Here is a 144,179-nt window from a genome sequence, read left to right as displayed (position 1 = left end):
TTGTTAAACATTCGCTGTGTTAGGTGAATTTCAAATATCTATTTGCAAGAAACACAGTTGCACTTCATCTTACTATAAGGATTTTCTAGTTGGGTTTATTTGGCTGAGTAGAAATTTGTCAATTGGTTCTGCACTCCAGTCATTTGTTCTCATTTGCTCTACTACTGGGCGTGAACCATTTGATTTACCTAAATTAGAGTAGTGCAAGTGTTTTTATTGTACGAGCAGAAATCATGAATCATGGTCAAATGAGTGGTTTAGCATACATTCTGCAACTAGCTTGTGAGGATGTTTGTGTGGATATGGCACCAGCCTGGCACTACCATACTGGCATAAAGTCGGCTTGACGTTGGACGTTCGAGATTCGCAGATAGGCGGAAATTAAGGGACCGTCTCTAAAGTTACATACGACATTGTTATACACGTTTCTAACTTCAATAGCATTTGAAGGGAATGACTTACAGTCACACAACCAACTGGAAAGTGTTCATCTAGGTGTCAGCTATAACGCACACCTCTTAGATTTCTGATATGCAACAAAATAAACTATTAAATCATATATAAAAATTGCCATGTATTTTATTACTTATTGGGCTCGTACATAAAATATACCATAATTTACAGCTCAATAGCATTTGAAGGGAATGATGTACAGTCACACATCCAACTGTAAAGTGTTCCTCTAGGTGTCGGGTATGATGCACACCTTTTAGATTTTTGATATTTAACCCTACAATGCATGAACCAAAAAACCCTTCACGAATCCATAAAGGGGGTCAAAAATGACCCGTACTGGATTGAATGGTTTTCTTCACAAAAAAAAAAAAAAAAGTCCTATTAATGAAATAATTACAAGAACTGATGATCCACGAATGTTTCAATATTTCAAACATTTTTATTTTTATTTGTAATCCTCGTCCCTCCTTTCTTCTGTACCATTCTGCTTGTTGTGCCCTGAACATGCGTCATCATTATTAGCATTATTAGCATTACCATCTTCAACTTTATGCCAGTCACTACAGACACCCACTACAGCCCATAGAGGGTTTTCAGTTATGGACATTGAGAATATCTATGTATCATCAGAAAATCACAGTAGCTTCAATTATTTATTTATTACAAATTTGCTTCATCTAATACAGCTTGTATCTGACAACACACAAATTCTATAATCATATAAATACAATACTGTATCATGTAATAATGAATAATACACAATATAACGGTACATTTTTTCAAGTCTGTTGCTTGTTATTGTTATGACTGTTGTATTTTGTTCTGGTGCATTCTAGGTTTAGCATGCTAGTTACAAAAACACCATGGCACTATTTTTTGTGGGAAATATGAAATATAATACGAGAGCTGGCCAGTTAACCATGAGGCTCAAGTGCCTGAACATTCTAACGGTTGCTAGCTGCACCAGAGACGGTCCTTCCCACAGTTCGGCTGTGTACCACGACCTAGCTCTGGAGAAACAGCACTCATGCTAGCAATAAATAAGCTTCCAAACGTTGTTCTTTTGTACACTTACCGTTTCACGACTCCAGTCTTTATTTTTATCTGGCGTATTCTTGGATCCGCCATAATAAAGATGATTTCTGAGAAGTGTGGTAAGTGCAGAGTCGTAAGTACGCACAAACACAGCAGCTGAAATACAAGCTTCCCTAAACTTCCAAAATGCCCGACTGCCCAACGTGTAATGGAAATGTGCGCATGCGCAAAAGTAGTGCGCATGCGCGTTGCTACAAAGTTTCGTACATGTGTTCTGGAGAATTCAGAGTTTGCAGATAGGGAGAGATGTGTGTGGGTGTGTGTCACACATGCGGGGTATTCCAGAAAGCAGGCCATGCGACTGACCTGGGTAAGTTTACTCCGAGTTAACGGATAACCTCGACTTTCTGTTACAAAAATGGAGGTAACTTTCAGGGTATGTAAGTAGCCATAGCAACCTACTCTCTGAACATCACCAGGTTCTTTTCCAGGATTAGTGTGTTTCAGGGAGCTGACAGAGTGTAGTGTGCCCTTTTGAAGAAGATCCAGTGGACGAGGAAACACAGATTATATCCTTTTCATATAAATCACTTTACCATTAGGCAAAGGTCGGCAATTGCCTTGGGCCCCAAGCTACCAAGGGCCCCCAACACGCTGCATAAACTTATGGTTAAGAATGTTGTTTTTGCTTTTTTTTTTGTTTTTCACTTTTTGCTAATTAATTAAGTTTTTCTAAAAAGCTATATGCTAAAATGCCATCAGAATGCTTAATTCATGTGTGTCTCAGGGCCCCTTCAGTACCCACGACATTGGACTATTCTACAATTTTATTGCACATATGCAGACATGATTAATAAGCTGCTGTACCATACAGCAACTTATTGTTTGCTCTTGGCAAGCGGTCATAGTGAGAGACTTATTTATTAATATAGGCCTAATATCAAGATTAATTTAATAATATTAATGTTAGAAAATAAAATACATCATTATTGTTATATTATTATAGGAGTAGTACTAGTTGTAGTAGGCCTAGTCATAGTAGTGGTGTTCTATTTTGGGGGGTAAACTATTAGATGTGTATTCATGTTAGTGTTAAATAAAGTTTCCATCCTGATTCAGGAATTGTACACCTGAGTGGTACAGTTCTCCTACACTGCACCCAGATAATGCCCCCTGACTAGCTAACATGCTGTCTTGATTGTTTTATATTCTTTGTCGCGCTGTTCTTCTGATTGGCACCCTGTCCAGGGTGTACCCCGCCTTGTGCCCGATGCGCCCTGGGATAGGCTCCAGGTTCCCTGTGACCCTGAAAAGGAGTAAGCGGTAGAAGATGGATGGATGGACTGTTCTTCTGTTTGTTTGCCTATTTTACAAATGACATCTGTTCAGTGCTACTTCAAATAAATGTGTTTAAATAGCATTTATGTTTCTGTTATATATTTATGCTAGTAAGTGGTGTTAAAATTGGTCTAACCATCAATGAGCTGGTCTACACAATTTTGTGCAGTTCTCTGGCCATAAACCATGATGAACCATTTATGAAGATGGCAAGAGTGAACCAAAGAGATTGCAGGGTGTTATGAGATGTGATCTGCCAGCATCATTTCTAATTAAATGACTAATGCACAAAGTGAACAGTTAAGTGTGGTTCATTGTTTCTATATTTCCTCTAATTGAAAAAGATATTTCTATTTATTGCTTGACCATTCAACAATAATCATTACTAGGTAAATACTTAATATTTGCTTTAAAATACCAGTGCTTCAGCAATTCAGTTTCAAGCCTGGCCTTTTTATGTTCACGGTTTTTTTTTCTCCATTTGTAGTTGTAGAAGGTCCAGCTCCAGGTCAACTTTTCTAATTTGCATTTGAAGATGGACCTTATACAGCTCCTTTGCAGGCAGCTTGGAAGACAGAATGATAATTCAATATAATTGATATTATAATCTGTAATACACAGACCAAATATTTTTAATCAGGACAACTGCAAACAATTTTTACATTCTGTGTGGATGTAGATGGACCTTCCTCTGTACAGGAATCCCCAGCCATAATCTTTAAGAGGTCAATGACAAAGTTTAAAAAGTCACATCTTTTTTTTTTTTTTTTTTTTTTTTAAAAAAAAAAGAAAAACAAAAAGGGAATGTATTATATGTTATACCTCTGTGGGCCTCCCAGCATCTTCATTTTGTACCTCTGTCACAGCAGAAGTGGTGTCTTCATCCTACAGTACAAATTACTAACGATTGTATGAAATGTTTGGTCTAGCAAACAGAAACAAGACCTGAAGACAATAATCACTTACAACTGTGGCAGGATGTGCTGATACTGAGCACCATTCCTGCAGGAATTACCAGCTGAATAAACAAACATTATATGAAATGTATGTTTTGTCTTCTAATAGTCTATTCAGTACACCAACTGTGCAAGAAATGTGTTTATCCATGGTCTAGTCTCTGTCTCTGTCAGATAGAAAATTAAAACACTCCACTTACAACAGGCTACCTTAGGCCTGAAGGTTGTTAGTTGGGGGGTTGGGGAGTTCTGCGTATACACTTTATTTGCATATTATCGTGCCTTTTGAGCCATTTATGTTTTATTTATTATCGCTTGGCCACTTCAGATCTACGAGAAGTGGGAGACGGAATCGCTGCAATCCGTTCTAAATAAATAAATAAATAAAAATCACTCGTCATTAACTTCAAAGCTAAAGAGGTTGGAAAGGGGGGGAAAAAATGTTTCACTCTCATTGCTAACCGGAACGACCTAATGATGTAGGATTTCAGATTCGTCACGGCTTAATGCGATTCATTAGAGCCAATAGTGAATTTAAAAAGCCAAAGATAATGCATTCTCTTACTCGCTGACACGCCAAATAACGGCGGCTACAGAAGACATTCTGATGGGATATGAGGGCCATTATTATTAGGTTACCATACATCTACTGCAGGTGTTAAGTTAAACTTAAGCTTAGCTTAACACTTTTAACTAAATAAAAAATAATAACAAACATCGGCTACTCCCCAGCCCATTCACCCACTTTGTCTCTTTTATTCCCTTGACGGTTGATTATTGGTATTTTCCTAGTTTTCCAAACTAATAAGTGACACGATCAAGCATTTGGATGGCATTCCCGAGAGCGCGCGCAAGCTGCTCGCCTTAATTGATATTGAGCGAAGCGCGCGAGGGCCGCCGCTGGCTAATTTGCAGTTTAATCAGCGTCAGTAATGAGTGTGGCTGATTAGCGCTGGGTGGAGAGAGAAAGAGAGAGACTGTTACAAGGAACGTCTGTCAGACCCCGGTGATAATTTAGGACTAATTGTAGTGATTAGAGCGAATTTGGATGACTTTGGAATTTTCTAACGTGACGCGCCTGGTTGTGTAAGTGTGTAGGTGTGTAAGTGGGGTTTCTCAAGGGCCTTATCCTAATATTCAAGGAAATGTTTAATAACGTTCAAATGTCTATCTTCAACCCTAACAACGATTCACCCATTTACTTTTATGTAAACTTTTTATTAGCTTTTGTATTAAAAAAATATTATAGGCCTATGTTTAATGACCGTGTAGGTACAGGTTTAAAAAAATGAAGTCCGATTTAATCTCTTCTCATCCATGAAGCGAGTGTGTGTGTGTGTGTGACCTGTCTGTTCGTCGAAACGCACCCGACTATTCCAGCAGCAGATGATAAATGAGTCTGCAGCGTTTTGTTTGTGTATGTGATTTGTAGCCTCGCTGTTGAACCTGCTGGTTAATCTCATATGTACAAGGTTTTAACTAACTTTATGCTTATTTTGTTAAACTACCCCAAAAAGTTGGGTCGATGTGAAAAATGTCAATAAAAAAGCAGAATGCAATGATTTGCACATCTTATTAACCCATATGTGATTCACAATAGAACATAGAAAACATCGAATGTTTAAACTGAGTAAATGTACCGTTTTAAGAACAACAACAACAACAAAAAATGTAATTTTGAATTTATGGCCGCAACACGTCTCAAAAAAGTTGGGACAGGGGCAACAAACGGCTGGAAAATTAAGCGTTAATAAAAAGAAACAGCTGGAGGAATATTTTGCAACTAATTAGGTTAACTGGCAACACGTCAGTAACATGATTTGGTATAAAAAGAGTATCTTAGAGAGGCAGAGTCTCTCAAAAGTAAAGATGGGATGGAATCTGGATGGAAGTATATGTTGCTCTAAAACCTGCATGTACCTTTCAGCATTGATGGGGCTTTTCCAGATGTGCAAGCTGCCCATTCCATAGGCACTAATGCACTCATACCATCAGAGATGCAGGCTTTTGAACTGAGCATTGATTAAAAGCCAGATGGTCCCTCTCCTCTTTAGTCCTCTTTAGTTTAGAGAACGTGGTATCCATGGTTTCCAAAAAGAATTTAAAATTTCGATTCTTCTGACCACAGTTGTCCACTTTGCCTCGATCCATTTTAAATGATCTTTGGCACAGAGAAAACGGTGGTGTTTCTGGATCATGTCAATATATGGTTTCTTCTTTGTATGATCGAGCCTTAACCAACGTTTGTGGATGGCACGGCGAACTGTGTTCACAGACAGTGAGTTCTGGAGGTGTTTCTGAGCCCATGCAGTGATTTTCCATTACAGAATCATGCCTGTTTTTAATGCAGTCTGAAGATCATGGGTAGGCAATACTGACTTTTTACTGTTCTTCAGAATAGAACATAGAAAACACCAAATGCTTAAACTGAGTAAATGTACCGTCGAAACTTTGTTTCAAGAGCGACATTTGCATCGCTTAATCGTGCTCAGGCCCTTTATAGCCCGGTTCACACCAGGACGTTTTTCGCAGTGCGTTAAACGGTGCGTTTTTTTGTGTTCACACCCACACGTTAAATGTGGTTGACACACTGAATGAAAGTGCAAATTCACTCCCTGACAGTAGATGGTGCTTATTGAAAAGCAGTAATACCCCGGTACAAGTTGGCACTGCACAACTTTCCATTTCTGACACTCGCTCTTCACTGAGAAGAAGAAGAGAGCCAGTATTTACGTGTTTGCAAAAAGCCTTTCACACACTTTTTGCGAACTGGCAAATAGAAAATGGATTTTTCAATCAGCATCAGCGCCCAAGAAATAACTGTTCTGTTGAATGAGGAAAGACGATGGAAAAGATGCCGATATTGGATACACCTCATGATTAAGAGAAGAGAAGAACATGGAGAGTTTCACCCACTGACACAAGAGCTGAAGCGGTATCCTGAAGATTTTTTTCTCTTTACTTACAATTTCTCTGTGAACTTGAATAAAATTTAATCCTATCTATTGCATCCAAGTGTCAGTTATTTTCATCAATTAATACATAATATCTATAAGCACCAGCTCTCAATACAACAACTGATGTATAATATTTTTCATATAAAATGTTCTATCAAACTTAAAGCAGTTTTGCAAAATGTAAGGTATTTGGTGATTTGGGCGACTTGGAGTAATCGTCCTATAAATTAACAGGAAGTTGACTCCTTTCAACTCTCTCCAGCGTAGGCATCACCGGAACACAACTGGGGTTCCTCAGGGGTCAGTTCTGGATCCACTACTCTTTTCTATTTACACTACATCTATGGGGCAGGTGATTGAGTCTCATGGCTTCTCATACCATTGCTTGCTGATGACACCCAGCTCTATTTGTCCTTCCAGCCTGACGATCCATCTGTCACTGCACGAATCTCTGCTTGCCTGTCGGACATCTTGGACTGGATGAGGAAACACCACCTTAAGCTCAACTTGGCAAAATCTGAGCTTCTCGTCATCCCAGCCTGTCCCTCAATCAACCACAACCTCACTGTACAGCTCGGCTCAACCACACTCAAGCCAACCAGGACAGCCAGGAACCTTGGGATGATTCTTGATGACAGCTTGACCTTTACACACCACATTTCATCAACTGCACGGTCCTGTAGGTTCATCCTGTACAACATCAAGAAAATCAGACCCTCAGCGGTGGAATGAACTTCCAACCTCAATCCGGACAGCAGAATCTGTCACTATCTTTGAAAAACAACTAAAAACCCCCCTCTTCAGTGAACATCTAACTAACCCCTAATAAATAAATAAATAAATAATACTCTGGCACTTACACCTCTACTCTGCGCACTTTGCTTCTTCTAGAACTCAGTTAAAGATCTTGTATGGTAGCACTACTTGTATTATTCTCTGCTTGATGTATCGCTTTGCTTGTATTTTCTCATTTGTAAGTCGCTTTGGATAAAAGCGTCTGCTAAACGAATAAATGTAAAATGTAATGTAAGTAACTAAGTGAAGAAGTAGTTTGTTGGCACAACCATAGCAACGCTTACAAACAAGGTGTCTCGCGTGGAGTTTCTGAATGCTGAGGAGGAATTGTGTTTGTTGTTGATGTTTGTTGTTGATTATGTTTGTTTTCCATACACTTCACTAAACCCCACAGTATGAAAAAAAGAGCAAAGAATCATATAAACCCCAGTAAACCTTGAGATTATCACTTGTCACATTACAATAAAATATAGCTATAAATATGAGAACATGTATAAAACTAAATTGAACAACCTCAATTTTTTTTTATTTGATTAATTTCATTAACATTTTTATTAAACATGGACCTTTACTTTCATTGAATAGACTTTTATTGTTGGGTCATTTTGTAAATGTTAGCAATTACTATAGACATAGCCTAAACAAAAAGTGGGAGTGTAAAAAAAAAAAAAAAGTGTAATTTCTCCCATTTACAAAATCAGGTGATTATTGTTCGCCCGTCAATGCAAATATCTCTTTAATAGAGACAAAAGAAAGATATTACAGAATGATCACTCTGTATGGCCGCCCATCCATGTAAATGTCTCTATTTATAAAGACAAAAGAATGAGGTTTAATCACCATCTGATAGTGTAGAGTAGTGACTGTTTATTTGTGAAGATACTGATGAATGAAAACATAGTGCACCCCAAAAAACGTCCAGCTGTGGCTTTATTTTTTCAACAGTATGTACAAAGCAAATCAAAAAAAATTTTTTTAAAAACCTTTCCATGAATTTTATGTCATCTGAGTATCTCTATGGTCCCTCATGGATGGATCCTAGAGGTGCTTGTACAATCCAATAAAACCAACTGGAAAGTGTTCCTGTAGGTGTCGGGTATGATGCACACCTTTTAGATTTTTGATTTAAAAAAAACGGTGTGCGTTATAGCGGACACCTAGATGAACACTTTACAGTTGGGTTTATGACCAAGTCATTCCCTTCAAATGCTATTGAAGTTAGAAACATGTATACCAATGTCGTATGTAACTTTACAGACGGTCCCTTAATTTGCGTTTATCTGGGAATACCGAACGTCCAACGTCAAGCCGACTTTATGCCAGTCCGCTAGGTTCATCTTCTCTTGTGGCCTGTCAGCACAATCCCACCACTAGGGGGCGGCCCAGAGCAACATGTTACAATAGTAGCGGCAATCCATTGCTCTTCCTGTGAGACCCGGATGTAAAGACTTGAATTTTAAGACCTGAATTTTTGCAGCCTGAATTTGTGAGGGTGAAAAATAATGTGTTGAAATATTACCTGACGAATAAAGAAGATGGTATTTTAACACCTGAATATTTTGGAACCGTATTTTGGGAATGTGTGCATTGAATTTTGAATGCTGGAATTTTGTTTTCAATCAAAATATACAAATGCAATGAATTGCAGAGGAAGCTAATTCAAGCACTGATATTGCTGGGTTGTTTTTTTTTTTCAATTTGTGTCAAATTGCTGGGCAGAAAAATTCAAGTATATAAGAAAAGAGAATAATTGGAAATATGGAGATGTGTACAGAGGAGATAAACGGCAAAAGTGAAAGATATAAAGGTAGGGAGGTGTGGAAGGAGGATCTAGAGAGGGTGGAAAAGACACAGAGGTCAAAGAGAATGAGGTAAAGTGCAAAAGGAGACAACGCAAAATAAAGCGCATAAATCTTTAGAGACCATGAAAGATGAGATGGAGGGAAGAGATATAGAAAGAAGACACCGAGGGATAGAGAAGGAAAGAGAAAGATAAATAGAGGAGAAATGAGACATAAAGGAAGGGCAGCATAGCAGCAAAATAAACTGAAAAAGAGTCAAGGAGATAAAGAACAGGAAGATACAAAAAGCACAAGAGATAGAGCACAGAAAGAATGGAGGAATAGAGCAAAAACAAAGGGATAAAAATAAAAGGAGGGGGGAGAACAGGAATAGCTAGATAAAGACATCCACTAAAATCCTCAAATGACAGCCAATAAAAGATTATGGGGCGAGGACAAAACAGGGGAGAGGGGGAGGATGGGCATGTCTGAAAGTGTGTCCACTCATAAAAATGTTTCCCAAATACACCCTTATTCTTGCAGTTCTCTTCAGATAATTCTCTGTAAGCATCCTGTGCAAACTCGCAAACACACTCACACTGTGCATATTTTAATGCAGGAACTAATGGAAATAAAATACCTAGGTGGATGAGTGCAGATGTGTTTGATACAAATAGTCATTTTCCTATTTGCTGCCTCATTGAGCTTGATGAATGATGGGAGTCGAGGAGCAGCAATGATGAATAGTAGCCCTCGACTCCACTGCATGCCCTATTGATTCTCTTTCTTTATTACTGCAACAAGCCAGCTGCCTGAGCAAACATACAAACACACAGAAACACACACACACACACACACACACACACACACACACCCCTGTCTAGGGCACAAAGCTGTTCAGCATGCTAACAGTAGAGGACAATAGAAGACATGCACATTTAGGTTTTCTGGCTTGCAAGAAATATGTGATCAGCATCTTTGCGTAGAAGCTTGGTGACTTATGAAAATTTATGAAAAACACAATCACATTGAGTGGAATCAGTGAAAGTCAGTGTAGAGGAATACTGCTTGGCAGTGGGATCAGACAAAATATCATTCTCGTATAAATAACACAATTTTTGACCTTAGTTAACCCACAGAGACTTAGAATACTAAGGTCACAATTATTTTTTTAGAACACCGTTGAGAAGGTTAATGTGATTTGTTTGGTAACATGGTATCGCAGAGTGGCACAAAAGTAAAAAGGGTTTGGATATGCATGAGTACATTACCAAGAATGGTGGTCAGGTGTACTGTAGGCAAAAATTATTACTTAGAGTACATGCACCATGATACCATGCTTAAACAATCAACTAGCGTTTACATATATAAATTATGTAAAGATTACACATGGAATAAGACATGCATCAATTGGAAAGTGGATATGACTGGTATATTGGCACCCTGTCTAGGGTGTACCCCAACTTGTGCCCAATGTTCCCTGGGATAGGCTCCAGATTTCCCCGTGACCCTGAAAAGGATAAAGTGGTATAGAAGATGGATGGATGGATGGATATGACTGGTGTCAGATATAAACAGATAAGAGGGCCCATGTCCAGCATCCAGGTTTACTTGCTTCTGTGTTTCTTCTTGTTGTAACTCAATTAACCTTTCCTTCTCATCCCTCCAGCCTCAACTGGTGGGTACCATATCCTGTGTGTCTCACGCTGAGTATGCACCAGTTAAAATGAAAGTAACCGAGGTTGCATGTGAAATGGATGTTTAGATCAAATTCTGCTCACAGCAAAATAAAAAGAACTATCTAGAAAACTCACAAAATGTTGGGTTTTTTTTGAAAGAAAATATTTTAGTCATTGTAGATCAAGCACTAATGTTACTCAGTGCACTTTGCCATGCGACAAATAAAACAACGAGGAATGCATTCATTGTGCTTTAGCAATGATAATGAGGCATGAAGAGGAGAGATCATGACTAGTGGGAACTTCGGCAAGGGTGGTGTGTGTATCTTAAATGTAGGAGGAACGATTTTTCCTGGAGATAAAAGCAGCAACTATCAACCAAAACACTGCAAATCTGTCAGTGTTTACAAAAGCGCTTACAAGAAATCACTGTTATTTATATAACCCAACATCATTTCCCATTTACGCCTGCATTATAGATGGGCATCCATACTTATTCTGTGTGTGTATTTTAATTTGCTATGTGACCAACATTTATGCAAATAAATCTGGAAGATCCAGTGCAGCAGCCAGCTGAGATGGCTTTTGAATGGTGTGCAGACACTACGGGCATATGCTTGGTGAGAATTTACTGCTGCACTCTGTAGGACTGTTAGAGATGGGAAACTTCCTGACATCTATACATATGAGGTGTGAACTCAATTCCATTAGAGAAATAATCTTTGGTAAACAGCTACAGCAATTCCAGTCCTTACGTGTTTAAGAAATACTGCTAGAAGAGACAACCCCCTTTGCTGCTTGTCCTTTCCTTTTCCCTGTTCTTCCTTCTTGCTCTTCCACCTCTTTCCACACATGGTGGACTACCAGGGTGCTATGATGGAGATGGGGGGTATTGGACTGGATCTCTGAGATGCCACAGGCCTCCTCCAATTGAGTAGGGACACAGTGAATACTTATAATTGTCCAAGGGTGTATATATCACATCTTGGTGTAATTTGGGCTGTAAACAAACCTCAATCCATCAATACCTGATTCAAGATGAGCCATCAAGACGTGCATGCCAGGAGAAGGTGAGGTGTGTGCACAGGGACATTCATGAATATTTGCTGGTGCCGATCACCATAAATTTTTGGACCGAGAGCATATGTGGAGACAGCAGAGAGTCCTGCCCCATCCATCCAATAATTTTGGGGACGAATTGGCCAAAGTTTCAATCATTCAGTCACAAAGCTTGTGAACGGGCCCTGTATGATAATGTTATTTATTGACGCAAAAAAAAGTTATCCAATACCAACTGGGCCAACTGGTGTGAAAATTTATTTGCTCCCTTTGTAAAGCTGCTTTGTGACAATGTCCGTTGTTAAACGTAGCGTTGGGTGAGTTACTCAAAAAAATCACACAAGTCAGTGAGTTCCCCTTGTTTCCAAGAGATTTGTCAGTCATGGGTGGTCAACCATGATGAGCCTAGAATGACAGGGTTGTGAGGTGACAAGGCTATCATGAATGAGAGAGTTCTGAATTTAAGAGACCGGTATGCATTTGGAGCAGGACGGTGTGCTCAGTTACTTTTCCCCTACCTAAAGCCAAAAGTATACCTCACTTTTGACACGTACACTTGGAACAACTTGCAGTACAGGTGACACAAATTTCATCATCAGGTTACACATGCACATTTAATTCTCTTGCACTATTTAGTTGTTCCACAAGGTGGCAACAGTGACCCAGGGCCATTGATTCTCAAAGTAGTCGAAGAAAAAATGCAACAAATGGAAGAGACGGGAAAGAGTGCAAGCTCTTTTCTGGTTGAGTGGTCGCACAGACTGTCTTCTCTTTCTCTATTTTTTTATTTCTTCTTCCTCTAGTAACAACAAGTGAAGCAGCATGTCTTTCTCCTCCATTGTTCTTCGTGTTGTAATTCTTCTTCGTGTTCATCCTTCACACCAGAATACCTGCTTTACTGCTCTGTACTGACTCTTGTAGGCCAGGAGAGGTAGTGCACGTTGTTGTAATGCGCATGCGTCGATCGCCGTACGCGTGTACGTGTACATGTCTAATGGAGTATACTTTGAAAGGCTATATGTACGACTGTGCACATACACTAGCGTACTCATAAAAATAAAAAAAAGTATACCAGAGGCTTAAGGGAGTGTCATGTAGAACTTTGACTGTTAATGAGCCCGTGAGATGGATAAGAAGCTAGCCAAGGTTTTCAAGAGGTGATGAAAATTCACCTGCCTCCTTCTTTATCGACACACACAAACACCTGGGTTCTACAGGAACTCAGGTGTAACTTCAGTACTGTTCGACACATTTGCAAATGCTAAGTCATGTGAACTCATTTGAATAGTATACAAATAACATTCCTGAAGAATCATATAACAGTATGCGAAGGGAATGATCACAATGACAATTCCCCAGATAATGTTTGTATCAAATGCAAGTGCTTTATATTTGACTTATTTTATATTATAAGTCAACATGAGACAAATGAATGTTCCCTTTCCACAGAAATAATGCATTGGTTTAAGATCCTTTTTGTTAAATTCACTCAAAAAGTCTACTTTAGGAAAATCAATTGCTGTGGCTTATATTGAGATTTAATTTGCCTGTGAAGCAGCAATCTATTACCACATTAGGCTCCACTATTAAAGTAAAGAGACAATTAAAATGAATTAAGGCAATTGGTTTCTGTAAAGTAATTAAGTAACTAACAATTAAATAAACGAAATCAATCCAAATAAGAAATGTTAACTGTAAAGGTGATGACCAATATAGGCTTTTATTAATACATTTCTACAAGTAAACAACACATGGATTAATTCATGGCATCTTTATGCAGCTACACATCCTACTGTTGCCCTGCCTCAGATAGGAACCTGTCATTTCATGGTGTTTATTAGTGCCATAAAAGATTGATCAGATAATAGTAATTAAGGTGGCATGACCCTGTCCGCAAGTGCCAGCAAGTTGTCCATTAACCATCTTTTCTTAATTGGCTCTTAATTTCCTTAAGTCAGCTCCATGTGTCTTCCTGTTTGTTCTTTACACCCCAGCATTTACTCATCACGATGACACAAGGCAAATTGTCCTTAATAAATGAGTCTTATGGATTCAGCAACTGGTGTGTGAGTGCAATGCTTCCCTTGCATAGGCACAATATTTATATCTAGGTTTCTATCTGTGCGCACTTAAGAGTATGTACGAGTTTGTCCTATCGTGACATCATACTTAATTACAAAGCAAACGGCAGGCTAGTAAGTGCATGATGGCACACATATGTTTGTCATTAGTCTCCAGCAGTTTTAGGATCAAATTTTGTGTTAATGACTGGAATGTGATCCATTCCAAGCCAGTTCGCAATCAGGGGATATAATAATAATAATAATAATAATAATAATAATAATAATAATAATAATAATAATAAACGTAGCTGCAAACAATGATTAAGGGACCAAGAAGCCATTGGGACCACCAGTGCTTCCTTCCAAGGAGATGAAATTTAACCTGCCAAGGTGTTGCTGAGATACTGCCTCACTAGTAAATCAGCAGAAAGAAGATATGATTATGATATGATATTGAGCATTTAAAATGTTATAAACAGTTTTACTAATTAGTGAATTATAGTGCTCTTATATACATCCATCCATCTTCTATACCGCTTTATCCTTTTCAGGGTCACGGGGAACCTGGAGCCTATCCCAGGGAGCATGGGGCACAAGGCGGGGTACACCCTGGACAGGGTGCCAGTCCATCGCAGGATACAATCACACACACTACGGACACTTTGGACATGCCAATGGGAGAGGAAACCGGAGTACCCGGAGGAAACCCCCACAGCACGGGGAGAACATGCACACACAGGGCCACGGTGGGAATCGAACCCGAACCCAAACTTGGCCCTGGAGGTGTGAGGCGAATGTGCTAACCACTAAGCCACCGTGGGCCCCACTATACAGTCATAGGAAAAATACTTAAACTATGAGGTACTCAAATTTTTTTGGTGAAACATTTTTACACTTAAAAATCTTGAGTACATTTTAAAGCTGTGACATTATTGAAATCTACCTTTATGAAATGAGTAAATGTAAGTAAAACATGTAAGTACTACATTTAGTACCATGACACATAAAATTGAGTAGATATAATTAAAATGCTAAGTCAATGCAATAGTAACCCTAAGAGAAAACCACTAACAAGAATGAGTAGATATAATTGAAAATCTACACATATGTAACATAAAATGAGGCCGTTATTTAACAAAGCAAATGTGCTATATTTACTAAATGTTTTTTAACTGAATTTAATTCATACAGGACTTTTAATTATCAAAATTAATATTACATTTACTTTTTTTTTTTTTTTTTTTAAACTGTATTTACCCTTTACTCCAGGAGTAGTGTACTTTTTTGAGGTCAGTATATCTAATGAAACCAAATGATAAACATAAGACAACTGTATACACATTAACATTTTAATTAAACATTTATATGTCAAATTTGGCCAGTATAACATGAGATTAATTCTAAATTCAACCTGGCTTACACTTGTAACAATGTCCACGCTACAAAAACTGTGAGCTGAATTGTTCCAAACCTGTATGACCTGTATTATCTTCAGTGGGACACAAAAGGAGATGTGAGTCAGAACGACGGGAAAAGACTCATACCCTCAGTCACCATTCACGATCACTGCATCTTTTTTCTATAAAATAAAGAATGGTGAATGAGACTGAATACTCTGTCTCCCTTTGTATTCCATAAAAGAAAGACATACAGATGTGGACAACATTAGTGTTAGTAGATGACAGCATTTTTTAAATATACCTCACACAGTAGGCACTTCATAAAGAAATATTACCCTTGAAAATAGAGCACAGAGAAATATAGCAGATAAAGAGTTCTCCTTTGCAATTAACATTTATTTCTGAAGTAAGGGAAGTTCTTGCTCTTGCAATATTCAGTTGGTTATGTACCTTTTTTATGCTTCCATACATCTCATTCTGAAGAGAGCTTGGTGCTAGGCAGCCATCCAGACACAGCAGAGAGAAGTCTGGTGTGGTGCAGGTAGGACTAGAATACTGTATATTCTGTCTGTGTAGGCCGACAGGTTCGGGCCAACAACTGTATGTCCTTGATGTCTTCAATTGGGGCTCCCTGAAAATCTGCAATAAAAACAATACAGTTCAAAAACAGTCATACCCATTGTAAAGTATCTTGTTACAGGAGTATTCCCATCACTTTAACTCTTATGATACCTATAAACTCCAAAAAAGGTTCTGAATATTCCTTTAACAGTGTTTTTTTGAGAAGTCCACTGACCTTTTCATGTTTTAATTTACATGTAATTTTCATAAAAATAAAAGCAGTGTTTTAAAGGGGAAAAAAAATATATATTTGGTCTGTAATGTGTGACAAAAATATTTTGTCATTTTTGTTCACACGAGTAGGCTAATTCCTATGCGTCAGTAAGTTCACAGGCAACATATTTGTCTTATTTCCACCGACACCTGTTTTGAGTGTTATTCTGCACCATGTATGTTTCATCCATGCATTTACAAATACCATCTGGCTAGATACAAAAGATTGAAAAGGTAGAAATTTTTAATCAGTGTTAAACAAGAAAGATTCTTGTTCTTGGATGACAGGAGTGGAAGCTGCTGTGGTCTAGTGATGTAGTTATTACTGACTTCTTGTCAGTTCAGACCAGTCTGGTCATTCATTTCTGGTCTCTCTCATCAAAAAGGTGATGTAAGAACCAACAGGCACAGACTCACCAACACTTTTTCTTTTTTTTTTCTAATCTTCAGCTGTCCAGGTTCGATGAGTCTGTGTGAAGTTAATTTGATTGAACTCAAAAAAGCTTTGCAGCAAGTTGCCTTGGAATTTTAAGTCAACTTTTCTTTTATAACAGTGTAGTAATTATGTCACATGATTTGCCTTACCTTGAAGGTGGTCTGGCTGGCCTTTTTTTTTTTTTTTTTTTTTTTGAGATTCCAGCAGGTAGTACAATAGGGGAAATCAGCACATATATAGCACAAGTAGCCCCCTCTGTTGGCCAAAGTAGTAATGACATGATAGGTGCGCATCAACCTGAAACCTCTGGTGCTCTGTCTTCTCACTTACAAGAGTTTGTTCATATTGCAGGTGGTTTGAATGCACAGCAAAAATCAGGGACATTTCTGGGGACAGCTCTTGCCAGGGACAGGTTCTCACAATAGGGGACTGTCCCTGGAAATCAGAAATGTCTGCTCATCCACGTATATGTCTTTCAGGATTTATGTTAATGAGTACAACCAGTTATGAGCTACAGGTCATAACAGAACTGATTGGCATGGGCAGCCATATGGTTTAGAAATCTCAACATGTTTTTGCAATTATTGAGCTTCACACTTTCTTGAATAGTATGACACCAAATTTTTATATATATATATATATATATATATATATATATATATATATATATATATATATATATATATATACATATACACACCGATACTAAATTTCTCCGCCGATACCGATAACCGATTATTCAGAGTGATATCAGACGATACCGATAGTTCTGCCTTTTATACCTTCATTTAAATTAATAATTAATTCCACAATTCTGAAAAAAAATGTGAATAAAAACTTTATTCTCTCCATTTCAGCAAGTTGTTTCACAGTAACTGGTCTCATCAACATTAAACACATTACTCGAATTCAGCCTCCCTGCTTGTCTGAGGACGCCGCTCAGTCTCCGTGTTCAGCTGAAGACGTTGCTCTGCCTCCCGGTGCAGCCATGAGCTCCTTTCTTCCCTGCCTCCGTCACTCTGCCTTCCTGTTCGGCTCTGGACGTCGCTCTGCCTTCCTGCTCAGCTGAAGATGTCGCTCCTTTTCTTTGCTTCGCACCATATGTCGCTCCCCCTTCCGGCTCCTCAGAGGACATCGTTCCTCCCTCTGGCCTCGCGAAGAACTTTGCTCCTCCCTCTGGCCTCGTGGAGAACTTGGCTCGGGTCGATGAGACGGCCTCTCAAGCCAGGTACCTGTCGGAGGTTGACGTCACAACCAAAAAAGTTCTGCTCATGCCAGAGTCTGCTGACACGGCCGACCAAGTTCTGCCTTCCTGTACCGCTGAGGACGTCGCTCTGCCTTCTCACCCTGCTGAAGCTGACGACCCAGCTTCCCACACCTGGGTGCTCTCTAGCGACCCCTGCGAGCCTGCCCCAGCCTCATGCCTGCCCCTCGGCTCCTGGAGGAGCCCGCTATCTGTTGGACAATGTCTGCCTTCACATGTTGATTTGTTGATGTTTGTGTCCACTGCAGTTCTTTCACAGACACTCTACTCCACTCTAGGTAAGATATTTATGAAGTTTACATTTATTATTAACTAATTAATGAGTATATTTATTGAATAGTATTATAGTAGTACATGTTATATTTTTGTAAGTATATTTGTTAATTCATTCAAATAAATAATCTTGGCACACTACTTTATCTCTGTGTCTGATTTATAACAGGCACAGTTCCAGATCTAATGACCTAACTAATGGAAATGAACGGTTACTTTAACCCTTCGAATCAAAATGTGCGTTCCTAAAATCAATGACAGTTTTAATTGATTAATTGTGGCAGGACCGTGGTGTGAGCGGGGTAATCCATGACCAGGTGTGCATTAAACACCGCTTCACCTCGGGTGGTTCTTCGCCTCAATATTGTGCATTAAAATCATTTTAATATTTATTTAATTCATAAAATACACAGCAACAAAAACTATAATCCTACTGATGACACATTTATTCAAGCAATATAGTTCTTCAGAAACAATTCGACAAAGAGGTTGCCAAGCAACACAGACGCAGCAACAAAGATGCAGTGGAAAGCATGCATTAGGATTGTATGGTGATTATTAACATTTATCTGGATATCGGCGTTAATTTAGCAACACACAGACGCAGTGGCGCAAGAACACAGATGTAATGAGGTCACAGGTGTGTTTGTACAGTTAGTTATTTACAGTGGCTTAGAACACGGCTCAACCAATCAGAATCAAGGAGCAGGACTATCCATTTTATTTTTTAAAAAAAGTAATAAACTTCAACTGTGCTCCTAAAATTTAGATTTTGCTCTTAGGTTTTTGTAATTAGGGGCACAAGTGCTCCTTTAAACAACTGTGAGCGTAGTATCTACTCGAATGTGTAGTTCATTTCTGAAAAACTACAATATACTTTTCATTTGCTGCAGCAGGACCGGAGACAGACTCCACAGCAGCAGCAACATGACGAAGATGATGAGACACTTGTACTTTTTGAACAATAAGGCTTTTTCCCCCCCTTTAGTTGCATTAATTTAATAATTTATGGATTGATAATATTTATGAAGTTAATTTTTTTGTTCTGCATATGAATTTGTTGGTAAGATTATAAAATTATTTAGTTTAATGGTTATGGATTGGCTTAGTATATGCTGATGAATCAATGCTACATGTGTGTTGCTGATTGTTGCTCGATGTTACTCGAGGCACTGGTTTGTCTTTTATGAGTACTTTTTGAGACGATGGGTCGAATAGAAATTCCACAGCAAATACCATTACAGTTGCATTGTTTTAATTGCTTCCATCAAAACCAATACAATTTCCATTACAAACATTTGAAGGCAGGGAATGAAAGTCAGTCCTACATGGTTAAACAAATTTGCTTGCTGTCCATAAAGAATGGCTCGAGAATTGCATATCCACCCCTGACCAGAGGAGAGATATGTTAGAAATAAAGGTGGAGTTGATTCAATTAAATTTTATCTGTATAGCGCTTTTTACAGTGGACGTTGTCTCAAAGCAGCTTTACAGAAACATATAAACACGGGATACAGATTTTAAATGTGCAAAGCCGGTGGTGACGGTGGTGAGGAAAAACTCCCTAAGATGTTAAGAGGAAGAAACCTTGAGAGGAACCGGACTCAGAAGCGAACCCGTCATCATCTGGATAACGACGGATAGTGTGAAAGTAAAGGGAAGTTCGTTATGGTTTAATATGAAGTCTGTTTGGCCTTAGAAGCAGCCGTAGTCCCAGCAGTCTGGAATTGGAGTAGATGAGAGCTCCATCCAGAGGTAGGGCATCCGAACGGATCAGGCAGGTCCGGAGAGCAGAGAGGATCAGGATCTCTAGTATCTCCATAAAATCGCGTGTGGCTCGACAGACGGAGAGAGGGAGAGAAGAGATCGAGTTGAGGCTGAACAGTTGTCAGGGGAGACAGGTAAGCAGCCGCTCATATATTCTTGAGTTGTGACTGAGAGCATTAAATGATCGGATTCCAGACCATGATCGTTCAGACGTACTCGCTATGCTCCAGCAAAGTACTATAAGCTATAACGTCAACACGACAAATATGGGGATCACAAGGTTCTGTGGCTGGAACATTATTTGGTACGTCGTTGTGACTTATATGGTCCGGTCCGGTCACTTCCTTACAGCGTACCAGTTTGGTCATTGGAACACACTCGCCACGTTCCCACGACATACAACTACGTCATCGCGACAAATACGGTCCGGTCCAGTCAGGTCTTCACAACGTAACCGTGTTAGCTGGGTTTGAAATTTGGCCAAACTTTGACCTGTTGGTGGTGCTATAGATTTGGTGTATTTGTAGCTGAACGTGTCCTGGAGCTGTGTGCCAAATTTCAACACTTTTTACCACATGGTTCTACGGACTGCCATGGACATCCTAGTCAGAAAAATAATAATAATAAGAAGAAGAATCTGTATAAAAACAACAGGTGCCTTTTACTCTTGGTGCTCGGTCCCTAATAAAACAAAAACACAGAATAACAATAGGGGGCCTACGCACTTTCGGTTCTTGGTCCCCTAACAATAAGAATGGGCAACTACTGTACAGTAGTAATGCTTGCATTGCAAGCTCCACTAAAAAGAAAAGGTTGAATAACAATAAGGTGTCTACACCCCTTTGGTGATCTGCCCTTTCTAAATCTAAAACAGTATTCTGCACTTGTGTCTAAGAGAACTATAAGGCTTGCTAAAACTAAAACACAAGAACTATGAATAAATAAATAAATAATAATAATAAAGAAAAAGGTAAAGCTTTCTTTTACCCTAAAAGCCTGTACAGATGGCCAGCCATATTTACTCTGTGTTTATTTTGCCATGTGCCTGCCATTTATGATGCTAAATCTAACTATAAAATCGTAGAAGATGGTGTGCGGTGTGTATTTTACTGTGCTGTCATTTCTGCACGGGTTGTTTAAAAATAATTCTGTCACAATATATTACAAGAATAAATAATATTTTAAAAAATGACGTTATTGGACTTTTGTGGCCCCAACCTGCGCACGTGCGTGTGTGTGTGTGCGTGCGTGCGTGTGTGCGTGCGTGTGCGCGCGCGCGCCACCAGTCGTTCTCTAGGTTTATTGCTGTCACTCCGAGCACATTAATCCGGCCACAATTAGGTGTAACTCTCCGTTTTGATAGCCTTGGGCCCTAATCAGGAGAGTAAACTCGCGCTATATTTCAATTTGGAGAGGACTTTTTCGCCCGGTTAAAAGGACGATAAATAAAGCGCCTATTTTCTCCGCCGTCACGCTGAGACGCCCCAGAATGCACTTAGTGCCGGCCCCTCTAATCATGGACCGCGTGCAGCAGCCGCCATAAATCATCGCTCCGCAAACGCAATGATTAGTGAAGCCATTTACACACGCGCGCACACGCACACGCAGACTCCTATACCACTCCATAAACTAGGTGTACAACACACACACACACACACACACACACACACAGTGTGTGAGCGCAGGCTTGTACAGCCCATACACACCGCCTCTATAGAGATTTGCGTCTGTTTACAGTTGCATGTAATTCACAGATCAGTATTACGGCATGCTGTTAGTTTCCAAATATCCAACTGGAGCGAAAATAAACAAACAAACAAAAACAAACACAGAGTGCTCACGGTCCTGTGAGAGTTTTCCCGCGGATAACGGGTGTAGGCCTGTTATTTTCTAATCTGACATTAGACATGCGACACGAGGAGCGTCCAGATCGGCCCAAAACGACCACATTTAGATGCTAAATAGAGTCGCGCAAATGTTAATTGGGTAAGTGTAGCCCTTCTGTGTGGTATTCCCGATTTTAAGCCACCCCTTCCAGAACACACACCGGTCACAGATCCTGAGTTAGATTTAAAGCTCTAACACGGAGTGGATTAGCGTGAAGTGGCCCTCATAATCTCTGTTCAACTTCCTCCATTTAACAGCGCAATTAGAGCCCAGTCACTCTCCATTTGAAGCGCGCACCCGCGGGACCGCGAGCCGAACAAAGGGACCGCATTTAAATGCGCCTTTTTTTTTTTTTTTATTTCGCGAGCTGCCTCTCAGTCTATTAAACCTCACGTGAGGCCTACAGGGACATGCTGCATGAGAAATATAGAGGGCGGGTGCAAAACGTCCCGTTTTCCTTTGACCGAAAGTGGCCCGAATTACTCGCGCAAAACGAGATGCGCATTTAAACTCGCGTGACCGTACCTGCCCCGCCTTAGTTACGCAACTTAATTATTTGAGGGCGCCCGTGCCTGATTATCATTTTTTTAATCCTGCGGAAAAAGTCATTTCTCCGTGGGGGAGAATGTTTCTAAATGGAGAAATTAGCATGCTGATGAGAGTGCGTTGGGAAATCGGAGCAAAAGGAGAGACAGGGAAGTGTGCTAGGGGGCGGCATTTAATGACACGCGCGCGCTTCCCCGTGACATGATTATGCCCCATCCCTAACCAAGCCTGCCTCTTGCTTAAAAGCATATAGACCGTCAGTCCCGTGGGGGCAGGATATTTGTGTGTATCCGTCTATTGCTTCCTCAGCCCCTAAAGAGGCGCAACACAAATAGCCAATTTGTAATCCATATTGCGAGGAGGGGACATATTGCGCTTTCGTGTCCCCCCCGCCCCCCCCGGCGAGCACTCCTCTCATGCTGTTCCGCCAGATTCGCCCATCAGTACCGTCCACTATATGCGCCACCTGCGCGCGTGCTCGCTTTGTAATTTATTGATTTATTTTGGGGAATTAGAAACATTACGTGGGCGATCAAGAAGCTCGCCATTTTCGCAAGGCTGAACATTTTAATATTCCTCATTCTTTTAAAGCTTTATCTTTATATTCGTAGGACTCTTCAATTTAAGAACCTCCATTTCCCATCTGCTTAGCAGAATTCGTGGTGGTTCCTATTGAATGGTGGAGGCACTGGTGGGTTTACACACTGCATAAAGCAGCAGTTGGCCAAATTCTAATTCTAATTCAGATGGATAATGAGTTATGTAATAAACTGGCAACTCAGCCTTCACTTGCTCATCCTCATCCACTGTGACGGATTGATCAATCTTTCACTGAAGTAGGACAAAGTCCTTACACGGAGTCAGTTAACAGTGTAGTTTCCATTATTCATAAATGTTTACATAAACTGTATTTTATGCATGTATAAATGTATTTGTAATCCCACTAAAGACTCAGCCTTTGCTTAAAACCTGATGACTTTTTATTAAGAGACAAGTTCAGCAGGATACAAGAGTCCGGTTTATAGTGTACTCCTGTAAAAAGTCTAGAGGTAATACAGTTTTATGGAGTAGTAGTAAAGTTTCTTCAGAGAGAATTGAGACTGTAAGCAGTTTGCTCTGAGAAGCTGCTTTAAAAAAAAATAATTAATTTTTTTTTTTCTAACACCTAATATTGCTGATTAACTTGTTATAATCCTGGGATTTTACGCACTACACACAGACAAAAGAAGAATCCTTTAATAAGGTATCCTGTATGCCCTGATCTGCATCTACTCTTTTTAGCCACCATCCATTCTGAAAAGTCCTCTCACAAGCCTCCTCTCTAAAGCACCCACTTGATTAAGCCAGTGAAGGCATCCTAATTGTTTATGAAAGAAGGCTTAATGTAAAAAGCAGGCTGGAGACTGAGTGTAGAGAGGATTTTTTTATGCTGGAAGTATGCTTTTTGCTTCAGATGGAGAAATTGTGGCCATGAAGGAGACACTAATGCAGGTCTTTGTTAGCTTCGACTTGGAGATATGCACAGGTGTGTGTGTGTGTGTGTGTGTGTGTGTGTGTGTGTGTGTGTGTGTGTGTGTGTGTGTGTACCAGGAGGGCGACCTTTACACGGCCAAATTAGGGTTGAATAGACTAGTCAAGCATGTCACACAAATCCACTCTCGGTGCTCAAGCCCTTCAGTTCATTAATCCATATTAACTCACTTTGATTCCTCTTTGTAGCCCTCAATTTACACTAGCATGTGCGCACACACACACACACATAAAAGGACTATATATGCATTTGTCTATTTACCTTTAATTAACCAACTAGAGCTTTCTCCACTGGCTAAAAACACACTGAGCCATGTTTTATGGTTCCAATAGAGCCAATTCAAAGCCCTCAATATACAATAAGCCTCTAATTAAGACACTATAGAATGTACTCTTAGCTTTTGCCATTACAGCACTTTCTGTATTTTTTTGTAAAATACAAACAAACCGAATAAAAAATAAAAAATAAAAACCAAGTGTTCATAAAACACCTGCCATGATGGCACTTAAGCTTTGTACCAAGTGAGGGACATTAGGTCTTAAATGGAGGTTTTAATGTGAAAAGAAAACACTCTTAATCATGAGAATACATTCCAGTCAGCCTCTTATTGAACAATTACAAATTGCACTGCAGTAATCAAGTGGAATTTTATTGCAGCTTTTAGCAATCAAATGTTCATCTCTATGAAGGATAATAATTTGAACGCATTAAAAGAAGCACAATGTCAATTTTGTCACTACCAAAAAAAATAATTGAGGCAATAAAAGCCAAAGAGCAGAAATTACAGCGCTGTGAAAGAGATTTATTCTGTGTTTGTGTCTCTCTCCTACTGAATCGTTTCAGAAATTAAAACAGAATCTAAGATTAAAAAAGGCAACCTGAGTAAACACAAAATAGAGTTTTTAAATGATAATGTTATTGATTGAAGCAAAAAAGTTATCCGATACCAACTGGGCCTGTGTGAAAATGTATTTGCCCCCGTAGTTACTAATTCCCCAAATCTATGAAACTGCATTGATAATGGGGTTCAGCTGGACGAGACACAACCAGACCTGATTACTGCGAACCCTGTTCCATCACATCTACACTTACATAGAACTTTATCATCAGCATGGAGTTGGTTAAAAGTCTTACTCAGTAACACACTGTGCTGAAGTTTAAAGAAATTCCAGAAATGATGATGATGAAGGTGATTGAAATACATCGACTATAGTCCATAAATACATAGTCCTCGACTTGAGTAGCTGGAGGAATGATGTACAGGGAGCGGGATTATTTACATACTGGTAGAGTAACCTTTGACCTCTAGGTTAGTGGTCATGTATGATCACAACTAAATACATCATACAGATCCTCACTGGTTTACACGAGAGTGACAAGCCAGCCATGACACCTCTCACAAATCCTGCATCATACACACAAACAGATTCATGTTTTTAACTCCGTGCTGCTGATATTCTGCCTAATGTAGTCTTCAAACAATAGCACATGGGCTATAGGTGTAATAAAGGCCAAAGGGTGGAGCGTTTCTCTCTCAGATAAGGCAATTCCACATTTTGCCACTGGCAGTCAGCATCAATAAAATACTGTACTGTTACTATAGTGAACACTTGCTACCCATTACCTGTCCGTATGAAATGGTAAATGGGCTGCACTTATATAACCCCTTTTTTAACCTTAGCAGTTTTACAAAGCACTTTACACCGTTTGTCATTCCCCCATTCACTCACTCACACACACACACACACACACACACACACACACACACACACACAAGGCTCTAGCCTGCCCTCGGGAGCAACTTGGGGTTCAGTGTCTCGCCCAAGGACACTTAGGCATATGAGCTGGGGATTGAACTGCCAACCCTGCGATTAGTGGATGACATAAGAACCCCCGTTTTCAATTCAAAAAGAGGTCAAAAACTGAGCAACATGCCAGAAGACACTGAAGAATTCTCCGCTGAGGGTCCGTTACAACAGTTTCCAGAAGACACAACCCGGCTTTGCTACAGAACCATCAAGAGCTTCAGGTGGCTCAACTGTCATGTCCAAAACTGCCAATCACCTCATCAACCACACCTTTTTAATTGATCCATCATCAAATAACTGCGTTTTTCCCTTGCCACAGTCACCTCTGACTTGCTTGTTAAGGAGAAATTCATACATTTCAAATCTAGATTGATATATTTCTGTGTGTCACGTTAAGCAGATGAGAGAGGGATGCGAATGCAGTCTCTGTTAAAGTTTAATTTAAACCAAAAACACAAAACTATGTAACTCCTGGCAAAATACAATGACTAGGAAACACAAACATGAAACAATAAACGAGACAGTAAGCATAGAAAATGCATTTATTGTAAGAAAAACTACTGGGGGAGATAAAGGTCATCTGGACTTGTTAAAATGACAGAAGACTGTTCCTGAAAATAATGAACGGAGCTGTAACTTAAAATGTAATCTTAGCAGATTTCCCATCGACTATCCTGGGAATAGGTGGAGTTAAGACTGTACTGCATCCAGCCACTAGAAGGCGTCAGAGACATTTTGGCTTCACTTTTTAATCCCTGTTACAGTGTACCTACAGACACTATTTGTCAATGGGATTTTGGAAAACCCAAATAATTGTAAATTGCTTTAGATAGCACCTAAAAAGAATAACTATGAATGTCATAATGTCTAGTCATAATTCTAGTAATTTGGGAGAAAGTAAATTATATACAGAAAACTAAAACCCGACTCTTCCTTTAAAAACTGCTCCTACATTTTGAAATGAACAGATGACCCACGGCTAAAATGTTAACTAATGCCGAACACTACATACTTCAACAGAGGTTTTTGTTATTTTTATTTATTTTTTTAAACCCACTTATTTTCTCTTTCAGTGTGCGTTGTGCCGGTTCAGCATTTGCTGTCTCATCCAGACTCATTTATTATTTATTCGAGGGCCACGTTTTATGGCTGAATCGCTGTTACACGGTATATTTCACTGGGCCTCAGGGGGAATACCCGAGGCAGTGCTGACAGTCGAGGAGTTTTCTGACTCATATTAGAGGATATAATTCAGTTGATCATGGGAACATTAAAAAGGACAGGATCAGATTGATCAAGCTTTAGTATAAAGGAAAGAAAGACATGCAGTCAAAAGAGGCCGTCAGTTAGGCAAGAGACGCAAGTAGTGACTACTGGTTTATATGGAGAAAATACTTTAACAGTAGAAATATACAACAGAAGTGAGTTTACGTAACATGTAGGAACATCTAATAAAATGCTCTGTATACGAATCATGTGTGTGCTCGATTGATCTATAAGACAAGCAGACAATCTAAGTAGTAGAACTTGATGGGGGGATTGGAGGGGGTGATCAACAAGGACCTAGTATGTTTATAAATATATTGCTTACGGATCCTGAGGGATTACTGGGTGTTTACTAATGAAGAGTGACGTTCACGCTTTATTGATAGTTTAGCCATGTTTATAAATGCAATCTTAGATATTATGCATGCATTTGAGCCACGCGCGTGTGCGTGCGTGTGTGTGCGCGCGCGCGTGTGTGTGTGTGTGTGTGTGTGTGCCCGCCCCTGTGATAGACTGGTGTACCATCCAGTGAGTATTCCTGCTTTGTGGTCAGAGTTTCTGACACAGGCTCCAGTCACTGCGACCCCGCCCAGGACAAAACACTCCCTTAAAATGAAAGAATTAAGAAATAATCTAAGGATAGATTCCGCCATCATGTTTAAATGTACAGTGGGGAATTTTTTATTATTATTATTATTTTAAATCAACAATATTCTATATAGACCATATTCTTTACTCACTAATGTTTTCCTCAAGCCAAGCATAAGTTTCTTTGCGACGCTTCAGTTCAGGTTTCCTGAAACACAAATTCGAGTCATGTAGAAGGAACCACACGAACACACAATCCCGGAAATTAATTCCCAGGGTCTTATTTAAGGCACGAACGAGCCACCTACAGCCAGCTACTAATTAACAGCATGGTTGCCGTTACAGCATGTAGAGCATGTGGCTCAAATAGGCAGTTGCCATGGCAATACAGTCATAACACACAAACAATTTCCATGCCACTGCAAAGCTTTGACAGCTCTGTTTTTGTTTGTGTTTTTTTAACAAGAGGCATTGCAGCCGTTAAAAATAGAGGCATCACTTGAATGTCTCCCAACTCTTGGTTTCGTGCTTCAGTTGGAGGCGATACAGAACCACGTGCTTCAATCACATCACCGCCCTTCAACACCAGAACCATGTTCAAATGAAATTTTCCACCGACAGGACCAGTCACTGCCCATTTCCATCGTATTTGTCCAATCAGGAATGTGCTTTCCCCTCCTCATTATGGCCTCGATGACTATTTTAAGGCATTTATGTTTACATCCACATTTTATTTCAGTGAAAGAAAGTGAGTTTGTTATGAAATTTCTTAACGTTGTTCTTTATTTTTAAAAATCAATACAGCAACTTTTCCAGCTGGGCCAAACATCAACAAAACCCAGCAACCAAGATCAATAATTATGTGTGTGTCCACATTCTAATGGTTCTGTGGCATCCTTACAACCTACACTTAGGCATGATGGAGAGAGATGCACTCACATTCTCATAAAAATGTCAACAGGACAACCTTTTTGACGATGGCACAGAGCGCACGTATGTAAGAGTTATGGCTATAGTCGAAGACCATGGGTTCTGATCCTGAAAAAAGAGCAGTATGTACGCCAGGAACACGAAGGCCCCCAATCTCCATCAATCTGCTGATGGCATATTTAGCACGGAATTTTAATGCTTCTCTGTACGGAGTAAAGAATGGAAAACCGTTTATACATTCTAAGGGTAATTATAATAAACAGCCATCTGAGGGCAGTTGTTGAATTCCTCCAATGAAGGGATACAATACAAGACTATACGGGTGCATCTATAAAAACAATCTGAATATCGTGGAAAAGTTATTTTTTTTCCCCCGTAATTTAAATGAAAAAGTGGAACTTTCATACATTCTAGATTCATTACACAGAAAATGAAACATTTCAAGCCTTTTTTTGTTTTAATCTTGAAGATAATTTCCAACCGTGTGATTGTGTGTGTACTGAACCAGACTGAGATTAAAGGCTCAGGAAACCTTCGCAGGTGTTTTGAGTTAATTCGCTGATGAGAGTCTTCTCAGCTCGACATTTCTGTATTATAAATTCTTTATTCTGATATTTTGAGATACTGGATTTTTTTTCCCCCCCGTGAGCCGTAAACCATAATTGAGATTAAAACAAACAAACAAAAAAAAGCCTTAAAATATTTAACTTTAATATTGAACTAGAATATATAAAAGTTCCACTTTTTGAAGTAAATTACAGGAAAAAAACGGGACTTTTCCACGATATTCTCATTTTGTGAGCTGCCCCTGTACAACAAAACCAAAACTACACTGTCGCGCTCATCAGCAACAGTTTCAGATTAAAACAGACGTGCGAGAATCTTAATCTGGAAAGAATTTTGTGGCATCTGTTCACCATCAGACCCACACACACACACACACACACACACACACACACACACACACACACCCCCCCCTATACCGGTACTGTAACCACAAATCTGTTCCTCTGTTAAACGGTCACATATTTTAAAAAAAACCCCAGAATGATCCAGATTTAGTGCGGCTTTTATTAACACCTTTGATTTAAAAATCCACGAATTTTTTGCACAAAAGTATTTATGGAATTTAACTAATGCATACACACAGTGGTGCTTGAAAGTTTGTGAACCCTTTAAAATGTTCCAGATTTCTGCATAAATAGGACCTAAAACATCAGATTTTCACACAAGTCCTAAAAGTAGAAAAAGAACCCAATCAAACAAAATTATTATACTTGGTCATTTATTTATTGAGGAGAATGATCCAGTATTGCACATCTGTGAGTGGGAGAAGTATGCGCACCTCTAGGGTCAGCAGTTCATTTGAAGGTGAAATTAGAGTCAGGTGTTTTCAATTAATGGGATGATAATCAGGTGTGAGTGAGCGCCCTGGTTTATTTAAAGAACAGGGATCCATCAGAGTCTGGTCTTCACAACACGTTTGTGGAAGGGCATCATGGCACGAACAGTGGAGATTTCTGAGGACCCCAGAGAAAGAGTTGTTGAAGCTCATCAGGCTGCAAACGGTTACAAGACCAACTGTAAAGAGTTTGGACTCCACCAATCCACAGTCAGACAGATTGTGTACATATGGAGGAAATTAAAAGCCATTGTTCCATTCTCCAGGAGTGGAAACCAACAAAGATCACTCCAAGAGCAAGTTTAATAGTCTGCGAGATCACAGAGGAACCCAGGGTAACTTCTAAGCAACTAAATTCCTCTCTCACGTTGTCTAATGTTAATGTTCATGAGTCCACCATCAGGAGAACACTGAACAACAATGGTGTACATGGCAGGGCTGCAAGGAGAAAGCCACGGCTCTCCAAAAAGAACACTGCTGTCCGTTTGCAGTTTTCTAAAGATCACGTGGACAAGCCATTTTTTTTTTATTGGAAAAATGATGTGCCCAGAAGACCAAACGTTTTGGTTTAAATGAGAAGTGTTCTGCTTGGAGAAAGGAAAACACTGCATTTCAGCATAAGAACCTTCTCCCATCTGTGAAACATGCTGGTGGTAGTTTAGGTCTGTTTTGCTGCATCTGGGTGAGGACGGCTTGCCATCATTGATGGAAGAATAAATTCTGAATTATAACACCCATTTCTAAAGGAAAACGTCAGGAGATCTGTCTGTGATCTGAATCTCAAGAGAAAGTGGGTCATACAGCAAGACAACGACTCCAAGCACACAAGACGTTCTACCAAAGAACGGTTAGAGAGGAACGGGCTAAAATGCCCCCAAGCCGACGTGCAGGACTGATCAAACGTTCATCTGCAGTTATTGCTACACGAGCGTCACACCACATACAAAAAGCAAAGGTTTACATACGTTTGCCTCTCACAGATGTGTAATATTGAATCATTTCCTTCTATAAATAAATGACCAAGTATGATATTTGTCTCACTTGTTCAATTGGTTTCTCGTCTACTTTTAGGCTTTGTTTGAAAATCCGATGTTTTAGGTCATATTTATGGAGAAATAAAATAAAAAAAAATCTATATTCTATCACAAACTTTCAAGCAGCACTGTACATCTATAATGAGATGATAGTCGACAAGGAAAATCCTGTCTGGGGTAAGTGAACATATAGATGTGGTTAAAAAAAAAAATAGAAAAAGTTGCTACAGTTTGGCACCCGAGAATCAAAACTTGCAGGTCGTGATCTGGAGTCTTGGGGGGGCGGATAAGAAACCCCCCCAAAAAAACAAACAAAAACAAACAAAAAAAACCCACCACCGAACTCTTTTTATCATTTATCAGTTTAACCGGATTCACTATATACACACACACACACACACACACACACACACACACACACACACACACACACACGAGGAAGGTCGTTCACATACAGTCCTGGACAAGACAAAAAGTAGGTTTGAAACGGATTAAAATGCTCAAATTGCTCAAAAATAATTTCCGCAATACTGGGGGAAATGTGCATTTGGCTTGCCCTTTACAGTCATTGGAAGATAAGGAGTTTCTCTCACTCTCTCTCTCTCGCTCTCTCTTGCACTCACTCACTTACATTCATACAAAATGTGTATTTTATGCAGGTTTTAGTTGGGGGGTGTGGAATAGAAGGTGTATTCTAGGGGGCACCAAGTGCTATCTGGAGCTCGTGGAGGAGCATGGAGCCGATGACCGTCTTCTCTGTGTTGACGGTAAGTTGAGCGCTGGCATCTTTCTGTACCACACACGCCAACACCAGGGTACCAGAGCTCACCAGCTTGGCTGCAAACCTACACACACACACACACACACACACACACACACACAGAGAGAAAGGGACATTAAAATACTATGTTTTTGAAAATAATGTAACACTAAATGTCCATGAGTGGCTGCATTACAATGCTGTTTATTATGCATCCTTGTTGACGGTCCCTTGGAGACAGCACTACTGGTCATACAAATAAAGGACGCTGCACACTGCAATCGGACAAATTATTTATTTAAAAACAACAAAATATGGAATTATTAAACTCCCCAGAATGAGCACCTATTATGCATTCCAACACATTTAAAATTCAAAGGAAATGAACTAGACAGGGTGTCTGAAAGGTCAGGAACCAGCGGAAATATTCTGAGCAAATATGTTGATATGAATATGTTGAGCAAAATCTGCAAAAAACATGACGCAGCGGCTGAGAAAACGCAGAGCGCGTGAGGGTGAACATGCCGGGTATATGCTGCAAATAAGAAATACAAAATGATGCAGTTTTACCGTCACTGGCTCCTGACTTGCACACCCTGTAGTGCGCTTCTAAACAAAATCCAGTGTTGGAATTCAGACGAGGACTAAACAAAAACCAACATGCATGAAAGGAGCGCCGACATTACATCACGTCGATGTTTTGCAGTGACCATCGTAACACGAACACACACACAGCTCTTCTGTACCGAGTCTAAACGTACATGTATCTGGGTACATGGCAATTATTCTTGTATTTCGTGGACTGGTAAGATATAGAACTGCACAATTATTACATTTTAATCATGAGAAATATTAGCACTCATAAAACGCAGCATTAGTGAAATGATTAAAAAACATAAATGATTATGTAAAATATCTAGTCCTGTATTGTGCTTTTACTACGGTGTCTGTAAGAAACATTGTGGGTAGATCTGAGATATACAGTCCCCTCTGAAAGTACTGGAACAAGCCCAATTCCTTTGTTTTGCTGCACACTGAAGGCATTTGGGTTTGAACTCAAAAGATGAATATAAGATGCTAGATTACAATTTCAGCTTTCATGTCCTGATATTTACATTTAGATGTGTCAAACATCTAGTTCAACACGTCTGTATGTAAACATCAGGAAATGAAAGCTGAGATTTTGATACACTGTCTTCAGTGTATAGCCAAAAAAAATAAAAAATTTGGCCTTGCCATTCCAATACTTTAAGAAGGGACTCTATATAAACTAGGTTTACAGCTTATTTGATTGACAAGCTGTCAATCACACATCTATCCAATATAAAACATGCGAGCTGGTCACGTCGGTCTTATTCTTAGACTGTGGACATTAAGAAACACCATTTTACAGGAAACCAGTGCTACAGGGGAGGCAGATTTTTTTAAAATGGTAAAAGGCAATAAAAACAAACGAGGGGAGTTTCAATATTCTGAATTTCTTTTTTGTTTATTCTAATTTATGAGTGCATGGGAAGGTTTTTATTATTCTAACTGAGCCATTGGATTAATGGATATTAGGCTGCATGTAAACAGAGCTTTGTAAAATAATTTGAGTACATCCAAAAAAAAAAAAAAAAAAGAATTTGCTAAGTAGAAAATAAACAGAATGTGTTCGCTCAGGAGGAGGCACAGCTAGTCTATTATGCCAGCTGATTAAAAAGCTATTAAGGGCTAAGAGAGGCCTTCTGTCAATCGTTCTCTCCCACAAGCCCACCCCCCGGTCCTGTACCGACACTGGGGTCAGAGAGCACCTCAAGGGGGAGGGTGTGTGTGACACAAAGAGCAAGTATGTGTGTATATCGGAGGTTGATTTTGTAGTGCAGTGAGAGAAATCCAAACCCCAACACCCCATTCCCCCCGACACATGCACAGACACACTTTCTTGCCATCTGCTTCGACTCTGATGCCATATCACAACAAAGACACGTTTAGTACACACAGGTCCTCCTTTTTTCAGTGACACACCTCCCATCGTGCAACACAATGAGCCACCCCACCCCATTTACCCCCTTCTCCCTCCCCCAAACGCAACAGACACACATACTAACAAATCCCCATTTAGCTGTGACAGCATCACACAATGCCGCCGTCTACAGGGGCAGTCACAACTGCTAACCAGCTGCTCAATGCCATACAATTAGCACTCTCGGATGCAATCACAAACACTACACTTCTGAGAACTCATGACACACCAAGGTGAACAGAATCACCGCCCGTCGTTTCAATCTGGAATGCTGAACCGCTACAACAAAAGCTGAGGGTCAAGACCCATGTATGTTCTGTACCTCAGTGAAAGGAAAAGCTCATCCTGACGCGTCCGTTCTGCTTGGAGCTCATCTCCTGATTTGTATGGTCCCACGTTGTTACCTGAAAGAATTTTCTTTTGCCCGAGACTCACTCGTAGGTTTCGCACCTTCTAAGAACTGCTGATGCAATCATAAAAACTGCCCTATGCCCTTCTACGCTTAATATTCTCACGTGGAACATCATTTCAACGCATTTAGTACCGTTTTCTTTTACTAATCCACAACTGTATAATATAAAGATTTATAATCCCACTATCCAGCATCACCCAGAAGAGGATGGATTCCCTTTGGAGTCTGGTTGCTCTCTTTTTCACGTCACCTCTGGGGTTATTTCCTTGTCACGGTCACCTCTGGATCTAAATCGACATCTGGAACGTGCTATACAAACACACTTGAATTGAAATGAAAACTGAAATGCCAGGAGGGGGCCAGTGGTCTGCAGAGTGTAATGGATTGACATTTTATTAAAAGAAAACTAATCCCTGAAACACATTAAATATGTTTATACCACAGCGCTGTTGAACTCTAGATTCTGATTGGGTGACAGACATTCTGAGGTGTGCAATTACTTTTCAGTGAGAGAGAGAGAGAGAGAGAGAGAGAGAGAGAGAGAGAGAGAGAGAGAGAGAGAGAGAGAAAATGTGCAATTGCAGTGATGAGACAGAAAAGCCGGTGAACAAGCATCAATATTTATTCGTTTATTCGCTGTATTTTCTGCAGTAATAAAGACACTAAAGACCACATGAACAAGTAGGCGTATTGATATTTATTTATTCTATTTTTATATTATCAGCATGAAATGAAAATAAAACTACCTCTCTCTCTCTTTAACTGCATATCAGTGGCTCAAGCCTCAGATTTTACACTGCAGCGCACAGATACAGCATAAAATGACAAACATGAATTAAACTTAAGCCATTTAAGCAATTTGCACCAGTTTCCCCTTGCATATGGTGGAGCATTTAGGATATAAACATAAGTTTGTGCTCGTGCATCACCGTCGTGCCTCAGTGCTACACGAGCACCGCTTTGTAAAGTTTGCAGGTTACAATCTTCTTTATTGCGTTTAATATAAAATGCTCCCCTGCCTTAGAGGACTTGGGTTGCAACTTTTCCCCCCCTCAGTCACTTGACGTACGATGTGACTGAGGTCATGTTGGGCATAAAAGGTGACGTAGACAAACAGTAAACTGAACAAATTTATTTTAGCTGCCTCTGGGTATTCGGCTAAAGCAAGCGGCGTCACATTACATGCGTTTGACGTCATGTGCCACTGACTGGGAAACGGTTTATATACCTTCGGTTAGTAAAAAACCCGTTAGTGTTCCAATTGAGACGATATTACCTTTCTGAAATTCACACACTAGACAACAGGGTACACAGTGCATAGTGTAAGTGTAGAGTACGTTGATTGGGACACAACTCTAATTTTTACTTTCCGCTGCGTGTTTTCAGAACAGAAGTAACGTAACGAGTAAATGAGCCCCGTGCCGCGCCCAGACAGACTAATCCATAATGAGATTCATTCACAACGATTTTTATAACCGATCGTCGATTTTATTGATTATTTGTTGCAGCTCTAGTGTAATCCAGTAACCCTACTGCAGTTAGTGTCGTGCTCAGACAGAAAACAGTAGAGCAGCATGTTTAAAGGTGCCACTTTACTACTTTCGGTTCTGATTTATGTCACCTTTATTAAACTTCTGGACCTACTAAGCGGTGTACGTATATATAAGATTAAACATTACAGATGTTTACATCATTTGAGAGAAACAGCCAATAATACAGTACATCATTGCTGTTTCACACACAAACACAGTAAGAATACGAGTCATTTGTATTCTTATTCATTTTCTGTATCCATTAATGATGCACCATGACCCGATACTGCTTCCTAATCAGTATTGGGTCACAGTGTCAACAAAACACAATTGTATGTGAGGTTATACAATGCCTCCAATTACGTTACAATAAAAAAAGATTGCGGAATGAATCCGTGAAATGAATGCTTGTTAACTTGTGAGGAAAATGGGCCTCAAGCCTTTTCCTGTTACCATACTCATCACTTATATGCATACACATACATCCACTTGTAGTTAACATCAACACACAAGTCTGATACAGAAAATACAGGAAGGTGTTGTATGTTTTTTAGACTGATTCTTTTCATTATGCTACTCAGCATAGGTGTGTATAGTGTGAACCTACTGTTCTTTAAAGTTCTGGAAAAATAATGTATAGAAGTAAATTTAAACAAATTATATATAAAAAAAAAAAAAAACAATCTGAAGCTTGAACAGGAGATTTCTGAGAGTAAAATAAGATACGATGCCATTTTAGTTGTAAATTTTACAACTTTTACATTCACACATAAGGACAATGGCTTTATCTAAGCATTTAAGTTTATATAGTGCGTTTTCGAAGTATACAAAAAAAAAAAAAAAAAAAGAGGTCAGTGGAGTAGATGGTGTGTTATTACTTGTTGACTGATCACAATTTCCGAGGTCACTCTAAACGTCCTCAGTGCAGTGACACTGACCATTTACCAAAAACAACACTGCCCTCTACTGCTGCACACAGGAATTGACATAACGGCTAAATAACCCGACACACTTGCAGAACAAACTCAAATATTTGTACCATTGTTTAACTTCTTTCCTTACTTTTTGAATAACAAACAGTTTTCATGTTTTTTTAAAAAAAAAATTTATGATTGTTTTGCTGGAACTGCAACTAAAATACTGTGACGAGCACATGAGTTGCTCTACTTTCATGCCAACGCAAGCATAAGTTTTGTCTGGACACGATTAAATTTATTGTTTGCACTAGGTTGCTACTTTTGTGGACATGAATAAATAAGCTGCACTGACGTGATCAAAATGTGGCGTGACATTCAAAATCTGCCGATGTGGTGCGATTTTCGAACCTATTCTAGCAGGCCGAGGCCACTGATCCATCCATCCGGGACATGATGTTATTTTCCCGACTTGTCATGTCCTTTTTCTTATAAATGCCACAGATGTCCGTACATACAGAATAAGCAAGCCGTTCAAACAATAACTAAATTTATCATGCCGATGATGATTTTATCTGTAACAAATGAGAACAACCAACGCACTTACGGCTACTAAAGGGCAATTCACTCGAAGCTTTTATAGAGCGTGTTCCAGAGGTGTGAAATCCATTGTAAAGACACGTTCTCTGGCATGCATAAGCGTAAACTCCATGAGTAAAATTAACATTACGGTATTAAAATAACCAATTTGTTTACAAAATCAACAATTTATGCTATTAAAATAGGAAGAACATCAGTCAGCAATGCATATCTAATTCCTCATTAGATCTGGGTTGGAGGTGTTGTACTAACCCCGCAGTTGGTTATTTACACAGCACACAAAATTTAATTGATCACGTTAACCTGTAACGGCTCAAGACAACGGGGTTGGAGTTGGAAGTGTCGAAGTTGAGTGCTTCTAATAAACTTTATACAACTTTATTTATGTTGGCTTGACAAAGCTAATATACTGGTCTGCTTTATAAGCTTATTATTATTATTATTATTATATTGAGACACAAAATTTTTTTTGTTGAGACAATCCATCTGTCTCTCTTTCTTTAAAAACGACACAGTCCCTTCAGATTTCAAATTGATAATTCTTTTCAACTTTCAGACCGGCTTTGTCAAGCAAACATCAAAGTTAGTCATGACGAACTTCACCCATCTAAACTCGGCAATCTTTTATACATCTGGAATTATTTAAACTACGCTTCATACATGAGGTCTGGTTCAGACTAAAGAAGTGAATCATGTGAAACGTGTTTTTCCATCTTATGCGGACATCTAGAACAAGCCTGTGCAGTGTTTTTGTTTTTGAGACATAGTCATGGGTAAAAGTGGCACACAGAGATGCTAGCACGCTAACTATACGTTATGCGTCTTTTCAGCGCTATATGCTGGGCGACCGCTGATTGGTTGGCTGGAAGGCGTGTCTGATTGCGTACAAAGAAACAATTTGATGAGCTGTGACATTTCTTCAGTGGGTTAGATCAAATTCAAAACAATGAAATCCTAAACAAAGTGTAAACAGTAAAACTTACTCAATAACATTAACTCAGAACTCGCATGTTCATGTGACAGTGCCACCTAGAGGACACGCTCACATTACGTGCAAGTATAAAGACTTTACCCTGTGCAAGCATTCACAAGCAATGTCCTGACTTGCGTGCGTGATCAGTCATCTGATTAAACCAACAACAACAAGAGGTGAACAGGAGATAATATGGAAGCAGTTTTTTTGTATGTTTATGCAGGAACCAAAAAACCATATAGCTGGAATGTTTGTTACTCAACTAGTGTCTATTAGGAAAAGCACAATACTGGTGCACAAATCCTTTCACACAGATCACACGCACGCACATCATCTATATTCTCAGCCTTTCATATGCATCATCAGGCAGTGATCGATAGGACCATTTGTACAATTTCTTATTTACCAATGAGACGCAGGGATTTTTTACAGCCATACCACTTTGTCTTCCTATGGCCTATGATCGAGACAAGCACAAGGTCATCACCTGTACAACTCTTATTTTATAGTCCAATTAAACCCAGCCGTAATCTAAAAACCAGGGAAGAGGACTGCGTATGTATCTTCATGTGCGTTTGTTAGCGTGAAATATCCACTCTCTAAAGCTAGTCTTTACAGGCTAGCACGGCTGTGTGTCATTTCCCAGGAGACTGCCATCCGTATATAAAGAGACACCCTTTAAGGGTTCATCGTTTCTTCATTCCTAAAACACGCGTGTTATGACTAAAACTTACAGTACAGCTCACAGCACAGTTATGGCGTTTCGACAAAATGAATTTCAGAAGAGAAAACACAAATGAGACTACCCAAGGTAGGGAAAGATCAGTGAGTAGGGTAAATCAGACTGTGGATATTATGAGTTTGTTGTACTACACACAGACCGCAAAAATGTCATTTCAGTACCTGTGCATGTTATTTTCTCCAGACGGCACCACACCCACGTTAGCCACAGTCCTGACTTTGTCACTGATCGAGGTGTTTTTGGATGACATCATGACTGTGGCTGAGCTTTCATTCATTCCCTGCAGCTTTCCTACAGCAGTCGAAAAAGAAAATGGTTTTGTGAAGTTTCAGGGTACAAACATATCTACAAATTCTAATATCCATCATTTTAAGACGTTTTAGGTATAGTTGCATTAAAAAAAAAATAATAATCTTGAGTCTATTACCAAAAACTATTATTAATTCATATTTCATTGCATCATCGAACATTTTACTCATCTGATACTTCGTTATAAACACCACTGTTACTGTTTTATAAATGACTGAATATTTCAGTAATTACACCGAGATTAATTACTTGGTACCTTGCTCTCGGTTAAAGTCCTGTTCAGACATGGTGACTGGGAGTAGTAGTTCTCCCACTGCTGGCTGGATAGACACACTGAACCGATCTTCTTTAGTACTGCAAAATAAAAAAATAAACAGTTTATGAACACACACACACACACACACACACACACACACACACACTATATAAACTATTTCTTAACATGTTTAAATATCTGCATTAACAAAAGATTCAACAACTTACAAGTTTCACACACATTTAACAAATAGAAATAAGGGGTCGGGGGGGTCCAATATTAAAGTAACAGTCAGTATCTGGTGTGTCCTCCGGTTGCTTTAAGTACTACAGTGCATCTCATCCTCATGGACTGCACCAGATCGGTCAGTTCTTGTTGTGAGATGTTCCTCCACTCTTCCACCAAGGCATTTGCAAGTTCTCCATCACGTCTAGGGGGACACATACTTCCACGTGGTTTGCCACTGCGAGGACGATCAGCTGTCCTTCCTGTCTCGCTGTAGCACTGTCTTACGGCTGTCTTACATTACAGACGTTGCAGTTTATTGCCCTGGCCACATCTGCAGTCCTCATGATTCTGGTTGTGTGTACTGAACCAAACTGAGACATTAAAGGCTCAGGAAACCTTTGCAGGTGTTTTGAGTTAATTAGCTGATTAGAGCTCTTCTCATGTCGACATTTGAGTCAGTATTTGTATTTAAGACTTTCATTTCACTGTTCCACTCCACACACAAAAATATCCATCCGCTTCAGCGCTTGGAGGCCCCACGCAGAGTTTACGCGGTCGAGCTGTTTCTGCTCCAAGACACAGTCACTGTTGAAAATCGCTCCGACACTGTTGACGCCATTGAAGCCCCACCCACTGTTCACAGCTGTAGCTTGTTGAGAGTCCAATTAGTGGCCCCGGAGAAGAGCTGTTTTAGTAGAGCAGTTTAGTCTGTTCTTGGTTTGCTGCTTAGGAATTTTCATATGGTGTTGTGGCTGTGTACAAATGTCAGTTATCCTAATGTGGATTGTGTGATATATTGTATGGGTTGAATTGTCGGTTACGTAATTTATTGTTGATTTATTTGTTTATCCATATTCCTTATGTATTTGTTTAGAATCCAGTCTGAGGCACTTATGGAATGATTATGTACTGGCATTGGTGAAATAAAACTATAAAACGGATGTTGCCTCAAGGTGTTTTAACTGACGCCTCATTGTGAGACTCCCCCTGTGAAGCAGAACTATTCTAAGAATCTTTTACAGTCACAATAATAGTACTTCGAGTTGATGGGGCAGATGTGGGACAGATATAGGGCAGAAGTTTCACGTACTGACAATACACTAACTGGCAAAGGTGACATCCTATGACCGTGCCATATTAAACGTCTCTGATCTCTTCGGTACGACCCATTCTACTGCCGATATTTTTTGGCTTCATACCGTCTTTAAAGTTAGCGGGAGGAGAAGAAGAGCTCTTACCACAACTGGAAATTGGCTGCTTGGGTTGAATCATTAAAATCCACCCCAATTGAGACCGTTACTGATGCTTCCAGCTCCAAACTCTCTGAGGGGGAGAGACAAAGAACGAAATATAGAAAGAGACAGAGAGGTGGGGGTGGAGAGAGTGAGAGACAGACAGTCAAAGACACTGTCTTTTTATTTGGGTTAGATCGTGTGGTGCTGTTATTCTCACCAATAGGGCTGAAACAGTGGATTTTCTGACTGGTGGACGCTGCCTCCGTGATGTGGATGTTGTGCAGGACGTGGTCACTGTGATTGCTAAGTGTCAGTGTCAGAGAAACCATGTGGTTGCCATAGATACATGGTTGCCGGGTAAAGTGATAGTGAGCAGCCAGGCCTTTTCCAGTCATGCTGTGGAGCAGCTCATGAGATTGAACTGGAACAAACATGGGACTGGTTACCTGCAAACACACACACACACACACACACACACGTTACAATATGTTAGACATTTCGAAAATATACTAGAGTAGATTGTAGCGACAAAAACTAATGATCGTCTGGGACGAGACTAGAAGGTTACTTATGCATACCAGGTCATACAATGTATGAAGAACTGATTATAAAAATAAATTACAATCAAATACATTAGCCTTCGCAGAATAGTGGACTGCAGAGTTGACCTGGATCATGACACATTGCTGATAAATTCACAAGAATTAATAATATCACATTATAAAAATTTTCAAAAAAGAAAGAAAGAAAGGAAAAAAAAGAAGTAAAAAAAAAACCCCTGCACTTACACTGGCTCATACCTCTACACTGTGGGTTTCACTCCTCTAACCCTCAATTAAAAATCTTGTGTGGTAGCACAACTTGTACTGTTCTTCTTTGATGCATTTCCTCACTTGTAAGTCGCTTTGGATAAAAGTGGCTGCTAAATGAATAAATTTAATATTCACAGAGCCTTTCAACTCCCCAAAACCACGGGCACAGAACAATCAGGTGTGCCTACTTCACTCAACGGAATCAATCCATGTTTACAGTGCATACTAACTGTAGACTGCCAATAATTTGGGCTGTACTGGATCTAGAACAAACATGACAGAATCAGTTGTAGAAGTATGTTAAAGATTTTCAGCGCAGGGCTGTATAGCAACAAATGTGCACGAAAGGCATTTTCACATTAAAACCCTGTTCTTCATGACAAACGGTGTGCAGACCAAAACAAAAAGGAAATGAAAAATACAAGGCGGCAGCCAGGAGGGATGACGGCATGGCTTTCTCCAAAATACCAAAAGAAAATCAAGCTTTTAAAAAGGAATGGATAGACCAACATATGTTGATTCTTTTCACAGCAAGTACTGTGATGGTAATCAAAACAATTGGCAGCGATTTCTGAAAAAGTGCCACGAGACAAAGCGCAGATCTTGGCAAACATATCCACTGCAGTCCAAGGTAAGGGCACACAAAATATCCCAAACTGAGCTCAATCAATAGCCCATTTCTCTCACTAGACGGGAAAAGTGGAGCTCTATGTGGGGAGGAATGGACACTGGACAAGATCAGCGATAGCGTTAATTGTTCAATGGTAGAAGAGTGGAATTAAAAATAGAAAAGGAATGCGTTACCGCCATTGCTTGGTCTTTTATCTCCTCTACTAAAGAAACGTTCGAGTGACGTTTGTTTCACGCTCGTGTTAACATTGGCTGCGCCTGCTGCAGGACTGGAACCACTGTTTTCTGATATTACACCTGCTATATACATTTTTTGTATTTATAAAGAACGCACAATAAATACTACAGTGCCGTATATAAACTTTTTTTTTTCCCCCAGTATGTTCTTGTGACCCGGTAGCAACACTTCCACGGTATTGGGACGCAGACCCAGGAGTTGGGGATCTCTGCTATAAAGTATTGCGAATGGTAAGGGGAAACCCACAGCAGATTTATCACCTCAATCTCCTCAAAGAGCAGAGAGGGGCAGTCTCTGTTGGGACCAGATAAATAAATAAATAAATAAATAAATTCAGTCACACTCTGGTTTCTCACCATCCCACAGAGCAGAGTATAGCAAAGATGCTAAAGAAAATCTGGACATTTTCTCTCTCCCTGTCTGGGTGCATATATCGTACACGTCAATGATCTTCAAAAATGGAGAGAACCGAAAAGTACTGGACGTGATAATGCAGATAATCTACTTATTTCAGGGTTCATAGCTACCACGTAATTAGGTATTAAAGGCAACCGGATGGGGAAAGTCCCCCCCTATGTATTTTAAACATAGATGTTTAAAATAACTTAACAATATATAATAAGCCCAAACAGCATAGCAGCTCTGAAATGCACAGAAAAGCTCACCTATATAATGTCATTCATCCTAACTTCCACAACTAGCTAACTAATGAACTAAAACGCTTATCTAATGACATGCTCCATATGGTTGCACCTTCTTGGTTTGATTTACACCCATAGAAATGGCCATAACCAACAATTCCCCAATCATCATAAGGAGGAACAATCTATCTGAACAGACAAAAATGAGAAAGCGCCAAATTCTAATCATACTGTCTCTAACACACACGTTGAGGCAGACACAATAAGCAGAGGTGGCGTAGACATTTCGTGATGTCAGGGCGGCCGTTGTTGATGAAGCTGACCATCATAATAACATCACTGCACCTTTCTCTTTATGTCAGCAGGATGCCCACAAGTATTCCCCCATTTATTTATTTATTTATTTATTTATTTATTCGGTCTCAATTGTTACATTTTGTTGTTATTATGATACATATTGTTATTATTAGTTTTCCTTTTGATGCAGTTGCAGTATTTTCTTCATGTTAACTTAGTGTTCTTTATGACTGTAATTCTGCTCAAGGAACAAACACTCTACTCATCAATGCCACACCGCGTGATGACCACCTCTGCTCAACAAGAGGTTAACAAGAGGATAGGGGAGTAACCTTGACCATACTCACCCACTGTGGGATGCGTGTTTGTGTGTGTGTGTCGGGAAGTTTGATTGAGCACCTTATTATAAATAAGCTAGAAGGAAGTGGCGTGATGGATGGCCACTCGTTGTAGTCACCTTCACGTTCCGACAACAAGCTGCTGACAAACACAACACACGCATCCCACAGTGGGAAAAAATAATGGCTGAAGTATATGAAAATCCATTTCTGTATCTGCCGGTAATATAATTTCCTTATATGAGGCATTTCTATTTAGACACAAAGATTTTAGACGTGGCTTCAGAGACTAAGCAGCTGTGTGTGCACACCAGTGTGTTAATGTTCTGTGGTGTACCACTATAATTCTAGACTAGATTATACACTTTCTGAAGACGACGTGTGCGGTGCTTGCCCGTGCAAAATTCAACACCAACATGCAGCTGCACGCGTGACGTCACTACAGTACCAATAATCCAGTTCCCCGAATTCAGCTGAGTGTTTTGATGTGTCGTGTCTATGTTGAGGTAGTTGTGATCCCATTTATTTTGGGGGTGATTGTGCATGTGATGTCACTAAAATACCCATAATGCATTACCGCACACCGAGTTGAGGGTATCATCATCACCCCCCATAATGCAATTTTCCTCACGGAGCCAATTTTTTTGATGTAAGCCATGGCTGCAGTAGTTTAGTGATCAGTTTATGCCTGTTTTGCGCCTCATTTTACATTAGTGTGTATTGGGAATTCCATCGATGTGCACTTGGGATAAAATCCCAAATTGGATTTCCTGATTCTCCGGACCAAGCTGGGACACCCGGGTTTTATCCCCCATTTATTCTCTATGGGCGTGCGTAAGAAGTACACATAGGAACACTAAGAAAAAGTAATAGCACACCTCTGCCAATGGGGACACACATTTTGAGGTATGTTTAGTCTTAAAGTATGCCTTTGGTTTCGTTTTCCGCCAAAATTCTTAGCTGCTATTGTTTGCAACCGAGGAGTTAAAAAAAAGGAAATCGGCAACACCTTTTAAATTTATTAAAACGTCAACACATTTAGTTAGTAGCTGGTCACCAGCATGAAATAATATATGCTTGCCAGGCAGATATAAATAACGTCCCAGTTGTACGGGCCAAAATCTGGTCATATTGTGTTGTACGGTTATCATACAGTAAAATATTCAGCCATATGTGTAGCCAAGGAATATAGTCTGTTCTCAGCAGATTTATTTTTGGGGCAGAGTGGTGGACGAGGAGGGGATAGGGGGTCAGCTGTGTGTCTGCCTCTTTCTCTAATTTTGACATTGGGATTCATTCAAAAGCACAGCGCTTCTGATAGCATTTCATTCATAATTAGTCTGAAGGGGACAGGCATCGGCCTGGGGAAATTGAACTGTCTGAAACAAGCATAAGCCAACTAGCCAAAACCTGCTGTCTGTTTAACCCCATCACACAGAGGGGGACGTGTCATAATTCGTTCATTCAGTATCCATCAGCCGGTGCTGACCCTGCTGCATTTGTAGTGTGCCCAGTGTGGGCCTCATTATCACTCAGAAACATGGACAAAATATAACCCCCACCCCCCCCCCCCCCCCACACACACACACACACACATCCTGCACTGTACAGACAGTGTTCACAGAGAATACACACATGTACCCGTGTTAATCTTATTTAAGTGACCGTGATCACAGGTCAAACTGCATTTCTTAAACAGTATGGTCCTCAAATATTTTAACTGCCCACTTAGGTCTTAAATACAGAAAATACAGAACACAGTTCTGCCTGTTAGGAAAGAAAGAGGTTTCCCAACACACCCCTTTTCAGATGCTTTTGCACAAGAAAGAAAGAAGGGGGGGGGGGGGGGGAGAGGCAAATGTGTTTGTTTTCTGGTTTGCTTAATTTTGTGCGGCGTGAAACAAATCAGACCAAATAGAAAAAAAAAAATCAATTTCAATCTAATTCAAATTCAGCAAACAGACTGATAAGACAAAGCATGCTCAGTGTGTGTGTAGAGCAGGAGCTACAGAGATTCGCTTTCTTCCCTATTTTTGTTAATCCTCACACGCGCCCTCACAATTTTCCAGCACCAGAAAAACAGCTCATCCAGCCTACAGGAGAGAAGAGCAAGAAATACAGATGGACACGCATAAAGGAAAACAAACACGGACACACCTGGATGGCCGGGGTGGAGGATGCAGAAAGCGAGAGGCCTTGCAGGTCAGACAGAAGACTTGGGGAGAGGATGGAGCTCTTGGGGGTGGCAACTACAGTGGGTGAAACTGCAAAAAAAAAACGTTCATAAATACACAAAAATGCTAATTATTCATAAACTAAGGTGTACACAAAGATACAAACAAACACCATGTCCTCTTTAATTATTGGCACCCCTTAGAACAAATAAGAAAATGTAACTGTAAAATAAACATTACACACAATAATTCACATTTTCCACTCAAAAAAAAATAAAAATCAATCATATTATTAGGACTACTTTTTTGATGGAAAGAGCACTTTAAGGACCTCGGTGATGATTGTGCCCATAATCTTTGCTTTAAGGTTAAACCACGTCCTTGTCTCGTCTAGGGTATGTCTTTTGACACTCCTGTCTGTGGTTTTCATGGGCAGGATAGGTTGGAATCAAGGCTGAAGAGGTGTCCACTATATAGGACCAAAGGTAACGTCACTATTATTAGTTTCACTGCTGAGTATTAAGCATGAGACATGAAAATCAGCACCTCAAACAGCTCTCAGTTTACTGGACAATCGACGCCCCTATCCTCACCTACGGTCTCAAGCTGTGGATAGGGACAAAATGAATATGGTCACAAAGATGGCAGAAATTAGGTTCCTGCAGGGGTTGCTTAATCTCCATGATAGGGTGAAGAGAAATCTGTGAATCTACATATCATTTTCATACGCCTCAGACCATTCAGTGAGGCCTTGTACCACATGGATGGAGTCATTACCATCCGGGAAAAGACCACTCCCATCAGGATAGAAAAGTTTCATCATAGAATCAGTCAGAGAAACTTTGTAGCAACCCATGCCTCTAAGGCAGAGGTATACAAACTGTAAGGCAAGCAATTGCAAGAGGGGCACAGATGTAGTGCGAGGGGGGAAAACACAAAACACTAAATATTTTTAAAAACGTACAAGACCAGCCAACCTTTACACATTTCCACAGGAGCTCCACATTTTAACACTGAAGTGCACTGGAACAAATAATCACGCAAAAATACTGTTTGAATGACTGACAACTGCATAGATGTTTTGAACTCTCCAATGTTCCTTTGTTCTCCAATGTTTCCAATCTTCAACCATCCAGTTGAAGTGAACCCGTGCCCAGAGTAGCCTCAGACTCTAGGTCTTGGCCGACAGGAACCCGATTCTTCAGCTGCTGTAGACCATCCATGCATTCTGAGATGTCTGCCAGTTCACCATTGTTATAAAGAGCATTATTGTAGCCATCCTGCCAACTCAAACCAGTCTAGCCATTCCCTTCTGACCTAATAGCGCACACGTGTCTGTGTGCGCGTGTGTGTTTGACTCTTAATTACAGAATTAAGGCGTTCAAATTAAATTTTACTCCAGGACTCCCAGAAACTTACAGTCATCCAGATCCAAGAGAGAAACCTCTTTTGCTTTCTTAGGTTGTCCTTCCAACTAAGAAAGAAAGAAAGAAAAAGTAGCTTCAAACATGAAATGGAACTACAAGAGAACATAAAATATTTTGGATAGAAATATGCAAAGATCACGCAGTACAATTTTGCTGGGAGACACTGTACAAAGCAACTAAGAATGGGTTCCAGAGTTCTGATCGCATTATAGTAATAAGTTTCATCAGTTTAATACAATAGATGCAGTTCTACTGAATTATATTCCTGAGACAAAAGTAAAATATTCTACAAGACAAACAGTTCACTCCATTACTGAAAGAGGTCAAAACCAAGTCAAGATCATGTTTGAGTCATCAGGGGGTGATAAATATAACATGCAAAATGCATTAGTAGCTGACCAAACCCACATATCCACCTCTCTTACCTTCTTGAATGGTTTGGATGTGTTTTTTGGTTTCGGTTTAGTTGCAGAGTTGGAATCGGAGTCGGACTCTGAGCTAGACGACGTTTCCTCGGAAGTAATCGACTCGTTTTCCAAACCAGCTTTACCAACCTGCCTGTTGTTTTGGCCCTCATCCGAGTCACTAAAGCACACAAAACACATGGATTTGTCTGTGTGTGTAGATTGCTATACTTCTGAGAACAACCAAAAAAAAAAAACACACTAAAAGATGGCATTCCAAAGTCTCACAAATTTTAAGCGTAGTAGTTAATATGATAATATGCATGTGGTTGCACGAGTCTCTTTTCTTTATCCCTTACAGAAGCCAGTGTGCCGCATGGTTCTCAAACCACCTACAGTCCCCTCTGAAAGTATTGGGAAAGCAATTCTATTTTTTTTCGCTATACATTGAAGACATTTGAGCTGGAGATCCAATTTCGATCCACAGAGGCCCCACCATGCAATGTAAAGGATCTGCTTTTAACATATCGGTGCCAGATACCAAGGACACCTTCAGAGGTCTTGTGGAGTCCATGCCTCAACGGGTCAGAGCTGTTTTAGCGGCACAAGGGGGGCCCAGATCAGTTATGGCTGATTGGTGTGAGTAGTAAAAAGAACTGGTACCTGTCTTTACTGGGTTTTGTGCCCTGCTGAAGTTCTTTGTTTTTCAGAGTTTTCTTTTTTTTCTTGTCAGAACCCAAGTCAGCGCTCTTCTCTGACTGGCTAGAGCTCTCGTCAGACTCGCTGCTACTTTCGCCATGCTCCTCACTCTCCGTGCTGCTGCTCGACTCTGTACGTGGACACAAACGGAGATTACCGTTAAACAGTATGAGCAATTTTAATTTACTACGACTCCATGACTTTCACACACACACACATACACACAACTAACCTTCACTGCTGCTACTGCTGTCCTCACTGCTGCTATCTGATCCTTCCTCCTCATCCTCCTCATCCTCTTCTTCCTCTCCAGAGTCCGAGTAGAACTTGTCTGACGAGGCAGGTTTGGCTTTGCTGACAGACTGAGCCCGTTCATTCATCTTACACAGACACACAGTGTTTTTTTATTTTTAGAGCCATATAATATTGCAACTAAATACTTATACATGTACAACTGTGCATTTTGACCCAAAATACAAACTGTGAATTCTTCCTTTAGAAATACACGCAAGATAGTGATGCAACATCTGCGGTCATTTAACAAATTACATTTAGTAATGGTTGTTACAGTACCTCTTCCACCACTTCCACATTTCTCACAGATTGGTCAGGAGCCACAGTCTGCCAATCAGATAACTCCAGATAGCCCGTGGCTTTAGAGTTCAGAGTGTGGGATAGCGTGCCGAGCTGAAAACGATCCCGATCTGAGTGAGAGAGACACGAACACCAGCAACAAAAAAGTTGAAAACAGAACTGCAGAGGTGGGAGCGTGGCCTTTTGCAAGGTCAAGCAAAATAACACAAGAATTCTCAGCACATTGAAGTAATACAAAACTCCAACAGTTGAGGCCAAATGTTTGCATACACCTAGGGCATTTCATGTTACTATACTTTCTTTTGGCAAGTCAGTTAGGACATCTACTTTGTTCACATCAATTTCACACACTGAGGTCATTTTAAAACATTTGACAAGAGACTAATTTAATCTCAGCTTTAACTGACTAAATCAGAATTCCTCAGGGTTGAACGTTTACAAACGCCAAGCGCATAAAAGAAATCCAAGCAAATCAGCAGAAAGGTTTCTGAAGTCTGGTTCCTCCTTAAACGTCATTCCCAAACAACCGAAGGTACCATCAGATATCAGAGTATATACATCCATCGATAAAGGAGAATTAAATCACCATGGCCTGAAAGGCTGTCATGCAAGGAAGACACCCCTTTATCTAAAATACTGAAGCAACACCTCAAGACATCACCCCTTGAAAGGGAAACCGGGTCTTTCAGCAGGACGATGACCCTAAGCATAGCAAGGTTGTAACAAAATGTGTTAAATACAACAAAGTGGAAGTATTGCAGTGTCCTTCACGAAGCCCTTACCTGAATCCGCTGCAATGACTGCACTTCAAACCAAAAATTCTACATTTTATTTAAAAAATTTATTTATTTTTTTTTAAATTAGGAGGTTTCTGCCAGTTCACAAATCTGTTCCAACACCCGAGACCACCCCATTAAAAAATAAATACATAAATAAAAACTATATGAACTGTGCACATAAACAAGAGCACATCCCAAACGCACTCCGTATCAAGCGAACAAAAATAACACGGGCATTTGCGATGTGCACTCCATAAGAGAAGAGCTCAAAAAGGCATTAGACCGCTAGGTGGTGCTATTGACCAATCAGAATATTAATAGAGTATTTTGACCAGCATTTCCCAACCTTTTTTCAGTCACAGCACCCTTCGAAATTTTTTTTTTTTTTTTTTACAATTTGTGGTACCCTACACAAACACTATGTCAGACAGTGTTAGCTAGAAAAATAATTAACACTGACCGTCCTGTTCAAAAGTTTACTGAATATTATAGAATTTTCTTTAAGCAAAAAAGAAGACCCACTGATGAAGAGAATGAGAGAGACCAAGAAGCGTGTACCTTTAAAAGCAGACTGCAGCACTGGGGCGGGTTTGGGTGCCAGCAGAATGCGCCGTGCGTATTTGTTCAAAGCCCCACTTCTCTCGTTTGGAACGATCAGCTGCCGGATAAACCGAGTACGATCTCTGATGTCATAGTTCTGATCGTACTTCCCCAGGTTTAGAATGTACTGTACCAAAAGCTTGGTCTAGAGTTAGACAGAAAACATTTGAAGAAACCACATGTCCTCATCAGTAATAAGTAAATAAATACATTTGAATAATTTTAAGGCTTTTTTCCTCTTTATTTCATTACACAAGAGAGATCAAGAAGTGTCAATACATTTAGTTCTCCTAAAGACGTCAAATTTACTACTGTACGGCTTTCAAAAAATATTTACATTCGAAAGTATGTGCATACATGTTTTTCCTTGTATTATGATGATCTGACTTGCCTCAACACTACTTTCCCAACACACACACACACACACACACCGAGAGAATTAAATTGAAATGGTAAGACATTTACATTTAAAGAAGATAACTTAATGACGTGAAAAATATGCATGCCAAAAATACACATTCTCTCAGTGAATGACGTTAATTCACCGTCACGTTCGGTGTATCTGACTGTAACCTTGCTCAAACTCCTATTCTCTTCTTTTCAAATGTGTATGAATGTTATTTTTCTACCAAATTTGTGTGTGTTCTGGCCATGTGAATATTCCTTCATATACGTGTGCCCCCCCCATTAATGGTTTTGTTTGCAAAGAAAACGTATCCTTAGAATAAAGTATATCCTGTGGATCAGCAAGCTTCAGAAATGTACATTCATGGAAAAAAATATTTAACACTGTATAACTGAAGAGTAACTGAATTAAGGTTTGTGAATTTTACGATGCGCGTTACCTGTTTGGAGTTGGTGAGGTACAGTTTGGCCGCGAGGTTGACTGCTTGAATTTTAACAATGTCCTCTTCACTGGTAAAGGTCTTGGCCACTTTCCTCAGAAGGTCGGGAGAGATTTTTGGCACGTGCTCACAATATTCACCAGTGAGCCACAGAATACTTGCCCTTGCCATGGGCACCTAAACACAAACATGCAAATATATAAACAAGACAGAAGATGATACAAGCTTGATATTAACTACAATCATGTGCATTTTTATTTTGACCATCAGGTCAGAATGAAAAGACACATTAAAAGATACTAGTGGTACAACAATATACTCGTACTAGATCTACCACACCAACAAATCTTTAATGTGCCTTTGAACTCTGACCTGATGCCCGGGAATGAAAAGCCACATGATTGTATTTAATATTTGAGCTTGAATTTTATGTACATTTTCATTCCAATCTGATAATTGTGTTAATATACCACACATGAAAAAACTATTTAGATTACTATTTAGTGGTTACAACAATAATTCTATACTACACCAATACAGGTAACACCAGAAAAAAACATTTTCAGGGGCTGCGTGCTCTTTAGCTCGGTCTCTTGGCTCAGAATGACAGGGAAAAATTTTTAAAACCCAAAATACATCGCACAGGTAATTTACTTAGAATTCAGCAGAATCAGAGCTGAAGTATGTGCTTGAAGTTCCACTTCAAACACACTAAATACCCCCTTTGAGAAAGCGCTTCTAATACCACACTGGGGAGACAAACTAAATCGACAGTGTCTTGCTAAAAAAGCTCCCTCCTTCAGTTTACCTAGTAAAACAAATCTGCTGTGACGGAATCATTTAATGGCATCCTTTTAAGTTGAAGCCATGATAGAGACAACCTTTATACTGTGATTTGTTGTACAGCATTCATCTAGTAACGATAACATGGAACTGATTTCTCTTGGTAGCAATTTTCATCCCTTTCTTCATGAAAGAATTACACAAAACTGATCAAGCTGCCAATTTATACTAACAGTCTTTCCAGATTTGAGCAAGAATCACAGAAATCTAAAGATTAATTGCATTAAACTGCAAGAATCAGTGTTAATATTTTGTATTACTAATCCCAGCTTAGCTTTTGTGTGTGTGTGTTTTTGAAGCATGTGTACGTCTCACCGTAATGCTGTCAAACAGCGCAGCCATGTGTTTGATGATGTCGCTATGCTGTAAGGGCTGTGTCTGAAGCAGCTTCTTAATGACCACCACACTCTCTGCTACAACCGTCTCTGAAAGACAAACCAAAGTACCCTTGAGGCTGTGAAACTGAACTGTTTTTCCTTTGCGTCTTTCCAACCGGAAGCCAACCAATGCGCATCCTTGAAAGATGCCCAAACCACCTCAACTTCAAATTTGGAGGACCAGCTGCTTTACTCCAAAGCTCTCCCAGATCATCCAGCTCCTAGCAACCCTGCGGAGGAACCTCATTTCCACTGTCTGTACTAACCCTAACCCTACCCATAGCGCATGACCATAGGTGATGTTATGGCAAGGGTGAGGACTGTCTGGCAAACAGAAAGCACAGACTGGTACAGAGACTAACTCTGATGCTGCTGACCGATCCACTCGTCAATCTAGCGCTATCTTTTTCCATCACTACCCAGTAAGGTCTTCTGATCCTTTTTTTAAACTCGTCACAAAAAAAAGGGACTACTTCTAAGCTATGATTGGTGGACTGCAAGGTCAGTCAACTGTGGACATTCAAATACAAGACTTTCCTCTGATTGGTAACCTGACCAGGAAGACTACACCACTGATCAGCAATGCTGAAGAGGGAAAAAAAAAAAAAAAAAAAAAAAGAGAAGAAGAAAAGGCGGGGAAAAAAAGAAAAGAAAAAAAAAAACCCTCACAAAGTGGAATCCAACATGACCGCAGTCAAAAAGTAAACTACTTTTTTAAAAGCAATCTACTCTGGTTAATCATGTCGGTGTGCTGAGTGACATGGTGGATAGATTAGGTAGCTAAGTTAGCTATTAAATGTAAAAAAAAAAAAACTAAATAAATAACCATGTTATAATGTAGTATATTTAGTGTCATATTAGAGTATATATACAGTGGCAATGCAGTGAATTATATATAAATCTATATGTACTAAGAAAGTATGTGACTTTGGGGCATGCGTTTCTTATGCAATCTAACATGTTACTCTCCTGCTGCAGGACTGAGGAGTGCGTGCACTGCAGGATGTCAAGGTATTAATACATTTATTAAATATTCCCCGAATACAACGGAAACTTTAGAAAGTTTCCACACAAACAGAGCAGTACATGAGGAATGCTTTGGAGCCTATAATACTGGACACATTTCATTTAAATAAGTTATTACAAATATTTTGCTCAAATTACCTTAATATTGTAACTTATTGTGCATGCTTGTCTATATACATGAGAAATAGGTGTCTTGTTTTGTGTGTGTGTGTGTTTACCATTTTGGCTGGAAAGCAATAGCACAAGGCCATTGAGACATGCATCTGTGATCTCAGAGATGTTGGTCGCGCATCTTCCAATTGCCTGGATAGTAGTGGCAGCAAACTCTTTGTCCTGACTCTTAACATACGTCTGCGCACACACACACACACACACACACACACACACACACACACACACACACACGTTGGTCTCATCATATGTGATGTCCACACTAGCAATGTTGATCTATATCACTATGCAGTCTGAGTTCTTTTTGTTTTTAAAGATGCTGGATCTTTAGATAGACTTCTGATTTTTAGTGTACAATCTGCCTGGTTTTGTTGATTTTAGTATTGTTTTAGTTCGTCTGTTGGTAAACTGACTTCAGTTTCTCAGGCATGTATTCAAGAGTGGTTTCGTGCTGCCCTAAGCTGTGCATTGTGGGCGGGGCTTACTCAAACATGTATACATTGGATATTAAAAAAAAAAAAAAAAAAAAAAAAAAAAAAAAAAAGTGTCAGCACACCCCTGTTAAAATGGCAGGTTTTTGTGATGTAAAAAAAAGAAACCAAGATAAAATCATGTCAGAACCTTTTCTACCTTTATTGTGAAATTTGAACCCATTAACTAAAGCGAAAAACAATAAGAATAATGTTAGGGGGAAAAAAATCTAAATTTAAAAAAAAAAAAAAAGTCTACAATAACCTGGTTGCAGAAATGTGTCCAACTCTAAACTAATATTTAGTTTAAGCATCTTTGGATCATATCACAGCATTCAATCTTTTTGGGTAAGTCAATCAGTTTGGCACATCTTGACGTAGCAATATTTTTCCATTCTTTCTTGCAAAAGCATTCAAACACTGTCAAATTGGCAGGGTATCAACCGTGCACAGCCCTCTTCAGATCACATCACAGATATCTGATTGGATTTAGGTCTGGACTCTGGCTGGGCCATTCCAAAACCTTACATTTGTTTTACTTAATTCTTGGTTAAACAGGTCTGATATCCTACATAGCAACAGCACACAGCAATACACAAGGGAAAGCTGAAAGCATCTGAACCAAATTCATAGCTGCAGCTCAACATGCTACAAGAACTCAATCGGTCAAACGTCAACTGTGTTTTAAATGACGCAAGTCTGAGCACAATGTTCTCCGACTGCCCTTGCACATAGGGAAGTGAAAAGTATTATTTGTCTCCTATAACATTCTGTTACCTGTATGCTTCTCACTCTTACCGTTTTCGGGGACCCTTGCCACTCAGAAAGCATTGTAATGCAAAAACACACACAGAACGTATAAATATTCAGTCTGGAATTGAGTTCAATAATTTTACGGTTCATTCACTTCTTTTCACCAGATAGAAATCTAATTTGGCTTGGCCTCAGTCACTTTACTCTATTAAGTGGTTTCATTCTGTAGCACATGAAGCGTTTATAGGTTTACCGATTACGCGCTCAGTCGGGTTATTAACAGATCATCAGCTTGTACAACTGCTCGTATGTATAAACTGTCACCAGGTCATTATAATTTTAACTTCCTAAAGAAAGAATAATGTTACCTGGAACTCGCGGAGTATGGTGGAGATGTTGGCTTCATTGGCCAAGTTAGTTAGGATTTCCAGCTATCGAAACACAGTCAACGATAACGATGAAGGAAAATAACATCAAAGTCAGCGAACATTCATTCTCAGACAGGTAGAAGTACTGAGGGTGAAAGTTACATTGCATGTTAAAACACTTATTTGCATAATTACCTTCAGGGTTTTGATATGTGTAGCATCTGTTGATCTTACATAAAAACTCTTCAAGTATGGCTCAAACATGCCCTAAAAAACACACAAACCCTCCACAATTGAGAAATACGTCCCAATTTTTAACCAACCGCACGTGCAAATGATGTGCACACTCGGAACAAAACACACAAGCATTCATATTTTCATTTGGATTTGTGTGTATTTAAAGCACACATTTCTACACGATCGACACCACAAATGGGCCTGACAGACAATACTGAACATGCAAATGCACAGAATTATTATTATTATTTTTAAATCGTTTATTACAAGCGATATTTAAATAAAATGTAAATGCTGTACCTTTTTCTGAATGGACATGGTGGCAATATTTTGCAGAACTATATACTGAACCTCTCTGACAGAGAAAAAAAAAAAGAGTTATACATACATACATACATACATACATATACACATATGAGACACAGAAATATTTGGAAAAGTTACATGCGAGTGTGTGCGTGTGTCTCTACCTGTGGCTTCTCAGCAGTCGCACCAGAGATTTTGTGATGATGTTCAGTTCATGCTTAGGGGCCAAGTGCCAATACAGCTGTGCCACAGCCATTACCACCTGAGACAGTGTGTGTGAGAGAGATTTTTTCTAGTTATATATAATTTTTTTTTAAAGTTGTCTCACATACCATGTACTCGTCAATTTTATCAAATGTTTCAGTCAACACTAACTCAAACACATTTACACAGACCCCATCCATCCTGATGCGTTTCTTTCTGCAGTTTCTAATTGGTGAGTAAAATAAATCAAGATTTACGCAAATCAAAACAACTGGAATTTCAATATGGTCTATATAATCAAAATTCACAATATACTATATATGACCGCTTGTACAGAATTGATACTCATGCCAAAAAGCCAGTTTGTTTTCCAAGTGACTATCAAGTCATGCTACAGGACTAACACTCACACAACTAGAGCTGCAACAACTAATTGATGATAATCTATTATGGAAATCGTTGTCAACGAATCTTATTATGGATTAGTCGGTCTGCGCGCAGCACGGGACGCATTTACTCACCACGTTACTTCTGTTCCGAAAACACGCATCGGAGAGTAAATACTAAAGTTGTGGCCCAAATGACGTACTGTACACTTACACTATGCACTGTGTACTCTACCGTCTAGTGTCCGGTCTCCGTCATGTGGAGACCATTTTCCCGCCAGCGAGCAGAGTTTTTGAGAGAGTACAGTTCCTCACAGAATCCCTGATGAAGTCCTTACTGTACCTCTCAACATGGCACTGGTAAATGCTTGTTCAATAACTAACAAACTTGTGTTGAACGATATTATTCAAACCGAGGAGTTTTTTGTTGTTTTTGACTGAAACCTGGCAGATAAATATTGAAAATGCTCCGTTTTTAGTGTGTGTGTGCGTGTGTGTGTACTCACAGCAGTATTTCTGCTCTGCAGTAAAGGTTTGATATTGCGTAGCAGTAATCTATGATCTGGATCCATCATGTATGGTTTTGTCTGCGTCACGCCATCTTTCTTCTCTTCATCCGAATCGTAGAATGCATTTTCACAGTTTTCATCAAATACACCGTCCTACAGATGTGTGCAGATATAACGGCAAAATATAAATTACAAGAGATATGACAATGGCAAACATGACGAGAAACGTGCGTTGCGTTTTATACTGCCGTCATCTAAATAAGACCGTGTTCACACAGGCAGCGCAACACTCTTATTTTTAATCAGAAATGATTTCTGCAGCTCCATATTTCAAAAGGAATGACGACCTGACTGACAGCTCATAGTAAGTGTAGTCATGGTTTCACTGACAATCTATTGCTAGATTTTAGACTTGCAAGAATCAGTTATGTAGTGATCACAGACAAGTGGGGCGATGCAAACAGTGAAACGTACCACCATAATGACGCATGTAGCCGCATAAAAAGTAAACGCAATTATCATAGTATTTGAATTTAACAGTGGCACCTCTCTCCATGGGCTGATGAACTGGGTACGGGCGTAGCGGGTGAGCATGTTGATGATCACCACCTGTCCCCATTCCTCCACATCAATCAGAAGGTTGCACAGCTTCCGGTAGTTCTTATGGATCAGATCAATCCGCTCGGGACACACTTCTTCAAATGCCATCACCACACTCCCTGCCACCAACTACAACACGCACACACAGTTCACTTTCAACTACGCAAGCATACAATCATAATGTATTCCTACAGACAGCTGTTACACTCTGCACCACGATGGATATCACAGACAAACAGATATTATCCACAGAGAACATCATATTAACAGAGAAATATTCTCTGTGGTTTGGACTTGAGAAATGTAAGTCTCTAAAATTTGAGACCTCTTAAGTGTACTCAAATAAAAAAAAATAAAAAAAGATGAATGGTGGGCAGTGTAGCAAATTTTAGGCCTGTGTCCCTAAATAATATATTTTTGTCCTTGCCATACCAACAATGCTTTTCTCAGAAGGGTTTATGTGGATGAGCCGGCTGGGTTTTTTTTTAAAAAAAAAAAAAAAAAGAGAAAATTTTATGTTTGTAATAAATTATTCACATCCCCACCTGCATATTCCTATAAACAAAAGATTCTGATCTGTTCATTCCATTGCTTTTACATTCAATTTTATCGCCTGTATGATTCTTTGCATATTGTACAATAAACTTAAATTTGTCAAGCAACTATAAAAGCTTTTGCTTTATCGTTCAAAATAAAACTGAGCTAGCAGAGTAAAATGTGTTGCACGGTACATGCCTCGAAACAAAACAAAGCATCGCAACACTATTGGCTTTAATAATAGCTTTTGCCACCTCAATTGTGCCAGCATGAAAGATGCACCGAACGCTTATTTTAAAGCACTTTTTATTTGTTTCAAGTGATTGAAGGAGGTGATGCATCAGACCGACCGTGCTTTTGTCTCTTAGGAGCTTCTCAATCACTTCAATCAGGGGCTCCTTCTGATCAGGATCCAGACTGTGGAAGGTATGAGAGCAAAAGGGATCAAGAGAAACTCCTTAAAAGACAGACATCAGTTACAGAGTAAAGATTCAGTAAAGATTCGCTAAGTACAGCGGATAAAGGCGCAACACGACCCCATTACAGAAGTTTCTGCCCGCTCGTTATTCTTGTCCTGATGTACAATTATTGGTGTTCTTAGAAATTTATAGCTGACCAGATCTGAGAGTATTTATAATAGAGAATATTATGATACAGAACAGTGAACACAGCTAAACCGACTTTAAATTGTTTTTTCTGTTGCATCATAACTAGCGAAAGTCACCTAATACTGCAGGTTTATTTTCAACCAAGCAGACGCTTTACATCGATGGCCTGCAGATACACATCACTAAAAGGGATATGCACGTGTGTGTGTGTGTGTGTGTGTGTGTGTGTGTGTGTGTGTGTACCTGTACAGTTTCTGTATGGCATGAGCAGCCGTTTTCCTGACATAAGGTGAAAGGTCAGAAGCAGCCTCTTTGATGGCCAACATCATAATGGGCACAATGATTGGCACGCGAATGCTGGAGAGAACCCGTAGAGCACTGGCCCTGATCAGCTGGTTTGGATCCTACAAGCACACGCGTGTACACGTACTTTAGGCAACAAAATTGCAAATTCAACTGATTTGAAAAGCAAGACTGCTTCCACGCTTAGCCTCAAAGCATGCTGGGAATGTGGGAATAAAAGTGAGTGAGATTTACCTTGAGAGCACGCTGAAAGGTGCTGATTGACAGGAGGGCAAGATCCTGCTGTTCCTCTGCATACCTGACCAAGTACACGTAAACCAGCTTCTTCAGCTACAGGAGAGATACACCCACACACTCTAAATAAGATATATTTGACGCATTTCACAAATCATCTGTGCTCTTTAAGAAATATCTGAACATAAACGGAATTATCATCATCATTTTTTAAAATCAGACTGTGGGGCTGTTCTCTTCATTAAGAAACAGGGCACACTGCGTCAGCTGCGGCGATATTTGAAGACATTTCATGAAGGGAAGATATAGGAAGATATTTAGGTTTTGCTGCTCTTACCTCAAGGTTCTTGCTCGCAACATTTTTCACCACAGCAGGGAACAGCTCTGATGCATTTTTCCCCTTCGCTATCAGCTGAAAGGAGAAAAAAAAGGGGGGGGGGGGGGGGGGGAGTCTTTATTAGGAGGTGTAATCAGTGTGCGGATTATACATTGACTTTCGGGGAGGTCAACTTTTTCAGTTTGTCCAGATTAACTAGTTTAAAACAGACGTGTGCTTCAGTGAACCACTGTGCTTCCTCATGCATCCTTAAAACAGCACATCAACACAACACAGTGTAATACAATGCTGTTCAGCTTTTTGTGATGAACAGTGCAATGAATGCCTTAAATAATTAGCATGGACTTTCTGAACTATTCCTCAACTTGCGTGTCTTTTCTTGCCAGAAAAAACCGCCTCGTGTCTGATCACCAGTGTTAAATGAAATGCGAGTGCAAAAAATGTCCTCTTTTATTTCTACGTCAAAAGGTCACCGCATTAAGCTTGTATTTATTACCAACCTAAACTATACGTGGATAAAACGGACATTCACGAGTCGTAACTAAAGGGTTGCGTTCGGTATAGTACTGAACAATTTAGAAAAGAAGAACAAAAAGGATATGTTTAAAAACGCCACGGTTTCGGTATGATACACCTCACGTCGAGTGAAGTGATTCCTAAACATTTCATCGCTGAATGGATGATCATGAGAGAACAGACACACACACACACACACACACACACACACACACAGCTTATCATCGCTCTAGTCTTTATACACACAGATGCACAAGTGTGGAAAAACCAGCAATAAGGAACTCCAGCATGTAATCTGCCTCGACTGTTGTGGAATGTGTGGTAAATTAACAACTGTAATTTCATTATAGCTTGTTGCCATTTAAATAAACGAGTAAGGTTTATTAGGCACTTAGGCTGTGGGTTTACCACCAAGGTTTATTACCAACATACACACAGAAACAAACACTCCAATTACATATAAAAACATACATACCGTCAATTTCCACCACGCACAATTATTTCTCACATACCCTCAATTGCAGACAAAAGAAACGCACTTACCCCCACCACCCTCTTCATGGCCTCCAGTTTGTGAGACTCCTTGGTGCTCTCCAGCATCTCCTTTAGGTCCTCATTCCTACGAGATTCAATTCACCTTCATTCAATTTTCACTGAAACCCATTCTGACACAAAAACTCACACACTTCTATTCATAGACGGATTCATTTCACACCGATTTACCCAACTCTGATTCATCAGACACAACTGATTCGCTTCAGTCTTGGATTTAATCGAGCAGACTGCATGCTACAGGATTGTAGAAGTTAGAAACAGTCAAACCACTCAACACACACACAGCCATATTATTATTATTATTTTTAAATCTAATAAATAAATAAATAAATAAATAAAGAGCCAACTAATCTCAGCGTGCAGGCTGCTGCTCAAGTGAACAATCAATTCAGACAGAAAAAAATGAGACCGTGATCACCCCCTTTGTGCGTGTCTGATTGCTACATGCAAGTCCAAAAAAAAGCAGGCTCCTTCAAGGCATACTCGGATGACATCTGACAACGTACATGACACCGTGAGAAACTGTGCGACTGCAAAAGAAGGAGGAGCACCATCAGTACGTTCATGAGTGCAAGATGCCAGTTTAGAGCTGGAAAGGGATTCTAAGAAGTATTAAGCAAAATAACTTCATTATTAGATGATGGAATTTTTTTAAAATTCCAAGATTCCTAGGAAATGCTTAAACTTATAAATAAAATAAATAAATAAAACACTACAGTGGGTCAGTCTGCAGTTAATCTAATCTGTAACTCCATTGTTGTGAAGAGACATGGTTACAACGTCAAATTTTCAGCTCGCCAGTGCAATGAAGTCCATACTGCCACCTAGTGGAACAACAGAGACTCTGTTTTTGAATTTTCTCAATTCAAGTACATTCCACAAGACAATTTCAATTTGGTGAGTTAGATGAACCTTATACCAGTCTTGACCCACAGGCCACGTTGGACAATCCTGGTCTAAACTGTAGTTGGGTAGAAGTTTGGGTTTGCTTACACTGAGGAGGACAAATGCAATGCTGCCTTCAAACTTGGCCAAAACTTTAGCAGGGCCAAAACTTTAGCAGACTGTAAGGGTACTAATCCTCAGTCACAGCAGACTTCCTGCTCGGTTGCTGATTGGAGTGTGCCGAGGTGAAATCATGTGAAAGCATTAACAATACTAAATTTTCAGAAATAAGTAAACCACTGAAATGTTGTAGGGAGAGACTATATTTTGAACAGATAATGCATGGGGTGAGAAGGCCATGATAACTTTTTTTTGTTAACAATAGGCTACTTAAGACTATAGGATGCATTCTGTATAAGCTAGTCCCACAACCCCCAATGACGTATTTTAACCAGGACTGAATGCTAAATGATGACACAAATCAAGTGAAACGGTTCTTAATTAATTAATTAATTAATTAATTAATTAATTAATTAATTAATTAATTAATAATCAAGTGTGGTTCCCAAGTTAAGTAAGCAATGCTTGCATCATTCTGCCTAATGTCATCGTGTTTTGTTATAATAAATAATAAAGCAATGCTGATTCTATTGTTATTGAATTGATTTGTTTTCTAACAAAATTCTTAAGAAAGAATCAGCAAGTAGAACCAATAACAGTACTAGAATCAGAATTACATTCCAATAAAAATCAACCTTCATGTGTCACTACCCTGTGTGAAAAGCTTTGAATTAAACAATCACAAAGTAGCCTGAAAGTAAACAAAAGTATCGAGATTTAATACCCTGTGGTTTTTGCCTCCAGACAGCCTCCATGATGGCAGCGGAGTGTGCGCTCTTCAAGGCTGAAGTCTGAGCTCAACGTGAACTGCAAATTCTCTGCAGAAACCAGCACCTTACGCACAACACCCTGTGATCCAGAGTAGAACCCAAACAACCCACTGTTCATCTTCTCCATAAATCCACACACACCATCCAGAGAAAACGTCCAGTTTCAAAACCTAATGCTTTAGAATCAACTTGAAGGTTCACATATACATTTTCCTTTCCACTCCAGTCAAAACGAATGATTGACGCATGAAGAACGCACTCATCCACGAGGGACTCCTTTCCAAAGGAGAACTTTTAAGATAAGGTCCAGTCCACAAAAATTTACAAGAAAAATTCCCTTGTAGCAAAGAAATTAAAATCTCAACCAAGCTATTTTTAAAGCCATAGTCGAAATCACAAAACATTCTGTATAGAAAGCCTGCACGTATGGACTGTGGTTCTCTCCAAGCCAAGCCGTGTCCGCTGCTAACCTCCTCACCTATGGACAAGAAACAGAATGGCACAAATGGACACCCGCTTATGAGTGACTCTACATCAAATCAGGCATGATGTGAGCCTCTGGACTGTGTCCATCACTCCTTATCAAACTCATAATATGGAATGGAGACAACAATCGAGCATTCAGGCCAAATTCCTTTTAAAGGCATGCAGTCCAGCTCCAAATTGAATTTTGGAGAAAGGGAGAGAGAGGGAAAAAAATACCACCCACCACCACACTGTCTGCATACAATCAGCAACTTGGAACATTTAACAGAACTCCAGCTCAGCCAGTTTCCTGTTAACCATTAACTCCATTCAGTCTTCCTTTTAACATAACCTACCATCCTTAAGATTTAGCATCCCATCAAAGAACCAAAAAAATCCAAAAACAAACAAACAAGAAAGAATAAAAAACGCAAACAAAACCGCAAATAAGGTGACGGTTGTGCTGCGCTGGATCATGAGTGTTTTTTATGCAACAGTCTCAGCTCTTTCTGATTGTGGTGTCTTTCTCCTCGCTTTCAGAGGAAGTGTGTGGGCTCTTATCCAGACTTGCTGAACACAGAGCTGGCACGACACCTTCCGCTCCAACACAATAGTTAATGTACTGACTGAGACTGCCTGCAGATGACTGACCACAGTAGGAGTACAAGTCCATATAGGAAAAAGGTTAATAAACTCATTTATAGGCGATGAGAACACCTCTCTGAATTCCACCCATGGGAAGATGGGACTGTCCGAGTCTACAGGAGAGAATTTGTCTTCCAAGTTAAAAAAAAAAAATGCTATTAATGAATGGTGTTTGAATTTAAATATACTTCCTTTTTGTTGATTCTACATTAATTCTCTGATTTCACGTTTTAAATATCCATTATTAAAAGCTTCAGTATTAAGAAGAAAAAAACAACATGATTAATCAGGATTATTCACAACAAATTGTGGGATTTTTTTTTTCTTCAATTGCCCTAATAATTATACATTATTTAAAATCTCATTTTCAGTCTCACTTCGAGCTTGAATTTGAATACACTGTCTCACTTAAATCACTCACTTTCAGTATAATATACAGTTTCAGTATTAACTGAATTTGTGGATGGTCTAGAAATAAAAGACTATAAATTCATAATTGTTCTGAATAATATCCCAATTGTTTCATTTCTTTATGCAAAATTAGACAGTTATTCATAAGCTGATTCACAAGCATGACATACTACAAATGTGTGTACACACACACACACATATACACACACACACACAAACACATACATACATGTACACACACATACATTACATATACACACATATACATGTAAAGCAAACTAAACCGTTGATAGACGTGAAAGAATATTAGAACAGATCTCTGTAGTGCTTGCGATTTCCCATTTCTAACAGCGATGGCAAGCCTCCGCTCCTTCCGCGCATGCGCGTCAGCAGTGTATACGCGGCAGCAACTGGTGCTAGCACGCGCGCACACACATATATATATACACACACACAGTGTGTAAAATAAAAGAAAGCTGTTTGTTTGTTGGCTTACTTTTTAAAGTCGCTAGCAAAGAGACCAAAGCTAGTGGTCGGCGTGGTCTCCTGACCAACCTCCACGCCTGTCTCCGCTCCTCCTTGGTCATTGTACGACAAACTGTTAGCCGACATCCCGAACATTTACCTTTAAAGTTACAAGCAGTTTTTAAGTGTGAAGAGGGGAAATAGCAAAAAAAAATCTGGTTTTTGGTTATATTTCTTTTATAAAGCCGGTTTAAAATATAGGAATGAAATCCGGAGTTTTTCTCGGAGTTGGAAGCGTTTCTTCACGCGCAGAACCGGATGTGTGAGTTGCAGAAGTTTAAGTCACATGACAGGCGCGTGACGCTTCTAATGGAGGCACCTGACCGGCCGTTTCCACAACTACTCGATATTTAAAAAAAATAATAATAATAAAAATAAAATAATGTATTCAGTTAATAGACCACGAAATTTAAGTGATATATGATCTATCTTTTAACCGGGATTTACTTTTTTCAGGTGATTTATTTCGCACTGTGTTCAGTAAAGTTGGAATAGTCTATCTTCTAGGCCCGGTGGCTCTCAGCACAGTGGCACTGGCCTGCGCAGTTACTAGGTTCCGCTGCTCCATCTCAGTCCACTAGCACATTCAACATAAAATGGCGTCCGTGTCGAACAGAGCATTGAAGTGATGCGGAATCCGTAAAAGGATTAAAGTACCGAATACTAAACTACCATCAAACACCTACTTGAGATCTCTTTCAAATAACGCTGTGGCCTGAAATTACCAAACCACTGCAGCCATGTCATGCATCAAAACAATCGGCTCTGTTACGAGAATTGCATCATGGGGGATGACAATACCCTTAACTGAATGTGCAGAATTGCATTATGGGTCACATGGTGTCACGTGCACGTTGCCACAGAACTACCCGTACATAGACATATGGCATATGAGAAAGCTTGGCTGACTGCAGAGAATTGCGTTATGGGTATTTTAATGACGTCACATGCACGTTAACCCCCAAAATAAGTGGAATTACAACATAGGCATGTGATGCATTAAAATGCTCCACTCAACGAAGAAAGCTGCATTATGGGTATTCTAGTGACATCACATGCACGCAAACAGACTGCCATAAAACCTATTCTATTAAAAACTCGAGTTGAATACAATCATTAAGGCTACTGATATAGGTCACATTAGTCATTAGTCAACAAAAGCATGCACACATGTAGCTGCCCCTACTGACTGGCATGTGCAGCTTCATGGTGCATGCATGGGCAAGCAGCACGCAGATTTTATTCATGTCAATTCTAGTTATCTTTATTCTTAATGATTTATTGGTTATTTTATATGCATCAGTAGTAAATGGAATACAAGTTTCCATTTTAAAAGGCACTTTTGTGCCTTTCTTATTTCAGTCAGGAATTTTCTGGAATTTCTTGCAGTTATATTCATCATACTTGCTCTCCTAAACACAGACACATACTTGCGTAAGTCAAAAATGCTTTTAAAACACACACACACACACAAACACACACACACACACACACACACACACACACTATCATGTCATACTATTTCCTTGTAAGCATAATTATTAATACAGCTAATTAATTCTATGACTACTTGTAAATCTAAGCATAACCACCAAAAAGAGCACTTTTTTGTCTGTTTAAAAAATAAAAAAATAAAAAAATCTAAGAGCAGGTTTCCTCATGGGGACTAGTCAAATGTCAGGTCAAATGAAGGTCAAAATTGTCAGACATTCCTATTCTTATATGGACAGTCAGTACCCACCAAAATATAAAAACATGCCCACATCCCCCCTCCCACCGCCCCCCCCCACACACACACACAGACACACTCCTATATCTCCCTGTGTAATCTGTGTGTAGTTCTACCACATTTTTCCTCTTCCTTTCTCACTTTTGTCTGCAGTATATGTTTCTCCTTTTTCCATTTGTACTGCTTTCTCACACTTTTATCACTCACATTTCTCATTTGGCTTTGAGGTTCATGGCCCTGTGTGGATCTGTGAATAGAGAGGAAGAGCGTGTTTAAAAAAAAAGAGGATGCAGAAAGAAAACATTGCGGGGTGAACACTAACATTGTTGGTGATGACACTTATTTCACTCCAAGATCACTCCAAGAGCAGGATGTAAATAGTCCCCGAGGTCACAAAGGAACCCAGGGTAATTTCTAAGCCTCACATTGGCTAATGTTAATGTTCACAAGTCCACCATCAGGAGAACGCTGAACAACAATGGTGTGCATGGAAGGGTTTAGGTCTGTTTTGCTGCATCTGGGTCAGGACAGCTTGCCATCATCGATGGAACAATGAATTCTGAAACCAGCGAAAATGTCAGGAGATCTGTCTGTGAACTGAATCTCAAGAGAAAGCGGGTCATGCAACAAGACAACGACCCTAAGCACACCTCAACTCGTCCTACCCAAGAACGGTTAAAAAAGTATAAAATTAATGTTTTGGAACAGCCAAGTCAAAGTCCTGACCTTAATCCAATAGACCCACATGAAAGCAGTTAATGTGAGGAAACCAACCAACAATACAGAGTTGAAGCTGTTCTGTACTGAGGAATGGGCTAAAGTTCCTCCACGCCAACGTGCGGGACTTATCAACACTTACCGAAAATATTTAGCTGCAGTTACTGCTGCACAAGGGGGTCACACCAGACACTGAAAGCAAAGTATGGGGTACGAACTCATCAGAATCTCACACACAATGGACAAATTGGAAATGCCAGTCAGCCTACAATGCATGGCTTTGGACTGGGGGACGAATCCGGAGTAACTGGAGAAAACCCCCAAGGCACAGGGAGAACATTCAAACTCCACGCACACAGGGCACATGTCACATTATATCACAGTTTATTTCCTGTATATTGTACACTGATAGTGTCTGATTGCTTGGTGATGGTGAAGTACTATTTCACAAGTTTTGGTCTATAATCACTTTACACATTAGTAGTTGCAGCGCTTGTGGGTTACAGCCTAAATTCTTACGAGTCTGTGGTGCAACTGAAATTCTACATTGCACTCATCTGAAACTCACTACGTGCAGCATATGGTTTAGAATCAACTTTATATCCTGTTTAACTTACGCTCCGATGGTGAAACTGTTGTCCACGGGTGGCCCAAGGTCCACTGAAGTGCACATACCCCGTCACTACAAGCTCTCTTTCTATGCAGGGGAAAATATGTGAGGATTTGGAAATCTTCTGTTTATATATTTGCTGAGAAAAAAACGGGAAAAACTGCAGAGTTCCCAAACTATGGAAGGAGAGTTTATTCTGGAATTTGTCTGGACCACTGTGTGAAACGTATTCTTTTTATTTTGCCAAAAAAGTGTGTATGGAGTTGGTAATTGTGAATTTCAGTGAAATGTATTTAGTGTGAACACATTTCACACACACACACACACACACACACACACACACACACACACACACACACACTCTACTATTCCAATCTGGCTATTCCTCTATAAAGAGGAAGGAAACACCAAAGGCACATGAACTTTGACCCTGCACACATCCTTTATCTAGACTGTAACTGCTTCACACACACATTCATACCTAATGACCTCAGTGTGTGTGTGTGTGTGTGTGTGATAACACCTTATCCTCATTCTTTAGTGTCTCTCTCTCTCTCTCTCTCTCTCTCTCTCTCTCTCTCTCTCTCTCACACACACACACACACACACACTTGTGGGCTCTTATATTGACAAATCACCTTAACACATTCGGTAATATTTGCATTTTAAGAAATGCATTAGAATACACGTATTTAAACAAAAACATAAAAACATGGCCAAACCCGCAAAATGTGTAAATTATTCTTTTTATTATAATTAAATAAATATATTTAATAATTATAATTAAATAATTGTTTGAAATTAATGTAAAAGTGTTACTTCATTGTAATTTACCCCCCCCCACCCCACACACACACACACACACACGTGTGTTTATAATACACTACACAGTAAAATCCCCAGAGTCGAATTGTGTTGCAGACTGTTGATATGAGTCCAGTGGACTTATATAAACACTGTAGGGTGTGAATTCACACTGGTGGTGATTTTGCTGTGTATAAGGTATGTGGACACCGGAGTACTGAACGATCCCTTTGAAAGCGTGGTGTATTTCATGGTTCATTGGAGACACAACTGACTCTTTGTTACTGGTTTCTAATGAGCTGCTTTTGAATCTCTTTCCTGCTCTGTATTTATTTGGCAGTGTTTATGGCTGTGAAAAGCACATAATGGATTCCTTCCACTTGGCTTCTATTTACATCCGAAGAAGAGACAAGCTTTTTTCTTTTTCTGGTTCACATGCTCGGATGTAAGACAGTGAAAGATAACAAAATAAGAGTATACTTACACTCAACAATCTCATGATTCTGCTTTATTCAAAATGATTTTAATAAAATATCCCATTATGTGACCACTTCTGTGGAAACTAACGCAATCAGATAATGATCAGATGATCAGATGTGATGAAGATTATGTAGATATGGGAGTGGTGGCTTGGCGGTTACGGCTCTGGGTTACTGACCGTTAACTAACTGTGGGATGGTATTGTAAGGAGGAAGTTGATTTAGCAAGCCATTAATTACTGTTTAATTCACCACATAGAGAGGATTGCCAGAAGACTCTTGAATCGTCCAGAAGGAATGTTAGCTTTACTGCGTGTAACGTGTCTACAACACTGCAACAGATTAAGGTGCAGTTTTTGTGTAACATATTAGGTTTTGAATTTTACATGCGTTTCTATGGTCTAATCATGAGCTATTTGTAATTAACCATGCACTGATCCTCATTCTATCTCTCGGTCTTTCTCTCTTCCTTTGTAACCAATACCACTCTTACCATTACTGTACATCCACAGAAAAAGACAGAGAGAGAGAGAAAGATAGGGTGGGATGGCAGACAGTTTGTGATCTGAGCCTTGGTATTTGTGACTTAATGTATTAATAAGTGATCTTTAAAAATTGTGACCCAAATTGCATATTACAGAACCACATGCAAGTGGTATGTGCAATTTCTTGTGGATGTAGGAACATCACTCAAAGGATTTCCGGTTTTGGCATCACACTTCCTGAGTTCCACAGGAAAGGACTGAGTGATAAAAGCATGGTGTGAACCCTCCATTGCATGCCATTCCTCTCCAGCCTGTTCACAGGGTGATGCAAAAACTCACCAGAATTTTATTTTTTGTTTAAAAAAAATAATAAAAATACTGAGCTTAAAAGAGGTTTAAAAGAAATGATGGAGAGGCGACTTAAATCACCAAGCCACTCACATCTGCACACAACACAAGATCAATGAGGAGCCACGTGGTTTTAAAAAGGTGAGTGAGTTCTGGAAATTACGCTTCATGTATTTTCATCCTTTCCTAGAATAATAAATCATCTGAAATATTTATTCATATTTATTTCTGTTATTGTTCATTGTTATGGAGCACTGTCTTCACTCCCATTGGTAGTTGCTAGACATTTGCATAAAGTTAAACTTTTCTCAGTTTTATCACATTGCTGGACACGCCCACATCTAGTTGCCAATGGGCGCTGATGCTCATGGTGCCAGTTCTCATTAATGAAAATGACTGTACATGTGAACGTAGTTTAACATGTTATGTTGTTGTTGTTTTTTCCCCCACCCATATAACTGCAGGGGAGAATTATCCTCCTAACTTTCAGCAACAGCAGGCAGAACTGTTCAGAATTTCTTTGGGAGTGGTGGTGGGAAGAAAAAACTCAATTTGGCAAGTTTTAAACAGTGATTAGGCAATTAAGAAATCTAGATATATCTATTTGTATAAATCTTAATCGACGTGATTAGAATAGATTTAATTGCCTTTCTTTACTGTGGAGACAACGTCCCATCACATGCCTCTCAGTCGAGCCCTGTGGATATACAGTATGGTTCCCAAATTCACAATGATAAGCAACCTGTAATTTCACACAAGTACCCCTCATTGCAGAACCAAAAGTCTGAGGGGTGTACTCAGACCTGATCCAGCCTAGAAGTTTGGTGTGTTTTCCTGTATTTCAGAGTGTTGGATCAGGTCCAGCGCCACCTCCTGGACTTTTGATTCTGGGCCATCTCACTGCAGGACACCCCTTAACTCGGGCCTGGGTGTAGTGTGTTAGACTAGACGCGTTCCTTACAGTGACTTTGAATCACTCTTTAATGACTCGTTGTCTGTGTAGTCTGTCCTGCAATGACAAAATATTCCACATTAAAATGGAAGTGCCCGTTAGGGAGGCCCGCAAGGAATACTTACTGGCGCGAAATAACTGACTTTTATCAGTTCAGTTTGGAGCGCACAGTGTGTGTGTGTGTGTGTGTGTGTGTGTTTGCGTGCGTGCGCGCGCGGCGGAAAGTTTTTTTTTTTTTAAAGCCCCCCCACCCCCCGCGCAGTTTTTGATAATCTTTTGGCTAGAGAACTGCATGCTTCCAACACACACACACACACACACACAGTTCTCAAAAAGGAGCAGTAGGATGGAGTACCGTTTGCCGCGCCTGTACCAATTTTTATATGTGCACTTATAGACGTATTTTGTTCAAACCTAACGAATTTAAATACACTTCCGGTTGTGTGTTTGTGGGAATTTCGGATCTGGGAGCACGGAATACACTCCGTGAGACCGGCGGAATCCGTAAGTTTGGAGCACGCACACGCACGCACGCGCCCGCACGCACGCACGCGCGCGCGGTGAGGATCCACTTGCAGCAGAACTGTTGAGTTACTGTCCAGAGGTTTTGTAGTGGGGTGTGTAACTGAGGTCCAGGTGTACGTCCGTGCGGAGGTGCAGTGGAAAGCATGGTGCTGCACAATGCGTCTGATATTAACATTTAAAAAAAAAAAAATTACTTTTAAGTTTGTAGCTCATTACACAAAAAACTGACCTCAGTATCGCCTTTTAAAATGAGTATGAATTCATTCATATATGATGCAGGGGTAATTCTCTGTAAAATGCATCGGGTCTTTGGTAGGATCGAGGTGTGAATTTTAGCCAGAAGGGTTAGATGAAGTCTAATCTCTTCCTCTGTGGTGGTGTGTGTTAGAAAGGATGTCCTTAAGAATGCTGATGGTCTGAAGTTGCTGATGTGAAATCCCATCTCTCTCTCTGGCAGTTATCTGTTATATATATATATTAAACCGATAATACACAGCTGCTCTTCTAAGTGATCGTTCATCCTAAGAAGCCAGAAAGAAACCACTGTTTATCTGTTTGCATTAGTGTTATATAATATTTTAGCAAAGTGATCAATAGCATTCTGTGACATGAAACATAAATCTCTCTCTCTCTCTCTCTCTCTCTCTCTCTCTCTCTCTCTCTCTCTCAGATAGCAGTAATACTTGGAAAGCGGACCTCTTCCTGCCAGAGGCACCATAAACACCACACTGACAGAAAGAGAGGGAGAGTGTGTTTGAGAGACAGTCAGTGCCTGTGTGTGTGTGAAAAAGAGGGAGGGATGTATGGCACAGTCATACTCTCTTCTTTTCTTTTCTCCCTCCATGCAAGTTGCACTCCACAGTTCCACGGTCATCATGGGTATCCAGCATTTTTAATTATTATGGTGTGTGTATGTGTTTGTGTTAATTCAGACATGCTGAATTAATAATATTAATAATAATAATAATAATAATAATAATAATAATAAAGTCTACTGCTCCTGCTGTGAGTTTGGCATGTTTATTGCTAAGTTTCAGTGGAAAATGAGCCATTATGCGGATTTGAAGAAGCTTCTCATCCTCTTCATGTGTTGTTGGATAATAAGATTGGTCTATTCAGTATGCATGATGGCACAAAGTATACTATGGTTAAGTGTTATTTAAAGGTGTATTCATAAACCGGGCAGTCCTAATGCAAGTAGTGTAATAAACAGATGCTCAGGATCTGATTTCACTGCTCCCAGCTCCCTCCACTAATGCGCGCTCTAATGCAGCGCTCTGATTGTGAGATGCAGATGTTCCTTATTACTCAGTGTACCTTGTCTGTGTTATAACCATTTGCTAACTCTTGCGTCAGCTGGATTATCACCGTCTGGTTTTTTACTATTTGTTTCGGCCTTTATTGTGTATGACGTTTTGCTTGGTTTTTTTGGCTATGATTTTGGATGGTGTTTACTTGTCATAGTGCCTACTCAAGCAGAAACATTTACACAGCGTGTGGGACTCCACCACCGTGGTGGCAAACTACCACAGTGGTGCAGTTGTCATGGCCAGAGTCACAGCCCTAGTTACATGTTGGTGTTGTCCAGTGAGACAGGGACCTTTGAAGCATGCACCTACTCAGGTAGCTGATCTACAGTCCCCTCTGAAACTATTGGAACGGCTAAGCCAATTCATTTGTTTGTGCTATACACCAAAGACATTTGGGTTTGAGGTCAAAAGATGGATATGAGACAAGAGTTTAGGATTTCAGCTTTTATTTCCTGGTATTTACACCTAGATGTGTTACACAACATAAAACATAAAACGTTTTAGCATAGAACAGAGAAGCCTTGAAGTAAATAACACTTAATATGTGGTTGCATATCCCTTGCTGGTAATAACTGCATCAAGCGTGCGACTCATTGACGTGATCAGATTGCTGGTTTCTTCTGTTTTGATGCTTTTCCAGGCTTTTACCGTAACCTCTTTCAGTTGTGGTTTGTTTCGGGGGGGTTTCTCCATTCAGTGTCCTCTTCAGGAGGTGAAATGCATGCTCAATTGGGTTAAGGTCTGGTGATTGACTTGTCCAGTCTGAAACCTTCCACTTTTCTCCCCGATAATGTCCTGTGTTGAGTTGGCAGTGTGTTTTGGATCGTTGTCTTGCTGCATGATAAAGTCCCTCCCGAGTAATTCATTTCTCTGTGTCACGGAATTCACGTGATGGAGGTTAGGACAGATGCAAATGCAGATAAGAGCTTTATTATATGAGAGACAGGCAGACGAATGCAAATCGTGAGACACAGACGTGCTCTGAGAATGAGGGTTAGAACAAGATCAAAACTAGGACACAACGGCTTGGTATACGGAACACACACGTGATCCTTCACAAGGACTAGTGTTCAAACAGGGTGATTGTGTGTGAGGTTGGATGCAGGTGTGCGTGATTAGAATGACAGTGAGTGTTCTGGGAATTGCGGTCCATGGCGGCCATGTTTGTAGGCTGCAGTGCAGGATGAGAAATGTAGTCACTGGTTTGCTGTGATACGACACTTCTGTAAATCTGCAGACAAAATGTTCCGGTAAACTTCACAATTCACTCTGCTGCTCCCATCATGAGTTCCATCATCAATAAAGATTAGTGAGAATGTTCCAGAAGCAGCCATGCAAGCCCAAGCCATGACACTACCTCCACCAGGTTTCACAGATGAGCTCGTATGTTCTGGAGCTTTCTTTTTCCACTCTTTGGTAGAGGTTAATCTTGGTTACAGAACTTTTGTGGCTCATTTCTTTGTGAATTCCAGTCTGGCTTTCCGATGCTTACTGCTGATGAGTGGTTCCTCTATATTTTTACTCTCAGAGTCTTGTTTGAACGGTGGATTGTGATACCCCTGCCCTGTGGAGGTTGTTGGTGATGTCGCTGACTGTTGTTTTTGTGGTTTTCTTCACAGCTGTCACAACGTTTCTGTCATCACCTGTTGTTGTTTTCCCTGGCCGACCCGTTTGCTGTCTGTTGCTCAGTACACCAGCGGTTTCTTTCTTTCTCAGGTGGTATTGACTACGCTCCCAATGTCTGTGCAATACCCCTGGTTGATTTTTCCCTCTTTTTTCAGTTTCAAACTGGCTTTCATTTTTCCCATAGTCAGCACTCCGGTCTTCATGATGGTTTATCCTTTTTAACAACAACGGCAGTCTTCACGGGTGAAACTGAAGGGTAAAACACAGAGTAGATTCTCAGAGCTATTTTGTTTAAACAGTCAGTCTAACATTACACACCTGGGTGACAAGAAACACCTCAGTCACGTGTTCCGGTATTTTTACTCACCCACAAATCGGGTGGTCTGATACAACATGTGCTGTGTTCTATGTCATTTAACACATCTACATATAAATACCAGGAAATAAAAGCAAAAATTCTAATCTCTCTTCTGATCTCAAACCCAAATGTCTTCAGTCGTGGCCTGGCCGTTCCAATTGTTTCGGAGGGGACCGTATGTGCCAAGACAGCACAAAAGCTTTATGGTTTTGGGTTTGTTTGATTTGATTCGTTTATTCTTAGTATTTGTTGAACAACTTTGTGTGTGTCCTGCAGGAGGAGAGTATGTGTTGGGAAAGCCGACAGAGTAGTGTCCAGAACGGAATCCTTCCTCCAGCCTATACACAAACCGTACCTCACCATGTGTCTAAACCAACGCATCTGTAGCACATACAAGTAGGAACACAAACAAACGCTGGAACTGATCAGTCTCCGGTTGTGAGTATGTGTGTATGTATGTGTTGTAGATGTAAAGAACAGCCGAGTGATGTGTTTGTGTGGGTGTAAAAATCTTTCCTGTTCTGCATACAGTTTTACCAGCTTGGTGGTTATCTTATTAATTAAACCCTAAACGTCTATCTGATGCACGTGTTTCAGGACAGCGTATAAAGTCTCCTACAGACAGGTGAGCCGGACAGAGCTGAGCCCTCACGTGTACTCAGAATGCTGTCCAGGATGGCGACGTGTTCACTCAGTCAGCTGTAATCACGGTAACACACCCAGAGACTCTGTAATGCATTGTGCACACTTATACAGATCTGGTGGAAAACGTTGTTCAGATACCACAAAGTGTTCAATCTACACTGACATTCCTGTTATTTACCCCACTCCAAGACCATTAAAATGGCTAGAGTGGTGCTTGAAAGTTTGTGAACCCTTTAGAATTTATACATTTGTCCTGGATCTGTATGATTGTCTACATGGACTGATTCACACTTGGTACTCTCGAATGCAGCGGCGTTTTGTCTCAATCTGTCAGACAGTTTACAGCAGCAAATCTGTCTCTATATATCATAAAATGCTTGTGTGTGTGTGTGTGTGTGTGTCCCTGTTTGGATGTGCATGTTTCTACAGCGTTGTGTGTGCAGGCATGTCTTAATGGTGGATCCTGCACAAGGCCAAATCACTGTGCCTGTGCCTTTGGCTGGACGGGACGCTACTGCCAGATAGGTGCCCAAATTCACACATAAACACACAACACCTTGAAATGACCTTGACATACTACCAACAGATATTTTTTATTATAATGCTTGCAAGAAATCTGATTATTCCTCAAAATATTTCTTCCTCATACTATTTCTTTGACTCAAACTAGAATCAATTCTAGAAATAATTTGACACATACGTACAGATGTAATTCAGATTACATTTACATTATATTAATGTTGGTCACACACACACACACACGCACTCCCACACACACACCCACACACACACACAGACGGAACTTATCAGACATTTTCAAGTGTATAAAATCCTGAAAATTACTGACCATTAGCTGAAACCGAAGCATCCATTTCAAAATGATGGCCTCTTTGTAATGGTCTCTCTCTCTGTGTGTGTGCTAGACGTGGATGAGTGCAAGGGAGCACATGGTTGCAGTCATCATTGCATTAACTCTGCAGGAAGTTATCATTGTGTGTGCGCTGATGGATTCCGTCTGGCTGAAGACAGACGATCTTGCGTAAGCCTTTGTGCTCTTCCTCTTCATCCAACAGCAGCCGGCCATCCCGAAGCAGACAGTCATCTATCTACACATAACAGTAGAGGTGAGAAATTCACTGCACTCACTGCAAGAGATGACAGCCCTGAACGCTGTGTGTTATACATCGACCCTGTGATCCACTACAGATTTGGGCTAGGAGTCACTGAATATTCAAACTAAAAGTCAAGATCACACTGCACTAATTTTAGCCCGAATTTCCCTGATGCCGTGTCCCCCCAGCTCAGCAAGTACCCACTGAACGCTTCTGTTATGACTGCGCATGTCGTCTGAGCAGTTCAGCAACATGACTTTCACAGTTTGCGAGTTCTCTTCAATGAATCGTGTAGTGCGAGTCCCTCTGCGGCTAGTGGCGCGAACAGTGCTAAGAAACAGCCAACGGGAGTCTAAGAGGCAATCAGGTTCCTCTGCTGTCGTGCACGTGAAGTTATTTCATACATCAGTTTGTACTGAATGGCGAGGGCAAAATGTAAACACAATAATAACGCTTCTATGAGAAATGATTTGGCGTGTCATTCCCAAAGGGTCAGTTAGCAAAAGCAAAAACAAAAACAATCACGACAGGATACCACGATAGTTTTTTTAGTACTCTACTTTCAGTTATCTTTGTAGAATAGACAATCATCACACCCACGTGTCTCCCCAAGCAATCCCTTCTCCACATTTCCCTCTTAATTCTCTTTTGTCTTGTTCCCACACAATAAAGCGACATGATAGTCACATGATCGACAACACTTCCGATCAGATCAGACGCCGTGTCAGGCCAGTTACCCTCTGGTGTGGACCAGGCAATACTGTAAATACTGTAAATACTGTAAATACTGTCACCACAGAATGAAACCGTATGAGATCGTGAAAATCATGAAACTTGGCATGAAAGAGAGAGAGGAAGAGAGAGAGAGATTAACAGTAGTGACAGAGAGAGAGACAGACAGACAGACACTAGGAAGGAGAAAACATAACCGCCTTTTTTATCCATCACATGGAATTCCAACCTCTCTTTTTTCTTTCTATTTTATTAAACCTGGTTTTGGTTAAACCCCTCCCCCTTTCTTCCAGACCATGTATTCTATATCTATTTATCTCTCTCTCTCTCGCTCGCTCTCTCTCTCTCTCTGTGCACATGTTTAGCCTCACTTTCTTGCAAAACCCTAATGACACACATCTGGGACAGATTGTGAAGATATGATGTATGTGTACACATAATGCCAAGTCAAATCTAACTTGGATGTGTGTGTGTGTGTGTGTAGTATGTAAGAGACTGGCCCTCATTCAGGCCCCGATCAGGACCCAAAGCAGTGGAGCTGTTCTCTGATTGGTTTGGAGTACAGCCAGTTAGATATATGCTACTGGGATTACACTCTCCTCTTGTTACTTAGTGATTTGTGTAACACTGTGTGTGTGTGTGTGTGTGTGTGTGTGTGTGTGTGTGTGTGTGTGCGTGCGAGCGTGTGTGTGTGTGTGTGTGCGTACCTATTTGTAAAGCACTCATAACATTCCTGGGCTGGGGTTTTGTCTGTATAAGAAGGAAGGCTGGAGTGTCATATTCTGGCTGACGAAGCCATGAAATCCGCTGCAGATTCTGGAGAAGTTAACGTGACGGCTTTTAAATGCAAAACAAAGAAAATAATGGCAAATACAAGACGTAAAATGGATTTTAAAAAAGGGCTGTGTTTCTGTGGTCTCAGGGCTGTTTCAGCTCTATAGGGAATTTAGGGACTGCTTATGCAGACTATTATTTTGCTACAAGTTTCTTTAATAAAACGTCTACAAACTTCTTAATAATGCAGGGTCTTATTCAGAGTGGAGTTAAGTGCGCATGGTTAGGATGTAAGGATTAGGACTGAAATGTCAAGCATTGGTATTCAGACCTCGGGTGTAAGTAAAAACCTAGACAGTACTGAGACGTGTGTAAGACGTGTGTGTGTGTGTGTGTGTGTGTGTGTGTGTGTGCTGGACGTGCTGAAAACACAGGGTTATTTCAGATACACTTGATCCTCACCATCAACATCGTCATCGTGGTTTATGGCAATCTGCCTTCATTTATTTCATTTATTTGAGATACATTAGACATATACCATTAGATATTCCTTTGAATTTGATTGGATAGACATCTATTAAATATTTGGGAGCGTTTATTTGAAAGTGGGAGGGGTTTAGAACTCATGAAGGTGTATGGTTGTGTATGTGTTTGAAGGTGGAGATGTGGGACTGGTGGCAAATGTTACAGAAGAGGTCCAGATCCTCAGGAATAGAGTACAGCTGCTGGAACAGGTAATGCACACATCATGTATCTGTATACACTCGGTACCATATGGACTATAAATTCTGTACAGACTAACAACTTCGCGTAGCCAACAGTTTGGAATAGACAATCCACATACCAGTGGGTTGGGGTTTTATTTTGAGCGGTTGGAGGAAACCAGAGAACCTGGAGGAAACCGATGCGAGCACAGGGAAGACATGAGGAATTTTGCACCGCCGGAGCTCAGCGTTGAACCGAAGACCTTTTGGTACCAAGAGGGAAAACCCACACAGTGATCTCACGAAGTTCTATTTGAGATGAAATAATAATTGTTTTGATACGCCTCAGGTTTCTTTTCCCCCTGGAAGTTTGGGGAAGTTATATGAATAAATCTGTTCATTATTTTCGTGAAACATTTCTCACGATAAAAGACAACAATAGGTTGAAAATCATTCCTGTGTCTCTCTCTTTATAGAAACTGGAGATGGTTCTCGCACCGTTCTCCACTTTCTTTTTGTCAGAGGAGGACATGGCCAACAGAAATGGCTTCCTGTTAGACAGGACTGATTTCCTGTCAGACCAGACTAACTTCCTGTCACACTCGCTGCGGCAGCTGGACAGAATAGACTCTCTCAGCGAACAGGTCAGCTTCCTGGAGGAACGCCTTGGATCATGTGAGTGTATGTTATGCTCAATAAAAACAAGTAATAACCTTCCGTGGAATCTAAATACGTTACGCGTGTCATCAGTCGGCTGTTGCTGATCAGGTGTTCCCAGTCAGAACTATAATTGGTAACTTTCTACTTTCCCCTTTTGACCCTTTTTTTTTAAATATAAAGTGGGTGGGTGTAACCTTACAGACTCCTCCCACAGAGCTTTTATCAAAATGATGTGTTTATGCATCAGCTACTGTACCAAAAGCATGGTTTGTTATCGTCTCAGTAAATAGTCTGATGTTGCAACTGAAAATGTTATTCGGGGCGGAAAAGGCAGACATGTGATCATGGCGGCAGTACGGAGTGGCGTCAGGTTTGCAGTCCTCGCTACACACGGTCACAATGGCATATTGTCCCATCCTTAATGTGCTGGTATCTGCGTATAGATGTTTTTCACATTATGGTGACCATTTCCCATACTTTTTCTATTCCAGGCTCTTGCCAAGAAAACTAGATGATCAACAAAAACAAGGTACACCTGCAAAATGCAACCGGAACACAGCCTGCCTTCAACTTCAGGAGAAAGAACAGCCCTGGAATCTGCACTACAGTCGTCACTTTACGACTTCGTCATGTTTAAACAGACCATCATCAAACCGGTAGACACTATACGGTCAATAGTACGTGGACACCTGACCATCACACCCGAGCATGTGAGCGAGGCAAGCAGAATCTCAAGCCAGGCTAACGAATATAACTGAGTGATAAATCTGTGATCTTACTTGCAGCCAGCGCAGTTGTCAGAAGAACTGAGAATCCAGCAGTGTGGTGATATAAAGTATGCACGCGGTCTCTCATGGCTAAACAGCTTTTACAACAGCCCTATCAGTACCTCTGTGAGACAGATAATTCCTGCAAAGACAAAAATACTCATGATTCAACACGTGCGCGTTTCTATGGGCGACAAATTTTCTGCAATTTTTGACATTTTTATACTCGACGTTCTCTTATTTGTCCGTGTGACCATACAGCTGTATTCTGTGGAATGAATTTCTATTCCCAGTTTTCTATTGCTTAGATTAGAAGGATGAAGTGCTTCGTGTAGATCAGTGTTGGCAGCATCAATAACGGCATGCTTATTCATTTATCACTGTAATTCCTTATCAGCTTTTATCCCGCAGCCATTCGTAATAAAGCCCGTTGCGGTGTGGATTATTTCTACGTAATGATATTTTACCACTGTTCAGACATAAAAGCACAAATTCAGCGCAATGCAATGAAATGCAAAAAAAAAAAAAAAGTTTCCCATTTGGAAAAAAACAAGGATTAGATTTGTTTTAATCGAAGGTATTTTACACAGATCCACTGGACCTTTGTGTATAATTTTAACGTAATATCAGATTCTACAGTGGGCTTTCACACTGAACATTTTGTCTATTTGTTACACATATTCATCAAAACAGACCCGACCGGATCATATACACAAAGTAAAGATGTTGCACAGACTTGTTTGCTTTAACGCAATAAACAGCATTTATAACGATCACCAGTTTTTAACCAGTATTAGTTAACCAGTTCTCTTAATAAAGGGCTCAGCGAGTGTATGTGGTCACCTGACATTACACCCATATCACTGTTTGATGTTGAACATCCCATTAATGAGTTGGACCCCCCCCCCTTCCTTCCCCCTCCTCCTCCCCCAATGCTGTTATAGTAACGTCCTCTCTTCTGGGAAAGCATTCCACTACATTTTGGAGCGTGGGTGTGGGGATTTATCCATTCTGCCACAAGAGCATTAGTGAGGTCAGGCACTGATGTGGGGTAAGGAGACCTGGTCTGCAATTTGCATTCCAATTCGTTCCAATGGAGTTAAGGTGAGAGATACGTGTAGGCCACTCGAAACGTGGCAAACCATGTCTTTATGGAGCTGGCTTTGTGCGTCGGAGTACTGTCATACTGGAACATCTTTGGGCCCCTTAGTTCCAGTGAAGGGAAACTGTAAAGCTACAGCATACAAAGACATTCTACACAACTGTGTGAGGAAGGCCCACATATGGCTGTAAGGGTCATGTGTCCAAATACTTTTGGCCATATAACGCCTGTTAAAAGTATTTGAGATCAATTGATTCCTGCTTTTTTTAGTTCCAGTAGCAAATGAGATTTGTGGATCACAGCTGCACTGGCAGAGGATCTAGGAAAGAACAAAAAAACCCTGAACAACTGCTTGGCGTTCCAAATGAAATAAATATTTATTTCAACCCAAATGAAATGGAAAAACAGGTATGGAAATGCCTAGTTTCAACAACAACAATAAGCACAGTTAAAATGTCAAGCAAATATTTCAACAAGAAGAGATAAACAAGGAACGACTTCAAATCTTTTTTTTCCTGTGGTTTTCAGAATGTTGACCGTACAGCTACGTTTCCCAAAAATGCTTCCAAAAATAAAACTTACACCTTTTTTAAAATCATATCATGTCCCCAGTCCAAACCGAATAAGTCAATTTAGTAAGGTACGCTTTAAATTTGGTTATTCATGACTCGCATTCTCACACGAGATGAACTAGACCAGTATTCGACCTTCAAGACTCTCATCCGCCACTGATCACGAATCGACTCACAGTGCTGTGACTGCTAGCTGAGAAACCTCACACACACGCCAGAGATACAGTTTAGAGCGTTTGTTTTGGTACCAGTATGACAAACGGCATTTTTTAAAATTACAATTCTGAATAAACAATTAGTAACTAAAAGGTTATTTTTTTAAAAAAAACTATTATTTTCACAGCCGGCAGCATATTAATTTAGCAGTATTAAACATGAATACCAAAGGTTTTGTAATTATCCAGACATGTAGTACAGATCAGGCCAGAAACGTGATCTAGCGTATGCATGCATGTAGATAGCACGTGTGTGTGGTGCTAATCAGATGTCTCGGAACGACTTGTCTACGAGTTCAGTGTGCCGGATCGGACGCGCCGTTAGGGAACCGGTCCTGAATTGTTACTTTGAAATGCAACAAACAGCCCAAATCTGTTTCAACTCCAGGTGAATAAAAAATAGCCAGATGTGGAGGATACTGTTTAATCTGGCAACACTGAATAAGTTTATGACACAGATTAAGGGCATGACGGTAAAGCAACCAGCACCAGGAACGGCTATTTCTAATTCACAAGCAAAATAAATTATTAAATACTACATGTTAATAGGCTGTATTTCATTTCCTTTTTTCCAGGAGCCAATATCCATAGTACAATCCAACACTGCAGTTCATGTAAATTACCTTTGACATTTAAAGCTAAAGAGGTACCTTTTTCCAAAACAAGGAACAAAAGGTAAAAAGGCAAAAAGGCTGAAATACACAAATAAATAAAGCTAAGCAACAGAAAGGCTTCGTTTTTTGTTTTGTTTTTTTTAAGTGCAAACTCCAATGAAGAGGCTTATTAAGGGAAAACAGTTAGCAATACTGCGTAAAATCAAGTGGAAAAATTCCTCCCAATCTGCCAGCGTCTGCTTTATGGGGTAGGATTGGAATGGTAGAAGTTTGTCACTGGTGGTAGTTACATTTAAGGTACACTTTTAATTGGCTGGGTCCTAAGGCAGGACTGATGGCAAAAGACAATAAAACATGAACCAAAACAAGATGAAAAATGATTACTTAAAAAAATAAAATAATTAAAAAAAAAAGACCTAAAAGATCAGCTACAAGTAAATGAATAGCAGGGAATAGGCAAAAACTGTAAAACATGAGAAATTGTCCAGGAACTTAAAAGCGAAGGACAGACAAAGCGTCCCAAGGCATGCATGATAAATGCACATCCACAAGAAATCTTCCTTTCTGAAACAAACATATTGTAAAAACGCTCCAAACAGACTGTCTCCAATAGGCAAGGTCAAAGGTTGTTGCCCTCAGTTAACGCCACACCCATGCACTTCCAAAAGTCTCAACGAGAGACGAGTGTATTTGAGTGTATGTGTGTGTGTGTATTATATATATGTATATGTATATATATAGGTGTGTGTGTGTAATGTGGCTTTATATTGACACTGAAGAAGATGCTGGAAGTGTCTAGTTGCCACAGCAACCGTCAATCACCACGACTGCAAAGTCTCGAGCCGTTAGAGAGCGGTGCGGCTATGAGAGGCAATGAGAGAGAAACAGTAGATGGAGTCACCAAAACGCTCAGTGATTGGACGGCCCATTGGACTGAGATTGGCCGGAGATTTCAAGGAAGGCAGCACGCATCACGCCATACGACCGGTCACAGAGCGACGTCACGTCGTCTGACGTCAAGCCTTTTGTCTCAATCTTGGGGAGGATCTTCAGAGTGATCTTTCCTATAAGAAAATGATGAAAACCATCATTACCATTAACGACATAGCACACCAACCAATTTTCCACATCCCAAAGGGTCCACTGCCGAAAGGTGTTCCTTCCACACACTCGTTTTCTGGCTCATTGATGATTGTTTAAGAATGCATGTTGTGCTTTTTGGACAAATTAATCTGACAAAAATAATAAATAAATAAATAAATGAATGAATCAAGACTGTACACTGGTGAAAACCATGTATGATGAATAAATGTGCCAAAGTTATAATGCATAAAGTCTTTCACCTGATTTGAACTCTTTCTCCTTCCGTAGGTAGAAGTTGCTATAGGAGGAAAACACAATGGGGATGATGGGTGCCTGTGTGTGTTTGAGAGAGAAAGAGGAAGAGAGAAAAGAGAGACAAGGTCAATTGCTGAAATAAACACAGACGGGCCATGTTATCTTCCCAGGCTAATAATAGCCCAAGGTCAGCTCTCTCAGCTGGCACTGCTAAAAACTGAACTACAGCCCAGAGTTCCAGTGGAAACTTCTTGGGAAACATGGGTTCCTTCTAAAAAGATCCCATGCCAGCAGAGAAGGTGTGCGTGATCTCAAGTTAATGTACTCAAAAGGAACAGTGGCGCCTCCTGGTGTTCACTAAACTCACCCGTGTACATCCACAGCAGTCACATCTTCCAGAATAGTGAGGTTCATACAGGGTCACAGGAGATTTTTTACCATCTGTGATTGTGGAGTTCTATACATGTAAACCTGATTTATACAATACTTTTAAATAAATAAAACCGACCAATAATTAAATTACCGACATTTATTTAGTCTTGGATATTTATTCAATACGCTCTTGTGTTAAAGTGACCTGAATGGGCCACAAGTTCTATTTCAGCTGCATCATGTGTGCCTCTGGAGCATGGATGGTAGCTAGAATTACAATATTAATGATCGGATAGAGAGATACAAGTTATATATAAGATAAAAATCTTTCGACGGTGCACTGGTGCTTTAATTCAGCGCAAGCAGCGCTTCACTGCTGCGGCGTCCGGTGTAGAATTTAATCAGTGCAGAGATTACACACTGCAGTTTTGTCGTCATTCCACACAAGACATCTTCTTTACACACAGCACAAATTCGTGTTTTCCCGCCCTCTTTTGATTGACAGGATATAAACGGCCCTGATCATCGGATGTTTCGAAAATATCTACACATAGTTAGGATCCCATGTGTGTGTGTGTGTGTGTGTGTGTGTGTGTGTGTGTATATATACACACACATCAAACACCTTTTAAATTTAGTTGTTTTATAACCAACTATTTTTTAAGACCAATAATTTCAGGTCTTCGAATAAAAAAAGGGAAATAAAATAAAATGTGTGGTAGCAACAGTATTTGGGTCCATGAAAAGCTTGAGAACTCTTGATTTACAGTGTAATCAGCACTAAACAAGCTCTGTGCTTGGTGTTAAATGTGAGCCACGTACCTGGGCCTGCACTGCTAGGTGGAATGCGCCCTTCTTAAATGGCAGAACATCACCTTTCTGATTCCGCGTTCCTTCAGGAAACACCCACAGGCGGATCTGCAAAGACAGACAAATATAGAGAGCGAACTGTTCCTGTCAGTTATATTTTTATTTCATTTAAAATATTTTGTTTCAGAATCCTACATCATCAGTATAAATAGTTCTATACTAGTACTGCCAGAATGGAGAACAGTGGCGCTTGAAAATTTGTGAACCGTTTAGAATTTTCTATATTTCTGCATAAATATGACGTAAATCATCAGACTTTGTTAGAAGTCCTAAAAGTAGACAAAAAGAACCAAATGAAAAAAAAATGAGACAAAAATATTGTACTTGGTCATTTATGTATTGAGGAAAATGATCCAGTATTACATATCTGTGAGGGGTGAAAGTATGTGCACCTCTGCTGTCAGTATGTGGTGTGACTCCTTGTGCAGTAATCACTGCAGATAAGCGTTTGGGGTAACTGTTGATCATCTGCACGTCGACTTGGAGGAGTTTTATCCCGTTCCTCAGTACAGAACAGCTTCAACTCTGGGATGTTGGTGGGTTTCCTCACATGAACTGCTCGCTTCAGGTTCTTCCACAACATTTCTATTGGATTAAGGTCAGGACTTTGACTCGACCGTTCCAAAACATTCACTTTATTCTTCTTTAACCGTTCTTTAGTAGAACGACTCGTGTGTTTAGGGTCCTCGTCTTGCTGCATGACCCACTTTCTCTTGAGATTCAGTTCACAGACAGATCTCCTGACATTTTACTTCAGAATCCATTGTTCCATCAGTGATGGCAAGCTGTCCTGGCCCAGATCCAGCAAAACAGGCACAAACCAAGATACTATCACCACCATATTTTACAGATGGGATTGATGGGAAGGTTCTTATGCTGGAATGCAGTGTTTTCCTTTCTCCAAACATAACATTTCTCATTTAAACCAAAAGTTCTATTTTGGTCTCCTCCATCAACAAAATATTTTTCCAACAGCCTTCTGGCTTGTCCACGTGTTCTTTTTGGAGAGCGGTGACTTTCTCCTTGCAGCCCTGCCATCCGCACTACTGTAGTTCAGCGTTCTCCTGATGGTGGCCTCATGAACATTAGCCAATGTGAGAGAGGAATTTAGTTGCTTAGAAGTTACCCTGGGTTCCTCTGTGACCTCGTGGACTATTACACGTCTTGCTCTTGGAGAGATCTTTGTTGGTCTCCGCTCCTGGAGAGGGGAACAATGGTCTTGAATTTCCTCCATATGTACACAATCTGTCTGACTGTGGATTGGTGGAGTCCAAACTCTTCAGAGATGGTTTTGTAACCTTTTATAGCCTGATGAGCTTCAACAACTCTTTCTGTGGTCCTCTGGTCATGCCAAGATACACCTCACCAAGCGTGTTGTGAAGATCAGACTTTGATAGAACTCTGTTCTTTAAATAAAACAGCACACTCACTCACTCACACCTGATTGTCAGCATAGTGATTGAAAACACCAAGTATAATATTTTGTCTCATTTGGTTAATTGAGTCCTTTGTTTACTTTTCTTTTTTTCAGGAAAATCTGATGATGTTTTAAGTCATATTTATTCAGATATCTAGAAAACTCTAACTTTCAAGCACCTCTGTATATCTGAATAATAAAGAATAAAATACATGTTAACAGTTCAACATTTCTAAAACTGGTCGGATGAAATCTGTGAATGATAATTGTTTATTACATTTATTTATAAATGAATATCCATCATTTATTCTTTTAACTCCGCACAGTTTTAAATGAGGTCATCATACTGGAGGTGACTTAAAGGTTCGAACAATGAAAACGAGACAAATCCGGACAGCGTCCCACCCAAGGACGCCAAAGAGCAAAGCTGGAAGAAATGAAACTATACATGTTGAACAACTATACAGTTTTAATTATAAAAACAATTCTTGTTTTAAATTAAATTTCACCCCATGGCTAATTTGAAGGTTTGCGGAGCACACCTTGTCGTGCAGCATGACCTTGGCAGTGTCGACCATGACACTCTTAGCATCACTAGTTTTCTTGCGGTTGATGAACACGATGCCCCCCAGCCAGCAGGCCATGCCCACTGTTCCTGCCCACAGCAGCTCCTTCTTGGCAATAGTGGTGCAGCGATCAGGCAAAACCTCCATCAGGCCTGCGTGGGGCAAAAGAACCAGGAATTAACTATCAAGATTGGGCACAAACAGAAATCTTGGGTGATTAGATCTCGGGTAGACAGTTGACACAGGTAGCTGTTCACAAGTTATTTTCACATGTCTCAAATGCATTTTCTTATGGCAAGTTGTGAGTAAATTTCCAGTGATGATATAACCTCTGAACATGGCTAGTTTTTAGTTATTCAAGGTTTTATCCAACCTTCTACTCTCCAATCTTTCCACGTTATGAAAAATTTACCCCTGCTCATTCATACGATCATCCAATAAACCATTAATAGGGTACAGGTGTTCCTGTTAAAGTGGCCAGTGAGTGTATATACACCACCGAGTGCATTAGTGTGTGAATATCTGAAAAGGGGCCTGATGTCTCATTCATCAGTCTGAACACCGACTGCCATGATGTCTTCTCTGATTTATTTTCCCCCTCGGGATAAATGAAGTCTATGTATCTAAGAGCTCAGAGAGAAGTGCTGGCACAAAATCTCTCTCTCAATTTTCACACAAATCCCCTCAAATTCACGCAGGGATTCAGATTCAATTAAAAAGGTTGTTTCAGCCTGTAGAGGGAGCTGTTTACAACATTTGAAATAAATTTATTAACGCGTTGGTGTTGAGCTTATTACTGATATGAACAGGAATAAGAGAATTAACGACATCGGACCTCATCTATCAAGCTGGATATGAACAGATTTATTTGTAAATTGTGTTTACTCAAGACATTTGGTATGCAGGAAAATCCTCCAAGTCCAGAAAAAAAAACTTGACGTCCTACCCAAGCTTCCGAGTCTTTTCACTTCACACGAAAGAAGACTAACAAATGTACATTCAAATCATATCATTTGCATGGATTACTGCACTTTTATATGTGGATTATACTATACTACCATCCTCATGCTACTTCACTTAATCGGGGACTAACAATACCATGGAGAAAATTTTCGTTTTAGTATTATTGGTATTAAAAAGAATATGAAAAATAAAGAAAAAAAGTGAGCCAACACAAACCCATAGATTAGAACAAATAAAACTACACACAGCCGTAAGCCATAAACGAACGTCTCAACTGAAGGAAGCCTTCGCTCTTGCTGCGAGTGAAAGGGAAGAGATGTTTAAGACCTGTACGCTATTTTCGCAGGATGAAAGTTGGCTCATCCATCGAGACACTTTAAAAATAGCGGTTCCCCTGTGTGACGCACTTGGTGTGTAGTTTAGATCTTTTTTTATTTCTCCTCGGTTTTCATGACCACTTCCACTTCCTTTATTTAACTGTTTCTGTAATTTCTCTCTAGATTTTGACGTATTCAGGTGCTGTTAAATAATACATATGTTCATTGGCATGAGCCTAAATAAGAAAAGAATCTCACTGTGCTGTAATGTATGTGTGATCAATAAGGACTCATTAAGAAAGACTTTTTTGCCATTTAATCACTTCAGCACTGTGAGACGCATTTAATGGTGTCAACGAACGTAAATCAGCTGTTGCCATGCGTACGCCTGGTAAACTACAGGTGATCCTCTTCGTTCATCAACATACGCACAAACTTTTGCAAATCTGGCAGAAAACTTTGTTTGGTTTGGGCTCATGCAAAGATTTCTACACAACTTCACATTTTGTTTACATTCAAATAATTTTGAGTCTTTTTATCATTTTCCAATAAACAGATACACGATCATAGTATCAAGTATCATTTTTATACTTGGGTCTAAACATTTAGGTCTAAAGAGAGAATACATTATTTTGTGTAAGTGTGTGTGTGTGTGTGTGTGTGTGTGTGTGTGTGTATACCCAGCACATCAAGAGATGACTGATGGTTGGAGATGATGACATAAGGCCCCTCAGTCTGCAGGTGTTCCCAGCCAATGATCTCAAAGCGTAGACCCAGGAAGTACTTCACATGGCGAACCAGGAAGCGAATGATCCTATTGTAGAAGCAAAAACAATCACACATGGGTTGGCACTTAAGTTTGTTGAAATTTAGTTCCAATAGTATTCAATCTGGAAGAAATGTGGTTTTGTGGTACTGCAAATAGCCCACTATTTTACAAGACTCATATTACATGCTGCTTCCTGATGATAAACATCTGAACATCTCAAGCACTCTGATGAGAGGTAAAGGCAGGACAGAAGAATAGTCAGAAGAGTAGGCCAAGAGCCAAGGACCACTCGGAAAGAGCTCCAGAAACACTCGGAGGCAGCAGGTGCCATCGTCACAGAGAAAACAACAGGCAGTGCACTCCACTGCTCACGCTCACTCGCAAGACTCCATTACTAAAGAAAAGGCATGTTTAAAGTTTGCTACAACTCATTTGGACAAGCCGATGAAACACTGGGAGAGAAAAATGTAACTTTTTGGCGGTCATACTACACACCATGTTTGGAGAAGAACTGGCACTGCACATCTCCCTAAAAACACTACACCAACAGTGAAGTGTGGAGGTGAAGCATCATGGTATGGGGCTGTTTCTCATCACATGGTACTGGCAGACTTCATATAACTGAAGGAACGATGAATGGAGATCTTCACCGGGAGATTCTTGAGAAGAATCTGCTGCCATCCACCAGGATGATGAGGATGAAAAATTTCCAGCCTCAGAAGTACTCTGCATGCACAGCTTATTGAAGGAGTTTTGTCTGAAATATTTCTTCCATGCGAGTATATGTAACTGCTAGTATATGCGAAACTGCTAATCTCCAGGGACTTCACACACAACAATCTAGACTTATCAGAATCGTGCGTAAAACAAAAAACATCCAGTGATCTGCAGTTCAGCCAGTCTGGCTCAAACTGACAACGTCTACAGTAACTCAAACTCAAACTCTTTACAATCACGGGACGAAATGCATGTCAGAGCACACACCACGCCAAACTCCGAGGCAGAAGGGTTACAACAGCGGAAGACCACATCAGGTCACATTCCTGTCAGCAAGCACACAAATCTGAGGGTACCGTGGGCACAGGCTTAATGAAATTAAGATTTTAAAATAAGAAAAAACACTTCCTGCTCCTTATCCCATCTTCTCAAATATGTTTTTCCACAAATGGGTTGAAGTGTGCCCTGGACCTTCAAAGAGCCAGATATATTTTTGTAATGATAAATTTGGTATGTGAAACATGTTTCAGTATTTGTGAATATGAGAATTAGTATTTAAACAACAGGGTATTGCTGTCACAACACACGTCATGTAACTGCACTGTAAAATAACCCGTGTGTGACGCTGAGTTCGGTCTATCCAGGACCTTTGTACATACATAGATCCATATCTTCTAATAAACCGCAGCTGGAATGGTGTGTTGAGGACAAAGTGCAACTACACGGTTACACATGGCCTTGACAGAACAGAATATGACCATCACTATTCTATACACATAAGCAAACTACAAAAAAACAACAAGTAAATAAAGTTACAGTAAAATAAAGGTTCCTGTTTCCTGAATGCATGATTGTCTGAATAACCGAGCAAGTACTGAGCGCATAAATGAACATACTTTTCAGAAGGTCGACGTTTCTGTATTATAAATTCTTTATTCCAATATCTTGAGATTCTGGATTTTTGAGTTCCGTGAGCTGTAAGCCGTAATCGTCGAGGTTAAAACAAAACAAAAAACAAAAGGCTTGAAATTTCACTTCTTGTGTAATGAATCTAGAATACATTAAAGTTCCACTTTTTGAATGAAATTACAGGAAAAACAAACTTTTCCACGATATTCACACTTTTATTTATTTATTTATTTATTTTTTTAGAAGTGTGTGTGTGATTTTATATATATATATATATATATATATATATATATATATATATATATATATATATATATATATATATACACACACACATACATACATACACACACACACACACACGCACATATATACATGTAAAAATGATGGAATCACCACATACTTTTTTTTAACTTCGTAGCAAATAAATCAGATGACAATTTATTGTTTAATAGCTGAACATTCTGGCTAGTGAAACATACCTCAAACAAATAAAATTAAATTCCTTTTTTTTCCAGATTAAGTACAGGAAAAAAACAAATTATGGAATAATCAAAATAAATTTTTTTAATTTTTTTTTAAATAAAATAAAATCACAACTAGCACTTTGCTGCTCCTCCTCAGGCGTTTATGACAGAATTTTATGCCTGAATTCTTCGAGGTATGAACTTGACTAATGAAAAACAATATTCTCTATCAAGCTGGTTCCAACTTTCTGGAATAGCAGTTGACAGATCAGATTTGCAGGATGGACACTTGTCATTGACCGATTTTTTTTTTTTTTTTTAAATTTCCACCATTTATTTTCAGTTGAGATCCGGACGGTTTGCTGGCCATGTGATTGAGTTGCTGTGCCTTTCCTGAAAAAAAACGCTTTAACATTCTTTGCTCTGGGGCAAGATGCGTTATCATCCTGAACAATGACTTCATCATCACCAAACCTATTTATCACCAAACCCCGAATCATAATCGAGACTGATATTCGATTCACTGTGCAGCCCTAGTGTAAGTGTGTAGCACGTCATTAGGGACAAAACTGAATGTGTCGCACATCATAAAAGACAATCTTAGCATCTGTTCATTTTAATTGGAGGAAAAAATGGATACATTTTGAGCTTTTTTCATCTTGCGGGTTTAAAATCTGGTCGTGTCACACGTCACAGGCAGTGACATGGCAATGTACTATAGTACATCGGTGTCTCTTAATTATCCGTGACAGCACGTGGTGCTTTCCTACAGATGTAGTAGATGAGAGAGGTTCAAATGGGGCGCAGGTGTTCGTTTCAGTGGCGTAAGAGTTCCGGTGTGTTTATTCGGGAGAGCTATGAGAACTGGATGACGGTGGGCTTCGGACTTGCTCGTGAACGCAGTTTGCGTCTACACGATGATGCGGTACTCGGTCCCGAGGACTTTTCCATCCCTCCGAATGAGGTGTGTCTCGTTTTTAACATGACAGTTTTACTTGCCTTGTGAGCGAATTAAACCGTGACTACAGAAGAAAACAAAACAAATGCGGAGACAGCGCGGTTGGGATAAGTGTCGGAATGGTAGCTCGCTAATAGGCTCAAGCTTTTCACGAATAAAAGAGGGAAGGCTCCTCCCTTCAGCGCAGACTCTCGTGGCATAGTTTTGCATCTGACCGCTAGCGGATAGCAGTCGCATGCAAAACTGTGCAACGAGAGTCTGCATTTTCAGCTTTACTGAATGTCAGCGATATTTTTGTAGCTATAGCTCTATCCACGCAGACAGACTCCACCCTCTTCATTACAGTTTTTTTGGCACAGGCTTCATACACCAACTCAACATAATTGACTGGTCGTCTAAAGCTGCCCACTCGGACAATGCTAAGGGGCAGAATATCACTTACTGCCATCTTTGAGATGACATGCAATATCTTTCTGACCTGAACGAATAACATTTTCAAGCTGGGTCAGTGAACGTCATTATGGTACCTTGGTTCGGCTTTGTTGATCTGCTGTCTGATCAAGAGTGTTTCCTGGATGCTTTAGTCTTAAAGAAAAACCCAATCCTGAAACATGAAATATGTTTATATTATTTAAATCAAGATGTATGCAACTCAGTAATACCACAGCTGCTGTAAGTTACGTGTGCTGTGGTGTGTGTGGTTGACGACCACGCCAGCTAGTTAGTGATCTGCGAGATGACACTCACAACGGCTTTGATCAAGGATGGCAGTACTTATATGGAGGGTGACGCTTTGGAACCTTGTGTGTTTGAAGCAGAGGACACAGATGAGAAGGCTGCTCCTGAGATGAAGTAACAGTTAATGCTTCCTAGGTCTCAGAAGTGAGAAACTGGAATTTGGAATGGTGTCAATTCAAAAAAGATCTCCGTGACAAATTTAGCGACTTTTTGAGCACACGTTAATGACCGTATTGAACTCGATAAGGCTGTCCAGCTCACGTCACAGCTACTGATAAACTGTGGAGAGCAGATTCACTCCTCTCACCAGTGTACAATCTCTGACCACATTGCGCTTGCAACCAATCACTGATCACCATTGTTCCCAATGACCACTCACTCATTTTGCCCCGCCCTCAGACTTCTTCGTTTTTAAAAACTCTCGTCTTGGAGACGGTAATAAAAGCGAGTACCGTTTCATTATTACTCACTTTTCATGACTACTGACTGGAACTTTTTGTCTGTGTTCTTGATATAGTAAGTATAGCTAATATTTTGCATACGCGTTAACAGTTTTGGCGAGTTCTTTCTATACGAAACAAACGACTTAAAACAAATCTATTCTAATCTGTCATTTTCTGTTCTGATAAAATTATATTCCAAGTGAAAATATTCCATGATGCCAGTGATCACAATAGATAAATGAACATGCAAACTAGTACATGAAGTCCCCTAGCGACTTTATGAGCATGCTTTAACTATCATACTCGGTCGATCTGGCGACACTGCGTAGAACCTGTTACATACGTACGTCGCAAACAAAATCATGAACCTCATTCGTTGGCTCGGAGTCCGTATTTCCTCACAGTTACCCAACAACACCGCTCTCAAAACAACTCACAAGTACGATTTCACAAGACCAGCGGTCTTCGTGGGTCTAGAATAAAGATCAGTTGAGCTGTACAGTGGCTCTCCAGTCCAGTATCTACCTGGGGTGTGCATGGGGGGATATATGGGGGGGGATAACCCTGTTCAAATCCACTTAACACCAGTTGAGCATCAAGTTGATTCTAAAACAACACAACTTTCTGCCAATCCAGAAAAGGTGTGCATTGATGCAAATGTCTTTCATTTCACCTCATATTTTATAGTTTGTAGTTTTTGCTTCTAAGCAAACATGACATAAACACTGTTACATAACATCACTGTGAGCACGTTAAAGAATTTAACCTTAGGCCTAACTGGTAGTTTTGTGTCGCCACTTGACAGTTTTATAGGGAGTGAATACCTGACTGACAAGTGAATCAAATAAAACTACCACAGTACACTGGGAATGTCAATCCGGAGGCCATGACTGAGAACATAGCTTAGCATAACTAGCAAACTGGTTGGGGTCGGCTTGTGCAACACCAGGGAACATCTGGCTGTCCAAGCCGAGATGCCAGACATTACAATCGTCCATTCATCCATACAAAAGGCTTCACACGAGAGACACGGAATCATCTACAACTGACGTATTAGCTACAATAAATTAGCCACGTTACGGCTGGTCACTACCACGTCCCAGTGTTTCCTCTCAACTGAATGGTTTAGTCAGAAATACACACTCGGTTGTCTACTTAATCCGTTATACGAGACTGAAACCCAGCCTGGTTTTGACGCGTGAACATTTAGCACAGTTGGCTAACGGCGCGGTGCAACGTCGAACAAGCCCCGTTGATTACTCACCGCATATTCTCGACGTCCCGTCCACCGCTTTTCAGGATGCAAATGGGGATCGCGATCATGGCCAACAGCATCATATAGGCGACGTAGAAGCATTTTTTGAAATAGTAAACGAACGTGGAGCTGGTCCAAAACAGGACCGGCACGACGAGCAGCGGCAGAAACCACAGAACCTCCATGCCTCCTCCTCCTCCTCCTCACGCTCACATTCACACACACTTATCAGTCCTTACTGTGTGTAATAGGCGAAACCTGAACGACGCCTACATTGGACTTCGCTTCGATAAAACTCTTGAGCAAAGGCGACTACGTCAAAGCAGGCGGAACAGAAATGCCAACCAGAGGGAGACGAAAATGGTGTTTGACAAAACGCGTGATGAAGTCAGTGCCTCTGTAACGGTGAGGAAACGGAGGAGGGGGAGGGGGGCTTCTCCAAACAGGGCACACGCGGCAGAAGCGCTTCTATTCACTTCCGGGTTGTCGTTGTTTACCTTCCACGTCATGGTTTTAAGGTGCGCTTGGAGACTACTAACCTGAAAGTAAAGCAGGATGTTGCCTCTATTGTTGTGATGATGTCTTTACATAACGCACTACTACAATCAAAGAACGTAAGCTTAAACAAGGTCATACGTTTGAACTCTCCAGAACATTCCAGCATCCTTATTCCTTTATCTAGACTGTAGCGTACTATTTTACAGTCATGACAGGAAATTTAGCAAACAGCTGTGGATTGCTTCACTTCACGCACAATAACTATCTGAATAATTAATATGTGTAAATGTCATTGTGGGGAATCTGTTCGACAGGACAGGGGCGAGGAGCACGTTTCCTCCCTATATATAAGGTGGGAAATATGATCATGGAATTTTGAAGAAAAGAAAAACAAAAATAACTAAATACCAAACGCATACGCTAAACTGTTACACATTACATATATACAAAATCATTCAAAACCTGCCAGTGGGTTTTCGTCTAGAAAAATCTCTATATGTCACACTGTACTGTATGTTCTCATTCTAGAGTATGCATGTACATAACATGTAGGGTAAGCGCTTGTGTATCTGTCTTACTAATTTATCGTAAACTCCCCCCAGCCAAGCAGAACTACGACCCTGGAAACCAAGAGCTGCTGGCCGTAAAATGAATCTTGGAGGAGTGGTGGAACCGGCTCGAGGGGGCCGAACACCTGTCTCATCTACCCTGACTACAAGAACCTTGAATATCTCCATTCTGCCAAATGCATGAGCGCACAGACAAGCCTGCTGGCTTCACTCCCTCTGTCTGCAGCTGCAGCCTGGTGGCAGTAAAGCCACCAGTATAGTAGCATATACCCCTCCTAACATTTCCATAAACTCTTTTTCAGCAGAAGATGCTGAAATTATCCAGATCAGGAACACCAGTTTCCAGAACAGCTTTTTTTCACAAGCTCTTAGGACCCTCAATAACAAACTGCCTACTCACCCTGTCCAACGGAAATATCATCGTATTACATAATATCTTATTCATCATCATTCCATATTCATAGATCATGTGTTACTCAGGAATAACATTATGCACTTAACACCTATACCACTGTTCCCTTTCATTCAGGAACAGCACAACGGACAACTTACTCATAACGGTCACAGAATGTCAAATTTGGGCAATTATTTTGATGCTGTTAGTTGTTGTGATAAGACATTACGCGAAACATACTATTTGTCATGAAATGGGAGGCGAGTTGGATGCAAGTGCATATTTTAGTTTAATAAAGATCCAAACAAAACACAAAACATAAACTATGAACTCTTGGCACAAAGTTAAGAAAGATTATCACGATACAAACACACATACTGTTTTGAATAATAGTAAACATTTGACAGTAATAAACATTCTGAGTTGCTCATTAATAAACTCATTAATAAAGTAGAACACTTAAAATATGCGTGTAACCAATGCTAAAACTGCAAGGTGTACAAAACTCGGATATTTGAGTTTATAAACTAAACATTTTAAGGAAAACTGACTGCCTTAATTTTTGAGTTCTGCTAACTCACAGTGTAGAGAAAAATGTTTCTGACATCCAAATTTGGATTAGTTGCTTTCCTTTTTTTCTATTTTAGGATTTGAAAAGGAAAGTCAATTAATTAAAGGTAAATGCACTTGGACCAAAAATGGAGACTATCCATCCATCCATCCATCCATCTTCTATACCGCTTATCCTTTTCAGGGTCACGGGGAACCTGGAGCCTATCCCAGGGAGCATCGGGCACAAGGCGGGGTACACCCTGGACAGGGTGCCAATCCATCACAGGGCACACTCACATACACACTCACACACCCATTCATACACTACGGACACTTTGGACAAGCCAATCAGTCTACCATGCATGTCTTTGGACTGGGGGAGGAAACCGGAGTACCCGGAGGAAACCCCCGCAGCACGGGGAGAACATGCAAACTCCGCACACACAGGGTCACCTAAATCAAATTTTAATCGTATTTGAAATCGAATACAAATGTTACGGCACAAATTATTTCCTGCTTCAATATACCAAAATCAGATTTGAGTTGGATGTCTGAATTTCGCCTGAGATTCCAGCCCTGTCCCTCAAAACTATTCCTTTAAGAGAGTATTTTCCTCTGGACGGTCCCCCATACAACCCCCCCCCTTTGTAGACTGCATCAACAACCCCTTTAAAACACCGTCGAATCACAACGAGGGAGAAAGAGAAAAGCCGTTCGTCCATTCGTTAGTGCGCGTGAGGGCCGGAGAACCGGGCCTCACATCACGTATTTCTCATAACGGACCGTTAAAGCAGCAGCTCGGAGCGCGGAAGGTTTAGGAAACACGAGCGATGCGAGTTTCTGCAGGATGCGGCACTAGAAAGGACTCGTTCTTAACGTTCAGGCTACGAGAGGACATTGTTTCATTCATCAAAGGAAAACCCGCAGAGATAAAACACACGCCGGCACCGAACTGAGTTTTTGTAGAAAGGACCGAGGTCGTTTTCGGGGACCCCATTTTAATCCTCTCCGTGGCCATTGTAGGTCCTTGTAGTGATTTTAAAGGTGGGGGTGCGCGCGCAATGTCGGGTCGCAGTATTACGTATGGCGGTGAGAGGACATGAGCGGCTCGCGAAGATGCCGCGCGCTTTGCGGAGGCTCGTGCATCTCGTGCTGCTGTGCCCGCTTTCCAAGGGCCTGCAGGTAGGGTGCAGTTTCATCTTTCTCCGTGCTGAACAATAACCCAACACTATTCCTACCACTAATAATAATAATAATAATAATAATAATGTTAATAATAAGAGTTATTATTATTATTATTACTAACGGGTGCACGGTGACTTAGTGGTTAGCATGTTCCTTCACACTGCCAGGGTTGGGGGTTTGATTGCCCTATGTGTGCGGAGTTTGCATGTTTCCTCCAGGTCCTCCGGTTTCCTCCCCCAGTCCAAAGACATGCATGGTAGGCTGATTGGCGTGTCCAAAGTGTCCGTAGTGTATGCATGAGTATATGATTGTGCCCTGCAATGCATGCTCCCTGGGATAGGCTCCAGGATCCCTGCGACCTTGAAAGATGAGTGGTATAGAAGATGGATGGAGGGATGGATTATTATTAACAACAACAACAATGACTGCGACCCCAAAACGGTTGAGCTACTGCTGAGCGACTTAAGATTTATTGCCGTATTTAGCTTCTGCTAAGAAAGTGCCAGTAAAACAAACATGGTGATACTCTAAAGTAATTTATACTCATATAACCATTATCATTTATTATTATATTGACATCGTGATATTGCATATAACTCCTACACCACTGAATCAACTCTCGCAGCGTAAGGACGGCCCGTTTCACTCGCACTGAGAGCTCCTTTGATTGCATGCTGTGGGTTCACAGCAACAGCTTCCAAATGAAAATGACACACTTGGAATCAACTCCAGACCTTTTACCTGCATAACCGATGAAGAAACAATAAAGGGATAGCCCACACCTGTCCATGAAACAGCTTTTGAGTCAAATGTCCAATTATTTTTGGTCCCTTGAAAGAGAGGGGGCCACATATTAAAGAGCTGTAATTCCTAAACTCTTCCTTCAGTGTGGATGGGAATACATTTAAATGAAAGATTAGAGACTGCACTTCGAGCCCCTATTCATTATTTAACTGCAACTTGAATATGTTTTGGTAAACAGCCAAAATAACAAAACTTGTCAGTGTCCAAATATATATGGACCTAACTGTATGTGGAGGAGAGTTTATCATCTCTTGTGCACAAATCACTCCGTATGGTCTTCTGTATAGTCGTAACACTCTCTGTATATTTTCAGACATCCGTGTTTCTAAAACAATCTCATCTATACTAGGTACAAAAAATATAGTACTAATGTGGAATATCATATCACCAAACATTTAAAAGTTTAAGCTAAATGTTCATGTGTGAGGATAATAGTTTCTTATGCATGAAATAACTTAATGAATGAACTTTTTTTTTTTAAACCAGCAGTTTATTTATCGCATGCTACAAAGATTATTTAGCTTGTCTGGGATATATTGTCGTGATTCATTCACTTTGCGTGTATCGACCTGTGTTTAAGTGTCCGTCTTTCTTTACTGGAGAAGATCGTCTGTGAGGAGTCCAAACGTTTGCCAAAAAGTTTCCTTGTCTCACTTCTTCCTAACTTCTTAATAACGTGGTCTTTTTCTGTTTCTTTCTCACTTTTTTCCGCTCAGTCCCGCTTGCCTGCAGTGAAGGTGAAGTACCTGATGGTGGCATGGCTGGGTGTACTGGTGGCCAGCTGGGTTGTCTACATGCAGTACTCCTCCTACTCTGAGCTGTGCAGGGGACATGTCTGTACAATGCTCATTGTAAGCTACTGCACTACAGCTCCCAGAATACACATCTGACATCAGCCGTGTTGACTGTAAATCACTGCATTAATGTTCACCGTCATATACGCCGTCTAGCGCAAGCATCTGGTTTATTCAACTTGGCATTAAAGAGTTTTCTTTAATCGTTTAATCCACCCAGATTGATACTGTATACTGTATGTAGATAATTGTCAGAATTTATGATATGAGATGTTTGAAATACTTTAATTTTTGAGTCAAGAAACTTAGTTTGTTGGATGACTCTCACACACACTGTTGTGATCAGGCCAAGTAAGGTATCACTCACAAGCGGTGTACACAGCAGTGGCAGGAACTCATGTAGATACTGTATGTGTATTGTGCTCACATAGTAACAAGCTTTCCTTAGAATATGAAAATGTTGTCGTGTGTGTGTGTGCATATATCAGTGCGAGCACTACCATAAGGGGGTCATCTCTGGCTCTGTGTGTAAGTCGTTGTGTGAGGAGAAAACTCTAACTCTACAGCGCTGCCTCTCCACATCGCCTACACATCAGGTAAACAAATTCACAATCCATATCATTCATTTAAACGGTAACACAACTGATCATCACCTGATGCCCAACACCTCATTTTGACAGGTGCATTTGCAATTACCTGCCATGCGTGGAGTAGTACTAGATGCACTCAGATGTTTGAACACAGAAAAAAATGTTGAAATCTTTGTTTGAATTTGTCTGAAGTTGAACATGTAAAGAGTAAAACTGCTCAGCTGATTGGACAAAGACCAAAGTCACATAATCTCATACCACACACACTCATACAGGCCCTTCAACTTCTTAAGATTAGTGTTAGATGTGGCATATCATGGATAATTGACAATCCTTACGAGGATAGTAAGACGTGTGTGTGTGTGTGTGTGTGTTGCAGGTATACAGTGCCATGTGGAAAGAGAAAGCTGTGGTAGTAAAGTGTGGATTGCATGATGCTCAGCGTGATGCCAGTCTGTATGATAAACCCACCCGGGGCACGTCCATGGATGAATTCCGAGAGATGCTGCACGATTTTCTCAAGGTACTTCTGTCCACTGATTTATTTATTTATTTATGTATTTTTACACAAAACTGAGGTTTCCATCTACTTCTTGTTGTCTAGAATATCTACTATCCCCCCCCCCCCCCCCCGATTTCTAACCAGAGTTCCTATCATTTATCTTTTTGTTTTTCTTTATCTTTATTTGCATGAAGGATAATGCTGCATGTACAGTAACTAGCCAAGAAAAGTGAATAGTCTGAAAATGTAAAATGTAAAGCGTTACGGTTGTATGCGTAAGTTTGCAACACCCAACTGAAAAACATTGTTCATTTTCTCTTTCAACATCTTTCTTTGTCTGTCTGTCTGGTTATCTTTCTGTCCTCTCTGTAGAACAGTCTGGGGGAACAGCTGTCTCTTGGCTCACTTGTCTTGCGCATTGTCTCACTGGCTGATGTCAACGCTGATGGTAAAGTGTCTCTAGCTGAAGCGAAGTCAGTGTGGGCTCTGCTGCGCATTAATGAGTTCGTCTTGACTCTGGTGCTACAGGATAAAGAGCATGCGCCCCATCTATTGGGGTTTTGTGGCCAACTTTACACCACAGAGCACGTGGCCCATAGCACCCTCTTTAGTGTGAACATACCGTCTTGGCTCCACCCCCTGTTGCCCAAAGCTCTAAGCAGCTCCCTGAACCACTGGCTGGCTCCGGCTTGGCCACACCGTGCCCGTGTTGCGATCGGCCTGCTAGAGATGGTCGAAGAACTCTTCCATGGTGCCTATGGCACTTTCTACATGTGTGATGCCACACCCCAGCGAGTAGGCTACAGCACCAACTATGACTGCAAGATGCTTGACCTGGGAAATGTGGTACCAGAAGCAACAGTGCGGGCATTCCTGAGAGGACGAGCTTGCCAAGTCAACACTGACTGCACGTTTGGGAGCGACTGCACAGCCACTTGTGACCGTTTGGCCAAACAGTGCAACACGGAAGTGGTGCGACCAAATCTAGCTAAAGTGTGCGCCCTCCTGAGGGATTTCCTGTTTTTTGGGGCACCATCTGACTTGATGGATGACTTGGACAAGCAACTACGCACCTGCATGACACTGAGTGGCCTGGCCTCACAAATGGAGGTGCATCACTCACTTGTGTTAAACAATCTCAAAACACTGCTATGGAAAAAGATCTCGGACACCAAATATTCTTGATAAAAAAAAAAAGAGGTTGGTTGAAACATGGACACAGAAATATACGGAAGGAATTCCTCTGTCAGGACGAAAGAAAACTCCAGTATAGTGACCACAAATCTGACACAGAATGTGGTGAACAGTTTTGTACATTGGACGGTAACGAAGGACGTACTTTCTTCCTGGATGTATATTTGAATGGACTAATCATGAGCCATAACCTTCAGCAAAGAAGCTTCAGGAAAAGCTCAATAAAAGTGTGACTCAGGAAATCTCTTTAATTAACCACACATATAGAGGGCAAAGGAGCTTATTTTAAAACCATTTCACAAAATCCCACATTTAACTCCTTACTCCTACATATACAGTTGTGCTCATAAATGTACATACCCCTTGCAGAATCTGCAAAAATCATTAAAATTGGGATAGTTAAAATTGCGTTTTGTTTTTTTTATTTAATCCTGCCCTAAATAAGCTATTTCACATAACACACGTTTACATGTAGTCCACAAGACACAATAATAACTGAATTTACACAAATGAACTCGTTAAAAAGTTTACATGACCTTTATTCTTAATACTGTGTATTGCTACCAGGATCATCAACGACTGAGAGTTGTTCATGAGTCCCTTGTTTGTCCCGAGCAGTTAACAGATGGGGTTCACAAACTTTAAACCACCACAGTATGAGATGGCCACGTGGTGTGCTTCGGCTGATAGGAAATGTAGTTTCTGCACGGTCACTCGGTCTGACATGACATGACACCTACGCACTAATGCAGAGCCAAAAGTCAACATTTCTACTAAATGTTAGGATGGTACAATTGTCGGGATTAAGGATTATTTGTGTGTAAATATTTTACAGGCTGTAGCGTGAACTTTGCTTCCTCACAGAGCAGTATGCAAATACGCAAAGATACTTGTGAAAGTAATCTAGACAGAAGGTTTGCATGGCGGTTATTGGTCTACGGTTGGACTGGGTACAAACTGAAATCCAGTTGGCTTTAGTGAGTTTATGATGTTAGAATAGGAATGCACAGGAATAGATTTCATTCTGACTTGGCTCAGTCAGATAATTAGTGGATTATTAGGATGCATGTTCATGTACCTCTTGTGTTCCTGTACTGCCCCAACCCCAAATTCCTCCTAACTGAAGCACACCACTGTCGTGTTTCAGCCACAGCCCTGATGGCAAGTTGGCGTGGAACACATGGCAAAGATTTACTCGAATACAGGTTGTACTCTAGATGAAATAGTGAACAAAACATGGACCGTACTGATCTGTATAGAAAAGCACGAGAATGGGGATAGTCTGAACTCTGGTATTATCCACATTGGGAAAAAATTAATACTTAATGTAAAAATGACACTTCTTTAAGTTGTGAAACATACACACACACACACACATACATATATATGTATATATGTGTGTATATATGTGTATATTCCAGTTGGACATATCCAGCACATTGTGAACTGTAAAAAGCTAGCCACAAACAGCTTTACCTAATCAAATAAGGCCTAATTTATGGCTTAAACATCATTTGTAACATTCACTGCATCAACATTTTTTTTTTTAAAGCACAACATTGTTTACAAATATAAAGAAATGAGTCTTCGTGGTCAGGAGGCCACTGTATATGCGACACTCTTTTCACAGCGAAGTAAATGAAAATCAACTGAAACAAATTGCAAAAAGGAACACGGTAAACAGTCCAACTATGAAGTAGTGTATTAGCACATTACACGTTCATTCTTTTAAACCAACTCTGTGTCTCTCAGGTGTGCATCATATGCTCTTCATCTTTACACTGCTGAACACAAACTGCAGCTTCCTCCGTGCACATTTCAGCACTCTCTGTAACATACAAACACGTACACATGCAGAGTTATATTATATACAATTACTTTATTTATATATATATATATATATATATATATATATATATATATATATATATATATATATATATATATATATATATATATATGGAACAGTGGTGGCTGAGTATTTAAGTCTCTGATCTACTGATCAGGTCATATTTTCATTGCTATGCTGAGACAATTCTGCCCCAGAACGAGTCCCTTAGCCCTCAAATGCCCCAGGGTGCTGTATCATGGCTGACCATAAGTACAGCTAGGGGAACGGATTTTGGGTTTGAATCAAGTAAATAATAAAAAAAAAAGGGTTAGTAAATTGATGGTCTATAAAAAGGCTTTTTCGTTACCAAGGTGTCACACAAGAAACATCTCATGATGGGTAAAAGCAAAGAGCTCTATCAAGACCTTCTCAACCTTATTGTTGTGAAACATATTGATGGAATCAGATACAGACGTATTTCAAAACTTCTGAATCCTCCAGTAAGCACCATTGGGGCCGTTATCCACAAGTGGAAGCAACATCACTCCATCATCAACCGGCCACGCACAGGAGCTCCTCACAAGATCTCTGACCAGAGAGTCAGGAGAATAGTCAGAAGAGTAGCCCAAGAGCCAAGGACCACTCGGAAAGAGCTCCAGAAACACTTGGAGGCAGCAGGTGCCATCGTCACAGAGAAAACAATAGGCAATGCACTCCACTGCTCACGCTCACCCGCAAGACTCCATTACTAAAGAAAAGGCATGTCGAAGCTCGTTTAAAGTTTGCTACAACTCATTTGGACAAGCCTATGAAATACTGGGAGAGTGCAGTCTGGTCAGACGAGAGAAAAATTGAACTTTTTGTCTGTCATACTACACGCCATGTTTGCAAAAAGAAATGTCACTGCACTTCACCCTAAAAACACTACACCAACAGTGAAGTGTGGAGGTGAAGCATCATGGTGTGAGGCTGTTTTTCATCACATGGTACTGGCAGGCTTCATATAATTGAAGGAACGATGAATGGAGCCCTTTACCGGGAGATTCTTGAGAAGAATCTGCTGCCACCCACCAGGATGATGAAGATGAGACGTGGGTGGAGCTTCCAGCAGGACAACGATCCAAAGCATACAGCAAAGGAAACTCTCAATTGGTTTCAAAGAAATAAATCAAGGTGTTAGAATGGCCCAGTCAATCACCTGACTTGGGTGTGTGTGTGTGTGTGTGTGAGAATGAGAAACAGTGTAAAGCGCTTTGTAGAATGGCTAAGGTTAAAATTTGCTATATAAATGCTGATCTGATGTTCCTTTTTTCTGAGTTAGCTTGTTTCAGTATTGAGTCGAACGCAAAGGCAGCTTTGCCTCATTTCCTCTCAATAGAGATTACAAGCGTTTGTACCTGCTTACTGTGTCGGAATTTCTGGCTCCTTTCCTCTGTGTTGAGGGCAATGTAGGGACTGAGAAGCACACCTGCATCAATACAGGTGGACAGAGATCTGGTGGAGCAACACACACACACACACACACACACACACACACACACACGCACATACATGGTGAGTACACTAATTCATCAGTAGAGGTGCTAAATGAATCAAATGACAAGTCACAAGATTTTGAGGCATTTGGTCTGCATAGGTTTGGGTCGGACCAAATAAAACACATCACACAGTCAACACCATTCCTACAATCAAGTATGGTGGCATAGTGTCATGCTCTTTTCAGCAGGAGTAGCTGAAAGCTTGCTGCCATAAAGGCCAACATGGATGGAGCAAGCAAATACTTGAGGAGAACCTAGATCATTCAGCCAGAAATCTGTGTCTAGGATCTTTTAAATCCCAACAGGATAATGACCTAAAGCACAGTACAGGAACACCAATCTCACACTTAAATCCAATTGAAAATCTGTGACATGACCTGAAAATTGCCGTCCATCAACATTTCCCCATCTACAGTGGTGCTTGAAAGTTTGTGAACCCTTTAGAATGATCTATATTTCTGCATAAATATGACCTAAAACAGCATCAGATTTTCACGCAAGTCCTAAAAGTAGACAAGAACCCAATTAAACAAACGAGACAAAAAATATAATACTTGATCATTTATTTATTGAGGAAAATGGTCCAATATTACATATCTGTGAGTGGCAAAAGTATGTGAACCTCTAGGATTAGCAGTTAATTTGAAAGTGAAATTAGAGTCAGGTGTTTTCACTCAGTGGCATGTTGTAACAATCAGGTGTGAGTAAGCGTGATGTTTTATTTGAACAAGGGTCTATCAAAGTCTGATCTTCACAACACAAACGTGTGTTGTGAAGACCATTAAAGACTATTGTTACTCTCCCCAGGAGCGGTTGGCCAACCAAGATCACTCCAAGAGCAAGACGTGTAATACTCTGAGGTCAGACAGGAACCCAAGGTAACTTTTAAACAACTAAAGGTCTCTCACATTGGCTAATGTTCATGTTCATGAGTCCACCATCAGGAGAACACTGAACAACAATGGTGTGCATGCCAGGGTTGCAAGTAATAAGCCACTGCTCAATAGAAGAGAGGGATATGAAAGGCACAATCTGACCTTTTTTAATACTCAGACTTATGAACCCCACTGTGTGCGTTTACTGTATATACACTGATCGTCCACTTTAATAGGAACATCTGTTTACCAGCTCATTTATGCAGTTATCCAATCAGCCAATCAGGTGGCAGCAGCACAATGCATAAAATCATGCAAATGCAGGTCAAAACCTTCAGTTAATGTTCACATCAAATGTCAGAATGGAGGGGGGGGGGGGGGACTGTGAGCTGTGACTTTAACCGTGGCAGATCAGCTGGTCTGAGTATTTCAGAAACTGTCCAGTTTCGTTGAGTCTATGCCAATAATAGCCTCAGATTCCAGTTCTTGGCTGACAGGATTAGAGCCCAATGTGGTCTTCTGTTAGCTCAAGGTTAGATGTTCTGTGTATGCTAAGATGCTTTTCTGCTCAATACAGTTGTAAAGAATGATTATTTGAGTTACTATAACCTTCCTGTTAGATTAAACCAATCTGCCCATTTTCCTCTGACCTCTTGTCTCAACAAGAATTCGATCGGTTCTACCCACAGAACTCCCGCTCTCACAATGTTTTCTCTTCTTTGCACCATTCTGTGTAAGCTCTAGAGACTGTTGTGTGTGAAGACACCAGATCAGCAGTTTCTGAAATACTCAAATATGCCCAGCTGACACCGACAACCATGCCACAGTTAAAGTCGCAGAGATTAGCATAAGCTCTTGACCTGGATCTGCATGGTTTTATGAATTGTGCTGCTGCCATATGATTAGCTGATCAACTGAATAAATGAGCAGGAGTACAGGTGTTCCTATTAAAGTGGACAGTGTGTGTGTGTGTGTGTGTTATTTATATATAATATATATATAAAGAGTGCCCTCCACTAATATTGACACTCTTGTAAATATGAGCAAAGAAGGCTGTGAAGAATTGTCTTTATTAACCTTTTGATCTTTTATAAAAAAAATTTAAAAAATCACAAAAATACTCTGCTCTTACGGATATCAATTGCAAACACAATGCAGGCTTATAAAAAAAAAAATCTTTGTTAAATATGTGGGCACAATTATTAGCACCCCTGTGAATTCATATGAGAAAAATATAGAACCCCAATTCCCAAAAAGTTGGGACAGTATGGAAAATGCAAATAAAAACAAAGAGGAGTGATGTGTAAATGTACTTTGAGTTGTATTTAAACAGAAAACATAAAGACGAGGTATTTGATGTTTTACCTAATCAAGCGCATAGTTGTTTTTTTTTAAGATAAACGTTTATTTTGAAACTGATGCATGCAACATGTTCCAAAAAAGTTGGGACAGGGGCAATTCAGGATTAATAGCCATGTGACAAGTTGAAATAAGAAGGTAATGTGAAACAGGTGAAGCAATCGTGTAATCATAGTATAATTATAATTAAAAGATTAAAGGAATCCGGTCAAATCTTGGTGCGTAAAGACCACTTCTGAACGCACGTGATCTCCGATCCCTCAGACGTCACTGTCTTAAAACCGTCATGAATCTGGAATGGAGATCCTGACATGGGCTCGGGAATACTTTGGTAAACCTTTGTCAGTCGACACCACTCGCCGCTGCATCCACAGATGCAAGTTAAGGCTTTACTATACAAAGTAGAAGCCATACATCAATACTCTCCAACCTCATCAGTCATTATAAGAGAAGACTCAGAGCTGTTATCTTGGCGAAGGGAGGTAGCACAGAGTATTGACTAAAAGGGTGCCAATAATTCTTGCACACTATTTAACAAAAATTTTTTTTTTTTTGATAAACCTGTGTTTGTTTGCAATTGTTTGCTATCCATAAGAGCAGAGTATTTTTGTGCATTTCTTTGACAAAAGACCAAAACACTAAACAATAAAGACAGTTTTTCACAGACGAAACAGGATGCTTCAACCAAAAGTGGTTCATCAAGTGGTGTCACCTCCTACAGCTTCAGAAGCACCTTGCTGATGAAGGATTTGTCAAAAACATATTGTATGGGGAGCTTGTGCTTTAATGCACCATCTAAGCTCGTGATATTAGTAGGTGTTAGTAAACCCAAAATCATAACTAAAATGCTAATAACGCAGCCCTACACACAGATCTACAGGCAGATGTTTGAGCATCACTTTTTATTACATTTTAAGACACTTGGTGTATCTGGCCTCTGAATGAAAAAGCTGGACAAAAAAAAAAAAAAAGCTAAATTTTTATGCAAAAACAGTGAAAGATGACACAGCCCAGTAGAGTATCCTTCACATCTACAAAATTAAAATAAATAACATTTTTCTTACATTGTAAAATGCATACACAAAATCAGTCGACACACAAAAAGGAAACAAATGCCCATGTTACACCTTGCATTAACATTAACATATGATCTGTGTCTCTATATTCATATACGGGCAACAATTGCTCTGATCTCATCTCGTATTTATGTGTATTCTTGTGATCCAAACTGTACACATCTCCCACACACTATACAAGAGGCTGGGATGTTCGTCCTGTCACAGGGGCAGGAATTTGGTACAGAGATTACTGATACAGAGATTCTTCTTCTTATTATTATTATTATTAATAATTTTCCTCAACTGAGGAAAATGTCATCTTTGAAACTGGCTGTTAAGAGCCAAGCTATGATAGCAGAAATTACTAGCAGATATTACTAGTCATCCTTTCTGGGTCCTTTGCTATATTTAAAATATTTTCATGACATATCCCACCAGTACATATGTCTGCTTAAGGTCAGTCTGATAGGATCACACTGTACAGACTGTATTTACACCTCCCCGAAGTCTGATCACAGTCTGCACCAGATGACCTCTAGCTGTTATAATGCGTATTTGTGCATTTACATCTTTTTAATATGGTCAAATGCTAGCTAATCATGATCCGATCACACAATATTGATGTGGCACACATGGGGCCATTAACTAAGGGAACAAGGACAGAGATTTAAAAAAACAAACAAAAAAAACACAACAACAAATAATGTATGCAGGGTCCAACCCAGGTCAATTTCTTAAAAGCAGAAGCATGTAAGCTAGAAAAAATGATTCCGTCTCTGCATTTTGAATGCCAGTAAACATTTTCATGACTTCAAACCACGTTAGCATAGATATATACCATCTGAAATACAAGAATAACAAGAAAACATCTCAACAAAACGAAGGTATGGAGAAAAAAAAAAAAAGTTACAGAGATATATATCCATTCCTCTTCTGTGCGTTCCTCTGAATTCATTGATAAAATGTGATGAAATATCAGCAATGTTGTGAAAATAGTTCTACATACTTAAAAGTGTGAAAGGAACCTTCATTCATTCAAGATTTTTCAGTCATTCTGGTCAGGAACATGCTCGATCCAGAGCCTATTCCAGTGAGCATGAGGCAGGAATACGCCCTGAATGAGATCCCAGTCCAGCGAGCGCACACATTTGCACACTGATTCACCTAGGGGCAATTTAGCATAGCCAATTCATCTACCGGCATGCTTTTTGGGAGGTGGGAGGAAACAAGATAACCTGGAGAAAACCCACATGGATACAGGGAGATCAGACAGTAACCTGAGCTAAGGATCCTATGAGGGACAGCAAGACAACCTACTGCACCACCATGCTTTCCATGAAAGAAACCAAAACAGGTCATATAAAAGCAAAGTTTAAAATCACATCTGTGGTTTGGGTCAAAACACCCCTTCTGTAATTTTTTGTTTCAAGGGCCTTCTTAATGTACACTTGGATCAGCTGACAAAGGAAATGTCATTTAATGGGGTGTTACTGTCCGTAAAATAAGCAGAGTTTATTTCATGCTGAACCGGTTTCCTTAAAACCACTGAAAAATTTAAACCGAATATGGAAAGCCTAGGCTGAATTAGAAATAAACTAACTTAGCACTTCTCCATGTATGAGAAACAAAATGAAAGGAATGGCTGGGTTATAACCGGTCTGAAGTAATCTACAGCGATGTTTCATTAGAGAAATAAGAATATTAACAATCAGATGGCACAATTTGTAAGCAGTGCAAAAAAAAAAAAAAAATAGTATGAACAATTTCATGGTACGTTCGTCCTCAAGTTGTGTAAATGTATATGAACGAAACATGACAACTGACTGTTCAAGTCACGATATAAACAGCCATGAAACCATGCAGGGGTTTGCGTCGCTGTTACAGTAGCCCAGCTTGTGCTAAACCTGTAGCACCCCCGTGTGGTATGGAGAGACACTGTCTGATTTCAAATTGAATTAAAGAGAGGGACTATGACAGGTAAAACCTTCACCCCAGTATTTTTGATGGACAGGATGTCAATATGAAAACGTTGACACCACCTAAGTCTACCATCGTACTAATTTGATCGAGCAAGAAGAATAAAAGTGCTGAGGTAGAAACCTATTTGACTTTTCTCTGCATTAATGCAGTGGTTCTCAGGGAATTCATTAAAAGCTTTTAAAAAAATACCACAGGAGATAGGGTGTGTTATAACAGTGAACAAACACGTGTAGTGCAGAGGGGGCTTCCAATATATATATAAATAATAGGCATGATCATAGCACAGCCTGATTCAATTCAAACAGCTCATGGTTCTTGCTTGTGCTGAATCAGGTGCATGTCAGACCTGCAGAAATGTTAGTGTTTGCACACTTAGGGGTTCTCCAAGTGAAGGCCAGGGGAACTCAAGCATTGTACAGGAATTAAGAAGGTGAGATGGTAACGAATCTAAAGGAGATAAACCTCAGCCCCACAGGCACCGATTCTATAGCATTTCATTTTGTGCTAAAGATTCTTAACAAAATTAACTACTACTGTCAATTCTTGATAAAGCAAATGTGTGTTACAGAAAGCACATTCACTTTTTTTTTTTTTTTTTTAAATTCTTTTGTCACTGTAATCATGAAGTCTTCAAGAAGGTCTGTTCTTTTCTGTGTTTAAAAAAAACAAAAAAATCATTTTACGGTAAGACAAAAACCAAAAAAGTGAAACTAAAAGAAACAAGAAAATTTTCTGAAATTTTATGAAGGACAGTGTGATGAAGTAATTCTACCCAATATCGCTGTTTGTCGTTTACAACAAAAAATATCTCTGAAAGGGTTGAAATAAAGCACACAAAACACATTCTGAATGAGAGCTTGAATGACAGCTGAACAAACAGAGTTATAAGGGTGCAAGTGAGAGAACGCCTGGGAGTGTTTCCCAACTACATTATATATCAGCTTATGATGTGACTCACCCGAATATAAACTACAGAGAGAGTGCAACCATGGAGTGCTGATGGGAATTCTGCCCTGTACAGAGCCAACATGGACCCAGAGCTTAGATTCCAAACAGAATGTGAAAAAAGCGCGGTGAAAACTGACATGTTTACCAATAACAATATTTATCAACATTATTTCCAAAAACTTTATATTGTCTATATTCATCTGTAGAACAAACTGAGGAGCTACATCCTTCACCTGTCCCGGTCTCATGGGGCAGCAAATAAACAAAATAAAGAAATCTTTGAAGGCATCATGTTCAAGTCACCCATCAATATTATCACCCACCCCAGCTGTTAGCACATTGGTCATGTGAAATTTGCTTGTTCACCATCCCTTGCTACTTTATCTGTGCAACTTTACCACATTAGCATATTTAAACAACTTCTATGTCTATGAAGACAAATATTTTAGCTACATTACAAGATTCACTAACACTTGTAAAAATGTCTCCTCAGGCAGAGAAGGCCTCGTTTGTTAAAACTTTATCATTAAACGCTGGTCCAGTGGACAGAATTAATGGATTGCATACACCAAGAAGAATGCGCATGATGCTGCCCTCAAATTGGGCAAAAAAATAAATGAGCTCAGATGGCAACTTTTATCTGAGACGCACACAAATGTAAACAAATGAATCCTAAAGATCACCATAACTGTGCTAAAATATAGCAGTCATTTTTCCTATGTGCCAACTCTATGGAGTATTACAGGCCATAAGGAGTACTGTAGGTGGAAAGACGTGCACAGGGTCTATGCTGGCTCTTTGCAGGTTCTGAGATTAAAGAAAGAGATAGAGAGGGCCTGTACTCACTGGTTGCATTGCTGCTGTCTCTTATCTGTCCTCTCTTCACCTGATTCTACATCTGTCTCATCTATGCACCTCTCCTGCTCCTCCTCCCTCCCTTCACTCATTTTTCTGGTATCTTTCTGTGCATTTCTAAGCTGCAGGTGAGTGGACTTGTGAGCTGACAGAGCTACAACTGAGGGCTGATCTCTGCGGAGGTGCACCAAGCTAGCACCAGAACGTGGCTGGGATAGGGCAAGGGGCAGGGGGACACATGAAAGATGAGAGGGGTAAGGAGGCAGGTGCCGGGATAGGTGCGCAGGGTTTGAGGATGTGTGTCTGGTGTTGGAGGTCAGTTTAGGTGGCTGGTCCCATTGTCCTTTCCTTTCCCAACTGTACAGGTCGACTGAATCCGACCTGCTCTCAGCAGGACTTTCCTGGCAATCTTCCTTGGCAACCATGAGAACCTCTGAAGAGGAACTAATAAAGTGTTTCCCTATTGTGGGGGTAGAGGGACACACAGTGCTGATAACCTCTATAAGAGGAATTCTACACCTGTTCTGCAAGCTGCTAGACAGGTCTGCTGAAGAATCTTCCCTAGCTGTACTTATACTGCAGTTATCGTGCTTCATCAGGAACAAGTTCTGATGCTGCGCTTCACCCTTGGGCTCCTGTGGGCCAGCTACATTAAGAACAAATGGTTCAGAATCTGTTCTGTCTATGAACTTTCCTGTTACCTTTTGAGCCCAATCCTTGTCTGTGTCTAAGCTGATATTCCTACACTCATGCAAAGTCCTCTCATGCAATTGATCACCGGTCCTATCCTCTTCCAAACTGCAATAGCTGGCAAATGAGGAATCTGGTCCCTTAATGTTCACGGCAGTGCCCTGTGTTTGCTCGTCCTGATTTGGGTCCACGCTCAATGAAGCCCTTTTGAGATCAGAACACTTTGTCTGAAGCTCCTCTATTTTGACATTTTTCTCTGCAAATGCACCAAAGGCAGCTTCTTCTTCGCCTCCAACGTTATCCTGCTTCAGTGTGGTCACTGGTGTAGAAGACCCTTTTGCTTTCTCAGCCAAGAACCTACGGATCTCTTGTTCAATGCTGTCATCGCTGTCTACTGAGCTGCTGTCCTCATCGACATGTGTAGACTGGACGTCATGGACTGCTATCTTGTGTCCAGAGCCCTGATCGTCCTTTGTTAAGACTTTAGGTTTCTTGATGTTCTTCTGTGACTTCAAAACTTTAGGTTTAGCACCTTTGTCCTGTCTGGGTATGCCCATCAGCCCTTTACTGCTTTTTATAGTATTGGGTTTTGTGGGTTTAGCCGCAAGAACCAATTTTTGATCCTTGACAGATTTGTGTTTTTTTAAGGCGTCAGTTCCTGGTAGTTGCATGGGTTTATGGCTCTTTCCTGCCTTGAGTTTCATGTCCCGGACTTTCTTTTTCACTTTTTTCTTCGTCTTGAGCAAATCTTTTATTGCTGCATCAAGATCCTCATCACTGTCCAACGAGCTACTCTTGTCACTGCTGTAATTCCTCTCAGAGCCAATAAAAGACTTTGGGGGGCTGGTTCCACAGCTGGAACCCTTGTTCATGGATGTGAATCCTTCGGTAATGCTATGCTGGGGAGAGTTCTGTGTAGGGTTGCTGTTCTTTACTGTATTTGGGCTACAGGTGTGCCACGTAACAGGAGAAAAATCACTCTGGGTTACGGGCTTGGTTTGAGGCTCCTCTTTGATGGTATTACCAGCAATTCCTGGTTTACATCTCGTGCTAGCTTCTTCTTTCCGTTTCCTTTTACGTGAGAAGGACAGTCTCAGTACTTTGTTCTGATCCTCCTCAACTTTAATGTGCTGTGTGGCTTTAGAGACTGTGGATACTCCAGAGTAGTCAGTTGTGGTTGCCTGTTCATGCAGCTTTGCTTTAAGCTCCAGAAATTTACGAATCTCTTGCTCAATTCCATCCTCGCTGTCCACAGAGCTCTCGTCACTCTTTTCATACTGCTGTAGTGAAACACCAGTGGGAAGGAAAGATGGAGTCTCTGTTGCAGGGGTACAGGCTAGGTCCAAGGTGGGCTCAAATGCTACTGGCATGACAGTCTTGGAGATGTCCAAGATGGCCTCAGCACACATCAGCTCGGCAGTAGTGTTGACAGTGAGTGTGGAGTGAATCTGCCGCCCATCCTGTGGCTCTTCGGCTCTAGTGGTGCACAGTGGATCTTCACTGGCCCTCAGGCAACATGTAGGCAACATGCTGAGAGAGAGGCCTACAGGTTTAGGTGAAGCACACTTCATTTCTTTAGGTTCCACTGCATTTTTCTTTTTGTTTTTCTTCTTAGCTAGTTTTTTTAAAGGTTTAACACTGATGCGATCAGACATCAAACAACTTTGCTTTGGGTGAAGTTTGTGTTCTTTGTCCTTCTGCTGTTCCTGTTGGTAGTTCCGGATGGCCTCCTCAATGCCATCATCACTACTAGAGTCCAGTACCTCCTTCAGCTGAAAGTACCTCAAGCCCTCGTTACGCTCCTTCTCTTCTTGCTGAAATTTCTGTATGGCCTCTTCGATGCCATCATCACTGCTTGAATCCATTAAATCTTCCTCCTCCACCTTTATTCTGAGTGAAGGTGGTGTACAATCCACTTGTGGCAAACAGAAAGGTGTTCCAGAGGAAGCCAGAGCTTTTGTAGGCAAGGCTTTAGCAGCACCTGTTTTTCCAACTGGGTTCTCGTTGATTGTTTTTTTCTTTTTCTTCAAGGTTACCAATGGCTGGATTCCTTTTGAACCTTTCAGGGTATGGTTGCTAGTGCTTAGTACCTTGGTGGAATGCATGAGCTGTGTAGGTACGTCTGGAATACAAATGCCTCCCTGCTCAATTTTAGGTGTCTGTATTGGGCTCTCCATTGGCTCCCTTTTATGCTGGTGGTCCACTTTCTCCTTCAGGTACTCCTGGATGGCCTCCTCGATCCCTCGATCTACTGAATCGTCGCTGTCGGAACCTTCAGTGGCATCAGAGCCATATGCATGAAGCTTACTGCTGTCTGTCGCTGCTCGTCGAGACCTTGCTAGTGTGTCCATGTGACAAGACTTGTGGCCTCCACATGACGACTTGGGCAGGTTGAGGGCAGACTGGGAACTAGCGTTGACCTCATTGCTCATATCTGAGGACTGTGTGCTGCAGAGGCTGTCAATGATCATCTGGACTTTGTGCGGGATGGGGGTTCCGCTGGAAGATACAAAGTCACTGTCTGAAGCACTATCATTGAAGCAAAGTGGCAGGCTCAAGCTCTTACCGGACCTCCATTCTGAGTGAACTGCCACCACAGGAGGAACCGTTTTCAGAAACATTATAGAATGACAGATTAGGGGGAAGGTGGGGCTTGGGACCTCTATCTGTGACCTCGTAACATTCTGAAAAAGGAAGAAATGATCCTATTAGACACATATATTCATTTTCATGTGTTATAGCATTCAACTTATGGTACACATGCCCTGATGTGAATATATTGTAAAACATTACTTCTTGAACATTGTCTGGTCTGGAGCTGCAACCACTAATAAATAAAATCGATAATAATCAATTATGAAAATCATTGCCAACAAATCTCATTTGCTGGTCTGCACACGGCACGGGGAAGTTTACTCATTGTGTTACTTCTGTTCCAAAAACACACATCAGAAATACAGCAGAGAGTACAGACCAAAGTTGTGTCCCAAATGACGTACTACACACTATGCACTCTACCGTCTAGCATACGAGTTTTAGATGGGTAGTATTGTCTCAATGAAACACTAACAGTTCTTTACTAACCGGAAGTATAACCCCAACCCGTTGCACACAGTAGAGCATTTTAGGTATAAACACAAGTTTGTACTCGTGCATCACGGTCATGCTTCCATGCTACACAAGCTCTGCTTTGTAAAGTTTTCAGGATACAATCTTCTTTTCAGGATACTTCTTTTTTTTTAAAAAAAAAGCTAATGTTCCATTTGAGATGATACGACCCTTCTAAAATTCATACACTAGACGGTAGAGTACACAGTGCATAGTACGTCATTTGGGACACAACTTTGGTCTGTACTCTCTACTACATTTCTGATGCGTGTTTGCAGAACAGAAGTAAAGCAACGACTAAACGTGCCCCATGCAGACCAACTAATCGATCGTGAGATTCATCGACGACGATTTTCTTAATTGATTAGTTGTTGCAGCTCTAGTCAGATTTACAACCAATCAGCATCAGGTTGTAGCAACTTGGGTCTTATTGCATCAGGATGAGAGCGCATTTCCTTTTCACCAAAGCGGTCTAGATCATCGTTAGAATCACTTCCAGCTTTGAGTTACAATGCTCCCTTCCAACTAAAAGAGGAGCAGCCTGTGTGGACTGAATAATAAGAACGTCAATGTCATTCCAATTGTCCAGGATAACCACTTTATACGATAACTTATGTTCAGCTACACGGTGAAGTTTTGTTCATGTTTACCACATCTACAATTCTGCATAACACTCCTGAAAAACTGGATGCAATCTGAGGCAGATATTTGGGAAAAATACTCGGGTTAGATAGACTTCCATTACTTGCTAGCAAGCCTCATATCTCTAGTGCAAAAACCAAAGAAGAAACCGTCAGACAACCAGTATGTCCTAGCTACAGTTGGTGTGAGGTTACCTAGCTGACTAGCTACAGTTGGTGTGAGGTTACCTAGCTGACTAGCTACAGTCGGTGTGAGGTTACCTAGCTGACTAGCTACGACTGGTGTGAGGTTACCTAGCTGACTAGCTACGACTGGTGTGAGGTTACCTAGCTGACTAGCTACAGTTGGTGTGAGGTTACCTAGCTGACTAGCTACAGTTGGTGTGAGGTTACCTAGCTGACTAGCTACAGTTGGTGTGAGGTTACCTAGCTGACTAGCTACAACTGGTGTGAGGTTACCTAGCTGACTAGCTACAGTTGGTGTGAGGTTACCTAGCTGACTAGCTACGACTGGTGTGAGGTTACCTAGCTGACTAGCTACGACTGGTGTGAGGTTACCTAGCTGACTAGCTACAGTTGGTGTGAGGTTACCTAGCTGACTAGCTACAGTTGGTGTGAGGTTACCTAGCTGACTAGCTACAGTTGGTGTGAGGTTACCTAGCTGACTAGCTACAGTTGGTGTGAGGTTACCTAGCTGACTAGCTACAGTTGGTGTGAGGTTACCTAGCTGACTAGCTACAGTTGGTGTGAGGTTACCTAGCTGACTAGCTACAACTGGTGTGAGGTTACCTAGCTGACTAGCTACAGTTGGTGTGAGGTTACCTAGCTGACTAGCTACAGTTGGTGTGAGGTTACCTAGCTGACTAGCTACAGTTGGTGTGAGGTTACCTAGCTGACTAGCTACAGTTGGTGTGAGGTTACCTAGCTGACTAGCTACAACTGGTGTGAGGTTACCTAGCTGACTAGCTACAGTTGGTGTGAGGTTACCTAGCTGACTAGCTACAGTTGGTGTGAGGTTACCTAGCTGACTAGCTACAGTTGGTGTGAGGTTACCTAGCTGACTAGCTACAGTTGGTGTGAGGTTACCTAGCTGACTAGCTACAGTTGGTGTGAGGTTACCTAGCTGACTAGCTACAGTTGGTGTGAGGTTACCTAGCTGACTAGCTACAGTTGGTGTGAGGTTACCTAGCTGACTAGCTACAGTTGGTGTGAGGTTACCTAGCTGACTAGCTACAACTGGTGTGAGGTTACCTAGCTGACTAGCTACAGTTGGTGTGAGGTTACCTAGCTGACTAGCTACAACTGGTGTGAGGTTACCTAGCTGACTAGCTACAGTTGGTGTGAGGTTACCTAGCTGACTAGCTACAACTGGTGTGAGGTTACCTAGCTGACTAGCTACAACTGGTGTGAGGTTACCTAGCTGACTAGCTACAGTTGGTGTGAAGACAAGAAGGCTATATATTCAAATTTTTCTCTCAACTACTCATTTAACTCCAAAACTTTTTCACAAAAAAATACTTGTGAAAGTGTTAATGTGCGGTGTTCATGTCAAGAACTAAAATACGTTTACAAACATTAACGTAACAGAAAAATAGTCATTTTTTTTGCGCTGCAAATGTTTACCTTCTCTTTTACCTTCTCCGCGCGGTGAGTCGAGCAGGTGAGTCAGTCACGTGCAGGTCTATGGTAAAAATCATACAAACTGTTTTTAAAATCCAGCCAGCATCAGTAAGTGAAATGTTTGCTACTAAATGATCCGTTCTTAATACTGCAGCCACGATGTGCGAGAAAACGCAGTCTCACCATTAAAACCCCCATTCACATCGATTCACAGACGCAAAGAGTGAAAGTTGATTAATCTATCTGAAGAATAACTCCGTTAGGAAGCACCTCAGGTTACAGTTCATAGTGACCACATTGTGTTCGTGTTCACCTCAGGAGCCTTTAGCATACGCGGCTTCAGCTCCAAGCGCCAGAGCGACATGAAATGCGCTTATTCGTTTACACAAACTACTTCCATATCTACAAGCTAACTGGTACAGACGTGGACTATTCCCGAGAAGTGTTTGAGAACATAATTATTCCATTAATACTCGGCGTTCTTTGTTTAATTTCCCCCTCAAGTCGGTAGGCTCGAGAGCCCGAGCCTCGCACCGCGCTGTCGCCGTATCGCTAGCGGCTCAAGCTGCGCCGCTCTCCGCTCAGCACAGCTAAGAGACACCGCAGAGGAACCGGCTTCCGTTCCGTTGCCAATTCGTGCACTGAACCTCCACGTTCATTACCGGCTTACCTCCTTTCGAAAGGCTACACGTCAGATAACGAGCTACGACAGACTCCAGACAATGTTCTATATATGTAATAGACGACTAAAATATAAACGAAGACACCGACTTCTTCACGTCCCGGCGAGGGGCGGAAGCCTCAGGACGGAAGGCTCAGCGCGGGCCTCTCCGCCCGCAACCCGGCTCATTTTCCGGACCGTCTTTGTATCGTAAACATCATTAAACTGAAACCGAATACACACAGAAATACAGGACAGTTTCGGCGTGCTCACCCGGGGACTCCTCGGACTCTCGCGGTCATGTGCCGGTGATCGTAGTTTCGAAGACACTTTGCTAAATTGTTATATAAATGATTGTTTTTCTGTCTCTGTACGACACTGGCGCGCGCGCAGAAAATGCACGCTCTCGAACAGCCACGCTTCCTACTTACCATGGAGAGCTCACTTAAAGCTGCAGTACACCTGAAAACACATCCTCGGAATCATTAACACACGGGAGAATGTCTAGTTTAGAGGTTGATATGAATAACCTTGTACGGTACACATCGGGTAAAAAAAAAAAGTTTCCATTGTTTTTTTTATACTTAAAATATCACCTGCGTGAAGTTGGCCCCCACCCAACACAAAACGTCGGCAAAACTAGTCTCAATCGTTTGTGCCGCTTCGGTTTTTGAGATATTAAAATAATATTTATAGGTCATTCTGAGGTCACTTTGAGACAATACCCATTGTTAAAAGCGCTTATACAAATAAAGTTGAATTGAATAGACATTGTGTACAATTACGGTGCGATGACGTCACTCAGCGCCCCGTCCCTCCCCTCCCCATGAATCAAATTCACCCCAAATAGTCTCGTTTGTGCTGCTTCCGTTTTTAAAATATTAGACATTGACTACGTTTACACGGACAGCAATAATCTAATGATTGACCTTATTCTGAATGAGATAATATTGTGATTAAGGTGTTTACATGTTAAAGAACATAGTCCGATTAACGGCACACGTCATTACGTCACCACGCCACGCCCTCCGACATTCTCTCCAGAATGTCACCTATCAACATAGGTGCATTGTAGTTACACTGGCCAGAATTTTGATTTAGTAACTATAGCGACTTTTCCTATGCTAACTCTACACTAATTTCCACAAAAGCAGCTCGAACTAGAAGTGTCACTTGCACCTAGAGGTGTGAAGTGAAGTGTAGTAGATGACACTCCTTGAAAATAAATGAAAAGTTCAATCAGGTGAGACCAGTGAATGAAGTAAAGATAAGTGTTTACTTCACTTCACACCACTAGGTGTCACTTCTGTTCAGGATGCTCTTGTGGAAATTAGTGTTGTTAATATAGGAAAAGCCGATATAGTTAATAAATCAAAATTCTGGCCAGTGTAAGTACAATGTTTTAACACTGTCAGTTACAGTATTATTAGTTAACTTCAACCATAATGGTACAACGTTCAAGAGAGCTAAGATTGTCAATGTTTATTGAACAGAAAACTCATTGCTAATACTAGTATGGCTAATGGAGCTATGAAATGTTAATTACAGCTGCACATGGTATCCATGTTAGTTTTTTTGAATACGTTGTGTATCTAGGGGTCAACATTACCATACTGGTCCTAATATAAGATATAATATCCTTATATATTATTACTATATTATATTTGTGTTGTATTCTGGCAAATACAGTCATACATGAAAACAAGTTCATACTGTATATGACATTTTTTGAGTCAGGATTATTTCAGTGGGTAATTATGTTTTGTTTATGCCAGATGCCCAAGAAACCAGCAGTGGACAGGGATTCCGTTTTCACAGTCCTCTGTTCATCAAAAGATGCCATAGTCCAAAATGGCAACGTTGCTACTCTTAATCAGAGCATCTGGACAGAGCTTAGTGAGCAGCTAGAAAACAAGATCACTGCAAAGGCTCTATATACTTTTGTTAAATTGAACAGACGCAACATGTGGAATGCTTTAGGATTTATTTATGAAAGTGATCATGAAACAAGTGGCAGTAGTGATTAGGGATGTCACAATACCAAAAATCTAGTAGTCGGTACTGATACCACCAAAAGTATGTGTGCATGTGTCCTTGTCTGTTAGCTAATTCTCTTTACCGGACCAGAGTTTCATGAAAGTTTTAATAAACATTACAGACCAAACTGCTACTTTGCCTGAGGAGACACAACTGTAAGTGAATTCCTGTTGTCATAGCTAACAGTCAAGTTTATGTTTGTATTTGTAGCTTGCCAGAGATCGCTCTGTAGTTAAAAATTCACATGCTAAAGTAACAGCACCTTACACCTTATATAGCTAGATTATGCAACTGTCTTGCTACTGTAGCTTCTAACTTGCTAGAAACTAATCGCAATGCTCTAGTTATCCTTGTTAGCTAGCTATCTAGATATATTACTGAGCAAACAGTAGTCCAGTTCGGTCGCAAAAAATACAGCTGTCACTTTTTTCAGAATTCATCGTTATATATATTTTTATATATATATATATATATATATATATATATATATATATATATATATATATATATATATATATATATATATATATAAGAAATTAGCATCAGAATACAAAGAGCTATTCAGGCTGTATTACCAGGATAGACTCCCCATCCACAGCAACCTTAACCAGGATAAAGCGATTAATGAAAATGACTGAATGGATGAATAATACATCTATAGGCATTAGTAAAGGATATATACAGTACATAAGAACTGCAGAAGTGAAGTTATCCATAACAGCTTACTGATCACAAAAAGAGAGAAACAAATACCATGTATCCATGTGCCCCCCCCCACACCCCACACCACACACATATACCTCATAATGTAGCTCAGAAAGTTATAAAGATTCCTACCTTAATGCTTGTGTTGTTAAAACTGTTCATGCTAAATAAAACACATCTCACTACAAGTCTCAAGCACAAGTCATAAAGGTCCAACATGTACATTCCACACAGAATTCCTCTTTATTGGGCATCTGTTACAATGCATGCAGTAATATTAATGCCAAGTGGATGTCTGCCTTGATATGTTAGTCAGCATGTTAACACATTTTGGAATGGTGCCATTCTTTCATGTAATGCCAGAGGTCCTGAACCTCCGGGTTGCGACCCAGTACCGGGCCGTGGAAGAGTTGCTACCGGGTCGCGAGAATGTTCTGGGAAAAATGTCTATATATGCCACTGTATTATTTATTGTGTGTTCTTTAAGAGATAATATGCAAATTTACATCGACGGCACGATTTCAGAAAACACTGGTTCCACTCAGGCTCAGCCAAGTTTAACATGAGCGTGAAACAAATGTCACTCGGAAGTTTCGTTAGTGGACGAGCTAAAGAAAGACCAAGCGATGGTGATAACACAGAGTCTGCTACTCACGAGAACAAGGGAAAAAAGAAAGCTGCCTTTAACCGAAACCATGATGGGTTGTATCTAAAACAGCGAAGGCTCTTTAAATGTTTACTCCGCTTTCCAGCTACATACCTTTGTGAAACTGGGTTTTCTGCACTGACACTGACTAAAACAAAGTACAGAATAGACTGGACATTTGCAACACACTTCGACTCATTGCTCCCAATACCTCCTCGCTGGGACTATATTATTGCAGGGAAACAAGCCCAGGGCTCCCATTGATTCAGCATTATGGGGAGTTTTAAGGTTTTGTTTATTTAGTTTGTTGTTGCATGTAGTTGGCATTGAGGTGTAATTTTCTGATTTCATGCAAATTAAATGTTAAATAAATTAGTAAATTAATTATTGTTTTGATGACACCTTAGTCCGCCCACTCACAGATGTGTAATATTGGATCATTTTCCTCAATAGGTAAATGACCAGGTATAATATTTTTGTCTCATTTGTTTAATTGGGTTCTCGTTGTCTACTTTTAGGATCTGATGACGTTTTAGGTCATATTTGTGCAGATAATCGAAAATTCTAAAAGGTTCACAAACTTTCAAGTACCACTTTAAAATCTCAAGAGATAATAAAAGCAGAATTTTACCAACAGTCAACGCCCTGATTAGCCTATATCTAATTAGCTCATTTTTGTTGAGGATATTATTCATTTTCAGCAGACTTTATTTTTTGCTGTTGCACAGATTATGGTATGCCATCAATGGTCACATATCACACAATTTACCAAATCTCCAACATGTTCTGAGAGTTACTATCCGTATGGGGTTCTCCTGTTTCCTCCCACCTTTCAAAAAGATGCTGGGTGGGGGGATTGGCTATGTTAAATTGCCCCAGTGGTGAATGGGTGTGCAAATGTGAGTGCATGGTGCCCCATCCAGGCATCCAATCCAGTGTCTAAATGCAGCTTGTGGTAAACCAGGATAAATTGGTTAGTGACTGCTTAAAATATGTATTATTGAATGAGGTGGAAGAGCGTAACATTGTAGAGCACCTGGTGCCCATTGTTCCAGGCATAGAGGGCACGATCCCGTGGGTTGTAATCCAACATGGAGATGTGAGAGTACTTATTCTGCAACGGGACGTCAATGTACTCATAGTTGGAGGAATTGGTGTGGTAAGCATAGTAAACCTTTGTCCCTCCAGAGTACCCATTGGTTACATAGAGTGTACCACAAATCATAAAGGATTCACCTGCGCTGCGCTTTGGATAATTGGTTGTCCATGACTTGATGACCTGTAGGGTGACCGGGTTGAGTTTGCTGATGACAATGTTGCCTGCATTTTGATTTGTGGCATAGACAGCCCAAAGCCCATGTTCATCCACCATTAGGTCAATGTCAGAGTGTCCACCCCATGCATAGTGGTACACATTGTTGAACCCAGCACTCTCCAGCCTCTGAGTCTTGCTGATGGTGGAGGTCTTCAAGTCAAACTTGATGATAACATGGCTCTGGAACTTGTTGAAATAAATGGAGCCATTGTAAACCACTTGGCCTGTTCCAGACCATGGGTGTGGCAGGCGGTGAGATGTGAAGTTGTCTGATTTCATAAAGTCGGACATGGAACGATACTCCCGCACAAAGCGATTGTTGTGGTACCCGTCCATATACCACACCTGCAGATAAAAATATAAAACATGACATAAAATATCATAAAATTCTCAATCAACACAGGGAATAAAACCAGACTTAATCTTGGACCCTACAAGGATAATTCCAAATCATTCTGGATTAAAGCTCTGCTTTGTGTGGTCAAATCCTAGCACTGCCCAAAAGGACAAATTGAGAAATAAGAGATCTAAGGAGAAGTGAAGAGGACATTTTCATCCACTTCATCTGCAGCTTCATCATGCTTAATCATTCTCAGCTGTACACAATAGATGGTGAGAGAAAGAGAGTGAAGGAAAACAAACCAACAGGAATACTAGTGCAAATATAAAATATGCTGCTTGAGTACAAATCTTAGGATTCCCTATCCACTGATTTAATGATTTGCCTCAAAGTTTGGTATGCGTCATTTATCTTTTGTTGGTGGATATTCGAAACACAGCGAAGCATTTTCTCACACATACAAGACATGCAGACATGTATGCAGCACACCCAGGTGTCAAAGTCCATCTGGTTTGCAGTTCTTTAAGCACTAATGACAGTCATTCGACGATGTAGATCAAAAAGAGCAAAGAAAAGCCCCGTGTATTTCCCTATGTTTCCAGTGTTTTCTCTCCTTCCTGTTTGTGTCCCTGGGTGTTGCACTCCACTTCCTGGTTAAGAGCTTCATTGGACTCACCTGCTTCTCATCTACTCACCAGCAGCGCATATAAACCCTGGTTCTTCAGCCACTCATCCCGGCTTTCAGTGCCGTAATAAGTAATGATTAGTTTAATATTGTCCTCAATATCATGGCATGAATTTACAACATACATCTAATGGGGGCATGTAATGGCTAAATCAAACTGAAGACAGTGTTACTGGACTGTTTCTCCCATAAGCTGATATTATGCAAAAAATTTTTACTTCTATTTAAGGTCAGAATTAATTTCAGTATTAACTTTGCACATTTAGATCAACTCTGAATATGGCCAAATATCTGGTGAGATTGGTGTGTTTATACACTCACTCTATTATCTCCCTCTGGAGCCAGTGGGTCAGTCATCCAGGATCCAAAGCGAGATCCAGATGTTTTAATAGTGACAGGATCACTGATGCCCGTCAGCTTTCCACATGCTGCAAAACACACACACACACACACACACATATATATGGGTGAAGTGATCCCATTTGTGGTGATTGTGGCTTTTGGTGACGTGTACAATATTTTTATTCAATGGACGAATGACGAATGACTCTCCGAACCCAAATTTGTGTAATGTGTGGAATAGAAATGTCCAGTTTACCTTCTCAAATGCTTTCTCAGCATCCACTGATGCGATGACTATTCATTTTAGATTGTTGGGAAATATTTATCAAGTTAAATAGTCTACAGATGTTATCTGAAGAGTATCTTTTTTTTTTGATGAGGCCTGTCTGATCGGGATGGATTAATGTGGGGGTCACATTCTCTAATCTGGTGGCTAACGCTTTTGCAGTTATTCTCAGGTCTGTACTCATTAATGAGAGGGGTCGGTAACTCTTGGGTCGCGTTGTGTCTTTGTCCGGTTTAAGTGGCACAGTTATAGCAGCCATGTTCATATGCAAAGGGATTTTAGATGTGTGTTGAATTTCCTTTGTTAGTCTGTGGAATAACGGTGAGAGTGTGTCCCAGAAGTATTTGTAAAATTAGCAGGGAAACCATCTGGTCCAGGTGATTTATTACTTGGCATCTGGAAGAGGGCTTTATGAAGTTCCTCTGATGATAGCGGGGCATCGAGAGTGTTCGCTATTTCTTTGGAGAGTTGAGGTAGGTCTAGGTTATTTAAGAATAACTGAATTTCTCCTCGGTCTGGTTCATGTTCTGATGAATATAACTTATTATAGAATGAGCAGAAGGTGGTGTTTATTTCTAGGGGATCTTGGGTGATTTCTCCTGCTGAGTTTCATATTAATGGGATTATTGTTTTTATCTTTTTAACATTGTAAAAGATTTGCCAACTATTTACATGATTTATTGTTGTGTTCAAAATTATGATTTGAGTTGTTGTATAATAAATTGTGTTTTTTTATGCACGATTTCTTCCAGTTGGTCTTGGGCATTACTCAATTCAGATTATTATTATTATTATTATTATTATTATTATTATTATTATTATTATTATTATTATTATTATTATGTACTCATGTAATTTATCTGGAAACATGGCATTCTTGGCATTTTAACATACCTTACTTAGACCACAGAAGAATAAACCCTGCCATGGTTTTGTTTACAAAGACGCACTAGAAATAAATAAATGCATCTGTGTCACATTCTGTGTATGTACATACCAAGTTTCTGCATACATGCATGTAGTCTTTCCTCCAAGCTGGTGACATGCAAGTGCAATTCATCATAGTTGTAAGCTCCTGTCTCCTGCTGAAGCAGTACCAGACTGGCAGTAACATTCTGCACTTCCTGCTTGAACTGCAGAACAAGTTGCGCGTCCACCTTGTACTCTTCCAACACGGGAATCAGTGGCCTCAGTTCTGCCATTTTGTCTTTCATGACCTGTAAAAATCCCACAAATCATTCTCAGACCTGCTACATACCGTAGGTTTCTGTACCCATACCTGATTTCCAGTATGTTTTTTTTTTTTTGAAGGAATCACTTTGACCTCCTAAACACTATTCCACTACTTTGTCAGCTTAAGAAGAGTTTATGAGTTTTTGGAGAGTATAAATTAATGAAGTCAACAGAACTATAGATTTTAGGAGATGGATGGACCAACATGGCTTATGCCTGGTTGTGAACTAACTCTGTCATAATTTTCTGGGCACAGGTTTCAATTATTTGTAGTAATAGTTGGAAAATTAATATATGTAAATTGCTGGAAAGTCTGAAATTTTTACAATAAACCTGATTTGCAATGGGAGTTGAATAATTTTTGATTGCAACTGTATATCTATATATCTATCGATAGATCTTTTCTCTTCTGCCACTATCCTGTCAAACAGAATGAGCTATAGAGTTCAGAAAGTGATACTCTGCTCTAGTTTTATCACAGAGGGGGATGGACATTTTGTGTAAAGTGTTTGGGAGCCCTCCAGGGGGCGGACTGCACTCATTGTTTATGCTTCACAATGAAGCAGCTCTGCTCTTGGCTCTCTATTTTCTCACCCGAAGGGCGATGGGTTTTGGGACATTAGGGCTCTGGGCCAGCCGCTGTCAAGGCAGCCAGCCGTCTGGGATCCTGGGGGTCCCGTATGGATCTGGAGGTCCAACCATAAATTAAACCATAAAGCACAAAGTATTGACTAAAAGGGTGCCAATAATTGTTGCACACCTATAAACAACAAAGATATTTTTCAGGGGGATAAACCTGTGTTGTGTTTACAATTGTTTGATATCCACGAGAGCAGAGTATGTTTGAATTTTTTAACAAAAGATCAAAAGGTTAAACAATAAATGCAATTTTTTTCCCCACAGCCTTCTTTGCTCATATTTACCAAGGGTGCCAATATCAGTGGAGGGCGCTGTACATATTCATGTATACAGAGTAGAAGAGCAGTTATGAGGCCAGAAACCAAATTATTGTAAACTGTGAGCAAAAATCAAGTGCTCAAAACACAGAACAATTTTGGGAAGCACTTTATTGATTTTGATGTATTCCAACAGCAAAAGCTCCACATGTTCAATTGGACAGATTACACACAACATTGGTTCGCAGCCAGCTTCCATTACCTCTAAATATGATTGCAATAAACATACTATATAACATACACAATATATATATTGTGTAAAAGCAAATGAAAATCAATGTGAGCAACCAGAATTGTAATTATGATCATATATAGCAATTTCACTACAAATAAACTAGAATATTCATTATGATTTATGTAAATTGCACAAATGAAACCTAATAAAGGATTTAGAGACACATGCAAAGATAAATCTGATTAGTTGTTTGGTAATGACAGGGAGGGGCTTATCTTAGAGTTAGTAGAGTGTCATGGAATACAAGAACTGTGACAAACGGTGTGATTCGTGCCCAATCGTGGGTTAGACCTGCCTCTTCTGGCCTCAGGCTCTCCTATAATGTCTTTAAAGTTAGCCCTGCAAGCAAGAAACAACAAACTGAGCACAGGACACTAACTCTCTAGCCTAACTAATACACACTCATGTGTACAAAGGTACACACGCATTCACTTGTGCATACAACACATGCATGTCAGACTTGGGTTTTGTGGCGTACCTTGTATTGCTTGGCGAGGTTTTGTTTGTGCGTTTCCTCCACTTGTCGGAATTTTGTTTCCAAGCCTCTGAGCTGGTCTTCCATTCTGACCACGTACTGTAAATCCTTCTGTGTCCGCTGGTCCAGCACCTGGATTGACTTGGTCATGTTCTGCACCTACACACACACACACAACTGTCAGAAAATACAGCGCCCTCCACTAATATTGGCACCTTTGGTAAATATGAGCAAAGAAGGCTGTGAAAAATGGTCTTTATTGTTGAACCTTTTGATATTTTGTTCAGATAATTCACAAAAATACTCTGGAGTGCAGAGGAAGATGTGACCGGTACCTTCTCCAGGAGCTGTCGGAGTTGCTTGGTGCGTGCATCTCTGGAGCACATGGTATGCTGGGGAGCAACAATAGTACACACACATCTTCCCTCGGTGTCCTGAGCCGAGCTGTACACCTGCCATGTTTCATCCGGGTTAGAAAGCAAAACCTGAGAGAGAGGGTTAAGGCGGTGGGGAGGGGGTGGGACGAGGGGTTTGAGGCAGAGAAATATATAAAATATAACTCATGCAGTATTCATCGGTAGGTGTTAAATCATTCACATCACCATAGCAACTACAGCAAAACATTACACCCTTTTTGCCCCACTCATATTGAATTTATTTTTATTGCTTATTTCTCTCTGTTCTAAATAATTCATAATGAATTGTTACCTTCTTGCTATGTTCTATACTATAACCCCAATTCTGAAAAAGTTGGGACAGTATGGTAAATGCTAATAAAAACAAAGAGGACTGATTTTGTAAATGTACTTTGACTTGCATTTAAACAGAAAAACGTATAAAGACACGGTATTTGATGTTTTACCTAATCAAGCGCATAGTCTTTTTTGAAGATAAGCATTTATTTTGAAATTGATGCATGCGACGCGTTCCAAAAAATATTATGAAGCACAAATTAAGGCAAGGAAGGCCCCATACAGTTGCGCAGCTGAAGAAATGCATAATGGATGAATGGGGGGGAAATTCCACTTGCTCATATAGCACTATACACTTCAGAATTCATCCTGCTGTGTTTGTTGAGCAGTCACATCAATAAATATAAGGGAACCAGTTACAGTGGCAGCCTTAAATGCCCACTCCATACGATGAAGTGGCACACTTCCTTACTTTTTTCATACTCTTCTTTTCCCCATCATTCTGGTACAAGTTGATCTTTGCCTCATCTGTCCATCGGAAACTGTAGTTGAAGTTTAGACTTACTGAGATATTGAGAGTTAACAGTAACAGATTCCAAATGGCACACTTGAAATCAACTCTAGACCTTTTAGCTGCTTACTTGTAAGTGAAATTATTATTTAATGTCAACTACAATATGCTGTAGTGCAGGGGTTCCCAAACTTTTCCAGTGCAAGGCCCCCTAAATGGCATTAACATTTGACCGAGGCCCCCCTTTTGCAAGATGTCTTTAAAACACATTAAATATACAGACTTCTGAATATATCCCCCTTTTTTTTTATTATTATTAATAATTACATTTTACATCTTTACATTACATTAGGAATTGATTGTGTGTGTGTGTGTGTGTGTGTGCGCGTGTGGTTGCCTGAGAGTGAGAATTTATTTTTCACACCAAATTGTTGAGGGCCCCCGGGCGCCCCCTGGCGGCCCCCACTTTGAAAACCACTGCTGTAGTGGACAGCTAAAATAAGAAGTTTGACAGTGTCCAAATATTTACTTAGGCCATTTGAATGAATGACAAATTAAGTGAGTACATTTTAACTGCTCAATTTTGAAACATACTTATAAAAGAATACGATCATTATTTATACTCTTATATTGTGAAATAAACACCTGCAGGCAACACGTCCAAACAAGCTGACAGCTATTACACTGTGGACATCACTGTAGTGATAACATAGTGCTTGTGTGAAAAGTAACATCACATACCTCGTCCTTAACTGGTCACAGCTGTGTGTAACACACTACCCGTTCCTTTTAACATATAGCCATCATATATGCTGCGTTATACTACTGTATATGTTTATTGTTGGTAAAGTCAAACGCTGATCTTTTCTTTCATAGCTAGAGAACCCTGGTGGAAATATCCAGCCTTGCAGTCACTCAGACCTTCTATGCGTATATATATATATATATATGAACCGCTGTGCACATCGAAAGAGACCAGCCTCTGCTCATAAATCTGGGGACGCATAGCCACTATGAAAGTAATAATAAGAAAGAAAGAGAAAGAAACCAAAGTAGAAAGGCATATGGACACAAAAGCAGCCACTCTGCGACGCACGATAACGTTCGATAGATGGATAGTGAGAGAGAGAGAGAGAGAGAGAGATAGAGTAGATAGAGTGAGAGATAGACAGAGTGGATAGAGTGAGAGATAGACAGAGTGAGAGATAGACAGAGTAGATAGAGTGAGAGATAGAGTGAGAGATAGATAGAGTGAGAGATAGACAGTAGATAGAGTGAGAGATAGACAGAGTGAGAGATAGACAGTAGATAGAGTGAGCGATAGACAGAGTGGATAGAGTGAGATAGAGTGAGAGATAGACAGAGTGAGAGATAGACAGAGTGGATAGAGTGAGAGATCGACAGAGTGAGAGATAGACAGAGTGATAGAGTGAGAGATAGACAGAGTGGATAGAGTGAGAGATAGACAGAGTAGATAGAGTGAGATAGACAGAGTGAGAGATAGACAGAGTGGATAGAGTGAGAGATAGAGAGAGTGAGAGATAGACAGAGTGGATAGAGTGAGAGATAGACAGTAGATAGAGTGAGAGATAGACAGAATGAGAGATAGACAGAGTGGATAGAGTGAGAGATAGACAGAGTGAGAGATAGACGGAGAGATAGATGGATTTTCCCCTTTTTGAGAATGGAAGGTTTGCGCACTCACTCCTACGCGTCGGTCCGGGTACGCGCTCCGCGCCGCGCTCAGCGCCGTGCCGTTGAGGCCCACGAGTGATGGGAGCGTCTGCGACATCCAGTTGGTGATCATGGCCATCGTGCTGAACACCACGCCGATCTTCAGCAGTGGCAGCGACATGTTTTACGTTCAGCAGCTCTCATTCATTCACGCCACCGCGCGCGCTACCGGACAACTGCCAAAACGCCTGAGAGAGCCTCGCGCTTTGGGGTCGACGTCTTCCGCTCATCTGTATCCAAACCGGACGATGCCATGCTAGGATTATTTTTCCGTCGTGGGAGCCGGCGCGCGACGATAAAACACTACATGTGAAGGGTGCACGCGCTCCTCTTTTCTGAATCACGTCCCGTCGAGTCATTCCCGCAACTTGTCAATGATGAACATTTGGTGCGCGCGACCCAGGTCCTTCCCGCGGATCGAGGAGAAGAACGAGCCGCCGCGCGCACCTTTATTAATAACTGATGTGCAATGACGTCAGGGCTACTACAGTACCACGCCCTCGACAGCCGCGCGACGAGCCAGGGTCACGTGGTCACGTTTAATTACCTTTAATGCTAGCAGGTTGGTTTACTGACCTTCAGCCAAACAAGTGTTAAAATGATATTCTATTTTAGATCCTATATTCAGAAATGTGGGCGTGGCTGTGCACTAATAGCCTGATAACTGAGAATGAAGGTGCACAGTAATTCAGTTACAGCTAATATTAGAATGAATGTTTTATTTACGAAGAACCCAGCCCCAGTGGCAATGATACCACGCGGGATATAGATGATGTTCATGTTAAGGGAGATCCTGACATAATTAACTGTAGATACGGTTTAAAAGCATTTGTGCATTAAAAGCATTTATGTGCTGCAGGTGAAGATAAACAGAGACAGTTGCGTTGGAGCGCAAGTTCATCAAAATGACTCGACTGCCCTCTAGTCGTCGTTAACAGTACTGCACCGTTAACCTGCTGCAGAGCCACAAAGCTTTTAGTAATTCATTACTTGGATTAGCGTTACAACAGTGATCACGGCTATTAGTGGAGCAGCCTTTTATGCAAGAGAGACTGCATACTGTACTCTAAATAATGTGTCAAGATTGCCTACAGTCCGACAGAAAGTCAAGCGTTGTCCAAAACCACCAAATACATCAGTTAGTCGGTGCAACGTAATCCCAAGCCACAATACACAGTCATCTTCAGAATTACTGCCGTCCTAAGCAAAAATTGAATTTTCAAAAAGGCTATGAAAAAAAAATCTTTATGGTTCATTAATCCCGAACTTAAAATATGACAAAAATCTAACCTTTAGCCTATGTGGTTGATGTGGAAACATCAATAGATTCCAAATGCAAATTACACACTTGAAATCAACTCTAGACCTTTTATCTGCTTGTTTGTAAGTGAACTAATGAGGGAATAACAAACAGCTGGTCATGGAACAGCTGTGCAGCCGACTGTCCAATTACTTTTGGTCTCATAAAAAGGTGGACCACATAAAAAGTGCTACACTTCCTATTCCATTCATTCAGTTTGCATGTGCATACCCTCAAATTAAAGCTGAAAGTCTGTACTCCAATTTACTGTGGTAGGCAGCTAAAATAACAATAACTCCGTCAATGTGCAAATATTTATGGAGCTTACTTTCTGTGTGTGTGGTGGTGGGGGGGGGGGGGGGGGGGCGTACGTGTCATGTAGCCTCCATCACCTGCTTGCATCCCCTACAGCAAAATCTGTTGACGTTTTTTAAAATTTTTTTATGAAAGTCCACATTGTGATAGCAGTGTATATATTCATCACACATTCATCATCATTAACAGCTTTTACAGTTTATCACCAACGCAGCTTGTCTAAAGCTGTCATCAGTCTTGTTCTGCTATACAAGAAAACTGAAATGGAAGCCCTTTAAAGTGCCTCATTCTTTAATTTAAATCTAAGGATGGTCTTTATTTATTCATGCAGAATCTGCAAAATAGTGTGCAGAGTGCTGAGCAACAAAGAAAAAAACACTTACTGCAGTCTTATAAATTCATTTGGCCATTTTTATTGAATTTAATTATTCATGTAATGGCTCCCTTCTCGTCACGTGCTCGTAATTATGTCAGGATGCTGCAGTTTTTATTACAGCAAGGGAGGAAATGTGCATTTTAATGTTCAGATTAGGCTGGGATAATATAACAAATTTGTGGTATGATAATCATAAAACCCAGCACAATAGTTTAAGGTCTGTCATAACTCTATCCAGTAATCCAGTCAGTCCATGCTCTCATCTATTTACTCATCCAGCCATACATATATCCTGCACATATACAGCCCAGACAGGCGTCACCCAAATGGACTCCCTGATTCCCTCGTCTCTCATACGGTGTTCAAAATAGTCCCCTACTCCTCATGCTGAAAAATTGTGAAACGGAATTAGTGATGAAATAAACAATTACATAGACAACATTGCACTGGTTTGCTCATCATTGTGTAATATTACTCATGTTCCAACATTAGCTAACTTGCTAGCCACCCAATTATCTGACCTGCCTCAAATCAAAGCCGAAGCCCCAACCCATACTCCAGCACATTTTCCAGTAACTTCAAAATGACATGGAATTTGAAACAGCTAAAGCACTGAAATGTATTACAACATTTAGGCTGTACTCTCTCACACTGTAACCATTGCTATTTGTAATATATTTGTAAAATAGCAATCCAAATGCCTCCTTTGACTGGTGGCAAATTGAATAAATATGAGATGCTAACATACGTTACTTCATTACTCACATATTCAGGTCCAGATATATAGGGTGACTTACATCTGATGAATAGTTACAGCCGTAGATTTGTAACTTCCTATTAATACTTCTAAAGTGGACAGTTTCTTTCTTACCTCAGTAAAATGACAAACAAAGCAGAAGAGGACAGACACACACCAGAATATATAGTATTAATTTAGGACTGTAGTTTAATTCAGTGCATTTTGTGCATCCATACAAATAATGGATAAATACTTGTATATAGCATAAACTAATATATGAGTTTATATTATGTAATAGTATTTATGCATTACTTTTTATAAAAGGTAACGTTAACATAAACAGTAAAGTGAAGAAAGTCAGTGTCGGTGACTCTGGGTATCTGATAAAGTCGCGTTACGTGCGTATGACGTCATGCGTCGTCGACTAGGAAAGGGCTTATAGTTCCGGTTAGTTAAAAAAAAACCCGCTAGTGTTCCGTTTGCGACGATATTACCTTTCCAAAATTCATACACTAGACGATAGAGTACACAGTGCATAGTGTAAGTGTATAGTACGTCATTTGGGACACAATATTAGTATTTACTCTCTGATGCGTTTTCGGGAATGAAGTAACGTAGTGAGTAAATGCGTCCCGTGCTGCACGCAGACCGACTAATCCATAATGAGATTCACTGACAACGATTTTCATAATCGATTATTATCGATTTTATCGATTAGTTGTTGCAGCTCTAATGCCATATATCAGACTTAAATACAGTATACCATATGTCATGTGCAGAGTCAAATAGGCCTGTGCGATACTGATTTTTCCCGATCACAATTTTCCATTTTAAAATATCATAACATAAATAAACAATTTAGATTCTTTGTACTGATAAACAATTTAATCATCCAGAAGCGCTAGCCTAAAAATAACACAGGAAAATGACCATTGCTACAATTTCTGGTTTAAGAAGAGTAGAGCCATCATAATAATGTTACCCGCTTTGAAGTTGGGAACTTTGGCATATCCCAGAAACTCAGCTGTATGGTAGATTTTTAAAGTGATTTTGCAATAATGCATAATAAACCGTTTTAAAAAGGCTGCAGGTAACCTCAGGGCCTAACAGTCATGACATATACCAAGTTTCGTCACAATCCCTAAAAGCATTGCGGAGATACAATCTCAAGTTAATTTTGCATGTTCTTTAAAATTGGACAAAGGGTCTAGAAAGAGTTCGAAAAAGTAAGTTTTCAAAACAGGCAGTTTGGACATAATTGATATCATTGTTCTCGACATGACCCAGGGAATCTATCAAGACCAGTTTCGTGACAGTAGGCAAGAGGAGTCCATAGCTATTAGCATTTTTAAAAATAGCATTATAATTTTTGACATTTTGTCCCAAAACGTTTTGAGCCCTTTCAGACCATGGTGCTAAAGACATACCAAGTTTCGTAATGATATGGCAAGTCATTCGGAACATACAGCATTTTATGACTAAATATCCTTGGACTCGGTATGCCTCATTGAATCTAATGAGACCAATTTGATGATTTTAGGACAAACTACTCAGAAGTTATAAGCAAAAATGTGAATTTTTCATATCATGACCACTAGTGGGCACTGTTCCAAAACTGAGCAGGCACCCTCAAGTCATAATGGCTATGACAAATAAGTTTGGTATGCATATGCTAAAGCGTTTTGGAGGTATACCCTCACGTCCATTTTGGCGTGCTTGCCGTCGAGTTCGCTGAAGCACCATTTGAAAATGGTATGGTTTATCAAAATTCTGTGCATAACTTTTTGTCGTAACTGTCTCTAGATGGTGCAGGCCAATTTTCATGCAAAATTGAACAAACAGCCTAGGAAGAATTTAAAAAAGTAAGTTTTTCAGAAAAGTCTAAATGGCAGAAATATTTTCATGACGGAAAATGACGTCACAGGGTGCAATCCAGATTCAAGGAATCAGAGGAAAAAAGAATTTTGTTTCTAGCACTCACGATTCAAAAGTTATTAACCTAAAAGTGAGTGCAATTCTGGACAGTTGGTGGCGCTAGAGGGATCGAGTTAGAGTCTCCAAATTTGCTGTATTAACACATCAGACTGACCTCTCTCTGTGTGCCAAATTTCATAACTTTCCCGCAAGCAGCTCTATGGGCTGCCATAGACTTGAGAGCGGAAGAAGAAGAAGAAGAAGAAGAAGAAGAAGAAGAAGAAGGAGAAAACTAATGAAAACAATAGGGATCTTCACCCTTTTTGGACTTGACCCCTAATAATAATAATAATAAGAAGAAGAAGAAGAAAAGTAATGAAAACTATAGGGGTCAAGCCCCGAATTAAAGCAGCCCATCTTGGACCAACAACCGGGCCACGGTCAAACTCACTATCACATTTATCCCCCATTCTGATGTTTGATGTGAACATTTACTGAAGCTTTTGATGTGTAACTGCATTATTTTATGCATCGTGCTATTACCAGGTGATTAAAGTGGCCAGTGAGTGTGTGTTTCAGTAAAGCTGATTTTAAATAAAGCGGTGTGTGCAATTGCATTTAATTGAAATAAAACGTTATTGTACTTGACCTACTTTATTTAAAATGTAAAGCTGTCTCCACTGTACTACTGTATAACATTGTTGTTTGAAATAAGTCTGCAGTCGACTTTGAGAACATGTCTATTTTCTATAACGATGACGTCTATAACCAGGCCATCAGACCTGGGTTTGAACGTTTGAAGATTCCCTGTTGGTGGTGAACGGGAGAAAAGTTTCATGCTGACTACTAAATGGACGTCTTTGGAATGTACTAACGAAAATATGCTCTAAGAACGTTTTGCTAACATTTCCCATGAAGTTATGAAAACGTCATTCTGTCCAGCTTTATTTATATTTTAAGAGCGTATTTTTCTTGGTTATGTGAACGTTAAAGAAGATATCAAAGGAACGTTCCATTTTGTCTCTATGCAAATGTCAAAATGGTTAGCGCGTTGGCCTCACATCTCCAGGGTCGGGGGTTCGAGTCCCACCGTGGCCCTGTGTGTGTGCGGAGTTTACATGTTCTCCCCGTGCTGCGGGGGTTTCCTCCGGGTTCTCCGGTTTCCTGATTGGCGTGTCTAAAGTGTCAGTAGTGTATGAATGGGTGTGTGAGTGTGTATGTGATGCGATGGACTGGCACCCTGTCCAGGGTGTACCCCGCCTTGTGCCCGATGCTCCCTGGGATAGGCTCCAGGTTCCCCGTGACCCTGAAAAGGATAAGCGGTATAGAAGATGGATGGATGGGAATTAAATAGGTAAAACATAAGCAACCACAGGTACATCCACCCCACTACAGGGTACACTACCCCTACAGGGTCACATACACATTCACACACTACAGACACGCCATGCCAAACAGCCTACCATGCCGGTATTTAGACCGAGTGAGGAAACCCGAACCTGCAACCCTGGAGGTGAAAAGCAAACGTTCTCACCACTAAGTCACGTGCATTTCAAATCAACATACATTTATTTATCCAGTCATGAAAACTTCTCCACAATAGCTAAGTAACCAACTTTACGGGCTCTCGCGCACGGACGAATGTGTGTTTGCGGCACAGGCGTGTGCGTTTGTGCGTTCGCGTAGGGCTGTAATCTACTTTAATTCTGTAAATCGTTTTAAACTGCGTGGATTTCCGCGTACCCTTTCCCGCGCGCCGATAATGCGTGATGTGAGCGCGGCACGCGCGTGTCTGAGATGTGCTCGTGGGTGGGCGTACTTGCGTGAATTGCGTGCCGGACAGCGTGAGCAGGATGAGCGTCAGGAGCGTCCTCGCGGGCTGCATCTCCGCTCGCAGCCGTTTGAAGCGGCTTCGTCTCTCCTCGCACTCCTCTGTCTCTCCTCTGTCTCTCCTCTATCTCTCCTCTGTCTCTCCTCTGTCTCTCCTCCTCTCCTCTGTCTCTCCTCTGTCTCTCCTCCTCTCCTCTGTCTCTCTTCCTCTCCTCTGTCTCTCCTCCTCTCCTCTGTCTCTCCTCTATCTCTCCTCTATCTCTCCTCTGTCTCTCCTCCTCTCCTCTCACTCCTCTGTCTCTCCTCCTCTCCTCTGTCTCTCCTCCTCTCCTGCTGCTCTGTTTCTTCTTCAGCAGCAGAATGATGTAGGAGCTGGAATCTGCCTCGCGTGCTCGTCACTGGGCATCATGCGTCTCTCCCAGTTCTGGTTCTTCTCGTGACCGCCGGTGGACAGTCCGCTCAGGTTGAGGGAAACGCAGAGAGAGAGAGAGAGAGAGAGAGAGAGAGAGAGAGAGAGAGAGAGAGAGATGCTGGAGCATCTGAACTTTCCGTGCCTGAGCGTGAGGAACAGGCGCGCGCTTCCAAGCTACCCCACAGAGACCGGATGTGACACTCAGGCGCGTGGGACAAATCAGCAGAGAGGTGGAGAAATATTTCACTGACTAAATGAATGAATATATAAATAATTATGCATATTCTGTAATGTGTCAATAAATAAATAAGAATGAAATAAAATGTGAGCATAACGAAACTGGGTGAATTCAGGCACACTGGGAACATTTGTTTTCTGACCTGATAACTGAAAGTCAAAACTTATGCTACTAAGCTCTTGCAGTGGAACTACTTGACTTAATTCACGTGAATCACGTGATCAACACTTACCCCAAACGTTCAGTTGCAGTTATTGCCGCACAAGGGGGTCACACCAGATACTGAACACAAGGGTGCACATACTTTTGCCCCTCACAGATATGTAATATTGCCTCATTTTCCTCAATAAATAAGTGATCAAGTATAATATTTTTGCCTCATTTGTTCAGTTGGTTTATCCTTATCTACTTTTATATTTATGCAGAAATAGAGAAAATTATAAAGGCTAAAGCACCACTATACGTTATATTACCCAAGAAAAGTCAGGCAACCAGGAAGGCATGTACTACATACAGACACATTCAAATAATCTGAATGGACTGGCCACAAAATCAGTTTAAATACCTGTGTATCTATCTCTGAACGGAAGAAACTTTTCCCATGTAAATATTGTTGTAAAGTTCCCAACTTTGAATTCAGCCCTTCACCCAGAGGTGCATGCATAATTATTCAAACTGTTTGTCTTTTATGTGTTGCAGCGTTAAGATGTCTCTTTTTTGTGGTGGATGGGTTGAGTTTTATAGTGTGTCCTCAGACTGCTGGTAGAGACAGCTACTCGCTGGAATACTAATTTTATCTGTCTAATTCAAAAACCTGTCTTGGTTTGATGGGGCAGATGGAATTTTTAGAAATGACCTACTTATTCAGGAACTAGTGTTAGTGAGTGGCACCCAAAAGTTGCATTGCACTGGGAGACAGGGACGGATGGAATGTTGAAATAAAGTGAAGATTAGTAAGAGAGCAGCGGAGGAAAAATCTAATAGAGTGAGAGAAAAAGAAGGAGGGATATGTGAAAAATGTCAAACGGATGGGAGAGAGAGTCATTTTGTGAGATGGTTGGGCGTGTCTTTGTGTGAGACAGATGGACGTGAATTGTGTGAGACAGATGGCTGTCTTTGAGTGTCACAGATTAAAGTGTCTTTGAGGAAAACAGATTGCTGTGTCCTTATGTGTGTGTAGGGGTATAGGTGTGTCTTTAATTGAAGGTGAATTTGTGTGAGACAGATGGTCATATAAGGGCATGTTTTCATGTCAGAAGTATTAGTGTGACTGTGTGAGACAGACGGGTGAGTCTTTGACTTGGACAGATGGGTGTGGCTTTAAATGGGGCAGATGGGGTGGCTTCGACTGGGATAGATGGGTGTGTCCGAGAGGAACGGATGGATGTGTCTTTCAGAAGAACAGATGGGAGTGTCTTTGAGTAGGAGAGATGGGTGTGTCTGAGTGGGATAGAAGGGTGGGACCTATGTATGTCTGAGTGGGACAGGTAGATGGGTGTGTCTGAGTGGGATAGAAGGGTGGGACCTATGTATGTCTGAGTGGGACAGGTAGATGGGTGTGTTTGAGTGGGATGAAATGGGTGGGTCTGAATGGGACAGATGGGTGTTTATATAAGTTGGACAAATAATTGTGTCTTTGAGCCCACATCAACTAGCATGCATTGTCATATGAATGCAGTGTTCTGAGAAATCCTGTTATGTTAGCATATGTTAGCCACTTAGCTAGTATTAACAGTGAATATTATAAATCTTTATGAATGTGACTTCTCAGAATGATCTTAGAGCATGCAGTCATGTTAGCTAGCTGACTAAGACAATCTTTTAAAAACCATCCTCAAACATAAATGCCAGTGACCCTCTTCCTACACGAGAACTTATTTAGTTAACATGATGCAACGTGTGTAGGACGAATAAATCTGACTCTGCTCATTTAGTTGAAAAGAAAGAAAAAAGAAGTTGGAGAGATGCAGAATCCTGAATCCCTTGTTTATTCTCCATGTTGCAGTAGTGCGTTCGGAGAATATGCTTAGAATCTCCGTGTGTGGGTTAATGTCTACAAATGTCTACAAAAAAGGGTTAATGATCTACAGATTTCCTCCACTGTTCAGTGAGGACAATCCTCGGGGCTGGTCAGTCTCACTCTGTCTCACTGCAGTGAAACAGCTGTACATTTAAACTGTAATTATACATTAATAGCTTAACCGATAGATCAATATCTTCAATCAGGAGTCTTAAATAGCGGTACGTTTCCGTATTATATAGCAGAGCTTAATTTGAGCCAGATCCTGTATTGACCTCTAAAATGTGTCACACCTGGGTTCCTGAACCTTTTCCATGTGGATCCACCTCTGCAGCTGGATGATTAAAGTCTCACACAGCAATATTATCCAAACAATACAGTAGTTTTTGTTTTTTAATTCACCAACAATTCAAATGGAACAACAAAAAACGGCAATAAAAATGCTAATCTTATATTACCGCTGCTCAAATATAGCTAATAGCGAATGAATAGCCCCTTTCACATAACGTACTCATTTCAAGTTCAAAGTTCACCTGAATTCATTGTCGCAAAGTAAAGCCTACAGTCACGTAGCATGTGTTGTAGAGTGTGTCATGGCAAAAAGAAAGCAGTTATCATCGAAAGCACTTTTAAAGCATTTTTCAAACAATGACAATGAGAAAACAGACCAGTGTTCTAAAAATGTACCCGTGTGATCAATTAGCTAGTCCTACTTATCAGCACTGAATATCGTTGGCTATGTGAGATTCTAGAAGCACTTTTACAGGTCTGTAATTTTGTGGACCGGGACCCTTCACATACTTCCCGACTTGCCGGATCACTACGCTCTTAGTGTTCTGGGCCTGCAGATTTACAAATGAAGCACTGGTATATAGGTTATGTGAGTAAACCTCCTTTTCAGTTCATTATACCTGTAATAACTAATGGTGAGTGGAGATAGTCAATGAGGGTATGGATTACACTGTCAGGGAACATACTCAGGTATTAACTACGGATAATCCGTGAATTTTAAATTGGTGCACCATGTGCTGCCAAAATAAATACACAAAGAGAGATAGAAATCAGGAAACTAGGGAGAGTGAAAAAGAAGGACTGGCATGCATGTGTACTACCCTTGATAGCACATTTCCTTTGCTGTTTCCATGGCAACATCTTGTCCTAGTTGGGACCTGTAGGAAATAAAAATCTTGTCTTTTCTATCAACACACACACACACACACACACACACACACACACAGTGAAATTTAAGCCAAATTATATGGAAATTATTTGGAAATTTAGTCCAAACTCCTCATTAGCAAGTCCATTACACATACAGATCGAATTAAGGCAGTATAATCTAACTCAAATAAGAATGCTAATTACTAATGCACAACGTACACCATGTGGCCAAAGGTATGTGGACACCTGACCATTACACCCGAAAGTGCGTGTTCAACATCCCATTCTAAAACCAATGGGTGTTAATATGGATTTGCTGCTATAACAGAGTCCACTCTTCTGGGAAGACTTTCCAACTTGATTGGAGTAGCTCCTATACAGCGAGATCCTACTGAAATCAAGTGGTTGTCAAGATTTTCACACTTCTCTTGTTCGCCGCACTTTAGCGACGGTCCCTAACAATTCAGCCGCGCAGATTTCTTGCCTTGATTAAATGGTGTATTTGGTTCTCCTTTTGATGTCACATTCAAATAATGCTGTCTTTAAATATCTTGGCATTCCTTTAATGTGCTATTGACCAAAATATCCTTATGTTTGACGAAGTAATGTTCGATGCTATGTCCTTATAGCATTAAATCTCTACTTAGCCAAACAACAAACTCAATACACTCCAAGCTGGACTGTTAACATACACACGCTATACTTTATATGCTCTTTTCATACAGGACTTTATACTTTAGAAGATTTATTTGCAGCAAAGTCATTTTTAAAAAAATCTATGTCAAATCCACTCTGAAGGCTTGTTTGCAATCTGCTATCAGACTGTCTGTTGTCCAACATTATGACGATTAGCTAGCTAATCCCAAAATGTCACATGACTGCACCTGAATTCCCACCAATTGTCAAAACTTAAACCAATAAACACAAGAAAATGTGACCGATGTACAACCAAGCAAGTTAAATGTACATATTAGTAGCTTATCCTATGCCTTAACCTGCTCTGTTTTTTATTTCACATCCTGTTTGCTATCCATATACTATATAATAATTTACGTGACACATTTAATACAAAAACACAAAGTATAAAGTAATAAATAAGATAATTACGGATATTCTCTCAGCATTCTTCATTTTGTCTGTCGACTGAGAATTCTAAATACCTTTGTTTTCTTCCCAGTGATGTTGCAGCAGCAAAACTGCCCCACAAACTGGTTCATCATGTTCCTGAACTCTGGGTTCTAATGCCAATCCAGCCATTGTGTTTTATTAACGACCCAAAGGGTGGATTAACATGATGTAAAATAACCCAGCATTCCCAGAGTGTAAGAAGAACATAGAGTTGTCTATGTCTATGTGTGCATCTGTGTGGGAATAAAAATAAAACTGTCAGCATTCTCTCCTCCCTTGAGCTTTCTCTCCCACTCCTAACATGAGAATCCCAGAGAGAGAGAGAGAGAGAGAGAGAGAGAGAGAGAGAGAGAGAGAGAGAGAGAGAGAGAGAGAGAGTCTTCAAAAACAGTGAGGAGATTTGCAGTATTGTGGCCATGCCAGTATCTTGTTATGGTCAGCTCTTCCAATGACAAAAAATGATCAGATACACCAAGAGAGAGACCGATTAGTAGATATACAAACAAGAAATGTATGGACGCAGACACTCACAGTGAGAGACAGTCACACAGAAGACAGAGAGGTATTGGTTTGTCCTAACGTCTCAGCTGTTTTGTATTATCCCCTTAGATTAGTTTGTATAGTTAAACCCCCGTGTGTCTTTGTTCCGGGCGAAGTATTGTTTCGGTGTTTTTCCGCCGGTACTCTACCGAACCGTCCTGTTCCTCAATCCACGGTTTTGATCCTGTTTCGTCCTCGCTTTTTACACTTCTTGTCTAAGCCCTGTTTCGCCTGTTTGTCGATCACCTGACTCCTCGCCTGTTTTACGACCGTGAATTCGCCCTATGATTTGGATTTGTCTGTCTGCCTCGCTTCATTAAAAGTCCATCTCCAACCCCATTTTCAACCCGGATTTCAGCGGGTTCCTCGCCTTACCTTGCCTTGGAGAACTGCTTTTTCTTAGCGTGTTCAATACTTTTTTCCCGTGTCACCCCACTTTATTACACACAACTTTATTTATGGACTTTAATGTTATGAATTCTTTATTCTTTATTTATTCTTTTCATGTGAATAACCTCATTGGAAATATATTTACTGAATAAAATGTTGACGCGTTCAATACTTATTTCCCCCGCTGTACTTTTGCCACTCACAGATATGTAATATTGTAATAATCATTTTCCTTCAATAAATAAATGACCAAGTATAATAGTTTTTGTTTCATTTGTTTTAACTGGGTTCTCGTTGTCTATTTTTAGGACTTGTCTAAAAATCCGATGATGTTTTAGGTCATATTTATTCAGATATAATGAAAGTTCTAAAGAGTTCACAAACTTACAAGCTCTTTTCAGTGTTTTTTTTATAGGGACGATTCATAGGAAATAATACAAATAAAATCATTAAACTGAGTTCCAAGAATAGAAATTATAAAAAAGAGAAAAAAGAAAAGAGGGGATGGAGAAAAGAGGAGGATATGTGTATGATTCAGGCCGCTCTGTGGGCGGACGTGTGCTTGTTAAAGTGCGTGTGTGTGTGTGTGTGTGTGTGTGCATGTGTGTGTGCATGTGCGCATTATAACGGTGTTGCTGCCTTTGCCTTTGTAAAACGGAGAGACTGACAGAGCTATGCTGGGATAACGAGCGAGAGAAGGTTCTAATGATTCTAGAATAAGAATGGGGGAAACTGTCCGTCACACTGAG

General features: G+C 40.4%; 7 protein-coding genes across 11 annotated transcripts in view; 2 read left to right on the top strand and 5 right to left on the bottom strand.

The window, feature by feature from the left end:
* Positions 1–1,704, bottom strand: part of tbca (tubulin cofactor a) — an 8,067-nt gene extending 6,363 nt beyond the window's left edge. The window contains exon 1 of the mRNA XM_053649385.1: positions 1,532–1,704. Coding sequence (XP_053505360.1) covers positions 1,532–1,584 — 53 coding nt within the window. The 5' untranslated portion in view covers positions 1,585–1,704. The remainder of the gene's footprint in view (positions 1–1,531) is intronic.
* Positions 1,705–23,962: 22,258 nt separating this feature from the next.
* Positions 23,963–65,102, bottom strand: ap3b1a (adaptor related protein complex 3 subunit beta 1a). 2 transcript variants are annotated; one of them, XM_053648473.1, is made up of 27 exons: positions 64,662–65,102; positions 60,858–60,933; positions 59,799–59,873; positions 59,462–59,557; positions 59,168–59,328; positions 58,667–58,733; positions 57,726–57,908; positions 57,177–57,332; positions 56,245–56,342; positions 56,075–56,129; positions 55,733–55,804; positions 55,538–55,600; positions 53,994–54,126; positions 52,688–52,797; positions 51,530–51,706; positions 50,643–50,829; positions 49,285–49,415; positions 48,944–49,091; positions 48,676–48,841; positions 48,034–48,193; positions 47,601–47,655; positions 46,165–46,271; positions 41,269–41,497; positions 41,055–41,139; positions 39,589–39,686; positions 39,185–39,314; positions 23,963–31,930 (listed from the first exon to the last, which is right to left on the bottom strand). In XM_053648473.1, exons 1-27 carry the CDS (start codon positions 64,784–64,786, stop codon positions 31,780–31,782), a joined length of 3,294 nt encoding a protein of 1,097 aa, XP_053504448.1. In that variant the 5' UTR covers positions 64,787–65,102; the 3' UTR covers positions 23,963–31,779. The 2 variants fall into 2 exon arrangements, with proteins under 2 accessions (XP_053504448.1, XP_053504447.1); XM_053648472.1 differs by lacking the exon at positions 64,662–65,102 and adding an exon at positions 62,599–64,141.
* A 6,029-nt stretch (positions 65,103–71,131) lies between these two features.
* egfl7 (EGF-like-domain, multiple 7) lies at positions 71,132–82,017 on the top strand. Its single transcript, XM_053648549.1, has 9 exons — positions 71,132–71,318; positions 72,010–72,218; positions 74,910–75,029; positions 75,231–75,343; positions 75,708–75,803; positions 76,202–76,402; positions 78,554–78,630; positions 79,077–79,275; positions 79,752–82,017. The coding sequence occupies exons 2-9, from the start codon at positions 72,139–72,141 to the stop codon at positions 79,769–79,771; spliced, it is 906 nt and encodes a 301-aa protein (XP_053504524.1). The 5' UTR covers positions 71,132–71,318; positions 72,010–72,138; the 3' UTR covers positions 79,772–82,017.
* On the bottom strand, positions 81,482–95,786 carry agpat2 (1-acylglycerol-3-phosphate O-acyltransferase 2 (lysophosphatidic acid acyltransferase, beta)). Its single transcript, XM_053648551.1, has 6 exons — positions 94,639–95,786; positions 89,054–89,187; positions 87,070–87,245; positions 85,063–85,158; positions 83,874–83,946; positions 81,482–83,594 (listed from the first exon to the last, which is right to left on the bottom strand). Exons 1-6 carry the CDS (start codon positions 94,812–94,814, stop codon positions 83,440–83,442), a joined length of 810 nt encoding a protein of 269 aa, XP_053504526.1. The 5' UTR covers positions 94,815–95,786; the 3' UTR covers positions 81,482–83,439.
* A 1,556-nt stretch (positions 95,787–97,342) lies between these two features.
* dipk1b (divergent protein kinase domain 1B) lies at positions 97,343–102,255 on the top strand. Its single transcript, XM_053648973.1, has 5 exons — positions 97,343–97,824; positions 99,348–99,482; positions 99,914–100,021; positions 100,395–100,538; positions 100,890–102,255. Exons 1-5 carry the CDS (start codon positions 97,726–97,728, stop codon positions 101,700–101,702), a joined length of 1,299 nt encoding a protein of 432 aa, XP_053504948.1. The 5' UTR covers positions 97,343–97,725; the 3' UTR covers positions 101,703–102,255.
* A 7-nt stretch (positions 102,256–102,262) lies between these two features.
* Positions 102,263–119,496, bottom strand: ppp1r26 (protein phosphatase 1, regulatory subunit 26). Of its 2 annotated transcripts, XM_053648971.1 has the most exons (5): positions 119,149–119,496; positions 118,218–118,275; positions 112,147–115,529; positions 104,940–105,036; positions 102,263–103,539 (listed from the first exon to the last, which is right to left on the bottom strand). In XM_053648971.1, the coding sequence occupies exons 3-5, from the start codon at positions 115,464–115,466 to the stop codon at positions 103,471–103,473; spliced, it is 3,486 nt and encodes a 1,161-aa protein (XP_053504946.1). In that variant the 5' UTR covers positions 115,467–115,529; positions 118,218–118,275; positions 119,149–119,496; the 3' UTR covers positions 102,263–103,470. The 2 variants fall into 2 exon arrangements, with proteins under 2 accessions (XP_053504946.1, XP_053504947.1); XM_053648972.1 differs by lacking the exon at positions 102,263–103,539 and having other exon boundaries at positions 104,902–111,002; positions 119,149–119,495.
* A 3,664-nt stretch (positions 119,497–123,160) lies between these two features.
* On the bottom strand, positions 123,161–137,614 carry olfm1b (olfactomedin 1b). Of its 3 annotated transcripts, none has more exons than XM_053649523.1 (6): positions 137,531–137,614; positions 128,466–128,615; positions 128,134–128,289; positions 126,229–126,448; positions 124,925–125,031; positions 123,161–123,923 (listed from the first exon to the last, which is right to left on the bottom strand). In XM_053649523.1, exons 1-6 carry the CDS (start codon positions 137,594–137,596, stop codon positions 123,261–123,263), a joined length of 1,362 nt encoding a protein of 453 aa, XP_053505498.1. In that variant the 5' UTR covers positions 137,597–137,614; the 3' UTR covers positions 123,161–123,260. The 3 variants fall into 3 exon arrangements, with proteins under 3 accessions (XP_053505498.1, XP_053505497.1, XP_053505496.1); XM_053649522.1 differs by lacking the exon at positions 137,531–137,614 and adding an exon at positions 131,039–131,411; XM_053649521.1 differs by lacking the exons at positions 123,161–123,923; positions 124,925–125,031; positions 126,229–126,448 and adding an exon at positions 127,741–127,994.
* Between the last annotated feature and the right edge of the window lie 6,565 nt (positions 137,615–144,179).

This window comes from Ictalurus furcatus, chromosome 18 (genome assembly GCF_023375685.1).
Source record: "Ictalurus furcatus strain D&B chromosome 18, Billie_1.0, whole genome shotgun sequence".
Lineage (NCBI taxonomy): Eukaryota > Metazoa > Chordata > Actinopteri > Siluriformes > Ictaluridae > Ictalurus > Ictalurus furcatus.
This window is presented reverse-complemented; position numbering and strand designations above follow the sequence as displayed.

Excerpts from the sequence above, each read along its gene's own strand:
- ap3b1a (XM_053648472.1), bottom strand. The coding sequence starts at position 62,771 with ATGGAGAAGATGAACAGTGGGTTGTTTGGGTTCTACTCTGGATCACAG. Across the intron at positions 55,805-56,074 it reads CCATGTCCATTCAGAAAAAG|GGCATGTTTGAGCCATACTT; the intron begins GTACAGCATTTA and ends TGTGTTTTTTAG. Across the intron at positions 49,416-50,642 it reads GCTGCAGTCTGCTTTTAAAG|ATCGGGATCGTTTTCAGCTC; the intron begins GTACACGCTTCT and ends TCTCTCACTCAG.
- agpat2 (XM_053648551.1), bottom strand. The coding sequence starts at position 94,814 with ATGGAGGTTCTGTGGTTTCTGCCGCTGCTCGTCGTGCCGGTCCTGTTT. Across the intron at positions 87,246-89,053 it reads GTCATCTCTTGATGTGCTGG|GCCTGATGGAGGTTTTGCCT; the intron begins GTATACACACAC and ends TGCCCCACGCAG. Across the intron at positions 83,947-85,062 it reads ACCTAGCAGTGCAGGCCCAG|GCACCCATCATCCCCATTGT; the intron begins GTACGTGGCTCA and ends AAACACACACAG.
- ppp1r26 (XM_053648971.1), bottom strand. The coding sequence starts at position 115,466 with ATGTTTCTGAAAACGGTTCCTCCTGTGGTGGCAGTTCACTCAGAATGG. Across the intron at positions 105,037-112,146 it reads AGACAGCAGCAATGCAACCA|ATCTCTGTCCACCTGTATTG; the intron begins GTGAGTACAGGC and ends TTGCTCCACCAG. Across the intron at positions 103,540-104,939 it reads AATTCCGACACAGTAAGCAG|AGAGTGCTGAAATGTGCACG; the intron begins GTACAAACGCTT and ends TGTATGTTACAG.
- dipk1b (XM_053648973.1), top strand. The coding sequence starts at position 97,726 with ATGGCGGTGAGAGGACATGAGCGGCTCGCGAAGATGCCGCGCGCTTTG. Across the intron at positions 97,825-99,347 it reads CGCTTTCCAAGGGCCTGCAG|TCCCGCTTGCCTGCAGTGAA; the intron begins GTAGGGTGCAGT and ends TTTTCCGCTCAG. Across the intron at positions 99,483-99,913 it reads ATGTCTGTACAATGCTCATT|TGCGAGCACTACCATAAGGG; the intron begins GTAAGCTACTGC and ends TGCATATATCAG.
- olfm1b (XM_053649522.1), bottom strand. The coding sequence starts at position 131,188 with ATGTCGCTGCCACTGCTGAAGATCGGCGTGGTGTTCAGCACGATGGCC. Across the intron at positions 128,290-128,465 it reads TCCGACAGCTCCTGGAGAAG|GTGCAGAACATGACCAAGTC; the intron begins GTACCGGTCACA and ends GTGTGTGTGTAG. Across the intron at positions 123,924-124,924 it reads CTCCAGAGGGAGATAATAGA|GTGTGGTATATGGACGGGTA; the intron begins GTGAGTGTATAA and ends TTTTATCTGCAG.
- egfl7 (XM_053648549.1), top strand. The coding sequence starts at position 72,139 with ATGTATGGCACAGTCATACTCTCTTCTTTTCTTTTCTCCCTCCATGCA. Across the intron at positions 72,219-74,909 it reads CAGTTCCACGGTCATCATGG|GAGGAGAGTATGTGTTGGGA; the intron begins GTATCCAGCATT and ends TGTGTCCTGCAG. Across the intron at positions 76,403-78,553 it reads ATCTACACATAACAGTAGAG|GTGGAGATGTGGGACTGGTG; the intron begins GTGAGAAATTCA and ends ATGTGTTTGAAG.